We start from the raw sequence: 111,421 nt of genomic DNA on the forward strand, positions 1-111,421 counted from the left end.
TGGGTCACTTAGCATTTAGACAGCAGGGGGCGCTCTGGCCCCACCTAGGTCCCCACTTCTGGCGCCCTAGTCCTCTCCATCTGGAGCAGAAATGCTGATCCCAGTGGCAGGATGCCCACAAGTTAACACTAGCACACTTGGCCTGGCTCCTCTTAGCTGGGCTGAATGTGCTGGAAGGAGACCCTCGTCTTCACAGCCTGTTCTCTAGGGATGAAAAGTAAGAAGGTTCTGTTGATGCCACCAGCTCACAAATACACTAAGGCCCTGGGGCCAAGGATGCGCTTTGACACACTGAGTACCTGTGTATTCTTGACACATTCACTTCACCTCTCTGGGCCTATTTCCTCTCCACCAAATGGCCGGGTCCATAGCTTCCAGCCTGTTCCAGGATGCAGAGTACCCCCCAAATCATGCCGGGCTGTAGTGCTGCTCTGTGGGCCATCCATGCTTTGTGGCCTCAGACAGTGCCCTTAGGGGACCAGAATCCAGAAGAGCCACTGTCTCCTGCTGTGGGGATTGGTCCTGAACTGGCCATTTCCCATCCCCTTCCCAGAAGCCGCCTGTGCACTACTGGGGGTCGATGAGATAGCCAGTCAAAGGAAGCAGCTGGGGCCTCTTAAGAGATGAGCCAAACAGGGTGCAGATGTGGGCTGTATTGTACACACTCAGCAAATGGGCTGGCTGGCTGTTGTTTTCTGAAACAGAAGTTTCAGATTTGAGGATGTGTATTTGCAAACTGAGAAAAATGTGCCTGTGAAGACAGTTTGCTTGGATGCAGTTTCCTGCTTGTCACAGGCCTCCAGGGATGCGAAGGTGCCACGCTGGGTGGTTTTCAACAGGAAGCCGAGGGGAGACTGAAGAGTGGCCGCCAGGAAGTGAGGATGGAGGATGAATCCTGGGGCACAGTCTCAGCTGGGGGAGGTCCCTGAACAGCAGCTCCCCGAGCAACCTCTTGCTGTGAAACAAAGGCAGAGGCATTTTCGGGGAACAAGGAAAGGTTTAATGAAGGAAAAATGAGGAAACCTCGAGGACTCACCATCACTCATTATTTTCCAGATATTGGCTGGCTGTGGGCCTCTGAGGAGCACAGAGCCGGGCCTGGTAGAAGTCTGGGTGGGCAGCTTTGGTGGCCGCAGATGCACAGGTGATGTGTCTCGGAGCTGACTTGCTGACTCCACCGGCTGCTGGTGTGGGAGGCCACATTCACAGGTGAGCACGGTTGGAGATGAGAAGGATCTGACCCAGACCGTGGCTTCCTGTCCTGCCTGATCCCAGGGCAACACCTGCCCAGACCTTCAACTTGGGAGAGTCGGAGCAGGGTCCCTCTCCCCGCGAACTCAGTGGCCACGGGGAGGGCACCGCCTCTGCTCTATGCCAGGTGTCCACGTCCATGCCGTCCTCTGGAGCCGCTGTCCCTGCTGAGGCCAGTGTGATAGGGCAGCTGGCCAACTGTCTCCCAGCGAGTGGAGGGCGGCCGAGGAGTGTGAACCCCGCGGAAAGCCAGATTGGTGTCGGAGTGCCCGGTATGCGCTGGCAGCCTGAGCCTGGGCCATGCCTGCAGTTCTGCCACTCGCTGGCTGTGTCACCTCTCTGTACCTTGGTGTCCTTCTCTGTCACATGGTGATCCTATCTGATTAGATGGCTGTTAGGTTTAAATGGAACGATACGTGCTAGAGGTTCTTTAGAGCAGGGTTTCTTTTACTTAGAAGGATTTAAAAAATAGGAATACTCCCTAAGAAGAGTACCTGACCTCAATATCTTTGGGTGCCTGATACTGGGGCAGGGGGATGTTGAATGGCGTCAGGGACTGGTGAACCACCCCTTCCCAAGCTGCAAAACCTTGTGTCTGTGTCTGCGCGCATAAGTAGCTTTTCCCCTCAAGCACAGGGTCTACGTGCTAAGCTGCCCAAAGGGTCATGACTCAAGATTGGATGCCTCGGAGGGTTCAAGTATCTTCATTCCTGACCAGAATTTCTCAGGCTCAGCACTATTGACATTTGGGTCCGGATAACTCTTTGTCGCGGGGGCTGGGGGCTGTCCTGCGTGTTGTACAATGATCAGCAGCATCTGTAGCTCTTCCCCAGGAGAGGCTGGTTGTGACAACCAAAAATGTCTCCAGATGTTGCTAAATGTCCTCAGGGAGGTGAGAGGGAGACAGACTGCTTCCGGGGGGAGAATTTCTGCCTTGCAAAGCTTTCTATGCCATGAACTCGCAGTTAGTGGCAGTGAGTGGCTGGCTGTGCTGAAGTTCATATACCAAGGTTATTTTCTGAATCTCAGTGTGTCTGCCTACTTCTATGTGCTGTCTGGTGGGGGGGGGTCCAGTGACATCCTGACAGAGGGTTTTTCAAAGTTGATGGACCACAGGCTTTCCAAACCCTGGCCCCGTTTGATATAAATGACTGGTTCCTTAACCTGGCTGGGCAGCTGGATCGATTGGAACTTGGTTTTTATTGTATTTCTTTTCACTTAAACTTAAAGGGTTTTTAGAGCATTAAAATGCAACATAAATCACTCAGTCATTTACTATTAAAACCTGGGCTATAATGAAAGTTAAACAGTTCATTCTGTGGAGAACAAGGTCTTGAGGTAATCTTTTGCGGTGAATACATTTTTGTCTTTTTTTAAACCACAAACCTCAAACTGGTAGTTCCTCATTCAGGCGAAAGGCCAGAGAAGGGTTTTAAGGAGAAGGCCCAGCAGGAAACAGATATGGTAGAAGAATTGGAAGCATTTGACGTCCGCAGTGTTTAGCAGGTGGTCTAAGAATACCCTACACCGGGTGCCCTTGTGGCGGGAGGCATCCGGTCTATGATGAGGGTTTTGACTTCCTGACTTTTAAAGGATAAATTCTCCTCCATAGATGAGTAAGGTTCAGCTCTCCTTCTCTTGCTTAACTCCTCGTATGTCTGCTCTAACATCTCCCTAGGAATTCTTGTGTCACTGCCCAGGAGTGAAGAATGTTCCTCCAGACTTTGGCAGCTTTTTTTTTTTTTTTTTTCTGAATGCTCATGGAGCTTGCTTTTGGGCAGTTCTTCCATTGTGGGTTTGCCAGCCCAATGGTATCTTATCGTTGGTACTGTGATGCCTGGTAGTAGACAGCAGAAGCAAGGTTTGGAAATGCTGTGGTTGCAGCAAGCTTGGGTGATGGATTGACTCTGACAAAGGGGACCAGGGGCTGCTTTTTGCCTGAGTCTCTCCTCTGCCCGGTGGGGTTTGGGGATCTTGTCACTTAACCCAAGTATAAGAATCCACACAGAATCTGGCTCTTGGAGGTACATGTCTATAGCACTGAGTGTGGCCATTTGAGTCCCCTTGGCATTTGTGTGGACCTGGACCGTCGTCTGCACAGCTGGTCCTGTGAGCTCAACGATAAGGATTCCAGCTAGCACCTGGTGACACCACCATGGTGGTGCCATGACAAAGGTGACACACAGAGATGTCTAGGGTTGGGTAAGTGTTGTGAACCACAGCAATGATGCTAGATGCTTTAAAAACATTGAGCCAGCCCTCTGCAGGGCCAATGTGGCTCTTATCCTGGGATTTCTCAATCATGCACTAGGACGCTGCATTGTGTAGACCCAGTTGATGCTGCGGGTCCTCATAGCTGTGGGAGATTCCATTTCCCAGATGGGCATGGCAACCATGGAGCTGGGGTATCAGGTCTGACGTTAGTTGCAGGTGGCCCCTCTGAGAAGGAGTCTCTTCAAGCTGGGCGAACTGCACCAAAGATTGTGGTGCAAATTGTCTTAACAGTGTGGAGTCCTCCCATTTGCTGTGTGGACAGTAGAGCTGGTGCTGGAGGGTGTCCAGTATCCACACAGTGGGGCCACAATCTCATGATTCTTATTTGGAAGAGCCAGGAGGCTTGGTGGGAGGGGGCGGTGCTGACTGGGTCAGCCCAGGATTGGCCCTCTTCACGGCCACTGAGCTTGTTCCTTTAGGACACTGACAGACACAGTGGTTTTCCTGTGCTTCCCTGCGGAAGTGAAGGGTTTGGGCGCAGCACAGATAGGGAGTCAGGAGCTGAGGCCCCAGATGAGCCCAGGACAAGGTGTGGGGGTGTGCTCAGCAGGCCTTGACCCTAGTCTAGGCTAAGCCGCTCCCGGGAGGGACAAGGAGGAGCTTACAGTTTGGCTCATTGTTGGTGCTGGGAAGAAACAGGTTGAGCAGTGGTCTTTATAGTGGTCACACAGATTTTTAAAACCCCAAACCTCAGATTGTTGTCTGCATGTACCCTTTTGGGCAAAAGGAAGTTCTTAACTTGGGGAAAGTGTGGATTGTGTTTTCTCAGTAGCTACTGTCTAAGAAGAACCAAAGGTAGAAGGACAGGAGGTCCTTCTGGGTGGGATGGTGGTCTCCCCAGTGGGCTGGGCATCTTAGTCTTAGAAATCATGGAAATTGTGGAAACGACAGGTGGCCTGTGACATCCAGCTCTGTAGAGGAGAAGGATTTCTTGTCTTCATTGGTGGGACCACAGTTGTGCCTGCTAGGAGGCATGCCATGAAATTGAGGGCCCACATGACCCCTAGGAATTGGTGTTGTGGTTTCCAAGTCCAGGCTGGGCTCCTTTGGGAAGAAGAGAAAGACCCCACGGGTCGGCTTATTATTGGTGCTGGGAGCCAGGTCTCACCTGTTTTGGGGGCTGGGCCAGAGGAGCTCTCTGGTCATTGAGGGCACCTTCCAGGAAGTTTCTGGTGACTGCTTACTTCTTGGAGCTGTTTTGAGGGGCACTGTTTGTTGAAGTCTCTCTCACTTTCTTGGTGTGTTTGTCCTAAAATGTACCTCAAATTGGCAGGTCCCCTCTTCTCTGTGGCAAGAGCTCTTTTAACATCCTGTGCTGTGAATGAGAGTTCATGGCTCTCCTGTTTACAATACAAGCGTAGATTTTATTTATTTATTTATTTATTTATTTATTTATTTATTTATTTATTTATTTATCTTTTATTTTTTTTTCAATGTATGAAGTTTATTGTCAAATTGGTTTCCATACAACACCCAGTGCTCATCCCAAAAGGTGCCCTCCTCAATACCCATCACTCACCCTCCTCCCCTCCCACCCCCCAACCCAAATGTAGATTTTAGAGGACCTTTCCTGTTTTAAAATTTTTTTCTCCAGGTCTTGGATTTTCTGCTCGTTCATTTTCACCTCCTCAAGCAGCTTCTGCTCTTTGTCCTTCCTGATCAGCTGTCTGTGCATGAATGTGGCTTGTTGCCCATGGCCTTCGTTAGGGCCTGTATGGTGTTGCCTTGATGTTCCAGGAGAGCACTGACTGAATTCAGGGGGCATCTGCCTCCTTCATTGCTTTATGTTTTCTTCTAATTCTTGCCCACTGGACACATGATCTCACTTGGGATTGGAAGGCTGCATTTCTTTCAAACCACTCTCTTTCTTCCTGACTCTGTGTTGCGGAGCCCTGACTTGTTGCTGGTGGCCTTCTGAAGGCTTGTGTGATGTTCTTCTCCATTTTTTTGGTAGCTTTTGGGCCATACATATTTCCAGTTCTTCCTGCTATGGCATAGTGATGCCCCCCTCTCCTTTTAGAACAGAAAGGGTTGCCCCTCTCCAGCCATTGTGGGCAGTATTTTGTCCTGGGATGATTATGACCTGACATTATCATCTGACTTTGTATTTTCTCATCCTGGGCTTCAGCTGCTTTCTGACTTGTGGCACATTGGATTCTGGGGGTATTTCTGGGAGCCGTGGTAAATGGCACGAGGAATTGGGGGTGTGTATGCACAGACTCTGTCCAGTCTCCTTGGCGGAGGGGTGCTGGCAGGTGTTAACTCTCCAGAACTTTTGTAGCCTCCTCACCTTTTTGGGCCAATTTCTTTTGCCTGTGACTCTTCATCTCCTTACCCTTTAAGCCAGCTATGGTTTCAGCTGCTTAGTCTTCAATGAAATATCCTGTTTTCTGAAGAGTGTGACTGACTTCAGTGATTTTCCCGAAACCAGAGGCCAAGAAAAGTCACCTTGGAAAGGGAGTCATGGGCAGCAGCCCCCTTCCCAGGAGTCACAGAGGCCACCTTTGGAGTGAGACAAAGACTCTCACCTCTAGGCTGTGACTCCAGGAGGCAGCTGGCACCCCATCAGCTTTTCCTTTCTGTGGGCTGACAATAACCCCCCACCCCCAGGAGACACATGGCCCTGTCCCCAGCTGCCACAGCCAGGGTGGGCTGCTTGGGCTTTTGTGATTTAGAGCCTAGTTTTGTCATTGGGAAGAACTCTTCAGAATTTTACTTTGGGTTTTAAAACTACCATTCAGAAACCTTGCTTTTTCTTTAACCTTTAAGTTCTGTTTGCAGTTTCTGCTCTAACAAATTTTAGCTATCCCTTTTAAGGGGAATTGGTGAGATTCTGGGTCCTATTGGAGCCATTGGTGATGAGAGCCAATCCCCTCCTCATGGCAAGACAAACTGACGAGCCGCTGCCCCACTGACCAGAACTGGGTTCTGTCGGCCTGTCCTGCCCTGCCCTAGTGGTTGCCAGTTCGTTTCTCTCTCCGTGTCCCATGGGGGCGGGCGGGCTGGCTTCAGGGACTTGCAGCCTCTGCTTGGTTTAATGGTCTGCTGTCATTGTCTTGAAATTCTTCATAATTTTTGGAAGGAGGAGGCCGTGTGTTTTCATTTAGCGTTGGGAAGAGGCTGAGGTTGAGGAGAGTGAGTGCAGACAGAGGGAAGGAGCCATCTTAAAATCAGTGGGATGAATAGGATGAGATTAGGCATTTTGTATGGGACTCAAGGAGGCAAGAACAGCCAAGTGTTTATTTGCCATCTCATCAGACTGGGAGCCCCAGGCAGGCATGGATGGGTCTGCTTTGGTTCTTCACTCGATGACCCCAGTGTGGGTGCAGACTCACCGCCCGTACCGAATGCTCCAAAGAATAGTTGTGGGAACAACAGCAGACTTCATAACCAAGCTGCATGACAGCGGGATGTGCTTCTTTGGCAAGGGGCGAGTTTCCTCCCGGTCAGCACGCTGGTTAGGCAGAAACCAGCTCCTCACTTGGTGTTGATCACTGATATTTCTGTCCTTGGTTTCACATGATGGAGCATGCCCTCTTTGGTACATACATGTCTGTGGCCCTGAACTTGGGGATCATTCTTTGCCTCCCGAAGAACTTTGTTCTCTCAGCCTTTGGCCCTCCAGTCAGGATTCTTTGTGTCTCTGCTGGGTTCCTTTTTCCTAACCCCCACCACCTCCCCAAATGGGCACCATGGCACTCTAGCTTATGCATGTCAAAAATGCCCACTGAACAGGATGACATATGCTTCCTGCACCTTCCCTCCCGTAGCCAGCCCTCCCACCCTCATCCCTGCAACTGAACAAACCATTTGGTCAGTGTGGGTGGTCTGAACATAATAAAGATGGTTGCATTGCTCCTGAGTGATCTACCAACCTCCACTGGCCTTCCCTATCCTAGGCCACCCATGCTCCTTTGTTCCTTTACCACGCCTGGATTTGCTGGAGAAAATCCTCCAGGTGAGGCATCTCCAGGAAGGGAGATGGTGCCGGGAGCCTGTGAGAGGGTCTGTCTCTCTGTGGTGTCCACTCTGTCCTGGGCAGCTGCAGCTGGGTGGGAGAGCCCACAGGTGTTTTCCTTTGGGTGGGGGGTGTGGGAGCCCTCCTCAGTTCTTGGCAGATCATTATCTGTGGTCTGTGCAAGGTCCTTCTCTTGGTGTTTTAATTCCTTTGGGTGAAATTTCCCATGGTCATTCCTCCCTCTCCCAGGATGCTGTCCTTCTGGAATGCTCAATGGGTGTCTTTGGTCTTTTCTTTTTTTTGAATGCTCTAACAAAACATCATTGCTATCTTGTGTATAAGCTCTTTTAATTCACATAGATGGTATTGTTATGCCGTTTCTTATTCTTTTTTTTGTTTTTCATTCAACCCTATGTTCTAAGATGCGATCTTTCCCTCTCCATGCTTAAAACCTATTGGGATTACCCAGAGTTTTTGTTTATGTGGGTTAAAACTATAAATTCTTGCCACATTAGACATTGAGACAGACGTTTGTATTAAATATTTATCGATTCATTTCCAATAGCAATGGTGAACACATTGCAAATTAACATAAATAATATTTTAACATTATTATGAAAATAGTTTTGATCCTGCAGACTCCTAACATGTAGTAAAGTGTCAGTTTGTCCCAGAATGTGAAAAAGGGCACTATGGAGGATAAAGTTTGGAAAATGAATTTCATTTATATTATTTTAAAAATACCTGCATCGGAAAAGAAACTATGAAATATATTGTATTTTAGCAAAGTTTGCTCAGGTTTGATGGGCTTGCCTCCTTGATTTACTGATAATTGCCTGCAATATGGAGGGTTATTCTAGATAGCAGAGATTCTGTGTCTTACCAGGACACTTTTTGGTGCCTTATGTTGAATTTGTCATGTCCTAGAATAGGTGATTTTAAAACACAAAAAACAAAACTCATCACTTATGAACATGCTATATGTATACTTTCCTGTTTATTTTGCTTATTTATTTTACAATCCATATCTTGCACAGGCTTTTTTTTTTTTTAAAGAAAACTAAGATATTATTCACCTTTGAAAAGAGGGTTGGTTAGTGGTTTTTATTATTAAGCTGTGCAACCATCCCCACCATCTAATTCTGCCTAATTCCAGGTAGAATTCCTAATTCCTAATTGTTAAGGCCCTAAAGAATCCTCAATTCCTGATATAAGCAGTCACTCCCCCTTACCTCTCACCCCTGCCCCTCCCACCCCCCACCTAGGCCACCATTAATCTACCTCTGGTCTCAATGGATTTGCCTGTCATGAACATATAATATACATGGAGTCACACAATATGTGGCCTTTTTTGTCTGGCCTCTTTTACTTAATGTTTTCAAGGTTCATCCATATTGTAGCACATATCAGTACTTCATTGCATTTTATGGGCAATTAATATCCCATTGTATGGATATAACCGTATTTTGTTTATCCATCAGTTGATGGTCATTAGACTTGCTTCCACTCTTTGACTGTTATGAATAACGCTGCTGTGAACACTGCGTGCAAGTTTTTGTGTGGACACATGTCTTCTAATGCTCTTGGATCTGTTTACTTTTAAATGTTACCACTTAATTACATGTGTAACCAAAGGTTTTTTTTCTCAGGCACCTGTGATATAGGTTAATGAAGTGTCCAAATCTCTTCTGACAACTCTTTAGATTTTGCCTCACCAAATAATTTAATAAATATACGGGGGTGGGGGGAATGAAAGGGTACTTTCAGGATATCTTTCCAACCTACAGTGATGTTTGAGATGCCCCAGAGGAATCCCGGAGAATCACAAAAGATTTGTTTTTGCTCCTTATTAAAAGAGAGCTGCTGGAAATAATGAGGTTTGTGTGATGTGTTACTGTTGTAAGATTCGCACAAGAGGGGTTGTCTGATCAGAAGACCCGTTCCGCCTTCCTGAAGTGAAGCTTACATGGATGCGATGTTAATGTAAGTATTTTAGAAAATGTGTGTGTGTTTGTGTTTTGTGGGAAGTCCCTGGAGATTGGTCAGTGCCCTCACTGCCCATATGTTTTTTCCCTCAGGGGAAGCACCCATCTAAAGTCTCAGGAACGAGTTCTGTGCTGTACCCAGATAGAGATGTCTACTCTCCTCCATTCTGATGATATTGGTGAGAGTAAGAAAGTAGGCACAGCCGAGCCGTCTTTGCCACCTCACAGATGTTGTCGTTTGATGCTTCCCTGAAGGTTCTGCTCTAAGGGGCAGGCTGCAGTTTGTGTTTTCAGTGACAAAGGGCAGTCTACAGCCTCATGATAAATGACTGTACCAGGTACTCCAAACCTTCTAGCCTTTAAAGAATAGACCCTTGGGTGCAGGCTTCTGAGCTGATGACACTTGAGCAACTCTCAAGACTGTCCCAGTGGACCAAGTCAGGAATTCCAGGACTCTTTCCTTTCCAGAAGCTCTAAGACAGCTTCGTGAAAGCAGACTGCTAATCCAAGGTCCAGGGGAGCAAGAGTGAATTACATAGGACCGCACGGAATGATGAGGGAATTTTATTCTGGTTATTTATTTCTTTTCCTTTTCTTCTTTCTTTCTTTCCTCCTTCCTTCCTCCCTCCCTCTTTCTTTCTTTCTTTCTTTCTTTCTTTCTTTCTTTCTTTCTTTCTTTCTTTCTTTCTTTCTTTCTTTCTTTCTTTCTTTCCTTCCTTCCTTCCTTCCTTCCTTCCTTCCTTCCTTCCTTCCTTCCTTCCTTCCTTCCTTCTATGAAATTTATTGTCTAATTGGTTTCCATACAACACCCAGTGCTCATCCCAACAGGTGCCCTCCTCAATACCTGTCACCCCCCCTCCCCCCCTCCCACCCCCCATCAACCCTCAGTTTGTTCTCTGTTTTTAAGAGTCTCTTATGTTTTGGCTCCCTCCCTCTCTAATCTCTTTTTTTCTTTTCCTTCCCCTCCCCCATGGTCTTCTGTTAAGTTTCTCAGGATCCACATAAGAGTGAAATCATATGGTATCTGTCTTTCCCTGTATGGCTTATTTCACTTAGCATCACACTCTCCAGTTCCATCCACGTTGCTACAAAAGGCCATGTTTCATTCTTTCTCATTGCCATGTAGTACTCCATTGTGTATATAAATCTTATTGTGGTTATTTAAATGATTGGTACTATTTTATTGCTCTATTTTCTGGTTCTCTGAGGAAGCCTTTTCTCTTCCTCGGCTCCCTGTAACCCCCACAATTTAGTAGACTCTGCTTTTGTAAACAGAAATAAGGCTTTTAAAAATGGTACTCGGTTTTCACTGGTGTGTAATGGTTTTCATTTGCATTTCCCTGAGGGCCGGCCATGTCCCTCTTTTACTTATTTTTTTATGGCTATTATAAACATTTATTGAAAGTTTGATCTTCTGGCATGAGCTTCCATCCAGGTGCCTTTTAACTGGATTGCTGCTCTCATAAATGCCCTCTAAATCTTCAGGTTGGATATCAGTCTTCTGTGTGTGTGTATATTGGCCACTCATGTGCACTCCTTAGCGTCTTCCCTGCCTCTGCCAGGGGATCCATGTGTCTGTTGGGTCAGCTCCTCCGCCAGGGCAGACAGATCTGTTCCCTTGAGGGGTCAGCCACATTTGGAGGACTCACATCTCTGAAGGAGGAGGCAGTGCACCTTCCCAAATTTGGAACCAATTGAGTCCCTGTGAATCCTGGGGCAGCCACAGAACTCCCAGCTGGAGGCAGAGCAAGCTTCTTGCCCTTCAGCCCTAGCCACCACAGTAGATAGGATCCCATAGCTGCCATGTAGAGATATTATGGCACCAGGCACTGTGCCTGGTGTGTGTGTGCAACTAGGATTATCCAGGAAGATCCATTCTTGCCCACAGTTCATCATGTGATGGGAACACAGATACTAATGAGGAGGTGGACTGTGCCTTTGCCCGTGTAATCATTGCTGCAACCAGTTACCACGAACTTGGTGCCTTAAAACGACACATGTTATCTTATGGCTCTGGAGGTCAAAAATCTGAAATGGGCTAAAATCAAAGTATCATGGACTTCTGCAGGCTCCAAGGGAGAATCTGTTTTCCTGCTTTTCCTAGTTTCTAGATGCCTCCTGCTTCTACCTTGAAAGCCAGCAATGGCTGGCTGAGTCTTTATCATATTGCATTACTCTGACTTCTGCCTCCCTCTTTCGCATCTAAGGACCCTTGTGATTACTTCGGGCCTACTGGGGTAATGTCCCTAAAGTGAGCTGATTAGCAACCCTAATTCTTTCAACCACCTCAATTCCCCTTTGTCAAGTAAGATAATGTATTGACTACGTCCGGACATCTTTGGGGGAGCCATAATTCTGGGGAGTTGAGGGGTCCTAGGTGGGGAAGCTGGAAGGAATGGTGCCCCTAGGTGTGTGGTTTGAGCAGGCCTGGGCAGGACCCATGCAGGATGAGCTTGCCCGCCCTCAGGGGCTCCCGCTCTGGCCGGGGGAACAGCCGGAACACATACCAGGTCAGGTGCTCCTGGTGCCCTGGGGAAAAGATACTGCCAGGGAGGAGCTATGGAGTGCTGGGGTGCCGTGGGGTACAGGTTAATCAGAGTAGGCCTCTCTGAGGAGGTGACATTTGATGGAGACTAGAAGGAGAAGAGGAAGGGAGGAGTCACAGAGCAGCCTGGGGAAGCGAGGCATCAGGGCCCCTCTGGAGCTGGTCCTGTCTGGCCCTTGAGCTTTATTTCTCACTTTGCTCTCTGTGCTTCAGCTCTCTGTGCTTCCCCCAGATGAGCCTGGCTACCTTGGGCTTTGGTACCATCCTTTATGCTTTTTTGATTTTGTTTTTTTTCCCTGGTAGGAATTCTCACCTGGGAATTCCCGCCCTCCCTGCACCCCCCCCCCCCCCCCCCCCCGCCAATCTAAGCTAAGGGCCTCTTTGGTTGCCTTCCCCGAATCCACTGCCTACCACGCTGAGTTGGCAGCTTCCTCACCTCACAGGCCCAGGCATCTTTAAGCTCTCACCAGGGCAGCCAGGGACTGTCCTCCTCACTACTGTGTCTCCAGCATCCAGCATCCATATCACGATAGTTATTGAACACCCAGCAGTGTGAACGTGCCGTCTGTTTTCTGTTGGTATCTCACCGCCTGTCCCAGATCTTAATTCCTCCGCATCCTTCCCCCAACCTGTTCCTCTTCCACCTGGGTTCCTGGCATCTGTCAGCAATGCATCCAGTTACTCAAGCCAGCAGCCTCGGAGTCATTCCTGACTTGTCTCTCTCTTGCAGTACTTACCCAGCCCTCAGCAAGCCCCTTTGCTTTAGACTCAGAGGCAGGTTGGGATCTGATACTTAATTCCACACCCACGCCCACTTCGTCCAAGTCATCAGCATTTCTCAGCCGCACTACTGAATCCTCCTAAATGGTGCCTCTGCTTTTCCTCTTGCCTCCTATAGTTTAGTGTTCATAGAGGAGCCAGACTGACCTTTAAAATAAATTATGGAACTTCTCTGATGTAGCCCCCGATGGCTTCTCTTCCCATGATGAGATCAAGTCCTTTTTATCATGGTTTCCTGACATAGCACCTGACCTGGTCTCGCCTTTCCCCACCTCATCTGTTCACCCATGACCTTCATTCTGCTCTGGCCTCAGGGAACTTCTTTCTAAGTGTGCGAGGAACTCTTCTACCTCAGGGCCTTTGCATTTGCTGTTTCCTCAGTCTGGACTCTCTTAAGATGGCAGCAAGTTTCACTTCCTTACTTCAGTCTCTGCTTGAATACCACCTTTTCAGAGAACTTAAAATGGCACTTCCGCCTTTTCTGTCCCTTTTCCTTGTTGAACTTTTTCTTGAGAGTACTTATCCATACTTTACATTTTGATACCTTTATGTTTATTGTGTTTCACCTGAGAGGATAAGCTCCCATGGAAGTACTTAGTAAATACTTGTTATTGAAAGAAGAAAATGGAGCAAATAAATGCAAGGTGCCCATGTGAGTGGCACCCAAGCTAAACACTGGGAAGCCAGGGAGGGATTCCCAGGGGAAGGGACAGTTACTCCGTTACTGCTGCCAATCAGGTTTGTGGGCCATACAGTCAAGGTGGCTGTGGGATCACATGTTCCCTGAGCTGTCAGAGAGCCACAGCCTCTCAGTGCCACCAGACCTATCTCCCGCATCTTGTCTTCTTGTTGTCTCCCCATGCAAGTGTGGTGGAAAGTAGCTGTCAGGAAAATGTTATTAGCACTTTCCTGGAGAGGAGAACTGCAGTGGTCCAAACCCTAAAAGCTTCTTCCCAGTGACCTGGCATCTTGTGGGTTTGACCAGCCTGCTCTGGGAACCACCTCCTGTTGGCCCTTCCAACTCACTGAGTTCGGGTTGTGAGTCCTGCCCTCTGCCTCCAGACTTGCTGGGTGGACTTGGTGCCCCTGGGCATTTTCCTTCTCTTAGTAGACGTTTCTGCTGACCTTGTATTAGGAGCCAGGGAGTTGATGGAGTTGGCTGGAGAAACACGGGTCAAGGGAAATGCAGGCCTGGGGTGCGCCTGGGAGAACAGGGGAATGCAGGCGCTCCCTCCAAAATGTGGTTACGTGGGTTTGTTCCAAAGGGAACTGTGTGTGATGACAGAATGCGCCCCGGAGACAAATGCCTTCAAGGTTGAAGTCTGTGTATGTATCAGCCTCTTGCAGGCCTGGGAAGCCCCTATCTGGAATGGGAAATTCACTCAGCCAGTGGGGGGCTGGGCTGGGGGTCTTCCTCCCAGGGAGGAGTTCTGTTGGGAGCACGCTGGCTCCTGATGCATCTGCCAGTCAGGCAGCCATGGGTCTGGAGCTGATGGGAGAGAAAGAAGCTGTGGAGGGAAATCGCGATGCCACCCCACACTCCCTGTTGGGGATTACTCAGTGCAGACTCCCAACACAGAAGAGTCAGGACCTCATTCACGATGGCACCCACTGTCATGGCCTCGGCCTCCTTCACCTCCTTCCCTCTGTCCTTGATCAACGGGTATCTGTGTTCAGAATCAACTAACCAGCCTGGTTAGGTCTCCTGGAGAGCGTGAGCTTCCCCTTCGGCTGAGCAGAAAGCGGGCCTGGGAGAGGGGACTCCAGCAAACCCCATCTAAGAGCTGCAAGCTCGGGTCCCAAACCATGACAGCTGCTCCTCCCCCTCTTGCCTGGGATGCTCGGAGGGAAAGCACAGGCAAGTGGAGCAGCTGTGAGACTGCATCCTCTGGGGATGCACCTGGTGGGCAGGAAGTGCCTTTGTCTGATGCCTAGGGAGGGCAGGGAAATCGGAATCCACAAGTGTAGCAGGGCCTCATGGGAGCTGCTAGCTGGCCCACCTGCCCTGCACTCTCTTTGTTTCTGTTTTGTATTCTATTCCTTCTTTCCTGTGTTTTTCTCTGCACGTGTTCTCCACTGCTCTCTGGCCGACTCCCTGTCCTAGTCGCTGGGTTCTACTCTCTCCAGCATTAGTTCGGGCTTGGTTTGGGATTGCCACCTCTTGCCTCCAAAGCTGTATCATCACCTAGCTTCAATGCCACACACTCTGATGGCCCTGGATGTCCACCTCGGGTCCCAGGAGACACTAACTGGCCCAGTCAGCTGAGGGCAGGTGGACGGAGGTCAGGTGACCTCCTGGGCTGTGTCATGCAGGTGGGGAACAGGATGGGCTCCCTCAGGGGAGGGTGTGGCTGCGAAAGAAATGAGGCTTCTTTATGATCCCCGTATAGCCCTCCCTGCCCCCACCTCGGTGGTATACTGCCTCAGTCAAGTTGGTGACCAAGTGCCTAGCCACGTTGGTATACAACGTGGGAGTTGTATCACCCTGAACAAGTTAATGTCTCAGCTCCAGGTTCTACTTCTGAAAATGGGATCCATCCCATAGGATTGCTGCGGCATTAAATGAAGTAATGTCCAAATGCATCCTGTAGACAGTGAATGACAACCTTTGAAAAAATTAGTTGTCTATTTTAGGATCTTAGCTCTGTAGATCCATGTGAGGCATCAGATGAGTTGTGGGGTAAATTATACTTTGAGGAGGAGTGGTTAAATGTGGGGGGTCCAGAACTCCTGGTTGGAGGTACCCCTGCTGGGGGTGGGGGGCTACCTGGTCCCACTGTTGCCACACCCAGTTGGTGCCCCTACTAGAAGGAATGTGGATCCAATCTGTGGGATCCATCTCTAGGCTCTGCCCTGCACTGGCTCCCTCTTGGTCAGTAAGCGCTGCTAACTGTAGACAGAAGTCAACCACTTGACCAGAACTGGGTGAGCTTCCACACAGAACGCTTCCCTTTATTGTCTGTAAACTCTTCTTTGGTAAACAAGGAGACAAGGAACCCACAGAGAAAAGGAGCACGCTGAGTTAAGAGGACAAAGGGCCGGCACCCTCCACGAACAGGGACTTCGAGAAGACAGCTATGCCATTAGCAAGGTGGTGGATGGAACTTGGGAATTTGGGTGGGTGGTGGCATGGGAAGGAGGGGAGCAGAGCGGGAGGGAAGGGTCCACTCCGTGGGACACAGAAGCCTAAATCGTACAGCGGAGGAGCTCATGCATCGCAGCGGAGAGGGGCAGGGAAGCTCCGCCCATGCCCCGCCCACCTCCCCATGCGGTTGGTGCCCTACTGCAGGCTGAGCAGTTTGCCGGGTCAGGTCAGGGGGAGGGTGGAAGGGGCTCCGGAAGGCCCGTCAGCAACCCTCCCTCTGTCTCTCCTTTTCTGCTCAGCGGGCTGGTGTGTGCAGGTTGCAGGGGCGGAGGAGGGGCGCTCACGATCTCTGGGTCCGGGTAGAAGTGGCAGGGCAGCCGGGGCAGGGTTTGGGGACGGTGGAGAAGCAGCCCCTGGCCCCCCTTTACATGGGGGGCTCGCTGCAGAGGACAATCTCCAGGTCCTTGCGGTAGAGCTTCCCCGCCTCAGCCAAGGACATGACGCTCTTTCTGTAGTTGGTGAGCTGTTGGATATTCATTTCCTAGGAGACAGAAGGAATGAGTAAGAGACCCTCACTGGACGGCCCCACCAGAACGTCTCACCTACTCATTAGCAAACACTTGGGCCACAGCCTTTCTCTTCAGCAAAGCATGGGCTTTGGAGTCAGAAAGCTCTGGTTCAACTCTCACTTGCTGCATTGCTTTGGGGAGAGTATTGAACCTTTCTGAGTCTCAGCTCAGCTGCCTCATCTGTAAGATGGGTACACGAACCACAGTGTCTGCCTCATTGAGGTGTTAGGATGGTTAGCGGAGGGAATGGGCGTGAACACATAGCACAGCATCTGACATAGAGCATGCGCCCCCAAATCGGTAGCTATTGTGATGGCAGCCATTATCTCTGCGTAGTTTGTATCCGGTCCTTTACTTCACTAGGCCTCCAGTCCCTCCGTCTGGGTCCTTGCATGTGAGGAAGAGAATGCTGGGAAAGTGCTCTGGTCTTGTCTGCAGGCCCCATGGACCATCCTTTCCTAAACCTCACCCATTTAAACAAGGAATTCTAACTCCTGCCTCCTCCAGCAGCAAAGCTCACCTCCTACTTCTTGTTCACTGGCTTCTGTGACCTTCAGGGCCCACTAAGACAGGTGACCCACGGACATATGTCCATTGTCTCAGGTAAAATAGAGGCCAACATTAAACAGAACATTAATACCTGATATGCCTTGTGTTGAATACCTACTTTACAGTAATTGATTTGAACACAAATAACCATTAGGTCTGAAATATAGCAAGGTCATCCATGGCTTATACTATCTTTTTCTTTTCCTCTCTCCCTGGCTTAGACACACCCCCCCTCCTCCTCCTCCCCCCCCCCCACCTTTTTTAAATCTTGAAAATGTTGGCAGATTTTCTTTCTTTTCTTTTCTTTTTTTTTTTTTTAATACCTCCCCTTTCAGGCTGACGGTCTTTATCCCTGTTCAACTAATGAGAAACCTGAGTATAAAGACTAAGGTATTTGCTAAAGGGCTGGACCAACTCTACAGCCATAAATATCCTCAGTCTCCTGGGTTCCAAGATCTATCTAATATTTACCTGGCTCACCTGTCCTCAGTCACCTCTTTTTTTGGTGCTCGAAGGTCAGTCTTTTGTCATTTGGTTTTCAGGACATCCCCTTATGTGACCGGTTCTTGGTTTTGTGCCCCTACCCACCCCAAGCGCCCTTGGCGAGCGTCTCTAGCTTTGGGAAGCATCTTCCCTCAAGTTGTGAAGTCCGTGGAAATATTACCTAGTTCATAATACTATCTACCATTCAAATTAGGAGCCAAGGAAGGAACCCCACATATCAACCTGGAGCTTGAGACCCCTCCTCCCCTCCCCCTGCCCCACCGCCAATTCAATGTGGCATCAAGAATCTTAGCAGCGTGAAGGGACGGGCTGTACGGTTTCCAGGTCTAGAAGTTCTGCTTGGAGCCGAGGACGGCTTTCGCGAGCTGCAGTTGTCTCAGGAGTGGTGAGAAATACTGAGGTTGGGTCTCACCAGCCTGTTCCTCAGGAACATCAAACACGCATCTGCTCAGAAACCGTATCTCAGTCCTGCACCATCAAAAGGGAATGTGGGTCTGCCAGGTGGGTTCACAAGAACGGCCTCTCCCTTCCCAGCTCAGGTGCTGCTGTTTACGGTCCTGGGGTTCTATGGACTCATCCTGTCCAGCCCTGGGGGCCACGTCTTGAGCTTTGTACAGGTAGCAGGCTCCCAGGTAAACAACTGTATTAATATCTTTGTTCCCTAACCTTCAGGGGTGCTTCCTAAACCCAACCCCTGACTCTGTTTTTGTTTCCCCACCTCAAGTGAACCTGTGCAGCCATCTGAGCTGTATTTTGTGGTAATTAAGAAAGAGCCTACTTAGGTCACTTTCAAGATTTAATGCTTGGCCTCAGAGCTGATCACCCTCAGGTGTCCAGCAGGGCCATATGGAGAATAATTATGCCTCATTAATACAATTACAGTTAAAGATATTTCCCATTAGGATGCCCAACATTCCTTGGACACATAAGGGTGCATAAATAATTTTCTTCTAGAATTTGATGCCAGGAAAAAGTCTGCCGAGTTCAAACACCTGGTGAATATGTCCTTCTTCCTAAGTAGTATTTGTTTATAATTTATTTTCTGCCTCTTTCAAAAAGCACTTGAAGATAACAAAAACAAAATAAATATAGGGTGAAAGGAATGAAGAATGATATTCAGGACAAAGATGAAGAAGTCAGAAAGCAATTGGAAGGGGAGACAGACTCAGAGGCTGCGGTGAATTTTTTTCCCCCTGAAATCGAGCAGTAAATTTAGTTCTTGCCTGGCAGCAGAGGCAGTTAGACACCACAAGAAATTATAGAGTGCTCATCTAATTAAAGAAAACCGCAAAACTATTTGCTCAGAGAAAGGCATTTTCCTGGAGGTGAAGGAAAATGGCTACAAAAAGAGCTGCTGGATCCTGGTCCACCTGCCGCCCCGCCCCCTCCCTGCTCCCCAGGCACCTGGATGAGCCCGTGGAGGGCCACATGGGGTCTGTCCCTGGAAGCAAAGTAATAGTTCTCCACTTTTTCTCTGAGCAACAAATGCTTCTGTGGCTCCTATGAGCCTCTTGCTCAGCCCCAGACTCTGCAGTTAATTGATTTGGAATATCTTCACCTCCCACTGGACCCTTCTATCTCAAATCTCTCCTTGTGCAAAAAGACTTTTCTGATGGCAATTTGGCTGACACTCCATGAGCTGTGCTAGTCAGGCTGCCAGTGCCCCATCATAGCATCATTCAAAACTGCCAACAGGTGGAAACAACCCAAGTGGCTGTTGATGCATGAGCAGAAAAAAAGATGGTATAGACACGCAAGGGAGTATTACTCAGCCTTAAAAAGGAAGGAAATTCCAACACATGCTACAACATGGATGAACCTGGAGGACATTATGCTAAGTGAGGTAAGCCGATCATAGACAAATACTGCATGAGTCCATTTCTAGAAGGCACCAAAAGAAGTAAAATTCGAGACAAAGTGGAATGGTGGGTGCCAGCGGGCAGTGGGGAGCAGGGACTGGGAGGGGAGGGAGGAGCAGACAGCAGTTGTTTAATGAGGATGGAGTTTCAGTTTTCCAAGATGCCGAGAGCTCTGGGGGATGCCTGGGTAGCTCAGTCAGTTAAGTGTCCAACTTCAGCTCAGGTCATGATCTCACAACTCTTGAGTTTGAGCCCCACGTCAGGCTCTGTGCTGACAGCTCAGAGCCTGGAGCCTGCTTCGGATTCTGTGTCTCCCCTCTCTCTGCCCCTCCCCCGCTCATGCTCTGTCTCTCTATCTCTGTCAAAAATAAATAAACATTAAAAAAAACTTTTAAAAAAGATGCAGAGAGCCCTGGGCATGGTGGTAGTGATGGTTGCCCAACAGTGTGGATTATTTAATACTGTTAAATGGTTATGATGGTAAACTTTGTGTTAAGTCTATTTTACTACATTAAAAAAAAACATAAACCAACCAGCCAATCATCCAACCAGAAAAACAAAACAACAACCCCAAAACTGCCATTGCTTAGTTATGGGTGATCAGAAGAGCAAAATGCACCCCACATTCCTTTTCCACCCTCCCTGAGAAGCCTCTCTCCTGCCCCAGAACCACCTTCCTAGGCCTCCAGACTCCGTTGTTTACCTTCTTGTTTTTCTCATACAGGTCCTTCAGCAGGGCATCCAGCTCATTCTCATCAATGTAGCCACTCCCGTCCTGGTGATAGGGAGCAGAGGAGAGGCAGCACAGAGCTCTAGAACTCAGGCCCCGCCACCCCTGACCTTGCCTCCCCATTCCCCCAACTCTTCCCGGGAGCCTGCAGAGTCTAACCTTCCCTTTACTCTGTGCAGAAGGTGTTCACACTGTGCGGTGCCAGGATGACACCTAACTGCTGACTTTACCAGTCAAGGCAGGAACAGGACATTTTGGGGCAAATTTGCATTCTGGTGTTTTTCATTTACATTAAAAATATAAATGAGGTTCAAGAAGCATTTAGCTAACTCCCTGCGATGTCAGGATGAATACAGGGGCTATTTGAAGTTTATCCCCCACCCTTCGGTTATGAGGGGGACTACAGGAGTCACACGGGTGGGGGCAGCAAAGGAAGGGCTGGTGTGTGGTCAGGAGGCCTTCTCACTCCCAACTTCTTAGCAAAACAATCGGCTCCAGTGCACAATTATGACCTGGCACCAAGGGCGCAGTACTGAGCGCCTCCTGATTCCGAAGGACAGGGTTGAGCCATTTGGCCAGGTGCTCCCCTGCGGATGGGGCCCCCTGCTTTTCCATCGCATGCTGTCCTCCCTCTTACCTTGTCGTAAAATGTGAAGATCGCATTGAACTCCTCAGAGGTCAGTTTCATGCCCTGTAAGGTCCAATGTATTAAAGAGAGAAGCAAAAGCCCTGGAGAGTGTGTGCGTGCTAGTGAGGGCATGTGTCTGTGCACGCGTGTGTGTGCATGTGCATCATTGAGTGCATTTGTGTGTGCACATGTATGCGTGCATGTGTGTGCATGTGCACAAGTGAGTGAGCACGTGTCTGCATTTGCATGTGTATGTTTGCATGTGCACATGTGCATGTATGCACAAGTGAGCGAACTCGTGTGTCTGTGCATGTGTATGTATGTGTGTGCGTGCATGTGTGCATGAGTGAGCGCATGTGTGTGTTTGCACGTATATGTGGGTATGCACACGTGTGCACATGTATGTGTGCATGCACACACGTGCGTGTGCACTTGTGCACAAGTGAGTGAGCATGTGTCTGCATGTATATGTGTATGTGTGCATGTGTGTACAAGTGAGTGCATGTGTCTGTGTGCACGTGTATGTGTGCATGTATGTGCATGAGTAAGCGAGCACATGTCTGTGTGTGCACACGTATGTGCATATGTGTGCATGAGTAAGTACGTCTCACTGTGCACCTGTATGTGTGCATGCACATGTGTGTATGTGTGCACGAGTGAGCAAGTGCATGTGTCTGAGTGCGCATGTATATATGTGCATGCACATGTGTGTGGAGGGTGGACAGGAGGGTGGCAGAGTGAAGCACACAGGGATGAGGGAAGGGAGGAAGTGAAGAAAAGCAGAGTGGTTCTTTTACCTGAAATTTAAGCAGGAAGTTTTCCTGTACAGGCAACAGTCTGGAAAGAAAGTGTTAGAGCAGAGCTTAGGAGACAGGGCAGAGGCAAGAACAACTTGCACGTGGGGGGATGCAGAAGCAGTGCCTGTACTTCTGGAACCATCTGTGAGCACTTAGGAATTAGTGGCAAGTTCTAAAAAGAGGGAGGCAGACACACTGAGGTACTGACACTCTATCTAGCTTGGTCTTGAGCTTCAGGACCCCTGAACTGTCACTCTCCCTGCTGATTGGTCTTAGAGCCAGGGCAGGTGGCACAGGAATGGTCTGCACAGGTCCTGGTAAAAGTGATCGTGGGGGTGAGGTCAGGCACTTACCGGGACATCTCCGAGAGGCCCAATTTGCCATCCCCGTTCAGGTCAAACATCCGTAGCTGTTTAGGACAGACAGAGGTGCCTGGGTTATTTGCTTTGACCTCTCATGTGGGACCTTGACCTGCCATCCCCTTCTACTGGAGAGGAAGGAGGATGGGTGGGGTGGCCTCCTGCCTCTTCTGAGGTCACCTGGAGGTCAGGGACCAGCATGGTCTAAATTGATCACTGCTCCTCTCTCCCCTTCTCGGGGCGAGGGCCACAGAAACAAGCCAGCCAGCACCAAAGGCCCACCCTCCCCAAGCCCATCCTCTCCTGGAGCTGTGGAGGTTGTCATGGAAACAGATGCTCCCAGTCTCCCACTAGCCCAGTGAGGATCTCAGAGAGAGGGTGTGTGGGGCCATGAACTAGCATCCCTTTTGCCAGTTGCCACTGGAGTCCCTTCACCTGGGCCTGAAGACTCAGCCTGAAAACCCAGAATCCCACTGGCTTGGGGCCCCAGTCCTATGCCCCTGGAGGGGTAAGGGACACTTCTGCCCACTTACTATGGTTTGGGTATATTCTTGGAGCTTGGGCTCATCATATGGCCGGTTTGCCTTCTTCAGCAGGTCAGACAGAAATCCCTAGAATACAAAAGGTCTCTTCAGAGCTCCTGACTCATTCAGTAGTTCTTCCCTCATTACTTGTTCAGTTAGTCAACGTTGTTTTCTGAGGTCTACCATTTGTATGGTTTCCATCCTTCATAATCCCCTAATCCCTAATGCTTGTGGAATGACCATGAAGGCCTGGAGGTAGCTCCTGGATGCAACTTCACCCCATAAGATAGGCTTCTCAGAGGGCCCAGGACACAGGGCTAAGCAGTGCCTGGGGATCACTAGTTCCAGAGGAATGTAGGGGTATATGTAGAAGTCAGAACGCCAATCTGATAGGATTGCCTTGGAGGTGCCTGTCCTGGGCACTGACGTGCAAAGGAGTGCAGTCAGGTTGAACTCCGTGGCCCTGCAGCTCCATGTTACTGATTTCACATGGCTGTCCTGAATATGTTCATCAAATCAGAGCCAGGCTTAAGTGTTCCTAGGCAGAACACGAACCCATGTTCCTCACCCAATGTCCCCTCCCTCCCCAGGTTCCTTACACCTACCACCAACTGTGGCCTCAGTCCCTTTCTCCATGCCTTCCATGCCCTCCCCCAGGCCCATCCTACCTTGAGCTCGTTGGCTTCAATGTAGCCACTTCTGTCTGTGTCATACTTCCGCCAAGCCTGCAATGGGAATGCCAACCCAGTTGCAAAGACCTGTCAGTATCTATAAGCCTCCTTCCAATTTCCTTTAATGGACTGGGCTGGGTCTTGATGTTCAAGAATATTGCAGTGGGATGGGGGCATGGAGATGGGCTAGCCCAGTCCCTTTCAAGTCACAGAAGAAATGGGAGAAAGTATCTTGGCCAAAGTCACATAGAGAAGGAAAAAAAACCCTGCTCAGACAAGGTCTCCCTACTCTATCTGGCTACAAGCCTGGGTCTCTTTTTGGATCATTTTGTAACTAGGGTTATGTTTTGTTTTGTTTTTTTGAATGGTTTTCTAAGGTGCTAACCAAGCAACTTCTAGCACTAACATCTGATGGATCCAATTTTTGCTGTGGGTATATAGTGTGTCCTTTCACTGCTCTCAAATCTTCTCATTCTCTGGGTGGGGGACCTCACTGTACCCCCATCATGGTGCACATGGCAGCCATGTCTGCATGAGAGCAGAACTGTAGTACAGTCAGCTTGTTTGGAGTATCCCAAGGCCACTCCCCATCTGTGTGATAAAAAAGCATTCCTTTTTCTGTTTTTAAGGAAACCACCCCTCTCCCTGATCAATCCAGAGAACCCCGTTTCCCCAAATCTTTGATCTATGTTGGTGCCTGATCATATTTCTTTTATTTTCTTTCCAGTGTTCTTGCCTTGGCTTTTCCTCACTTCTCCCTCAGCTCCAGACTGCACACTGGACATCAGTGACACTTGGTTTTATGAGAGTCAGCAAGCACAAATTATTTTGCCAAATTTGGATCTCCTGCCTCCCTTCCCTTTCCCATGCCATCTCTCCCTTTTATTGCCAGGAGTGTGAGTTTATGGATATCCTAGGATCTTTCTTCCATACCAGCAAACAAGGCTGTGTAATTCTCCTGGTATAGTTGTGGATCAGGATATCTGATAGTTTTCTTTTTATCCTGATTTTTTAAAAAGTTATGAGACACAAGCAAATGCCAACAAAAGGGCAGCCTTATATCAGAGACAACTTGGATAGCTGGTATCTGACTGTGGAGTGTCTTTTCTCTGGGGGGAAAAATGCTCTGGTTCCATCAAAATATTCTTTCTGATGCCCAGAAAGCCTGCCTTTGAGAAAGTACTAAGAAATATGTGCAGGTTTACAAGTATGACTTCACCATCCACCTGCATATACTTAGTACATTAGAATTTAGTTCATCTGAGTCTTGACTGGGAAAAAAGGCAGACACCCCCTAAGTTTCCTAAAAGGAGGGTAACCTGAAGGGACCCTAGTCCTCACTCAGAGCAAAGCATCACTTTGCTTTTCGCTTTTTTTTTGGAGAGATCCTCCCACTGGGTCTGACCTCCCTCCCTCCCTGGATCCTCCCCTACCCCCACGCTCTCCACCCCCATGCTCGCGGCTCACTTCTCTCCCCACCAGTACTTTGTGCTCGTCCATCAGTGAGTGGGCCATTCTCTTCCCATTCAAGAAAAAGAGTTCAAGAGACCTGGGCTTTGTGAAATCTCAAAGAAATCCTGAGGCATCACTAAAATTAGAAATTACAATGTTGTGCTTAGCAGTGGGACAGAGCTATCTGACAGCACAAGGCTTTCAGAGCGGCAGAGGGACCAATTCATGTTTCCAGCTGATAAAAATGGAGCAAATGAACAACCCAGGGGGGTGGTACTGTGGGATGGTGGGGTCTCAGGAAACTTGGTGGGGGTGTTGGCTCAGCAGTTATACTGTGGATTAAAGGATGAAGACAGATAAGAATATGGAATTATGTCAGCTACACAGAGAGAAGCCACTAATGATTTTGACACACAGAGACAGAGACAGAGAAAGATATTTTTTGCTTCTCTTTAAGCATTTAAGCAAGCTATCGCCATCCCCATTTTCCAGATCAGAGGTAGAATAGAAGCCAGTCTTTGGCTGCCTTCCTATCAGTGAAGGAGCCATCAGGCATAACTCTCCCTTTCCTACACAGCAAAATCGACACCCACAAAAGCAGCATTCTTACAAGTATATGCAGACTCCTCACCCCCACCCCCATAGGCAAGAGAAGGGACTAAGAACAAAATCCAGAGTCAATTACTAGCTATGGAATCTTGCCATCTTGAAAAAAAAAAAAAAAAACTGGAGAAAATTCTTTAAAGCACCATACAGTGAAATCCGTATCTGATGCTTAGGCAAGGTGCCACTTAAAAAATGACTTTTCTGCCCTTAGAATCGGTTATTTCCAACCAACTCTTTATCCATGAGGGGAACTCAATGCCATGTGGGGTTCTGGGCAGTAAGTCACGGAGAGGGGATTACCGGTGTCTGGAAAGGGATTTAACACGAGGAATGGCAACTCGAGTCAAGCTGAAGGCCAGTCATTATCATAGCAGGCAGTGTGTGTGGGGTATGGGTTGAGTTTCACTGTGAGGGACACATACATTGAATGGCTAGGGTGCAGAGTCCCAGAAAAATACCAAGAAATAATTGGTAGTTTTCCAGGTATCAGGATTAGTAATATATCTAGTTGAGCCATATGGAATTTGGAATTTTTGTAAATCAAAAATGGTCAAATAGCAACAATTTCACATGGTTCAATCTATCGTTTGAATATTACTCAAAAGACACGTGAGTAAGGATGTTCTATTTCACATGAAGATTTCAAAGAATTTCTGTTGCCAAGATCTATTTTAAAGGGGGGGGGCAGTGAAGCGCAGACTACAGTTAAAAATCAGGACTGGAAGATACCACAAACTGGAATTCTCCCTGTTCTCCCTGGGTTTTTCCATCTTCAGGATGGCACATAAATCCATGCTCCCCACGCATGCTCTTTAGAACCCTGACTTCAAGGGACACTAATGTTACTGAGAACAGATCTTGGAGCCAAATAATGTGACACAGGCCTCTTCACTGCAGGATTTCTCAGAGACCATAAGATGCAAATGTCTATGACCAATTCCCAAAGGGGAGATAAGTGTGTACATGGCATTTCCCAAAGGTACTTGACCACACTTAATTCTCACCATACTCTCCACACTTTGACGTGCACATATCATTTGGGGATTTTGTTAAAATGTAGTTTCTGATTCAGTGGGCCGGGGACTCTGCATTGCTCACAAGCACCCAGGGGATGGTGATGCTGATGCCGCTGGTCCACGGACCCCACTTGGTGAGTAGGGCTCGGAGGGCTTTACCATCTCCCAAGGGACCATTCCCTGGCATCTGGGTGGGCCTGGCTCTGAACATGGGAGAAAGGCAGAAGAGTGTGCAGGGAAAAGGCAGCGCCTCGGCCTCACCTCCATAAACTCGGTGCTGGAGCCCACGTGCTGCCTAAAGCACAGAAGGAAGTTCTCTTCCGTCGGCAGGATCTGCGCCAGCTGTGGGGGCCAGAGAGCAACAGAGACATTACGGAGGGCCCTGCCAGGAGAGTGGGCGAGTAGCCGTTCCTGTGGGGAGGATGGTTAAATGGCCAGTGGCAAGGCAGCGTGGGAGCTGCAATTTGCTTTCTTTCTGAGGTTCGTCCTTCAAAAGGGAAGAAGGATGTTCTGAGAAGTGCATCTGGGTCACCCCGATTCTTAGGAGTATGAGCAGCTGGAGGGACAGGAAACTGGTGCCACTTTAAAAGGCAAGTATCCAGTCTCAAAAGAATACTTAGTAGAGCATTCATTCCATCTATATAAAATTCTAAAAAATGCAACCTAATCCTAGCTTAGTGGTTGCCTAGGATAGGATGGCCCGCACCAGGTGGAGGAACATTTTGACAGTGATAGAAATGCTGTATGTTGATCGTGGGTGGTAATTACATGGTTGTACACAACTGCCTCAACTCACGGAATGGTACACTTCAAATCGATGCAGTTTATTGTATGTAAGTTTACCTCAGCAAATCTGATTTTTAGAAAATGCAGATACCTTTGTTCAGCACACACTGCTGGCCATCCCCCAGTCCCCCACTTACTTCGCTCTGGGCTTCCCCTGGTCACGGGCACATTCTGATTGGGCTGGGTCAGCTAAATGTGCTCTTGTTTCTCTTGTCAATGATTGGCTTATGGGCAGGCATGTGATCTCGCTCTGCCCAGTGAAGTGTGAGGGGAGGTGTGCTAAGGGTACTTCTGGGAAAGGTTTCCTTGTACCTGTGAGGGGCCAAATGAGGTGGATCCTTTGTGGTTGTGTGTGGATGTGCTGCCTGGAACTGCTGCAGCCATCCTGTTTACCAGCCTGAGGATGAAGCTGTTTTGGGGGCAGAGAACAGAACCAAGAGAGGCAATGGGGAATCTGGGTGGCGCAGTTGGTTAAGCATCCAACGTGATCTCGTCTCAGGTCATGATCTCACGGTTCGTGAGTTCAAGCCCTGCATCGGGCTCTGTGCTGATGGTGTGGAGCCTGCTTGGGATTCTGTCTCTCCTTCTCTCTGCCACTACCCCACTTTCTCTGTCTCTGTCTCTGTCTCTCTCTCTCTCAAATAAACTAAAAAAAAAAAAAAAAGCACAACCTGTTTGACAGGATAGTTGTTTTAAAAAAAAAAAGAACTGGAGAGGAGCAGGGCTGGGGACCTGGACTCCTTCATCCAGAGCCAACCTTTCCCATGGCTTTTCTCATTAGGACCCTCTCATAGTTTAAACCAGGAGTCAGTAAACAATGACCCATGAACCAAGTCTGGCCCAGTGCCTATTTTCTATAAATGAACATATACTGGAACATGGCTACGCCCATGTATTTACATATTGTCTATGGCTGCTTTTGTGTCACAGTGGCTGAATTGAAAGAATTGTAACAATGTATGGCCCACAAACCCTAAAACATTAACCATAATCTGGCTCTTTACAGAAAAAAGTCTGGTGACCCCTGGCTGAAGCCCATTTGAGTCCAGATATTTTGAGACTTGCAGCTTTAGGAATCTGTGCCCTTGGTACGTTTTCTAGATCCCCTTTAGCTTAGGCTGGTGGGCCATCCCTCATGATGTGAAGGATGACTGTAGTGGCTCATAGCTGTCCCATGCAGGAGAGCTGCCCTCCACCAAACTGCCGTTGCCCCAGTCACCCTCCCCCCCCCACCCCCCCCAAAGGGGGAGGGAGCTGCCTGTACCAATGACTGACTGAAATGGGAGTACAAAGGGCCACCCCATGCTTCGCCTCAAGGTGAGACCAACTCTGTGACACAATCTACACTGCAGAGCTCCCTGTGAGATCAGGCCACGACCAGGATCCAGCTGAGACCACATCCTTCCTAAGCTCCTTCCTCTGCCCTCTCCTGCTGCACTCTTCCCTTCTTTTGGGAGTTGTCTCTTAGTAAGTCCCATCGGCTTGAATCTCTGTCTCAGTCTCTACTTCCTGGGCACTGACCTAAGGCAGCTTCCCAACCAGTCCACCCTGGGAGGAGCTATGCCCAGGTTCATGTGCTGCCATCATTATTCTTGACCTCTAGAACACAGGTCACCAACTAACTGCCAGAGCTGTTCGGTTAGGCACGCACACACATGCATATTTGTATGTGTAGTATGTATATATGTATGTATGAACGTATGTGTGTGTATACATAAGTTGTTTCATTAAACAAGGAAGCCATTAAACGCGGTGGCCTTAATACCTCAGTGGCCTTTGTGAGCAATCCAAAGGTGAAACAAGCAGCCAAAACAGCCAACTAGGCTTTCCCAAATAACCATTTAAGCTATAGCCAATCAAATAACTTCCTTGCCCTGCTCCCACTTCTTCTCTATAGAAGTCTTTCCCAGAGCTACTGTTGGTGGAGTGTTCCTAGCCACTTCTGGTTTGGTGTTGCCTCATTCGAATCAATTTTTGCTCAAATAAACTCTTTTTTTAAATTAAAAAAAAAATTAATGTTTATTTTCAAGAGAGAGACAGAGTGTGAGCAGGGGAGGGGCAGAGGGAGGGAGACATAGAATCTGAAGCTGGCTCCAGGCTCTGAGCTGTCAGCACAGAACCCAACGCAGGGCTCGAACCCACAAACCATGAGATTTTTGACCTGAGCCAAAGTCGTATGCTTAACCGATTGAGCCATCCAGGTACCCCATTCTTTAAATTTTTAATAGGCCTCAGTTTATATTTTAACAATATGTATATATCTGTGCATGTATAAATGTATGTGTGTATATATAAATATATAAATTATACCTGCTATATATGTAAATTATGTGTTGCAATAATTGATTAAAAATTTTGCCTTTGGATACCTTTAGGTGGGGCATGAACTCTTGTTCTCCAGTCGTCTCCCTCCTTTCTCTCTTAAGCTGGGCTCATCACACATTTGCGATAGCTGTGGGGACACTGAAAGCATTTATGGTCTCCATCCCTGTCTTAAACCAGTGTTTGTTGCTTCTTTCCTTGTGAGACACAGAAAAAGTCCCACCTGTTCTCTTTGGTCAGCCTAAGTGTCGGAGGTGGGGTGGGGGCTCCTAGACCACCACCTCACTGGGAAGTCTAGAAAGGATGCTTGCCCACGGCACAGGACGCTCCCCTCCGCCTCCCCGCCCCCCCCCCCCCCCCCCCCCGCCGCCACAGCTCTTAGCCTGGACAATAGGACTCACCTCTGCCATTTCGATTTTCCCATCTGAGTTCTTGTCATATTTCTGCATGAACTCCTTCATCTTCTCCCCAAAGTTGTCACTCTTTGACATCTGGAGAAAAACAAATGGGGCTGATTGTGCTGCCGGGCCCCATGCGAAACGTGGATCTCTCACCTGCTGGGTGCAGCACCATTGCAAATCATTTTGCGCCCCAACTATGCAGGCACAGAACCAGGCTGGGCCAACGCCCTGAGTGGTCAGGGCTGCACTCTTCTCCTTGCCAAGGTCCCTCCAAATCTAAGTAGTCTCTTCTTCGAGGCTCAGTCACATGATGTTCAAAGAGGGACAGGACATATGCCCCTGTATCATGTAATTTGTGTAATTAAGCATGCCCCTCCCTCTGCCTTTGAGATGGGATTAAACCACAGCTCTATCAGAAGGGTGAGGACTCATTCCCATCACTCAGATGTGAGAACTAAGGCCCCAACATTTTACCAAGGCAGCTTGTAATATAACCCAACTTATTCCAGTGCCCCCCAGTAGGTACTAAGTACTGCACCGAGAAAGGTGAATTGTGCATTTTCTTCTTTCAGATCTAACAGCAATTCATGATATTTTTTACTTGGACTGCATCCCAGGAGGAATGTGAGAGAGGCTATTCTTCAGATAGCCAAGGTAATTTAAATCATCCGTTAGATTATTGTGACCATTACAAAGGCAGAGAACTTCAAAAGCTTCTTTAGCCCATTGTTGCCTATCTTAAATCTAAGGCTCTCCAAAATTCTCAAATCTTACCCTGGTTTGGGTGCTGCAGATTTAATTATATGCATCAATGAGCTCTTCATCATCCCTAACCAATGGTGAATCTGCTTGGGCAGCTGATGCCTCTCGGCCTCTATGACGACTCTGGGTGCTCTGTGTGCTTCCTTGAACTGGGCCCAGGAAAATCCTACTAATTCTTCACTTTAGAGTCTTTTCTGTATCCCTTCAATTGCTTTCTACCTTTGGAACTGGCTTCAATTTATCACTATTTATTCAACAATATGTATTGCTTTACACTTACAAGTGTGCACAGAATGATCCGAGGCTCTTATCACAGATGTGGTCATCTGATTTAGCTTTAACAACAGCCTCAGTGAGGTGAGAGGCCCGTCCATTTTACACACACATGGAGGCTGAGGTGAAGTGACTTCTCCCGAGGTCACCAGCTGGTGTAGCTAGAATTGGAACTTGTGGCTCTGGCTTCTAAGGCCAGTATTCCTTCTAGCATAGGACAGCTGCTCTGAATACCAGTCCTGGGTGGTGTCAGTTGAGACTGTTGTTGACAGACTTGAGAATCACCCCTGATGGCTTCTGAGGAAGGGAATGACTAAGATTTCAGACTAGAAGCACTTCATAAAAACACATTCCTCCGCCTACCCCATGATCCCAGAATCTGTTTTGAAGCCTGTATTTTCTGTCCTCCAGGCTTCATTATCCTAGTAATGAGGGGTGATGGGAGAACAGTTGATAAACAAACCCATGAATCACCTCCATTGCCTAAGCCCATAGCCTGGACCTCCTCCTCACTGGGCACTCTGTTGAATTCTGGACCAGGAGCTCTTTGCTGGGTTTGTGACTCATCTCCCAAACTGTGCCGTGAAGACTTGCTAATAAGCAACGGATTGGCCAACAGACACACAGCAGGGGAAAGCAGAGAGACCGCCAAAGGACCAGTGGGACCTGGGGTAGGGAATGGATCTGATTATGTATATTTGAGAACTAGACGTGGGAACCACAACAGACTAGTTCCAACTACCTTAGCTTTTCAGTATTTCAGACAGTCCTCCAAAGGCCTTAGTGAATTTAATAGGGCCAGCTTGGTACTGTGGGAAATAATGACCCTGCCACTAAGGGGTGGGGACGCGATTTGGAGTTGCTTCAGGCAGGCTGAGAAAGGGAGTCTGACACCTCCATGAATGAGGCTGGTCAGTCCTACCTGGTTCAGATACTGGTTTGGAGCAATCCTCTGTTTGCCCCTAGATCCTTGCTGAGGATTCTAGACTGGTCTAGAACAGTGGTTCTCTAGTGGGGATTATTCTGTGCCCCCCGCAGGGACATTTGATAATGTCTGAAGGCAATTTTGATTGTCACAACTTGGAGGCGATGCTAGTGGCACCTCACAGGGAGAGACAGTGATACTTCTAAATATCCTACAATGCACAGGACAACCCCACCCTCCCAACAAAGAATTACCCAGCCCTGACAATAGTACTGAGGCTGAGAAACTCTGGTCTAGAATAAAGACACTCGAAACCCCCGAGGCATCCAATCTTGAGTCACGATCCCTCTGAGAATCTTAGACTCTGGACTATTCCTTAGGGGAAAATGAAGTTTTTATATACGCATACACAGACACAAAGCTTTGCAGTTTTTTGAGGGGATTCATTAACCCCTAGTATCCATTCATGAACACCCCTCAATCCCAGACACCCAAAGATATTGAAGCAAGGCTCTCTTTTCAAGGGATGATTCCAGTTAAAAAAAAAAAAAATCCTTACAAATAAAAGAAAAACTTGGAAGGTCAAAACCAGAGATGTCAGGCCAGCTTAAGAGATACAGAACTTGGGACAGACAATGCTCAAAGCCATGGGCTAGATGATAGAAAAATCAAACAATGGGACAGAGTACTGGTCTTACCATTCCAGAGCCTTTTCTTGCCTTCTCCAGCTCTTGGAAAAAGTTTTCTAGCTCTTTACCTTCAATATACCCATTTCCTGTGAAGAAAGCAAAGAATAAAGCAATTGACCTCAGAGCTAAATAGTGAGACTGATGGGGGTGGGGGTGATGGGGAAGTGAGGGGCTTCGTGGAGAACTTCTCCTCACTCGTCAACAAGCAGGTGTCTGGGTTAGCCTTGGCCTGTGTAGTGTTAGGGATGTGGGTCCTGCCCTCAGGGTGTTTGCAACTGATACAGTTGCAAGATTAATAGCTGTGTATCTTTGGGGGGTGTACATTCAGTAGTCGGAGAACACTGGGAGGGACCAGCATCTGGGCCAAGCCGGTAGAAGTGAGCAGAGCTGGGAACTGTCCGTAACTGGCTGGGCAAGCAGCAGGAGCTAGAATCCAACAGGGGACAAAAGGTATCAGCATCTGGGTTTGTCAGCAGGTGGTAGGCCCTGGTCACAAGGGTGAGTGAGGTCCGAGGCAGAATTTGGGTCTCTGGAGTAGGAGGATGTACTGAGTCGAAGAATGTTTCCACACTGGGTGCCTGGGGGGCTCAGTTAGTTAAGCATCTGACCTCGGCTCAGGTCATGATCTCGCAGTTTGTGAATTCAAGTCCTGCTTTGGGTGAGCTGGAGCCCTGCATCGGGTGAGCATGAGCCCCACTTCAGGTAAAACACAAGTCCCACTTTGGGTGAGCCTTGCTTCTCTTTCTCCCTCTGTCTCTGTCTGTCTCTCTGTACCTTGTGGGATTCTCTCTCGAGTCTCTTTCTCTCCGCTCCTTGCTCACTTGTACTACCCCCCTCAAAAAAAAGTGTTCTCCCTGGGGCGCCTGGGTGGGTCAGTCAGTTAAGCATCTGACTTGAGCCCAGGTCATGATCTCATGGTTTGTGAGTTTGAGCCCCATGTCAGGCTCTGAGAGCGTGGAGCCTGCTTCAGATTCTGTGTCTCCCTCTCTCTCTGCCCCTCCCCTGCGTCTGTCTCTCTCTCTCTCTCAAAAGTAAATAAACATTAAAAAAAAAAAGTGTTCTCCCCTCCCCCCAAATCCATGTCCAATTAAGATGAGGTCATACTAGATTAGGGTAGGCCCTAATCCAATGACTGGTGTCCTTATAGGAGGCCATGTGAAGACACAAAGAGACACACAGGGAAGAAGACTATGTAAAGACGGAGACAAAGACTGGAGTGATGTATCTCCAGGCTAAGGAATGCCATGGATTGCTGGTGACCACCAAGGGCTAGGAGACAGACACGGAAGGACTGTCCCTTAGAGCCTCTGGAAGGAAGCCATCCTGCCAACACCTTAATTTTGGACTTCCAGCCTCTGGAACTGTAAGGCGAAAAAAAATTCTGTTGTTTTAAGCCACCCAGTTTGTGGTACTTTGTTACAGCAGCTTCAGGAAACTAACACAGAGAGGAAAAGTGGGAGGAGAAAGGCAGGACATCCGTCCTTTGGGCTGGGGGCACCTCGGTCACCGGGATTACGTGTCGGGGAGACAAACCACTGCAAGGCAATGAGCGGAGGCCATGAGGTCTGTGAGCACAGAGTAAAGCCCTGTTCTGCACTTATTACCTGCAGGACTGTGGAAAGGCATTTCACCTGCCTCATGTGCAAAATGAGTAATTACAGTTAAATGGGATTTTGTATGTAAAGCCCATCATCCAACCCGTTGAGTGGACGGTAAATGCTGCTGGTGTTTGAGTTCAATTACTAGAACCTGTGTATAAGAATCTGGGTGAAAACTGCAATTATCAGGACCGGTCCCCAAGGTCAGGGCCTGACTTTTTAAATTTTTTTTTTTTTTTCAAAGTTTTTTATTTATTTTTGGGACAGAGAGAGACAGAGCATGAACGGGGGAGGGGCAGAGAGAGAGGGAGACACAGAATCGGAAACAGGCTCCAGGCTCCGAGCCATCAGCCCAGAGCCTGACGCGGGGCTCGAACTCACGGACCGCGAGATCGTGACCTGGCTGAAGTCGGACGCTTAACCGACTGCGCCACCCAGGCGCCCCCTGACTTTTAAGATCAGGACAGGCGAGAGACCCTTTAGGCTCTCAAGTCTTGAATCCAGATAGCCCAAAGACCAGGTTAGCTGAGTCCATGGCCAAGGTCATTAGTCTCTGCTGTGATTGAGAGGAGGCATTTGTGGCTGGAAAATCAGACAGGTCTAGGGCAGTGCTCCCCACACTCCTGCAAACTGGACTCTCCTGGGATTAAAAAAAAAAAAAATACATGGACATCTGGCTCCTACCCTTAGACATGCTGATGTCATTGGTTTGGGGTATGAACTAAGCATCATGATTTTTTCTGAAAAAAGCTTCCCAGGTGATTTCCATGTACAGTCATGTTTGGAAACCACTGGCCTAAAGTCAGGTTTCAAATCTGATCTAAAACAATTGAGCACGGTTCTTACAGAGAATAGTCAACTGGTAGCTTTTCTTCAAGGGCATTGGAATTACGAACGGCACAAAGAAAATAAAAAAAGGAGTATTTATCCTGGCCTTTGGGGATGGGGTGTGTGTGGGGAGGGTCTTTCTCCCCCTTCACTTCCCCCCTCCCCCCATCCCCTGAGAATTTCCATTCCCAGTAAATAACCAGAGAGGAGCCCTCTAGTGGAGAAGACGCCACAATACACATTGCATGCAGAGAACAGGGGGGAGATAAATGATGTACTTTTGTCTGGGGTGGGGAGATGTGATTGTAATTAGGGTGTGGGGAAGGAAGACCTGAATTTCCTTTTTTCACAGAGCATACAGTGGTCATCGTTCTTGGGAGAGTTGGAATCTCATGAGTGTGCGTGTCTAATGGCTTGTGAGGCCAGCTGGAGAGGGGGAATGAGGGAAGGTCCAAGGGCTTTCTGGGCAAGAAGGCAGTCTAGTTGATGAGAACTCTGAGTTGAAGGAACAAGCAATTTTTCTCTTCCTCGGTACTCCTTGCAGTGGTCTGGCTATTCTCCCATTTCTGAGGCGGAAAGCTGAGATGAATTCTGGGCCCAGACACAGCTTCCAGAAGCCTGGGGCTGGGTTGGAGTGGGGCTCAGAGCCGGCACTGTGAGCACGTATTGGGGTTCAAACCGGCAGAGGCCCCAGAGGTGGGCCTCAAGGTGGGGTGGGACAGATGCATGAAGGAGGGAGTGTGAGTCTGTTTTGTGAGTGTATTAGGAGGAGGTGGACGCGGACTTGAAGGGGTCAGCCCCAGATGCAGGAGAATGGATTTGAAGGAGCAGCTGCCACTGAGCTCTGAACAGCACCCCTCACCACCATTGCTCCTGCTTTGCATGGTGGCAGCAACGCACTGTCATTTCTCCGCTGGCTCCCGAACCTGCCGTGGAGGGGTGGGGCGGGGGTGGGGGCGGTCATTCGCACTTCTCGTGGAGGCACCCACACCCAGTTATCTTCCTGGCTCTACCACTCACTGGTTCACTCTGGGGTGTCGCCTCTCCGAACCTCAGTTTCCTCACCTATAAAACGGGGCTAATGAGGGTGCCTTCCTCACACGGTTGGCAGTGAAGACCCACGGGATAATAACACAGAGAATGTGTTGGCCCACAATGAGCCTCCGAGATGCCAGTGGTCGTTACCACCATGGCGGTGTTTCTGCTGGCTGCCCAGGCTGGGGAACACCTTGGCTTTGGGCTGCTTGCTTTGGCTAGTAAAGTTTGGGGTGCAGAGGGAGGCCGAAGCACGTGAGGCCAGCACTGAGCCATGTCCCACTGAGCAATCTGAACGGGAAGAAGAAAAGCATCAAGGTGCAGACCTGTGGGACCCGCCTTTTCCTTGGGGTGTCTCTGAAATTTACAAAGCATACATGTATTTGTGTTTATTCTTGTTCTAGAAAAGTTTTAAGGTGGTTTAACAACCTTAAGAACCAGACAATCAGCCAGCGCCTAGCCCAGCAGGAGAGCATGGACACTTGTGAATATCAGTTACTCCTCACAGATACAACACTTTTAATTGATCAAAGCACATCTGCTTCTCTCTTTGCTGCAGCAGATCATTTGAAGCCTCACTATGTGTAAGGCCCTGTGTAGGTTACCATGTGGGGTATGACAATGTACAAGATCTAGCTCCAGTCTTCCAAGCTGTCACAATCCTTTCAGACACACAGGATCACAACAGGGCAGAACAGAATCCTCTTCTTGTGACAAAGAAATTTGAGGCACAGAGAAGGTAAGCAATCTGTTCAGGAACACACAGCAAGGCAGGACCAGAATTGGAGTATCCTAATTCCTGATCTAGGTTTTATTCATTCACTCATTCATTCACTCAACATTTATTGAGCATCCACTTTGTGCCTGCTGTATGCTAGGCACCAGGGATGTAAAAGTGAGGTAGACAAGGTCTGCCGTGATGGGGCTTATGTTCTAACTGGGTGGGGATAAGGGAGGGGCAGACGGACAGCAAGGAGAAGGAATGATGAGGCAACAGAACAGAGATGGACCTGCCAGGGCTGCTTGATAGGGTGGGCAGGGAAGGCCTCTCTGAGAAGCCCCAGCTACTGGGCAGGGAGGACAAAGGGAGGCGTAAAATCGGACACAGAGAGGAGCCAGGATAGTGCCACGGTAGAAACCAGTCCCCTCCCTGGATCCACCTTGCACGGTGTGGGCAGCAGGACGGTCCCAGAGGCTGGTAAGCCCCTCTCACCCTGCTGAATATCCCACCACCACTTCCTCTCTGTGCCCCCAGCAAAGGGACAAAAGGTGCTTCAATTCAACAAACATATATTGTCTGAAGTAAACAACAGTTCAACTTTGTGCCCGGTGCTCAGGGAGCTGTAGACAATTCTAGATGTGGGCTCGTTCCCAGGGAGCATTTAATGGTCTAGTGGGGTGAGGCAGCCAAACAAGAATGGCCAGGATCTACCAGCTGAAGGTGGAGAGAGAAGAGCAGAGATGGGATAGGGAGGCAGGGGCTGTGGGCCTGGAAGGAGCATCCTCCATTTTTTGGGGGGAAAGGCCTTTGCTACTTGGTCTCCCTCAGAGCCACCTCCGTCCATCACCCAGGCGGCAGCTACTGTCTGTCTGGCTGGCCAACATCCTTCCAGGGAGGACTTTAGCACTAGACAAATGCATTGCTTTTTCTATGACCCTCTTATCAGGGCATGGGGTGACCGGCCACCACAAAAATCTCAAAAATCTCATGTGGATGGGCATTGACAAGAATGTTGTTACCATAGCAACTGCTACTCCTCACCTTTCTATCAAACCACTTCCTGTGAATGTTAGGAAGGGGCTGGGTGGGAGTCAGGGACCCTGCCTCTTTCCTTATTGTACTCTTGCTACCATTCTTCACCACTGTGCCTCAATTTCCCCAAATTTATTTATTTATTTATTTATTTATTTATTTTTAATGTTTATATCTGAGAGTGAGAGAGAGACAGAGCATGAGCAGAGGAAGGGCAGAGAGAGAGGGAGACACAGAATCTGAAGCAGGCTCCAGGCTCTGAGCTGTCAGCACAGAGCCCGACATGGGGCTTGAACTCCTGAACTGCGAGATCATGACCTGAGCTGAAGTCGGATGCCTAACCTCAATTTCCCCAAATTTAAAGTGAGACAAAACTGTTTTACAATTAAGCTGATCACAGACACTGGAAAGCCTTGACCAAAGGTTGCTCTGCCCCATGCTGGAAAGAGGCCGACTTGTTTCTCACTGAGACTTGTGTGTACATCCGGAGTTTCTAAGACCTGAACAGGCAAGGGAAATTGGAGTAAGAGGTAATAGCCGCCAGCTCTGTGGCTCCGAGCCTCAATTTCTTGATCTCTAAAATTGGTATAACTACGTATGCCCTTTCTACTTTATAGAGCTGTTGTGAGAGCCACACAAGGTAATGTTGTGAGAGCATTCTGGAAAATGTAAAATCTCATACAAATGGAAAGCATCATTTTTATACTCTGACTTCTGAACCAGTCCATGGCTGTAAACTCTTCAGCTCAGAGTTTAGAGCATTGGTTCTCAGCCCAGGCGGTGTATTAGAGTCACCTGGGAAGCTTTTAAAACAACACCATTGCCTGATTCTCCCCTCCCCCCGCCCCCCATCCCAAGCTTCTGATTTAATTGATGGGATGGGGACTTCTTGTGGGCATGTTTTCAAAGCTCTCTCTGTGATCTGAACGTGCAGTCAGGGTTAAGGACTGCTTTAGAGCAGTGAGTCTCAAATGTTAAGGTGTGCAAGAATTGCCTGGGGATCTTATTAAAATGGACAGTCCAATTTAGTAGGTCTGGAGTATAAGGGCCTGCTGTTCAAATTGTGGTCTGTGGAACAGTAGCATTGGAATTGCCTGGGAGCTTGTTAGAAATGCAGAATCCCAGGCACTATCCAAGACCCACTGAGGCGGAAGCATTCGGAGTGAGGTCCAGACATCTGTGTTTTAACAAGCCCTCCTACATGCTCAAGTTTGAGAACTACTGTCTGTGTCTCTCTGTGATGCACAGGTTAGAGAAATTGAGGACAGGAGTTACGAAGTTTCAGACTCCTCGTTAAGAAAGTGTTCATGAGGCCAAGCCACTTGGTTGTTTGTCTGGGGTTCGAATTTATGGCAAGGCAAACAGCCCTGTACCTCCCAGGCTAAGCACCCTTTGAGACAGTCAAACACCATCCTTTGGGGCTAGAAATTGGCTTCCTGAGATCCTGCCCTGATACTAATATTACTTTTCATGGTGTGAACCATTTACAAAGAGGGTCCTACTCCCCACCCCTGCTGGTTGGTCTTCAGGACTCAGCCAGGTAAGCAGACAGGTAAGGATGCTAGAGAGAGGGAAAGAGATGAGTCACAGCCTAGAGCCTGGTGTCCTATTCATCCCAGGGACGACCTCTGTCCAAACCTGCATTTGTCTTGGCTTCTCTCTTTGTCAGTCACCTCAGTGACTTCTAGGGGTGAAAAAACACAGTGCAAACAGCTACTGGATGAATGTTCAGACACGACTTTGAATCTGTTTCTGGGCTGCGCCACTTCTGGAACAGTGGTTCTGGGGCTGGGCTGGGTCCCCTGAACCTGTGGACATCTGGCAGCCTAACGCTGGGCCGATTCCCAGGCATGGGGGAGGTCAGAAGGATGGGCAGATTGGGCGAGAGAGGAGGGAGGACAGTAGAGAGCCAGGGAGGAGCGGGGGAGGGCCGAGGCCAGAGGCCCCAGATGGGCCTGGCTGGGCAAAGGAGGGCATGGGATGCCGTTGGCCAGGAGAGCCACCAGGGAGAGGCACTGTTTTTGAAGAGCCTCGCGCCTGCTCTAGTAATTCTGGCTCCCCAGGTGTTAGAAGAGATTTCCCGGAGGGGTCTTCTTAGCCTTGGAAACCTCCCTCAGGGGCTCAGCGAGTGCAGCCACTGGAGTCTAGAGGGGAATAAACAGGGTGAGCGGGCAGGGACGTAGGCTCCCTGGGCTGGTGGCTGCCCTGGCAAGGCGGGCTCAAATGTTTTGTTTGTCAAAACGGGTCTCAGGGCTGCCTCCCCGGGGAGCCCCAGTGCCTCCCTGGCTGGTGCAATCACCCCCCGGAGGCAGGCTGCTGGGCCTGGGGCACACATGGAGGCCACCAGCGCAGGGCTGCCCAGCACGCTGTGAACGCTCCATACCAAAGGGCACTGTTAGCAAAGCATCTGGGGGTTTAGGGGTGAAGCAGAGCGGGGGACTGATTCCTAGGGCTTACTCTGGATGGGACAGGAGGCTACTTCCAAAGAACCCCACATCCTGCCATCACAAACCCCAAATCTATGCTCTGCTCTCCCAGATGGACACATGGACCTGACAGAGATTCGCTTGACGGGTAAAAGAAAGCCTCCCTCAGATAACTCTGAACTTGGCTCCCTGCACCAGATGCCTCTGACTTTTTTGTGCCAAGAAGTGGTCGTTTTTATGAGTCCTATAGCCACCTTATGAATAGCACAGTTATAGTGCATTGTATGTTGTAGTATTTGTGTAAATAATATATACTGGATATTCTGTAACCCTGTTTGGGAAAAAAAAGTATCTTTTTTCACTGTTCCAGGAGCCTTCATTTAGTATTTCAGTGTGAGTGGCCCAGTCCTCTCTCTCCACCTGGGTGAGGCCCTGTGGCTTAGCTCCCTGCAGGTCACAAACTTAGCAGTGACCCACACTCTGGCAGAGCCTGCCTGGGCGCTCGGGTTGGAGGGTATTCGCGGTGCGTGTGTTTTAGGGATGTTTCTGTCACTCCCATTGGGTGTAGGAGGGCAGAGCAGGGAAGAAAGGGCAGGGCCTCCCTCTCCCTAATTTTCAAAGGTCTGCAGGCCCACACAGATAGGGAACACAGCTTCCTCTCTGCAAGAGGCTTTGAGAACCACCCCGTGTCACCAGGGCCATCTGGAGGCAGACGAATGCCCAGAAGAGTCTGGGCAGATTCCCACAACTTTTTACATCTTTACTGTTTGGCAGATGAACACAAGAAACACAAGCTCTTATACAGTTTTCAAACATGACAGAAATTAACTTAGTAAAAGCATTTGCTTTTAATTTTATCTCAGCCAGTCTGTAGAGAGAACCACTGTTCTCTATTGTCTATGTTATATTCTGTCAAGTATCTTCCAGCAATTTGCCTCATGAATAATGAAAATGGGGTCATACTATAATCATCCAGCTACCATTTAAAAAATCTTTTTACATGTTTAAAATGTTTATTTGTGTGTGTGTGTGTGTGTGTGTGTGTGTGTGAGAGAGAGAGAGAAAGAGAGAGAGAGAGAGAGAGTGGGGGAAGAGCAGAGAGAGAGGGAGACGCAGAATCTGAAGCAGGCTCCAGGCTTTGAGTTGTCAGCACACAGCCTGACATGGGGCTCAAACTCACACACCATGAGATCATGATCTGAATCGAAGTTGGACACCTTACCAACTGAGCCACCCAGGTGCCCCATAAAAAAAATCTTAATAGTACATCTTGGACATTTTCCCACATCAGTACAAAAGACCCACCTCACTCTGCTTGGTTGTATAATATTCTGCTCTAAAGACTGGCGCAATTCATTTTTCTCCTCACTAATGAAGCACATTCCCCCTCAAATTTTCAGTATTCCAAAGAACTCAGTAAGAGACTCCTTCTCATACCACTTTTTGCATAGGTACAAGTGTACCTATGTCAGATAGATTCCTAGGGTGAGTGGGATTCTCTACTTGGATCTGGGATGTCTGCTGGCCTCTGGGAGAGAATCCATCTTATCCCTATGATTTCAGTTGCTTCTGAAAGCTAAGGTGTTTCCCTTTAGGGCCACAACTTGGTTCTCCATGGAAATTCCCACTAGCAGAACAGGAGGCTGGTGGCCCGTCTGATCAGAACCACTCAGCTGCTTGGATCTTGCAGAGTGAGGATATTCCTGACAAAGAAGTGAGCAGGTAACAACAGGGCAGTGGACTCAGATATACAGGGCCATGGAAGGGTCACTCAGAGCGTGGAAGTGGCATGTGGGCCATACGGTGTGCCTGGCTACTGTCTTTCCTACCTCTGCCTTTGAGAGATGACATCTGAATCTCCCCCAAATGCGTGAACTTGGGTGACTGAGGAGGAAGGGTTCAGGGATGGTACAGGATTCCTGGCCCCCGCCCCCAACTTTGCTGTGTGATCTTGTACAAAGAACTTTGACTCTCTGAGTCCCAATTTCTCTCTCTCTCCAAACACCCACTCCTTCCTTCCTCCACCATGAGACTGATGATGATTTTGAAAAGACTCTAACTCTTAGGGCAAAGTCACCAGGATGACTCTTTCTCCTGGTTAGGAATAGGCTGAATTAGGGTCAGAGCCCCCCACACCATCTCCACTCTCTTTGGCATTCAGCTTCTCCTAGGATCTCCTTGTCTTTGTTTCCTAGGGGGTCCAGGAGGAGTGGGGCGGTGGCTCCCTGCCCCTGGTGGCTGTGCCTAACTGGGCTCCAGGGACCTGTGAGCTGCAAAAGAGAGTCCTGCCAGAGCTCTTTAAGTTTGTGAGTGGCAGGGGACTCTGTATCAGGAAGAAACCCCCAGATGAAAATAGAAGCCAGACTTAGTAAGCGGGGTGCTGGTGGGGGAGCAGATAGTGCAGGGAGCTACTGGGGCCTCCCCAGTAGCCTTTCGGTATGCGGGACAGGTAGGGTAAGGAAGGTATGGAGCAAGGCAGTCCACAGCCTAATAATTCTGGGTTCTTTAGTAGAATGCTAACTTGACCGTATCCTCATTTTTCTAAAGCACCTCTGAGCCATCTCTGGCATTTTAAGCCCTTTTGTCTTCTTTCTCTGTTAGGTCTGCAGCCCTTTCTTGGGAATTCCCTGAGGCCATGACCAGAGAGGGCAACGGGGTGTCTGGTGGACAAGGAGCCAAGAAGCAAGCATTTAGCTCCCCTTTCATTTTGGAAGAGACAGCCAGAGGCACAATGGCTTTGGGGGCCTTTCAAGACTATTGTGTCCAGTGCTACCTTAGCTATGCGCCAGCCCAGACAAGGACCCATTTCTGAGATTAAAGGAACTGTCCATCACCTCCAAGCCTGCGGATTGTGGAGGCTCTTCTGTGGGCAAATGAGAGGGCAACTTGTACCTATCATCATGGAGAAACCCCTCTTCCAACCCAAACGCATGTCCAAAAAGTAGGGCATAAACACTGGCCAGGAACCAGCCCCACTACTACCTTGCTATCCAACCTCAGAGAACTCACCCCTTGTGTCTGGTTCCTTGTCCGCACAAGGAGAACCGCGACCTGCCCAGCAGCCTCACAGTGTGGGACTCAAGAAGGTGTGATTGTATATTGAACAGTACGAGGTCTCAGATAAATGTAAGGAGTCGCCTGATTATTGGGAGTGCTATTGGCTGTCCCCCCGAGCATAGGGGGGAAGTAGATCTATGGAGTCCTCTGTTTATTATAGCTGACTCATCTGGCAGGAGGCCGGTGGTGTAACCTTGGCCACTTGGTAACTTTCCTTGAATCCTGAAAGTCTCTGGGGCAGATAAACTGGCAGAAGCATCCTTAGGGAAGGTGCACGTCATCTGGAATACCACGAGGCTGCACCTTACAGCCCTTTTCACCAAGGGAGTTTTATGGCACAAGCTGGGGATTGGAAATACAACCCCTCCTTAGCCCCATTTTACAGATGTAACAGTCTACCCACCTCCTTCAGTAATTCACAGGCAGATCACTGTCCTAGCCCAGGTATTGCTCACCCAGTCCTTTGCTTGGCTCCAAGAAAACAAAACTTTACTAATGAGCATCCCTGGACATTAACCTTTGCCTCTCCAAGCGCTCTGGGCGGAGGGCCTCTGTTTTGTCATTTTCATGCTCTAGGGAGGTGAGGAAAGGAGGAGGGAAGAATTAAGTGAACCAGGGACTGATCCTCTCTCTGGTTCCCGTCCCCCTCACTGTCAATCCCAGGATAAACACCCTGAGCCACCACCCTGCCAATGGTCTGAGATGCCAGAACATTTTGGATGCCAACCCCAGCCGGGAATTCAGAGAAGGGAATCAGATCACTTAATTTTTTTTGGAGTGGTGGAGAAAACATTTCTAGTGATATCAGAAGCTCCTGAAGGGGGGGCCTCACTTTATGCCGGAGTCAGACCATTCATAGACTCTTAGAATGCCAGCACTGAGAGCCACCTCCAAAGGTCATTCAGTCCAGCCCTCGATTTCTGGGTAAGTCGATGTCTCAGTTGCATTTAAGATTGTGCCTCCCCCCACCCAGAGATGGTGTCACCCAAAGCACCCAGGATTATCACCATGAGGGAATGTCAGGTTTGTACCTCACCCCTGCCCCCACCACACCTACTGCTGCTGTGTATGGGACTCATCTGCCCAGGGAGGATGGGAAATGGGCAAAGGAAGCCCAAGGGGTGTTCAGGGCCCCGATGTCACTCTCCACTCCCGCTCCCAGCCAATCACTCTGGGGAGGCCAGGGGTTTCCCTTCGGTATCCCCCAGCTCGCCTCAGCCTCCAGGACAGTGACGGGGGTGGAGCGGGGAGGTGGGGGGTAACCTAGTATTAAACAAAAGGGGAACCTCAAGAAAGAAACGAGTGGGCTTTTGAGACCTGTGGCTGCAGCAGCTGAAGGCAGGCCATTACCTTGAAGAGAAAGGCGGGGAAGGTAAGATGGCAGGGGGAATCATGGGGAGCCTTGCTGGCCCAGGCCTCCTCCCTGGGAAAGCTCCAACTTGCCCAGAATGAGGCCGCAGAAGCTGGTGGGCTCTCTGCCGTCTGTGTCAGGGAAGAAAAGTTGCTGACAGTTGTCACCAGAGCAGCCAGGTGTTTCCCAAACTCCAGACCCCGACCTCAGCAGGTTTTGCTGCCCCAACACCCCCAGGGACCAACGTACACCTGCCCGCATCAGCAAAGTCCCCTTCCCCTCCACCGCAGGCTCCCTGGGGGCCCATGGGCACAGAAGTTGAGAGATCTACTGACCGTCTGCGTCAAAGTGCTTCCAGATTTCCAGGAACTGGGACGCCGTCAGCTCGGCCAGGTGCAGGTAAGGGGGCTGCTGCTGCGGGCTAGCCATGGCGAGCGGCTCGGAGACCTCAGGCGCACAGCGCTGTCCCTGCGCCCGGCTCCGCTCCCGCACTCGGCGAGGTCCTGCGCGCCACGCTGCCTTTATATACAGTCCGGAGGGTGCGCCCGCGCTCGGCCGCCAGCAGGGGGCGCGCGCGCTCAGAGAATCAGCCCGGGTCTCGGCGGGCGGCGGCCGCGCAGCGGTTCGGCCAGTGGGCGCGCGGCGCGGGGAGCGCCGGGGACGCGCACGTGGGCGCTAAGACCGCTCGCCGCCAGGCCAGGGAAGCAGGGGCCCTTCGGTGCAAACAGCGGGGAGAGGCTGCTCTTGCCTCTCTCTGACCTTCTTCAGCACAGCTACCAGGTATTGTTACTAGCAGTAGCAATAGTAATAAGGGTAGTAGCCGCAGCACCACTAATAGTAATACTAATGTAAGCTTGACAAATAGCATCTGCACTTCATGGTTCACTGGGTGTCTCTCATGCCTGCTCCCATCTGACCCTTACACAACAGGAAGAACAGGGACCAATTTTCCGAGGAGGGGACTTGAGACTTCAAATGACTACATGACTTGTACAGCAAAGAGGGGCCCGAGCCAGAATTTGAACCCAGCTCTTTCCCCACACTCTCATGGTCCCTAAATGGGGCCCATATTGGGGAGAAGCCAAGGATTCTCAAGGCTCTGGAGGTGGGGGGAGCGGCTGGAATCAGGGACACCCAGGGAAGATCCAGATGGAGTGGAGGAGGGGCTTCCACTGTCCCCCTGGGGTCTTGGTTGTTGCCCTCCCCAAGTCCCTCTGTGCCCTGGTTACCTGCCTCCCCCTGGACAGGCTCTGGGGGCTTTTAGACAGTTCTTCAAGGAGTGGCAGAACTACCTCCTGGTGCCGGGTCTTAACCGCACCCACCTAAGGACATGATGGGAATTTGCCTAGGCCAGTGGGCAGAGAATATCCATTGCTGACCTAGGAATGTTCTGTGCTGGCCTCAGAGAAAACAGAAGCAGCTGCTGAGGGCAGAGTCCTGAGAACAGCAGACAGGACTCCCCAAGCTGGGCACTAGGCTCCCTCCCCACTCTCTCCAGTAGCCTGAGCCTCTGAGCCCCCAGGCCTGTGCACCCATTACCCCTGGAGCAGCTGCTAGTCCCTCCTTTCTCCCCTCTCCTGCTGAGCGACTGAGAAATGGATTGATGCTCATTAACACGTACTAATGAGTGTTAGCTGAACTGCCTTCCGAAGGGAGAGCGAAAGAGAAGGAGGTAAGTGAGAATCAAAAGGAGGTCGCTGGGGCAGAGGAGCCAGGAGGAGACAGAGGGGGAAGGTTGTCCCTTGGAGGGAGGGACAAGCCTAGAGGGAGACTGAAGGAGAAATACAGAGTGAAGGTCCCCACACCACTTGATTTCGCTGAGAGCAAATGTGTTCAGAGTTTCTTGCAGGAACAGACTGGGAGAGAGGAATCAGAAAAAGCCAGCTTTTGAGGACTGTATGCATTCCCCTCGCCTTTGTGCCAGAGGAGAGTCCTGAGCTGAGAAGTTCACCAAAGCCCGTGGGTCTCTTTTGTACTGCCCCCGGGGGGGCAGGATTGTTCATTGGTTAGGAGCAGACACTCTAGAATCTGGGTGCCCAGGGTTTGAATCCTAGAATAAGCTGTGTGACCTTGGGCAAAGTATGTAACCTATCTGTGTCTCAAATTTTCTCTTCTGCAAAATGGGAATGTGAGTATTTACTTCTTAGAATTGCTCTGAGATTTAAATGACTTGATGTTCCCACTGCCCTTCATGGAGCCAGAGATCAGCTGTGATTAGCTTGGCAAGATATTCTTTGGCCAGCATCCATCTTCTGGAGTGGTGAACGGCTCCTGAAGGGGCCAACCCCAGAGGGAGGCCAAGGGGAAGGCTAAGCAGGAGCTCTTCACTGTGCTGTACAGCCCCACAGGGGCCAGGCTCAGCCCCTTCCAGCTTTGATGCTGTCACTTGGGCTCCTCTGTCTCACCTCCTGCTCCTCCCCTTTCCCAGATGTGTGGGGTCAGAGAACTCATCCCTGGTACCTCCTTGTTGCTTTGGTTTTCCTGGTGAGGAAGAGAGAGTGGATCTCCTGCTTTGTACTTTTCAGAGCTGCTGAGATGGGGATTGGGTATGAGGGGGGTACTTTGGCTTGACGGGGGAGGTCCTGGGTATGACTGTAGTGTGGCCCCGGTGACCTCCAGCTCTGCATTGGGACAGCCTGCATCATTCATTTTAGATGCATGGTTAGAGTCTTTCTGAGAGGCCCATTCCTGGGCCATCTCAGACAGAGAGGGCTGTAAAACCCAAGCAAGTCTCTTTGTCCTTTGTCCCCAGCCAAGTACTGCAGGAGCAGTGATGTTTAGGACTTATAAGCTCTGCTCTGGGGTCAGAAAGCTGTGGGGTCAAACCCACTTTGAGGGCCTTGAGCAGGCCATTTAACCTCTTTGAACCTTAGGAAAAATAGAGGTAATAAAGGTGATACTGGCCACACAAAGTCAGCATAAAGACCAAAAATAATGTAGTCAAGGCATTAGCTAGCAAGAATCCTGGTGGTGGTATGTGCTTAATTAGAAGGTAGTTATTACATTAACATAGGGTGTCGGGAGGAATTTTTCTTGTTGTTCTGAAAAGGGGCTAAGTACCCCACTTGTAAAGTTACCCCACAGAATCCAGGCCCCTCCTGTCTGCTGGACTCGCTAAGCCTGTCCTTCACTTCCACCCAAGGCCATGGGCTATTCGAAGACAAGGCTGTGGGATGGGGGGGGCTTGTGGGCGGAGCCTTAGCCTTTGGTCAGTGCAGCATTTGTGGCTCCTCTGGGGCCAAGTGTTTTGGGGGGTCTTCAGAAGACCTCTCCAGGTCATGGGGGGACATCTGCAGTAAGAGGATGCTGGCATGCCCAGCTGGTCCCGGAGTAGAATTCTGGAGCCTGGGACCCATGTGAAGGCAGAAGCGGTGCCGTTTTTGACTCAGGGTTGCCTGAAGGCCCGCACTGTCCTGTCCTGTGCCTGGAAGGATTGCACCCCATTCCTGTTTTGTGCAGCCTTTGGAGGGTGCTGTGCCTCCTGGGAAAGGTGCATGGAGTTTAAGGAAGGAGCAGAAGCCAGATACCTGCCGGTTAGTCCTTGGTGTTGAAGGAAGTCAGGGGGAGCTGAAGGCCGCTCTAGGAAAAGCTTCTTTCTACTGTGTTAGACCCTCTGACTCCCCAGACACCAGCAGCAGTAGCTGTTCCAGCACACAGGGACCAGATGGGTGAGGAGAGTTCCTCCCCAACTTCTCCGGGCAAGGGGATGTTTCAGAGCACCCCCTCCTCGCCATGTCATGCTTAGCCCAGGTGGAGCCAGAGCCCTCATCCAGTCTGCATTGGGGCAGATGGGAAGCTTTGAATCGGAGAAGACTGGAGTTTTAGGCTAGACTGGACCAAGTTTATGTAACTGAACTTGAGCAGAAAACCATGAACTCAGAACAGGAAATCGCTGAGGGATGGGGAAGAGAGATTCGAGGAGCGTGTTTGAAAGCAGTGATGATGTTTATATCTCAATGAGTTGAGACTCTTGTAATTAATTTTAGATGTCTGAGGTTTTGCTACTTTAGATGCTTTTATAGAGGGTTTTGGTATGTCTTGTTTGGTTTGGGCCTTGCAACTAGCCTAGCAGATGTGCAGTGCGAGAATTAGGCCCATTTTAAAGGTAAGGAAACCAAAGCTCGGAGAGATTAACACCCAACCGAGACCCAGCCAGGGTGGGACCCTGAAAAGCTCTGGCTCTTTCGGTTTCCTGTTTCCAGGGCATATGGAGTCCTTGGGGACCAGGTGCCAAGCCCCTGGCTAGTGTGTGCAATGTGCTTCCTAGACCCTGGCCACAGGGCGCCTCCCTGCAGCAAGGAGTGATGCCATGTCCGCTGTTTCCAGGATGCCCATGGGTTCAAGGTGATGGCTGGCTCCTCCCTTCTCCAGAAGGGGAAAATCTGGTAACATTCTCCTTTTTGCAGCCCCAGCCCACCAGCTGTGCCCCGAGTACTGCAACCTAATGCCAAGGATTGGCAAGAAGACCTGCCCGACTTGCCCTCTGCTCAGACCCCAGAATCACTTTCCGAAGGGAGAGAGGCCTGCTGACTGAGAGGTGCTGAGATGCTGGGGAACAGATGACAGACTCGCAGCCAGCACCCACTGGGCCCAGGTAATTGGCTGAGCTCTTCAGAGCACCTGGTGTTAGTTTGGAGCACATCAAAGAGAAAACCACAAGCCCGATATGGTTCCTCCCTCTGCCTAGAAATATTTCTTCCAGATATTGCTTCTTTGGTCTTTCTAATGGTTAGGCCTGGATACCTGGGTGCTGGAAAGCTGGCCTTGCTTCCCAGAAAGGAGGATAAAAGGGATGCAGGAGCCCAGCAGTTTCCATGGAAACGGATCAGGTGGAGGAGAATAGAGTCCGGAGGAAACCAGAGGTGGGAGCAGGACTTTTTAAATTCGGTCTGAAGCCTGAGATTCTATGGATAAAATATTTCCCTCCGACGAGGGGGTTTGGGTCACCGTAATGGCAACAGGATGTGGAATAAAAAGAGCTGGAGGCTGTTGAGGGACACCGTCCCCCAACTGGCAGGGTATGGGGGACGAGGCCTCCGGCTCCAGAATCCCATAGGTCCCTTCCAGCTTTTTTTTTTTTTTTTTTTTGGTTCTGCTGCTAATCCACAGTTTTGCCAGGTGATGGCTGTGTGATCCTGGGCCAGGTGTCTACCCTCTCTGAGCTTTCATTTTCTCACTGGTAAAATGAGGATAATTCTGGTAAATTACTTGTATGGCTTTTGTGAGTGTTAAACATAGTAACACATGTAAAGGGTGATGTAAGGCCTGGGACATGATAAGCGCTCAAATGTTGTTATAGATGAGCAAGTAGAAGGCAATTGGCAAATCTAATCCAATGAGTGTAGCAATCCCCCTGACCAAAGTGATTGGTTCAGGGATAGGCAACGAGAGATTGTATCTCAGAATGTGAAGGAGCTACAGAAAGGATACCCTCTCCACTTGCAGATGTTTTGGTGTGAAGCAGTGAGGTCTGGAATTGCTGCAGTCATCTTGACACCATGAGTGAAGAATCTAGAGTGGCCTAAGATGGGGAAGGGCATAGAATGGAGATTGAGGATGAAGCCCATATTGCAAAAGGCAGGGCAAAAAGACTTTTAGAAATTGGGTTGATGTGATGTTGGGGTCTGGGAGCGAACGGTCGAGGAAGAATTCTTGAGACCTTTTCAGTGCGAAAAAGGTGGTTTTATTAAAGCATGGCGACAGGACCTATGTGCAGAAAGTTGCACTGGGATCGTGAGGAGTGACTGATTATGTATATTTTAGTTAGTGGGGTTTAGGAGTAGCATGAGTCTCTAAGGAATTTGGAGCAAGGCTTCCAGGATCTTAAGGGGCTAGCTGCTGTAAAGATAAGGTTAATGGGGGGTGCCTGGGTGGCTCAGTCGGTTAAGTGTCCGACTTCGGCTCAGGTCATGATCTCACGGTCTGTGAGTTCGAGCCCCGTGTCGGGCTCTGTGCTGACAGCTCAGAGCCTGGAGCCTGTTTCAGATTCTGTGTCTCCCTCTCTCTCTGCCCCTCCCCTGTTCACGCTCTGTCTCTCTCTGTCTCAAAAATAAATAAACGTTAAAAAAAAAATTTAACATAAGGTTAATGAGACCCTTCAGATGTATACCAGTGGGCCATACGTTTGAAGGATGATTGCTAACATATATCGTGGGGGTGATAGACATAAAGGAAATTTCCAAAGGGGTTTTTAAAGAAGACTTACAGGATCCTGGAGGTCTGGCTAATGTCAAGCTACAGTTGCTTTTTGCCTCCAGCAAAGTATTCGCATTTAGGTAGTTGAGTTCCTGGAGGAAGGTCACTCTGCCTGCCTCAAGTGTTTGTCACTGGGTTGCAAGTTGTAAGGAGATTTCATTTCTTTTTTTTTCTTTTTTTTTTTTTTAACATTTCTTTTGCCTTTGTTCTTCACATCAGGGTCCCATGTGACATCATTTGAACTGTTGGATCAGGCTGAGTCTGAAGTACTGTTAGACTTCCTCAGTTGTATGAATCGATATACCCCCATTAATGTTTAAGCCCATTTGTGTTGAATTTTGAATTTTGTTTCATTTGCAACCAAAAAGTTCTAACTCCTAATCCAAGAAGAGGGCAATTGTTCTAATGGAAGCTGAGCTTGGGGAAACTTTAAGAACAGAGGCTTCTCTCTTTCTTGTTTTCTTAGGGTAGCAGGGCCACTCTCTCATAGATTTTGTCTCCATTTGGACAGTTTCTTCTCTTCCACACCAAGCATCTTCCCAACCTTGCCTCCTCCTCGCCTATCGGAGCCACCGAAGCGTCAATTTGTCCTCAAGAGTCATAGTTACCATTTCTCCTGATAGTCTCTCTGTTTCCCTATACCAAATTCCCAAGAGAAAAATGTGATTGGTCTAGCCCATCTTTTTCTGTTGGCCTGTTCAGATCATAGGCTGCTGTCCCATCGTCCAGCTGGGGGCAGGAAGTGGCGACAGGACAGGGAGGGGGATTTTTCTCTTAGAGGTGGGGGCATGGTGGCATTAATTGGGTGCTCAAGGTGGAAAACTCAAACAGGCAGTGGGACATGTTTGCTGTAAAACTGAGTAAAAAACACTCTGACCAATGAATCCACACGTAAAACACAGAGTGGGATGTGTGAGGAGTGTCATCTAGAACAGGGGTTGACAATGTTTTTGTTTTTGTTTTGTAAACTTTTTTTTTAAGGCCATTAGTAAATTCTGGGCGGCTTTGCAGGCCAGAGGGTCTCTGTCTCAACTGCTCAACTCTGCCACTATGGCACAAAAGCAGCTACAGACAATATGCAAACAAATGAACATGACTCTGTTTCAATAAAACTTTATTTATGTTATTTTTATTTTTATTTTTTTATTATGAAATTTGTTGTCAAATTGGTTTCCATACAACACCCACTGCTCATCCCAACAGGTGCCCTCCTCAATACCCATCACCCACCTTCCCCTCCCTCCCACCCCCCATAAACCCTCAGTTTGTTCTCAGTTTTTAGGAGTCTCTTATGTTTTGGCTCCCTCCCGCTCTAACCATTTGTTTTCCTTCCCCTCCCCCATGGTCTTCTGTTAAGTTTCTCAGGATCCACATAGGAGTGAAAACATATTGGATCTGTCCTTCTCTGTATGACTTATTTCACTTAGCATAACACTGTCCAGTTCCATCCATGTTGCTACAAAAGACCTTATTTCATTCTTTCTCATTGCCACGTAGTATTCCATTGCATATATAAACCACAATTTCTTTATCCATTTGTCAGTTGATGGACATTTAGGCTCTTTCCATAATTTGGCTATTGTTGAGAGTGCTGCTATAAACAATGGGGTCCAAGTGCCCCTATGCATCAGTACTCCTGTATCCCTTGGGTAAATTCCTAGCAGTGCTACTGCTGGATCATAGGGTAGGTCTATTTTTAATTTTTTGAGGAACCTCCACACTGTTTTCCAGAGCGGCTGCACCAGTTTGCATTCCCATCAAGAGTGCAAGAGGGTTCCCGTTTTTCCACATCTTCTCCAGCATCTATAGTCTCCTGATTTGTTCATTTTGGCCACTCTGACTGGCGTAAGGTGATATCTGAGTGTGGTTTTGATTTGTATTTCCCTGATGAGGAGCGACGTGAGCATCTTTTCATGTGCCTGTTGGCCCTCCGGATGTCTTCTTTAGAGAAGTGTCTATTCATGTTTTCTGCCCATTTCTTCACTGGATTATTTGTTTTTTGGGTGTGGAGTTTGGTGAGCTCTTTATAGATTTTGGATACTAGCCCTTTGTCTGCTATGTCATTTGCAAATATCTTTTCCCATTCCGTGGGTTGCCTTTTAGTTTTGTTGATTGTTTCCTTTGTTGTGCAGAAGCTTATTATCTTCATAAGGTCCCAGTAGTTCATTTTTGCTTTTAATTCCCTTGTCTTTGGGGATGTGTCAAGTAAGAAATTGCTGCGGCTGAGGTCAGAGAGGTTTTTCTCTGCTTTCTCCTCTAGGGTTTTGATGGTTTCCTGTCTCACATTCAGGTCCTTTATCCATTTTGAGTTTGTTTTTGTGAATGGTGTAAGAAAGGGGTCTAGTTTCATTCTTCTGCATTTTGCTGTCCAGTTCTCCCAGCACCATTTGTTAAAGAGACTGTCTTTTTTCCATTGGATATTCTTTCCTGGTTTGTCAAAGATTAGTTGGTCATACTTTTGTGGGGTCTAGTTCTGGGGTTTCTATTCTATTCCATTGGTCGATGTGTCTGTTTTTGTGCTATAAAACTTTATTTACAAAAACATGTGGTGAGCTGGATTTGGCCTATGGGACATAGTTTACTGACCCCTGATCTAGTAGAATGAGTTCTAGGCTCTCTCTGACCTCTCCAAGCTTCAGTTTTGCTTTCTATGAAATAGAGACTGTAATAGAACCCATGTAGAAGGACTTCTGTAACATGTCGGTAAAATAATGTATGTAAATTACTCAGTACAGTGGCTGGCACAGAGTGGTAGATATTGGCTGCTTTTCTTCTCTTTATCATTGGGTGGGATCTCAGAATAACTGGATTCTGGATCCACCAATTTGCTTTGTGAATCTAGAAGCGTCCCTTCATATTCTCTGAGCTGAGCTAGGAGCTGGTAGTCCCTCTTTTCAGAAGGTGGGACAGGATTCCTAAAGAGACGATTGGAGGAACTAGAGAAAGGCAATACTCTGGCTAGGAGGGCAAAGGGAAGGATAGCTGCAGATGAATCCAAATCTGGATGCCCTGTGGCCTCCGTGTGAGGCTGCCTTGGCCTCTGCTCAGGGACCTGGCAGGGAGCCCTGGGCTCAATTTGCAAACAAACCTACTCCGTTTCCTGCCAGCATGGGACTTCCTGGTGGCCAGGAATTTGGAACCTTTCACCAAGGCTGGGAAAAGGGTCCCTGAAGGAGGAGTGTCCTACTTCCAGGATTTCCCAGGAGGCGGCAGAAATGTCAGAATGAAATACTCAAAGATAAGGGCTGCATTCCTTTTATTAATGGATTCATTTAAAATTTAATTTGTTCATGCCATCAAAAAAAAAAAAAAAAGATTGACTAACCATCTACTTTGTGCCAGGCACTGTACTAGGCCCTGGGGATTCAATGGTTAGCAAAACATAAATAGTTCCTTTCCTCAGGAGTTTAAAGTCAAGGTAGGGAGGCAGACATTGATCAAACCACACAGTTGAACACAGAAGTGCAAAGTGAGTGTGTAACAAAAGTCCTGTAAATACCTGACATTTATGGGAAATCCATCCTGGGAGTGAATTAGGTGAAGGGACGTAGTGAGCACGTCTGAAACTTAAATCCCACCACGCAAAGGCTAGAGGGGTTCTGTGGTGGAGAAACTGTAAGAAGGTCAGTGGGACTGGAGCATAAAGTGGGTGGAGTGTATGGTGGGGTGACCCTGGAGAGGTAGGCATCGGCCAGGGTCCGTCTCCCAAAGTGAGGGGCACCTCCCTTCCGCCAAGGGCAATCCCCTAGAGAAGGATACAGGTGTGACAAGTGAGTGGCCAACACCTGCAGCAGCTGCAAGGTGGGAACCCTGGCCAGGGAGGGGGGTGGGGGGCACCCAAGAGTAGCTGCTGCACCCCAGATACGACCAGGTGCAACTGTGCAGTCCAGACAGGCAGAGACAAGGCCAGCCCTTCTGGACCAGTGGCCAGCGGGGAGGACTCAGTGTTTCTCCAAGTGACCTCCACCTTCCACCAGTAGTTACACTCACACTCAGGTACTGTTCTGGACAAAAGAAACCAAATCTTCCCAAACTGCCCTTCTTAAGTGAAACCGCATGGTGGTGCCATAAATGGGCAATTTTAAATTGTGTTCCCCCATTCCTGTCCCTGCCTGCTAGCAGGGTGGGAGGATGATTGCATTGGTTATGGGAAGCAAAGAAACTGCATATTCCTTGTGCATCTCTCTGAGTGCTCTGTGACCCTGGTACACTCATTTCTTTGTCACCCCTGCTGGAATGGAAGCAGGGATCCGTCTCTTTTGTTCAGATTTTCCCAGCTTTCATATGGACTCAGTCATTGTTGAATGAATGAATAAATGAATGAATGGCAGCAGAGTGGAAGAGGATGTTTCTGTGTATAGAATCAGGACCCTCCGGAGGCTCTAAAAATGACTCCAGGCACTGACCTGGCCAGCTCATCTCCTGGCAATCAGGTATCAGGCAGTGGGCCCATTTGGGTGGCCCTCGGGAGGGCAGCTGCTCGCCCTGTTGGGGGCTGCGGTACCGGCTGGTGGGGAGGAGCTGCCTGGCTCTCAGCCTCTCCCCTCATTCACTAATCCCCAGGCCTGGCTCTTGGCTCTTTCCCTGCCCTGCCTTCCTGATCACATCACTGGGAATCCCCTCAGAGGCAGGCCACAGGATGGGGCTTGAGGGGGAACAGGTCTAAGCTGGAAGAGGCCACAGTGGGGCACTTCCTAGAGTCTTCAACTCTGGCTGTTATTGTTGATGGTCTGATACAGGAGCCAGAAGCTCAGGCCAAGCCCAGCCCAGCCAGTGCTGGAGGGTGACAAAGGAGGAGGTCCAGAAGGAAGAGAGGAAGACAGGGAGAAGGGTAGAAAAGGGAAGGGGATGCGGTTTTCCAGGAGTTGCAGAGCCAGTTAGTAAAGCCTGGGCCTCCAGGGTCACCCACTTATAGTAGATGCTAGTGGTGCCCTGCCAAGGTCCTTCTAACAATGGGACAACAGCCCCCAGCTGCTTTGAGTGTTGACCGCTAGAGCTCCAAGTTGCACCATTCTCTGGAAAATTGCTACTTGGTCCAGAGATGTTCCCCACAGCCCCACGTAGGACAACCCATAGCCAATGACTGACAGATACAGGGCATCATGGCCTGGCCCCTTGCTTCAAGATGTGAGAACCCCTGTGGTACCATTCATGCTCCAGAACTCCCTGTGGGATGAGGCTGAGGCCAGACTTCAGCTGAACTGGCACCTTCTTCATCTGCCCCATTCATCTCCCCTGATCCTTCCAGATTTCTCCTTGGCCCGCTCTCTCAATAACTCACTTGCACAAGAATCCTTGTCTCAGGCTCTGCTTTCAGATCAGTCATAAGACATAGTGTCAGACTAAAATCTCTCTTGCCACTTGCCGGGAAGCCCAGCCCTGCAGTCTAGGACCCCAGGTTCTGATGTTATCTAGAAATGTGTGCTTTCACATGAGGACAGGGTGGCTTCCGGTATGTCTAACACAGCGCTGTAAGCACCACCACTTATCAGCTGTTTGAACTTGGACCTAGACTGTGGCTTCTTAGAGTTTCTATTTCTGCACCTGAGGAATTGGGATCATAATACAGTCTTGCAGGGGGGCTGCAAGATAGGGAGAGCCAGGGGAGCCAGTGACAATGAACCTGGCTTGGAGTCACACAGACCTGCCCAGCTGTGTGACCTTGGATGTGTTGTTAACTTTTCTAGTCTCTGTTTTCTCATCCATCAGATTAGGATAATACTAGTACTGAAGGCATGGGTTCCCGAGGGCACTATTACATACATGTAGAGCAGTTAGTACAAAGCCTGGCCCCTGAGTAAACCTAGCTGTAGAAAGTTTATATGGTACCTGCATAGACTAAGTACTCAATAGGAAGTAAGTGTTGTTTTCGTTAATGAGTATATGTCTAAATCAGTTGGTAATAATAATAATAAATAGCTTTGGTAATTTGGGAGGAGTGCTCAAAAGGTGGCCCAGAAGCGTGGCAGATGGGACCCTTGGGACCCGATGCATGGGGTGTGGGCCGAGGAGGGGTAGGCAGATGGAACCCATCCTGGCTCACTTCTCAGTCAACCAGCATGAACCCCGAGGCCACTGTTCTACAGCAGCCTGCTGCCAGTGGCTTGCCTGCGTGCCAGCCCATTTGTCACCCTGTCATCTCCTCCACACTTGAGAGCAAATCCCCAGGGATCATGAGCAAAGCACGCAGAACAAAGAGCTGCTTTTTTTCTCTAGGGCTAGAGGGGAAGTAAGGATGGTGAACAGCAGAGAGTGACCAAGGGCTTGTCCTTGGTTTGATGCGAAAGGTGCAAGTTCCGCCCTTCATGAGGGGCAGGGGTCAGTGAAGTGTGGCTCTCAGGCGCATCCAGCCACCTCCTGTGTCTGCATGGCCTGCAAACTAAGGATGGCCTCTCCATTTGTAAATGGTTGGGAACAGTGAGGAGAAAAATAATATTTTAATGACAATTAAATAAAATGCACATTTCATTGTCCACAGTAGTTTTACAGAGACACAGCCTCGCTGTCTATGGCTGTTTTCATGCTACAACGGCAGAATCGAGTGATTCCAACAGAGACTCTGTGGCCTGCAAAGCTGAAAATATTTGCTCTCTGGCCCTTTCCAGAAAAAGTTTGCCACCCCCTGACTTAGAGCATCAGGCTGACCAGGAAAGGTCCAAAAGTAAGAAAAGCAGAAAGCAAGTTGATTCTCCCTGCTGACATTTGTTTTTCCTTTGCTCTTTGATCTTCCTTCAGTAACATTTCCTTTCCTGTGCTTGGTACTTTCTTAACGCCTGGCTAATGCAGAGGGAAGAATCTGATTAATAACTCACCCTAAGGTGTTGGTGACTTAATGTATTGCACCTTCTTTCTCCCAGGAGATTGGATTAAAGGAATGAATCTTGAGTGGTGGAATTTTAGGAACCGTGGACCGTGTATGTGTGTATGTGTGTGCGTAAGTTCATGAGAGAGACAGAGAGGGACACAGAGAGAGACTTGTAATCACCAAGGGTGGAAACTGCAGAGTCCTGGCCCAAAGGAAATGAACAAATAGATTCTTTGGGAACGAACTACCTGGGAATGAGCAGAATGAGCTCACCTTAGTGGCTCCTGGAACCTCAGAGGACAGCTGAGAGAAGGTGCTGCCTCTTCTGATGTGAGCTCTAAACCTGGCTCCTTTGATGGCTAGAGGAGCCGGGAGGACATGGAACCTGTGACCAAGTCAGGACACTGAGGGTATCACCCGTCACCCCCAAGGCTCTGCCCAGCAATTCAACCCTCCATGGCTTGGCCAAAGGACAGGTGATAGCTGGCTCTCTGCCCTTGTTGGCCTTGACACTTGCTCTGTGGGTCTTTGGTGTGCCTTTGTCCTTCTTTTCTCCTTGCTGCCTGGATCTGAAGGTCAGTCACAGCCGGGGAGTGGGCCCTGTTCTGCGTGGCCACTGCTGCTCGGCCATCCCACAGACTGCGGCCTCAGCCCCCCGACTGCAGGCTCTCATTGGCTGGCCAGCTGCAGTGGGGCTCTGCACAGCCTGCCTCCCCTGGCGTCCGTTCTCCAAGTTGCCCTCCCTACTGGAACCAGGGTGAGCTTTCTGAAATGCCAGCTGTTATGGGCTGGATTGCGCCCCCCACCAAATTCATATGTTGAAGCCGTAACCTGCCAGTGCCTTAAGCAGGACTGTGTTTGGGGATAGGCCCTTTAAAGAGGTCATTAAGTTAAAATGAGGCTGTTAGAGTGAGCCCTAGTCCAGTCTAGTGTCCCGAGAAAAGGAAATATGGGCACATTGAGAGATGCTGGTGGTGCACACACAGAATGAGACGGTGACCACCTGCAACCCGAAGAGAGAGGTGTCAGGGTGAAGCCAAGCCTGCTGACACCTTGATCTTGGACTTCCAGCCTCTGGATCCTGCGGAAATAAATCCCTGTTGTTGAAGCCGTGCGGTTTGGGCCAGCCCTGGAAAACATACACCAGCTAAACTCCCTATCTGAAATCCTTGACTCCATCACCTTAGGTCTGCGCTCAGTGTGACTCCTCTATGCCCGTGGCCTCATTTCCCACCACCCCTCGCTCTGCGCCTTCATCCACCCACCCCAAACTCCTTGCAGTCTCCGGAGTGTGACTCGTTCCCCAGCACCAAGCTTTTGCACATGCTGTGTCCTGTGTTGGAAAGCTCTTTCCCCAACCTGGCAATTCCCTCCCTCCCTCAAGATTCCTTCCCAGTGCACGTCCTCCTCTTCTGACTTCCCTAATGGGAATGCCAAGGAGGGCTCTGGTGGATGTTACACACTGGATCCCCCAACAACCAGTCCAGTAGCTCCTGGAGGACAAAGACTGCGCCTCACGGATCTGTGTGGCCCCAGCACTCAGCACACAGCCAGAAGCGTGGTATGTGTGGTTCCTCTTGGCGGGTGCCTTGTGTGAGGCCAGTGCTGGGCTGAGACTTCATCTGTATCATCTCATTTACCTCCCAGCTGTAAAGTGGGCATCATACATTTTCCACCTCCTAATTCTGCCGCGAGCAGTATTATAATGTACCTCAAGTGCTCGGCACGATGGCATGGGCATGTGGCAGCTTCTGTCACCTGCTCCCTTCTTCAGGGACCACCTGAACCACTTCACCTGCAGGGGGACCGGAAGTGCTCATAGCGGGTCAGGCAGAGGCTGAGACTTTACCTGATGTCACCTCCACCCCCTTACTGGTTCCTCCTGGCAGCATTTCCTTGATAAATCACTTGTCCCCAGATCTTTGTCTCACGTTCTGCTTCTGGGAGAGTCTGATGTAAGACAGAGTTGGCAAACTTGTCCTGCAAAGGGCCAGATAATAAACATTTAATAAATAGTTTAGGCTTTGTGACCCGTACAGGCTCTGTCATAACTACCCAGTTCTGCCATTGTAGCAGGAAAGCAGCGCTGGACAATACATCAATGAATATGCATGGCTGTGTTCCAATAAAACTGTATTTACAGAGAGAGGAGGTGGGCCGGATTTAGTCTGGGGGACCATGGCTTGCTGACCTTTGGTCACGACAACAGCCCTAGAAGTTTGGTGCTTTGTCCCCTCATCGTTCCTATAGATGAGGAAACTGAGGTACAGAGAAGTTAAGTAGCCTGCCCAAGGTCACATGCAGGTGTGTAGCAGGGCCTGTAGACTGGTTCTGAAGCCTCTATGCTAAAGTGGTCTTGCAACAGAGGTCTAGCAAGTGAATGGCTCCAGGTGTCTTTCAGGCAGGTGAGAAAAAGGGGCGGCAGGGGACAAAGTTCCAGTTGGCTTAACTCCCTTCCACCTCCAGTAGGAAGACTGGCAAATGTGTGCCTGGGGTGGGGCTGCAGGGATGCATCTCCCTAAAAGTTCTAGGTGATCTCCACTAAATTTTCAATCAGTTCATTTGCCTTCCTAAAGCACTGAGTGGACTGAGCGGGACTCCTGGAATCCTTAGTGAAATCGACGTGTTGGAAAGATTTTAAAAATAGCACCAAGCCCTTTGACAAGAGGAGGGCTAATTACCCTGATGCTCTGGCACCCCAGCTGATGTGCTGCCACAGTGTAGACTTGAAGCCCTCCCGGCAGCCCCGAATCGTGAAGTCTTTGTAGAGAAGTGAGGTGAGGCTGAATTTTCTGTCTCAGGCCAGGGAGCTGCTTCATTATAAGGATCGCCAACCTGAATGGTATTCTAGCAGGGAGGCGGCAGAACCTGCTTTCCGCCCCTGTCAGGGAGTGGGGTGGGGTGAGAGGAGCCCAGGTCCACCCCACCCAGGGACTGGCCAACCCAGGAAGCACAAAAATCATTTATATTCATTGTAGTAAATGCTGCTAAACAAAAAGCAGGAAACCCACCCAACAATCCCACATCCTGGGTGAGCGATTTATCAACAGTTTGGTTTAATTCCTTCCAGTCTTTTGCCTGTGCCTATATTTATATATTATTTATTTATTACAAAAATGGGATCCTACTGTGTGTATGGCTTAGTGTCAGTGACATATTTTGACCGTCTTTCCATGCTGTTGTATACTTTTCCTTTTTTAAAATTATTTTTTAGTTTTTTTTTTTTAATTTACATTCAAATTAGTTAGCATTTAGTGCAACAATGATTTCAGGAGTAGATTCCTTAATGCCCCCACCCCTCCACCCACAACCCCTCCTTTCCTATGGTGTCTTTTGAAATGGCTACGTGTAATATACTTAATATACTCTTCCTGTGCATGAAACATATATACTTACCAATTCCCTATTATCAGGGAAAAGGCATCATTGCCAGTCATTGTACTGTTATAAACAAAGTAGCTAAGTCTTTGTTTGAGTCCTTGATAATCCCCTTACATTTTTAGGTGTGGAATCACTGAAGCTTGGGGTAACCTTTGGGGAGGTTGGAATCTTATTGATCTGTTATAAGTTATCCGCAGTTTCTTGACAAGACACTCTTTTTTTTTTCAAAGTTTATTTATTTTTGAGAGAGAGCATGCGAGTGGGGGAGGGGCAGAGAGAGGAAGACAGAGAATCCCAAGCAGGCTCTGCCCTGTCAGCACGGACAGAGCCCAATGTAAGACTCGAATTTACACTGTGAGGTCATGACCTGAGCTGAAGTTGAGAGTCCAGCACTTAACAGACTGAGCCACTGAGGGGCCCCATTGCCAAGACATTCTAGGGGAGCAGTTAAGGGCACGTATTCTACAGCTTGAGCAGCTGGGTTTGAATCCCAGCTCTGTCTAAAGAAGGTTTTGAGACCCTGGGGTGTATCGCTTAACCTCAGTTTATCTGTGATGTTGGAACAACAATAATATCCAACTCTGTCGTGCTATTGGGAAAATGATCTGAGTTCCTGCCACTGCTCTGGCAGGGTTCCCTCCTGCTTTTGCCCTTGGTCCTGCCCCGCAACCCCACAGAGGGAACATTTGCACTCTGCACTTACTGTCCCTTCAGTAAGATACATTCTTTCTCCGGATTGCCGCATGGTTCACTTCCTCACTTCCCTCTGATCTTAACTCAGATGACCCCCTTTCTGACCATCATTCTCTGTCACTTCCCTGGGTTCTGTTCTTCTTAAACCACCATGACCTCCTGATGTATAACATGTCTATTTCCCCCTTCCCCGAGAATAGAGGTTCCTTGAGGGCAGAGAGTTTGTTATTTTTGTTCATGGCTATGCCCCCAAGTTCTAAATTATATTGCCTATCACATAGAAGGTGCTTGAACATAATTTTTGGCTTGGATGGATTTTTCACGTGAAGCACTGAGCATGGGGCCAAGCCCAGGCTGGTGCACAATAAATTGTTATTCACCTACTAGAAGAGCTGAATGGAATGGCTGAGAGGTTGAAATGGTGTTTTCTGCCAGCAGCCGTGGCACTGAGGGGACAAGAGGTGGGAGGTGGGAGGGATGTCCTATTTGACAGCTCCTCTAGATCTCTGTTGAATGGGGGTTGAGGCTGATGGGCACTGGGGAGGTGTGGCCACACCTCTAAGCTCCCTTCTCAGGGACATTGCCCTTCCTGCCCCAAACACAGGGCCTCATCTCAATGAATCTCTCCATCTTTCCTGGGGCTGTTTGATTTTTTTAAAGTTTATTTACCTATTTTGAGAGAGAGAGAGATAGAGAGCGAGCGGGGTGGGGGGGGGGGCAGAGAGAGAGAGAGAATCGCAAGCAGGCTCTGTGCTGTCAGCTCGAACTTGCAAACCCATGAGATCATGATCTGAGTGGAGACCCAAGAGTTGGATGCTTAACCAACTGAGCCACCCAGAAGCCCTGGGCTGTTAGATTTTGAAGGGGAGCCAGGCACTGGAAACCCTTCCTTGTCCTGAGCTCACTGTCTTCTTAGGTTGCATTTCCTCTCATTTACTCTCATTTTCTGCTGCAACAGCCTGGAATTGCTTGGAATGCTCTGCCCCACAGGCCTTTTCATATGCTGTTCTCTCTGCAGGGAGTGCCTTTCCATCCACTCCCCTACTGCATCCCACTAACTCTTGCCCATCCTTCAAAGGCTCAGCTCGGCTTTCACCTGAGAAGTGCCCATGACCCCTCACCCCAGTCTGGTGCCTTCACAGCCCCCACGTTGTTTTTCTCACACTGTGTTGTAATTCCCTGTTTTCTCACTGGCCTTCCAACTAAATGGCCCAGGTGAACACAGGGACTCCACAACACTCGCCGTTTATCCTCAGTGCCTTGCCTGACACAGAGAAGGCGCTCGATATTGTTGAGTGAATGAATTAATAATGATGAAATAGGCACACTGTAGGTGTCGGGGTCGGGGGGATGTCTTCCGTGTGGGACACCTGCTCACAGTCATGTGGTGAATTATGCCAGGGGCCTGGAGTCCCGGGGTCTGTCTCGGGCCAGGCACTTCCACAGTTTTTTTGGAGAAAGCATCCTTATGTGTCTGGGGAAGTGACATTCTCTGCTTGGTGTCCCAGTCCTGTCAGATTCAAATGCTTCAGCCAGTTTCTATAAATGTGAACATTTCAATTGGGCAGCAGCTGCCATGGTAACTGGCTGAATCTTAGAACTTGGGGACTGGGAACAGACCAGAGACCAGGTAGCTTTCAGAAGGCTCTTTTTTTGTGCTGGTGTGTGGAAGCTCACCAATGAGAACTGACTCTGCCCAGGTGCCCCTCAATGCCGACACTCAGTGCTTCCTTCTGTCTGGGAAAGGATCTTCAGGGGCTTCACTGGCCATATTTGTAGTATCTTCAGCTTATCCTCTTGGATCCTAGGTTGTTGGAGCTCAGAGGAGGAAGACTGAGATTTTTCTTGGTACACTGAGGTGATAAGACTGGGGAAGGACATAGTAAAGCAGGGAGAGGAAGGTCACTCTCACCTTTGCTATTCTGTTCCAGTCAGACTTGCAAGTAACAATCCAGGCTCATAGGCACCTCCTCCTCCTCCTGGAACTTTCTCAAGTGGTAGGACAATGTTTTTGAAACATTAGCTAATATTTTTCCCCCATAGCATTTTTTCTTCCCGTTCAGTGTTTTTGCAACACATACAGCTGTACATATGCATACAGCTGTTCAGGTTGTGCACTGTGTAAATACATCCAGACTGTGTGCATGATGCTCCCTGAATTGTGCAATGTGGTAGCCCTGAGAAGGGAGCTAACAAAAGAAAAGGGAGATGCTTCAGGGATTTTGCATTCAAAAGCCTTAGCCTTGGGGGAATGAAATGAACTCTAAGTATAGATAAAAGGATGAGAGAATGTTGCATAACCAAGAACAAGGTTTTCTTCAGCCCCAGTCTAAATAAAGAAAGATTCCTTCAAGTATCAGGGGAGAAGAGAGGTCCTGGCTCATTGAGAAGAAGACCCTGAACTCTGTACCCTGGGCCAAGTCCAGGTCAGGGCAGCGGGTGTGGCAAAAAACCTTGTCAGTTTGCCGAATCCAAGACTCACAGAGACTTGTGCCCCATTTCCCAGGTGGGGCTCCAGAAAAGAAAGGGCTGCATGGTAGGTAGATCTGGGCAGGCAGGGCCTCCAAGGGTGAAGAGCAGTGGGATGATTTCAGTGTCTAGGGCACAGCATCAGATCCAGCCAGAGAGCTGCTGAACATGAGTGATCCCATGGCCAGGATGGGCCATGACCGAGCAGCCTCCTGTGTTGATCAACGGTCAGGGTGGACGGGTGGTGGCTGAATCAGGAGGCCCCAATGGACAGGGATTGCAAGGATCATATCCCCCTCTTCCCCCACTCCTCATTGGTCCTGGGAACCTAGGTGTAATGGGATTAGGGGGTCCTCAATTTGGCCCAGACTTAGTGTCTGTTTTCTGGTGGGATGAGAGGTAAGAATAGAGATTAAGTGGCATTAAAGATAGATAAGGTAATGTTTCTTGCAGTCAGTCCTGAGTCTTGCATGCAAGATTTATTCCCACAACACATTGCTCTGAGATTCTCAGAAAGGAGCCTGACTCTCCATCATGGTTTACATAGTGGTTATCCACCAGGCCTGCTTCTTAGCCTCACCTGGGGAGCTTGTGAAAACACACGGATGTGCCCTTAGACTTAGAGAATCAGAATATCTCAGGTGGGGCTGGCCCGTGTACTCCATTGGCTAGATCAGTGCCTAAAAAGTAGCCAGTGAGACCCTTTCTTAGCTGGATTTTCCGGGTGCTTGGGAGAAGCTTCTTCCTTTTTTTCTTGGTTATTTATAAAAATGAGCAGTTTCCCTCTCTGTGATTCCAAACACTTAGAAATTTTTCAAACAGATCTTAAAAGAATAGCAGTGTTAGTCAGTAAAAAACAATCCATGATTATTGTTTAAAAAGGGAGGCTTTGTCACTTATAAATTCATTCTTTAATATTAACAGATAAAATAATAATCATAAAATTAGGTAGCTGAAGGAAGAGAGGGAACAGGTGGAGGGGACAAGGACCAAAACTGAACTTGGCAGGATGTACATAGGCTGTAGATTTGACATTGGAACAGTGTAAATGTTTTCTGTGATTACAAAACAAAGTTAACTCGAAAATGGAAATAACAGTCTTTGAACAAGGAAAGAAACACAAAATATGTGAACCTAATTGTGTTTCTGGTTGGAGGTACACAAAGAAAAATTATTTCATACAACTTTATTTCATATAACATTATTTTAACTCTACACACTTAGTAGAATATATCCTAAGGGCAAAAGAACTGAAAAATAGATCTTAAAGTGTTTTCAGCAAAATTATAATTAGAAATAATATTGATATCATTATTCAAAACTATTTCACACACACATAGTAAAATAAACCAAATAAGTAATGATGTTACTAGAAACTAGGATTTTCAACATGAGAGGAAGAGAGGCAAACATAAAATTAAGGGCTTCAGGAAAACTTCTGTAATTTAAACTTTGAATTCTAAATATCATTTTGAATGTATGATACACTTTCTTTTTGGAAACACACACACACACATTTGTATTTCTTATATCTGTGTACCCTGAAAGCTTTGACCAGTGACCACCCACTCAATAGCAGTGAAAAGCTCAGGGCCCAGTTCAAGGTCTCCAAACCATTCCCCACTAGAAGGGGGGATAGTTCATCAAAAGGCAGTGAATAGGGGCACTTGGGTGGCTCAGTCGTTTAAGTGTCCAACTTTGACTCAGGTGATGATCTCATGGCTTGTGAGTTCGAGCCCCGGGTTGGGCTCTATGCAGACAGCTCAGAGCCTGGAGCTTGCTTCAGATTCTGTGTGTCCCTCTCTCTCTCTCTCTCTGCCCCTCCCTCACTTGTACTCTGTCTCTGTCTCTCAAAAATAAATAAATATCTTAAATTTTTTTTTAAAAAGGCACTGTATAGAACCTGTTTAGATGCTGATTTGAACAGAATAACTGTAAAGAAACATTTATAAAATGATCAAGAAGACGGTTAGGAAATACCTGATGGAACTAAGGAATTATGATAATTGTATTTTGGCTCTGTTTTTAAGAAGAGGTCTTACCTTTTTAAGATATGTACTGAAGTTTTCACAGATGACAGCTCTTGGTTTTGCTTCCAAATGATCCAGTAGGAATGGGGGAGAAAGCAGGTGGAGGTTAGAAGAAAAAAGATGGGGCATGTATTGGTCATTGGTGACATGGGGGTTTGTTCTTTTCTCTGTACTTTTGTATATGTTTGAAAAATCTCCATTAAAATTTTTTTTTGGGGGGGATGCCTGGGTGGCTCAGTTGGTTAAGCGTCCGACTTTGGCTCAGGTCATGATCTTGCAGTTTGTGAGTTCGAGCCCCGTGTCGGGCTCTGTGCTGACAGCTCGGAGCCTGGAGCCTGCTTCCGGTTCTGTGTCTCCTCCTCTCTGCCCCTCCCCTGCTCATGCTCTGTCTCTCTCTATCTCTCAATAATAAATAAACATTAAAAAAAATTAAAAAAAAATTTTTTTTTAAGTAAGAGGAAAAGAAAGCGCAGGAGGAGGAGAAGGAAGAGTAGGGGGCATCCCACAGATGTCCCAAGTTAAAGGAATATTAGGTTGTCCTCAAAGAGAGAAAGAAGCCTACGTCTCCAGGGAGCATGGCCACTTCTCTCTGCCCTAAAGGTCCTAGTGCCTACTGGGCAGAGAGACACATGATCAGTGACCTAGACAGTGATTTGGAAATCACAGCAGTGAATTGGATAATCCATTTAAAGGCAGCTGGCTGAGCTGGCCTGGTGGAAGAGCAGCCGGGAGCCTGGCACAGGTAGAGAGAACTGGGGAACCAGGAGCTATGGGGCCCTAGGCTTGTAAAGGGAACAAATCCTACTTCTTCTTCTTCTTCTTATTTTTAAAAAATTTTTAGATGTTTATTTTTGAGAGAGAGAGAGAGCGAGCAGGAGAGGGGCAGAGAGAGAGGGAGACACATAATACAAAGCAGGCACTAGGCCCTGATGCAGGGCTTGAACTCACAGACCAGGAGATCATGACCTGACCCAAAGTCAGAAGCTTAACGGTCTGAGCCACCCAGAAGCTTAACCCAGAAGTGATTCCCGACAAGGGAATACTGGGAAGGTATCGACTGAGTCAGGCTCTGGAGGCACTTGTATGATACCACAAAGTATTTTAATAATGCTAATGCTTTTTTTTTCAGATTACGAAAATAACGTGGTCTTAATAAGATATGCTATTAAGTAAAGTATTACAAGAAACCATAATGTGTAAAAGGAGTCAGATATAAAAGAATACAGACTATATTATTTCTTTTATATAAAACTCAAAGAGCAGAATTAATGATTAGGTGGTGATTTTAAGGAAACAGAAGGATGTGAACAAGACAGTGGGGAGAATGGTTATCTTTAGGGGGATGGAAGGAACTAGGATCAGAAGAGACACAGGTGGTGCTTCTGGGGTCTGATATGGGTGGTGGTTATGTGGGTGTTTGTCTTCCAGTTTACGAAGCTGCAAATTTATGTTTTATGCATGTCCCTCTAAACCTGTTATGTTTCACAATGTAAATATAGAAACAGTACACTTTGCCTGTAGAAAAATAGGAAAATGGGAAAAAGTACAAAATAGAAAAAGTCACCGATGATCACTCTACCTAGAAATTGACGTTGTGGTGTGAATCACTTTAGAAGGAATGGGTGGTTGATAGTTAAGAAGTATGCTTTGAAATTAAACTGACCCGGCAAGGTTTAGATGTTGGCCTTGCCACATGCTAGATATGAGAACTTGGACAAGTGACAGAAGTTCTCAACTGCAGAGTAAGGGATCATAACAGTACCTGCCCAGGAGGGTTGTCACGGGGATTGAATTAAATAATTCATGAAGAAACCCAGAACTTTCAGTGTTAGTTATTTTAGTTCATTCCAATTTTTTTAAAAGCATATATATACGTATATCTAGTTTATATATTATATATATATATATATATATATATATATATATATATATATATATGGTGTATATGTTTTTTGAAACTATGATCACTGTTCTTAATAGTTCTGACTTGATTACACACACACACAACAAAGGCACTGATCCCTTGTGGAAGTCCTTAGAGGGACAATTCTATACAATAAGACCTGAATAATCTGATATAATATTCAAAGCTGTCAGTAACCTACACTATGCCATCATTCTCCAAAGATTGATTGTCTGTCTGTGCCTTTGCTTACACCATTCCTTTTGTCTGGCATCCCTTCTCCTTTTTTGCTGGTTGAAATTTGATTCCTTCTTTGGAACCTAGCACAAGTGTTGCCCCATGAAACCCTCCTTGGTTCTACCAGGTGGGGCAGAAGAGAGTAGTCCTCTACTTGGGGGTATCCTGTGCTATGGAAGCCCACACCATCTCCTTAGTGGAACCTTAGTCAGCGTTTACCTATAAGGGCGATGAACAGGTCCCCAAATTGCCTTCTGCTGATTTGAAAGCCACTGGAAATAAATCTCATGTTAGACCTCAGGGTGGGGACAGTCTACCCAGATGCTAGGGCCTTGAACAGAATCTTAAACAGTACAAGCTAGAATGAGTCCTCATCATCGAAAAGCTGAAAAAGATTGCAGACTCAAACATGGAAGAGACTTTTTCTCATGTAGAAAAATCCATTCATGTCTTTTGCCCGTTTCTTCACTGGATTATTTGTTTTTTGGGTGTTGAGTTTGATAAGTTCTTTATAGATTTGGGGTACTAACCCTTTATCTGATATGGCATTTGCAAATATCTTCTCCCATTCTGTTGGTTGCCTTTTCGTTTTGCTGATTGTTTCCTTCTCTGTGCAGAAGATTTTTATTTTGATTAAGTCCCAATAGTTCATTTTTGCTTTTGTTTCCCTTGCCTCTGGAGACGTGTTGAGTAAGAAGTTGCTGCGGCCAAGATCAAAGAGGTTTTTGCCTGCTTTCTCCTCGAGGATTTTGATGGCTTCCTGTCTTACATTGAGGTCTTTCATCCATTTTGAGTTTATTTTTGTGTATGGTGTAAGAAAGTGGTCCAGGTTCATTCTTCTGCATGTCGCTGTTCAGTTTTCCCAGCACCACTTGCTGAAGAGACTGTCCTTTTTCTATTGGATATTCTTTCCTGCTTTGTCAAAGATTAGTTGGTCATATGTTTGTGGGTCCATTTCTGGGTTCTCTATTCTGTTCCATTGATCTGAGTGTCTGATTTTGTGCCATCATGTAGAAAAAATCCAGAGGTGGGTGGCCTGTGCCTCGTCATGGAGGCTCCACAGTTTTATGAGGCCAGCTCTCATGTCTCTGCTTTTCACCTCCAGGGCACAGCCATCCATAAGTCACCACAAGGTCTAAAATGACTACCAGTGCACTAGCCATTAGATATCCAGGCCAGGCTATAGGGCCAGGTTATAAAGGGAAATAAAAGGGGGTCATGTCTTCCTTTTAAAAGAGTTTTTCCATGAGTCCCATACGACACTTCCATTTACATCTCATTGGTTAGAACTTGGTCACCTGGCCATACCTAAACTCAAGGGAGTCTGGGAAATATTGCTGCCTAAATATAACTGGCATCTTGTTATAAAGAAGGAAGGAGAGAATGGTTTGTTGGGAGAAGCACCAAGCAGCCTCTGCCTCTGCCAGAAGACTCTGCCAACAGGCAGTGTTACCTGAACGGCTCTTACCTGTAAGGAGAGCTGGCGCAGAACAGGTATTTCTGGGGGTAACAGTGGGCTGAGGTGGAGCGCATTAATGTCACAATCACATAGAAATGCCCTGGGGTCCTAGAAAGTCGCCTGTCCTGCACAGCAGTGGTTCCCTCGGGCCTCCTACATCTTCTTTGTCTCGTGTGTCCTTCTTTTGACCCCTTCTTGAAGGACATCCTCCTGAACCCCAACTCTGAGGTGCACTGGCGTGATTCCCAGAAACATTTAGAGTTTGCTCGTTGTTTGTGTTTTAGTACCCTATACGCTTCAAAGTCTTTTATACACACAACTCTGCTTTATTTTCACCAAAGCCTGGTTTGCTAGTAATAGGGGGTGTTTATGGGTCTTGCCATATGTCAAGGAAATGCTGAGCACTTTTATACGCTTCATTCTCACAATGACCCAAGGGGCCAGAACTGCTGGAAGCCCATTTTTCACATGAAGAAATGGAGGCTCTGAGAGGTGAACTGACTTGTCTGAGACCACAGAGGATATAGTTGGAGTTTGAATCTGGTTGTGTCTAATTCTGAAGGCCCTGCTCCTTAACTATAAGGCTAGGGTAGCTCTTATTCTTGTTTGAGAGTTGAGCAAAAGAAACCCAGAGAGGGTTAAAGTGGCTTGTGAAAGGTTATAAACCAAGTGGGTGGTGATGCCAACATCAGGACCCAAGCTCCCAGCCCTCTCACCATTGAGCTACATGGTCCCATTGCCCAGGACCTCTGAGCACTGCCCGGGTCAAATGGACTGATGTGGCCCAGAATTACACCTAGGATCCCTGCCCCTCCCCCTCGCTTCCAACAGAGGCAAATCAAGGCCAAAGGGGGATTTGTGAGGTGTCTGGGAGAGGCAGCAGACACAGCAGGAGGGAGCGATAAAGATCTTTTGAATTGTGAGCTGAACCTCTTTGATCTAAAAATCAATAGGAGTAAATTGGTTAGATCCACCAAAGCCTTTCCCTGCCATGCCCTGTGTGAGGTAGTTCTTGAACTTGCAGTGGTTTCCAGTCCTCCAGCACTGCGATTCCCTCAGGATGGCCCCTGCTGCTGCCCCTGTGGAAAAGCAGGCATCAGATGGCGCTATCCTTCTGCCAACCTGTGCTGTGACTTCCACATCTCTTCCCCACCATGGGGCAGACATTGTCCCAGAGTCTTAGCTGTAGGACGAAGGCCTGGATTTAAGAGATCTTTATAGAAAATGCCAATAGACCCTAGCAAAGCTTCCTGGAGATCCCACAGGGAGCACCTTGGGGCTATTTCAAGACTTCCCAGCTTGTTCAAGGGCTGAACACTGTGGCCAGCCAGGCATTTGGGATGCATGGGCCGCTGCTTTGTCCTGTTAATCCCTCTGAACAGTTTCAGAAGCAGCCAGGATCAGCATACCCAAAGCTGGAAGGGAATGCTATGGTTATCTTGTCTACTTCTGGATCTCCAGGCCAAACTGTGGCCAGCCAGACCTCCTGGGAATATTTTCTAGTTGGAAATAATTCAGCAGATGGTCTTGTAACCTGCTTCAGCGCCTGATATATCCTAGGCACTCAATGAATAAACACTGAATGGATGAATACAGGAATAAATGGCCTCTGTAACTAATGACTTTTGAACGTGGAAGGTCTGTGAGGAGTGCTGAGGACTCATGTTTAGTCATTAGCTGTACAGGACTCAAGAGGAGTGTGAGCCCAAGAAACCAGCATCTTAGTGTGTGCCTGGAACTTTCCTCACTGAGCAGTGACCTGTTACTTGATCCCTTGCCTCAACACAGGCAGGTTTCTTAGACTGGTGACTATAACATAGTGAAGATCATGAACTTCAGCATCCAACAGATTTGGGTTCAAATCCAGCGTTTGTCACCTGTTAGTTACATGACCTCAGGCAAATCACTTCATCTTTTTGAGATTCACTCTTCTCATCAGTAGAACAGGGCAATAGTTGTACCTAACTCTTGGACTATTTATAGGATCTCCCTAGACAATGTTCTCAAAGAGTGCCTGGCACCTAGTAAGATGGTAAAAAACTAGTAATGGTTACCGTGACATCACTACCATGGTAGGTCTCTGGGTCACTCTCTTGCCCACCCTCACCACTAATCCAGCCAGGTTCTCCTGGCTTCAGTATAGACCTTATCCTGCTCCATTTTTCCAAGGCCAGAAGTTTTCTAGGGGAACTTCACTAAGAAAAGAAGGGTTGATTAACCCTTTTAGTGTCTAAAAATAAAAAAAATTAAGCAAATAAATGTTTGCCTACCAAAGAATTGGTTTGGCTGGCTTTGCATATCTGATGTACAGCTCTCGAATGCTTCTCTTTCATCATATTTGTCTGAGGATGCTTAAAAATAACATTATTCATGGATAGCTTGTTTATATATTTATCGCATGCCTACTAGCATCCTGGCACCAGGGATACAGTGTTGGGTCAGAAAGACAATAAACATTTAAACATTTGGAACATCAGATGGGTGTTGATGCCCTACAGCCAAGACCACGAGGGTTGACCTGTAGTTGACCAAAACTGGTTTATTGGCTGTTGGCAGTGAGGGAGAATGTGTACTAGAGGGCCATGGGGTTTCTCAGGAAGATGTGAGAAAGGACTGATTATAGGACTTGGGGTTGTGTTGGGTGTTTTGGAAGAGAATTCCAGGAGGTGGGGCTTTGATCCGGATTGGATGCTGTAAAGAAATAGGGTAACTCTGCATTAGTTTCCTGTCGCTGCTGTAACGGAGCACCATAAACTAAGCTTAACACAACAAAAATTTATTCTTATAGTTTTGGAGATCAGGTTTCTAGGTCTGAAATCATTCACACTGAGTTAAAAGTCAAGGTGTCTGCAGGGATGGTTCCTTGTGGAGGCTTCCGGGGAGAATCTGTCTTCCTGCCTTTCCCAGCTTCCAGAGGCTGCCTGCACTCCTCCAGCTTCACTGCAGCGTTACCACGTCTCCTCCGCCTCCCTCCTGTTGGCACCATTGTAATTATATTGGATCCACCTGGATAATTCAAGATCACCTTCCCAACTAAAAATCTTCACCCTAATCACATCTACAAATTCCCTTTTGCCATATAAAGTGACATTTTCACAAGTTCTTGGGACTAGGATGTGAACATCTTTGTGAGGCAATATTCAGTCTACCACAGTATTTTAATAATTCTCACCTAGAAGGGAAGAGGGATGGGGCAAGGCCAACTATGTAATTGGTAAAGCCACAGTAATCACTTACATTAGCCGGAATATGGAGACGTTTGGTCACTTTTGCGTTTTGGACAATGTTCATATTTTTTGGTTTGTTTGAATGTGATTAGGGAGTAGTCTTGTTTTTGTCTTGATCCATCATAGACACAGATTGGCTTTGTCTGATGTTGTTCCTTAAAAATTTTCGTGTTCAATAGGAAAACACCATGGCCCACCCAATGGCAAGTTCTTGGCTGTTAGGGCTGCTTTTCTCTTTCTCCTGGTGATGAATTCTGTGAAGAAAAGTAAGACAGTTTTGGGGGTTGGGGTGGGGATAAGGTGTAGTGTGGCAAGGTGTGCTTTCATTTTTTAGGTCTCTTCAGGGAAGGCCTCACTGGTGAAGTTGACATTTGAGCAGAAACCGGAAGGATATAAAGGAGGAGGTTGTGTGGGCAGAGGAAAGCGTGTGGTAGGCAGAGGGATTAGCAACTGAAAGACCCTGAGATGGGAATGTGCTTTGATGTTGGGTGTGGCCTGTGGAAAAGAGAATAAAGTCAATGGTGACTCCCTAAGTTTTGGCCTGAACAACTGGAAGAATGAAGTTTCCATTTATTAAGATGAGAAATACTGTATTTTATTGTGGGAGAGATTTAATTTTTTAATAAACTTTTTATGCTAGAATAGTTTAGATATATAGAAAAATTGTGAAGATAATACGGAGTCCCCATACACCCCACATCCAGCCTCCCCTATTCTTAACATATGTTAGTATACATTTGTCACAGTTAATGAACCGATATTGATACATTATTGTTAATGAAAGTCCATTCATCATTATTCAGACTTCCTTAGTTGTTACCTAATGTTCTTTTTCTGTTCTGGGATCCCTTCCAGGTTACCATATTACATTAATTGTCATGTCTCCTCAGGCTCCTCTTGGCTGTGACAGTTTTTCAGACTTTCCTTGGTTTTGATGAACTTGACAGTGTTGAAGAGTGAAGGTCAGATATTTTGTAGAATATCTCTCCATTAGGATGTGTCTGTTTTTTCCCCTTCTCACAATTAGGGTTATGGTTTTTTGCTTTTCTTTTTTTCTTTTTCTTTTTTTGGAGGCAGACCTCAGAAATAGAGTACTCTTCTCATCATATCGTATTAAATGACTTACCATGTTGATGTTGAACTTGATAGTCTGGATAAGATAGTGTTTTTAAAAATTTCTTTGAAGTTACTCTTTTACCCTCTTTCCCTGCTGTACTCTTTTGAAAGGAAGTCATTTTGCACAGCCTACATTTAGGGCGTGTTGTGCTCCATCCACCTCCTTGAGGGCAGAGTCTCTATAGAAATTATTTGAAATTCTTCTATATTTAGCTAGTCTCCTCCATTTACTTATTATTTATTCAGTCATTTGTATCTGTATGGACTCATGGATCTTTATTTTACACTTTGGGCTATAATCCAGTGCTACTTTATTTTGTTGCTTAAGTCGTTCCAAATTTGGCCCCTGGGAACTCTTTTATTTTGCTCCTATGTTTGTTTGTTTGTTTTTTTGACATATCCCCATCATTATTATTGTTTTTTCTTTGAGCATTTCATTACCTCCCGGCACTACAGCATGCTCCAGGCTTGTCTTGTGTATTTTCTGCCCCAGTTCCAGAATCAGCTAATCTCCAAGGAGCCCTGGTTCCTTTTATTGCAGAATGGTACCACCAACATCTAGGAGACACGTGCTTGCTGCTACTGGAATGTTGTTGCTTCTAGTCCAGGGGCTCAATTTCAGTAATACTAGGTTCAAGCCTCTCACTGGACATTCAAGTAGAGATGTATACCCAAATGGCAGTTTTATATAGCAGCCTGGAGTTCTGGGAAGGGTGTTGACTGGAGGAGATGCACATTCAAGAGTCATCATAATGAAAGTGGTAATAAAGTTATAAGGCTGGATGAGACTTCCTTGTAAGCAAAAAACAGCTAACAATGGAGAGATGAGGAGTGAGCAAAGGTGAGGACTAGCCAGTGAGAGAGAGGGGAAGTAGCATTTACAAGCCAAATGAAGAAATGTTTTCAAGAAAGGATGGGAATCAGTTGTGTCAAGTGTTGATGAAATGGTCGAGTGAAATAAGAACTGAGAATTCACCAGTGGATTTAGCCACGTAATCCTAACCAGAACTCTTATTAGGGAAGTGGTGGCCATAAAAATCTGACAGCCCCAAAAGAGAATGGGAAGAGGGGCGCCTGGGTGGCTCAGTTGGTTGAGTGTCTGACCTCGGCTGGGGTCATGATCTCGCAGTCTGTGAGTTTGAGCCCCGCATCGGGCTCTGTGCTCTCAGCTCAGAGCCTGAAGCCTGCTTCAGATTCTGTGTGTGCCTCTCTCTCTGTCCCTCCCCTGCTCATGCTCTGTCTTTCTCTCTCTCTCCCTCTCTCTCTCTCTCTCTCTCTTTCTTTGTCAAAAATAAATACAAATTTAAGAAAATTTAAAAAAAGAGACAGAATGGGAAGAGAGCACCCAGACACATTGTGCTTGGGTAGCTTTTTTTTTTTTTTTTAATGCTTATTCACTTTTGAGAGACAGAGATAGATCGCGAGCAGGGGAGTGGCAGAGGGAGAGAGAGACACAGAATCTGAAGCAGGCTCTAGGCTCTGGGCTGTCAGCACAGAGCCAGATGCAGGGCTCGAACCCACGAACCATGAGATTGTGACCTGAGCTGAAGTTGGACACTTACCTGACTGAGCTACCCATGTGCCCCTGTTTGGATAGCTTTTTAAAGATTTGCTCTGAAGGGAGCAAAGAAATGGGGCAGTAGCAGAAGAGGGATATGCATGAAGAGAAGAATTTTTAATTTATCAGTAAAAAAATTAGGAGCAATTACAGTATGTTTTATGCTTATGGAAATAATCCAGTGGAAAAGAAAAAAAACCCTGATGATTCAGTAAAGAGGGTACAATAACTAGAATTATATATTAAGATCTTACTGTTTGCTAAATGCTTTACTTGAATTACCTTTTTAAATACTCACAACAACCTTACAAGGTAAACATCATCTTCCTTTTAAATATTAGGAAACTGAGGACCAGGGAGGTTAGCTAAAGTCAAACCTAGTGAGTGGGAAATCCAAGGCTCAAATCCAAGTTCTTCTGATACCAAAGTCCATGGTCTTAGCCAGTGTACCTAAAAAAGAAATCTTTGGGGAATTCTCTCTTTTCTTTCCTTCATTTGCCTCTATCCTCTTCAGAGAAATAGTTTTTCAAGTAATGGGTAGAGTGTGGGCTGATAACTCTTTGTGTGGTTGGACAATGGAGCCACAATACTTCTCATAAACCATATTAACAAGGCAATAGTCTCTGATGGCTTTGAGGTGCTCCACATGTTTCTCTTCTCAAATGAGGCCCAAGCTTTCCATCCATCCATCCATCCATCCATCCATCCATCCACCCACTCACCCACCCATCCATCCCAGAAATATACTGGTATTCTGAATATGTTAGATGCTAGGGATACAATAGAAAATAAAATGGACACAGTGAATGCCTGCCCTCATGAAACTTACCACCTCCTTTCTGAGTACCTTTGGACAGAGAAAGCCAATTCTATGATGGGCAGTGAGTGTGACCTTCTACTGTCTTACTTATATACCTATACCTACTCAGGTAGGTAATATAAGGAAGGCAAAGGAGTTGGGTGTAGTACAATAGAGATAAGTGGAGACTCTGGTTAGCTGGAAAGTTCAGGGCCCACGTAAGGGGGACAACCAGTCCTGAATTCCAGCTGAATGTGGTCCTGAGGCCCAGTGTTGTTAGATATTTGTATTTTGTCAAAGGAAGGTGGTTATTTACATTTTTATGAGAGAGTTCCCAATTTTAAGATATGAGCAATTCGTTCTAATAAATCTTCCCTTGTGTTTCCCCAGGCAAACCCACTCCCTGCCCTCCCCGCCCCCCCATACAAGTCTGATTCAATCTGTGGGCTGTTGGTTTGCAATTTTTGCTTTATAACAACCAAGTATATTACATAAGAGTGGCACTCCCGATTTAATAGATACTATTTCATCTTTGCTACTGTTTTATCTTTTTAAAAATTCAAGATTGGCACTCTAGCCCTACAACTATCACCCCTTAGGAATAATTTCTCTGAAATATGCCTTCTGACTAGCAAGATTAGTGAGGTATACCTAGGGGATGCATCCATAAACATGCACTTATCTATGTGGGCATTATGCTTTAATTTAATTAAAAAAATTTTTTTAATGTATATTTATTTTTTTTTATTTATTTTATTTTTTATTTTTTTTTGGGACAGAGAGAGACAGAGCATGAACGGGGGAGGGGCAGAGAGAGAGGGAGACACAGAATCGGAAACAGGCTCCAGGCTCGGAGCCATCAGCCCAGAGCCTGACGCGGGGCTCGAACTCACGGACCGCGAGATCGTGACCTGGCTGAAGTCGGACGCTTAACCGACTGCGCCACCCAGGCACCCCAATGTATATTTATTTTTAAGAGAGAGAGAGAGAGAGAGAGAGACAGAGACAGAGCGTGAGCGGAGGAGGGACAGAGAGAGACAGAGACACAAAATCCAAAGTTGGCTCCAGACTCTGAGCTGTTAGCACAGAGCCCAACGTAGGGCTAGAACCCGTGAACCGTGAGATCATGACCTGAGCCAAAATCAGATGCTCAACCAACTGAGCCACTCAGACGCCTAGTATTATTATGACTTTAAAAGCCACCTTATTTAAGGTGGTTTAAGGAAGACACTTTGTCTTTTAGAGCCCACTTTGATATGAGTTATAAGAGCAGAGGGACAGGGCAATACAACTCAGAATCTATAACTGGGACACAGACAGCCTTTCCTGTCAAGGTCACTGAATTGCATCCAGCCCAAGGCAAAACTGTCTAAAACATGTAAGCATCAACAGCTGCCTAGTGGACCGTGTGTGAGAGACTCGGGATCTCAATTTGCTATGGTGTTTGGGTTCTCTCTACCACTTTGTGGCTGTGCTTAGGTTCCACCCTTCATAACAAATACATGAACACTGCCAGCACTGATTCCCTGCTCAGTAGCTGTAGAGACTGAGCTAGAGGGGGGATGGGCTGCTATGTGTAACAAGCCCAAGAAGAAGCCAAGCTTCAAGTTGTGATCTTGAATTTAGGTTATTTGCCTACAGTGTGTGATAGAGCGTTTCCTAAATATCCAGGCATTCTTATGTTGCCATTTTGATTCTTACCACATCTTTGTACCACCTCTGCTCTTATTTATACAGTTAAAACAGTTGACTCATATTTTTGCTTGAATAATTTATTCTATAAGGAAAATGTATCTCGCCACCGTTCATCCAAAACCGTGATCACTTGCCATAAACAGAAGGTAACGATAAGGTGTGCTAAGTTACGTAGCCACTACAGTTTTGTAAAGGTTTAATCCTCATGTTAGTTATGCATCTTACGTGCCATTAGTGGAATGCCTGAGGTCTAAGTCCTTCTGTGAGGAAAGATGTGAATGCCTAGCTGCGGATTATACATAGGTGACGGGCTAAGGACACCATTCTCATACATCTCTTTCTAGGAAGATGTTAGTTCATTAATTCATTCATTGACTTGACATTCATTAGAGCTTAATATGTGTAAAACGACAACAACAAAACCCCACCGCTGTGGGATTTAATGAATATGTGAATAGAGCATTTGTCTTGGAGCCCCAGCTCCTTTCACTGAGTAACCTGTGAGATCTTTGGCAAGATGCTTCCTAGGAAACTTTTCTGTGGTCCGAGGCCAAGTCAAACCTCCTAGTATCTCTCCTGGGTTGATATTACCCAGATTGGAATTCTAAGGCAGATGAGTCTATGGAGGCCTTCCCCAATTCATAAGCACTTTAACTAGTGCCTCAAAATTAATTAACTTGTAGGTAGTACTCTGCAGTTTGTCAGCCTTGTGGGGGGAAATAGTTCAGTTAATTATTTGACATCAAGTAGATCAAACCCCAAATGTCTGGCTGAATTTTTGAGTCAATATTTTTGATATTTAGGGTGCTACCTTAAGTACCCTTAAGGAGGGCTTACTGGGCCATTGGGCCTGCCTTATTCATTGTGGCTGTGTCATGAGAAATGCCATGTGTAACTTTAATCAGAGGGAGACACCAATAGTCAGTCAAGCCAGAAATAGTTTGAGAGTAGGTTTTTTGGAGAAAAGTGATCTTATGGATCAGTTGTTTTCCGACTTCTGACATATATATTTTAAATTTCAGCATACACACACACACAGAGAAGCACAAAATTTACAAAACAATGCTTACCCTATGTGCCAATATATGGTGCATTTTTTATTCCATTCTTTTCTCTTTAAAATGCTAGTCAAACCCTCTAGTATTGATTTCGCACAGATCCATAATTTTAAAAACACTGATATAGATGGTCCAAGTTCAAAGCCAACTACTTCTGCCCTATTTCCTCTTGGTAGAGCTGTCCACACTGTTGATTCCTGCCTACTGAATTGACTTGTTATATAAGAAAAAGCATCCTAAAACCTCTTGAGTTAGCCAACAGAAGATGCACTTTTATGCTTGGTTTCTCTTCTTTCCTACCTTGAAAAACATTCTCTGACCACAGGGCTGTATGTATCAATGCAGAACTGTGTGGAATGACAACAGTCCTTGCTAGCAGTCAGCCACTGTTTTGAGCACTTTGCACACAGTCTCTCTCTCTTAATCCTTGTACTAACCCCATTCATAAAAAAGTAGACATAATTCTTATCTCCATTTTCAAATAAATAAGTGGATTCTCAAGGAGATTTTAGAACTTGCTCAGGGTCCCACAGTTACATAGAGGTGGAGGTGAGATTTAAATCCAGACCTCTCTGACTTCAAAGATTTTTAATAAAATTTCTCCTTAAGAGGTGTAGGTATGGGAGCTGAATAATTCAGATTAATTCCACAGCATAGTATTTACTTTTTTTACGGAAGGTCCAAATAGCAGTGCTCACCCTAGGGCTCAGAGCCGTGGCGGATTGTCGTAGTGCATAATTCAGTGTGGGTGACTGGCCGAACTGATGACTAAGCCCTGCTTATGGCCAAAAACACATTCCTCTGAGCTCCAAGCACCCTGCCATCTGGAGAAATGCTTCTTTTATGTTTTGAGGAATTGCTAAACCCAGCAGGCTCTCCTGAAGCAAAACATACTTTCCACATGCTTCTGTATGCTCCCTTAACAGCAAGTCCAGCCAAGAGAACATAACTAACTCAAGAGAACAGGAAGAGAGCACACATATTTAAAGGGTGCCTCTATTTGCAATCCACATAAATACACATAAATATGCTCAAACCAGGGAGTTTAGTATACCTATGTAAATGGCCGATATTATACCAGTACAAGCTTCCCCAAGGTCACCTAGGCATGGCAATATTTTACAGCCCAGACATCTGACATGAACCAGATGCCTCCCTTCTTTTTTCATAATAACGTGTTTACTTCTTCTCATCCTCTGTCTGACATTTATGGAATACCTGGTCAGATGAGCAAAGAAAAATAAGACAAGGCTCATGTGTTATTGAAGTGAGGCAGTGTCCTCCCTTCCACAGCTGTCTATTACAAGGCTTTGTGCATTGCCCGAAGCATCACCTGTCTCTTTCAGTTCTTCAGTTCTGTTTTTGCAAACTCCTCCCTCCTCTCCCCAGAGATGAACACAAATTAATGTGTGCCTCGAGACTCGCACAGGATGACATCAGGATTTTAAGAAAGCCAGTTTTCCCTGTGCAGACATGATAGGCTCTCTTCCCCATGGTTCCCCGATTTCTAATCAAGTATAGTAATTTGAACCCCATAAACAAGTGAAGACTCGGAAGAGGGTGGCTTCAAAGAGGTTAAGTGTGGAAAGCTATTCTGAACTCTGCTTATGTCGTGAATGAGTATTTCCTATCCTTTGTTCTTCATCAGTAAGTATTCTGCTCTCAACCTTCATTCTCTTACCTACTGTACAGGATTCCTGAGAATATTTTGCCATCATTTTTATCATAGTTAACAAGGAGCACATACATAATTTTGGTGTTTGATCAATTGATGCTCCATAAACATAGGTATTGGCATCTTTCTTGATCTCCTTTTGATTACATTTGGTAGGTGCCAAATACATGTTTATTGAATGAATTAATTAGAAAATGATACGGGCAAGTATCCACGTGATTGTCTTAGTGCCAAGATGTTGAATAAAGCCCAGGTTCATCAAGAAATGGTTTTCATTGTTCCTAGGTGGTATGATATGGAACATTCTCAAGAGAAAATACTTATAAAGCGAAAACTATGAGAGTCAACAAACATCTCTGGATTAGAGGCAAAGGTCGCACCGGCCAAGGTTAACTACCATCTTTTTTGACAGTGCCCTTTTGATTGTCATGGGACGTGATTATGGAGGTATAGAAGAGATAAGAAAGCTAAACCTAGAAGTGGGCCCTGAATATTGCAGTGAGAGAAGTTTTGGGGACATTTTCACAAAAAGTCTTTTTGAGTTCCGTGAAAGATGGTTAAAGCCTGATTGCCATCGTTGGAATTATCTATAGCATCTCCTAGAATTCCACAATCTAGACAGATCTCTCTGTTTCTCTTTTCTCCACTGGCTCAGGACTCCAAGATGCCCCAAGTTTCTTAGAATTTTAGAAAGAACTTTTGATATCGTTGGATCCAAATGACCTTATTTCATAACTGTCTCAAGCTAATTGAATTCCTTAATTTATTTATTGACTGAACCTCTGTGTCTTTAAAAAAAAATTTAATGTTTATTTATTTAAAAAAAATTTTAATGTTTATTTTTGAGAGAGAGAGAGACAGACAGAGTGTGAGCGGGGGAGGGGCAGAGAGAGAGGAAGACACAGAATCTGAAGCAGACTCCAGGCTCCGAACTGCCAGCACAGGGCCTGATGCGGATCTCACGAACCATGAGATCGTGACCTGGGCTGAAGTTGGACGCTTTAACTGACTTAGCCACCTAGGCGCCCCAGTGTTTATTTTTGAGAGAGAGAGAAAGCGTGAGTGGGGGAGGCGCAGAGAGAGAGGAAGACACAGAATCTGAAGCAGGTTCCAGGCTCTGAGCTGTCAGCACAGAGCCCAGCGTGGGGTTTGAACTCATGAACCATGAGATCATGACCTGAGCTGAAGCTGGATGCCTAACTGACTGAGCCACCCAGACACCCCTGATTCAACCTCTGTGTCTTGAAGATCTACCAGATGCCAAGCATGGAGCTCATGTTCTACAGGGCCACAGTAGTAAATGAAACAGGAACATCCTAACTACATTCTTTGCTTTTGTGTAGTTTATTCTGATGACACAGAGAAAACCAACTGAAGAAATAAATGAGCATGATGGTTTCAGATAGTGGTGAATCCTGTGAGGGAGATAAAACAAGGCGATGAGACAGTGACTGAGAGAGGGGCTGGGTATGAGAATAAGGGAGCACGCCTCTACATGAATATTTGAATTGGGATCTAAATGACAAGGAGTCAGCCTTGCAAAGTTCCACGTGAAGAGTTTCCAGCTGCTTCTCTGGCAAATACCACAAGATGAGAATAAATCGTTATCTTCAAGAACAGAAAGAAGGCCAGTGTGACTGGATCACAGTGAGGGAGGGGGTGGCGAGAGATGGGCAGCCGTCATATCATGCACAGCTTTGTAAGTCATGGCACATGGTTTGGATTTCACTCTTTGTGCAGTGGGAAATCTGGGGAAGCTTTAAGTAGGGAAGCAAAGTGATTTAATATTATTTTTCAAAGGACTACTCTACCCGTTTAAGGGAAATAGTCCATTGGAGCTGGTAATGGATAAGCCCGGAGGATAGGGAAGAGGCTTCTTCTATGATCCAAATGAATGATAACTCCTTAATCACACAGCGAGTTAATGGCAGAGCCAGGGGTAAAAATACCAGGTTTCTTCCAACAACAAATGGATTCAGTTCACTTGAAAAAATATAAAAATAAAAGAGTAGTTAAAATTTATTAAATGCTCAGTGTTGCCAGACTCTGTGCTACATGCTTTATGTGCAGCAATTTATCTAATAGTTGTCATAATTATCTACGTTAGGTTTCATTCTTCTATTTTACGAATAGAGAAACTGAAACTTCAAAAACTTTAGTGGCCAAGTTCACACAGACAGCAAATGACAGAGAGGTGGAGTGAGGATTAAAACACAGACTAACTCCCAGAGCCCATATGCCACAAAGATCAGTCTCATTACTTGTAGTGAGAGGTGGTATCGCCCAGTGGTTAGGCAGGTGGGTGTTGGAGCCAAACTGCCTGGGTTCAAAGTCTAGCTCTTTTGCTTACTAACTCTGTGACCTTGGTCAAGTCACTTCAGTTTTTGTAATATGGTTGAAATTTTTGCTCTCTTGCATCCCTCTCCCCGCTGCTTCCCATGGTGGTTAGTAGTAAAACTCTGGAAAGAGATATGATCCTTGTGCTTTGTCTTTGAAAAGGACAGAGAAGCTGGGAAGACTGGGTCCGGTGTTATAGCCATGGTTTAGTGAGTAGATTGTACCCATGCCTCAGGGAAAGGAATAGATGTCCATTCTCTGGATTCCGGAGAAGAAGGAAAAGTGGAGGTGAGAGGGGGGATTCTGTATTAGGCCTAATAGGCAGCCTTGGGGCTGGGAGAGCAGAAAGTCCTCATAGGTTTCCTGGTATACGTGTGGTCTGGTGGTCTCTGAAACCCAAGTTCATGGTTTTCAGGACTGCTCAGTGTCTGTGCTCTTCCATATGATGGTCAGCAGGGGGCAGTGCAGCCAATGTATTACTTGTGAGTGAGGGGTTGTCTGCTTTTAGCACAGGGGTCCAAGGAAGAGTTTATGCAGCCTGAAACTGCACCCATCTGGGCAGGTTCTGGGTAGAGAACACCACCTTCTTTCTCCTCCAGGATCCCATTCTTTCCTCTTTCCTCTTGTCTCCTGTTCTATTCTGCATCCTTTGCTCTGCCTTACATCCCTATGTCTCACCTTTTATCTTTGTAAAGCGAGCTCATACCCATTGCCTCCTGGCATCCTCCCAAGTATTGTTTGAGAGAGACAGGGCCAGGTTAAATATTTATCGTTTACAGACGAAGAAACAAAGGCCTATAGAGGTGCCTGGTCCCTAGCTCCTGTTCTTCCCTCCAGTATACTTACAGGACATGCAAGCCAGGTCGAGGCTTATCGTGTTTCTTATTCTGGAGAAGGCGATCATGCCACCAGTGCACCACATGCACCTTGGAATTAGAGCACAAACCGCCAAAGCAATAAACTGAGAAGGGGCTCGTTCAGAGTTGTGGGCCGTGAGGAGCTGTCAGTTGCATGAGGGCCTCCACTGAAAGGATGAAAAGCCAAAGGGCTAAACGCTTTGAATACATGCTCGGGACCAGGTGGGTATAGATAATCTTTGTGCTTTTGAAAGGAAAGAAACCACCGGGGCCCCCTGGCTCAGGGCCCAGTTGGTTGGACTGAGCCAGTGAAAGCTAAGGCCACACCCTTTGTGCAGAAACATTGGACTGTAAGCAAATTTCTTCATGTCTTTAAACTTTGCTTCTTCTCATATAAGGGCCAATTGTAATAGAGCAGGCGTGATAGAGCCTGCACAGACTCTGAATTCAACTAATATTGCTCCTGGTGTCAAAAAGGGGATTGACTGTTTTCATAGCTACTCATTGTGGACGATTGATTACATCAGGGGCCTAATTAATGACTTCCTGTATCCACATCCTTTGGCATGATAATTTCTAGACCCTGCCCTCTCTGACTTCAAGCTGGCCTTGTGTCTTGCTTTGGCCAACAGAATGGGGCATCTGTTAGTTTCAAGCCTGGGCCTCCAGGAGCCTTGTACTCTTTTGCAATCTCTTGCTGGCTTTGAAACCCTGCCACTCCTGTATGAAAAACCCGGGCTAGCCTACTGGAGGATGAGAACCACACCTACAGCTCAGGTGTCCTAGTGGGTGTTATCAACCCATAGACCCCCAATCTTGTGAGAGAGCCCAACTAAGATCAGCGGGACTGCCCGCTGGACCCACTGCTGACCTCAGGCACCCATATAGCTGGGACCAGAACTGCTCAACTCACGCATATAGACTCCTGAGCAGCAACAAGTTTATAGTTTGATGTTGCTTAACTTTGAGGAGAGTTTACTATGCAGCTATAGATAACTGATACACTAACAAGTTTTAGGTAGGCTAATTAAAGGAGGGTAATTTGGGGTGGGACTCTTTGGAAGATTACTAACTATGTTACTAAATACTTAAAGCTGTGTGATATTTTTAGTATGATATTTCTCTCAAGTTCAGAGACAGTTCATGGTGATTCAGAGTAAACACTGGAATAAAACAGACCTGGTTCCAAATCTCTGCTCTACTTGCTAAACGTCAAATTTCTCTATGACTCAATTCCTCTTCTGTAAAATGGGGATAATAATAGTTACTGGGAAGGCTGTGAGGATAAAATGGGATAACGTATGTATTTAGTGTGGTGCCTGGCATGTAGCAAGTGCTGAACAAATGCTAAGCATTCTTACTGATGATGAATTTAACCTCCAAAGGACATCTCTACATACGACTACATGGTTGCTGTAGGTCCAACTGGTAATCCAGGCAGGATTTTGCAGTGAATTCTTCTAAAGCTTCGATAAAAGGAGAACTGCAATTACATATATGTTTTTCCTCCTTTCTTTAATTATAAAAGTAACCTATACTGTATACCTTAATCAAAGTCTCTTCTAGGGCAAAATTCCTGATACAAAGAAAATACGTATTGTGAGTCATGACTTATAATTATGAATATTGAACTCTACTTCAGTGCATTGTGGCAGACCCTATTTTCTTAGAAAGGAAATGTGCACACCATGCTCAATTGTGAGATAGGGGCATAAATCTCTCTTTGTTGCAAGTTGTGACAACTTACCTCCTGTTTTGTTGAGCAAGGTAACAGCAATTATCCACCATAGCTAAGGCGGAAAAAAATAATCCGACTACATAGCTTTCATGTAAAGATTTAACTTGACAGGAGATCTGAAAAGGAGATCAGATGTAGATTTAACGTTCAGGGCAAAACTTCCCTTCGGTGATCAATTTCTCACCTGCTTTCAGATGCACTAGTTGAAATTCCTGGTGGGGAAGGACAGTTACGAGGGAGATGAGGAGTTGGGGGTGGAAATTCTCCCCAGACTAGAGAGGAATGCCGTGGCAACTTCTTGGTCCTGAGCAGAATTAGAGTGGGTGGGCGTTCACTGATGTTGTTGACTCTTAGTTGATCTAATTATAAAAATAATAAACTTGACTGTTTCCCTAAGTACTGGCTTTTAGCCTTTTTTGTTTTGTTTTGTCTTGGCCATGTCATTGGGGTATCCGATATTAGCTATATATGTAGAAAGACCCACAGTACTCTGTATGCAGACAAGGGATTCACAGTCCCTCAAGGGCATCAAGGAGCTCCATGGTACTGTTTCAAAGGGAATAGCAAGTTTCCCAAATCCCATTACTCAGTGATGGATCTTTCCAGCCCCGTCTCACACAGATCAGATGGATGCGTGTCGTCTCTGTATATTCTTCCAGGGATCACAGTGAATGCACTTGACATTACAGAAATTCATCTGTGAACTGTCTGGCAGAGATACTGGCTCCCCAGTGGGCTATAGAGGAAATCTGTGATCACAAGGAGGTTTCTGTGCTGGGCTGCCACTGGACTCCCACTCAAGAGATCCTGAGGTTCTTGGGTCAGACCTTCCCTCAGCTTCACTCCCTGAGGGTGGCAGGGTGGTCAAGGTGAGAGGGGGGTATGCTTCCACGTGGCAAACAGCTGATGAGTGCCCAGTGTCCAGAAATGGGGCTGCACCAGATGTTTATGGTGAGTTCCCTCTGGATTGGTCTATGTTTGGGTCTTATTGGTTGTTAAATATCATGACTATCATCACCCTTAGGTGTAAGTGACAGAAACCTATGGTTTTTATTATACTTCTGCAAATCCAGGGAAGGAAGTATAGTGCCTTTCTCTTTTCGTATCTGGCTCTGTCGACCTATCTTTGAGCACAGCACAAGATAGCTGACCCATAGTTCCTAATATCATTTCATTTCAAGCCTCTAGCAGAAAATAATCAGTGTCTCTGGGTTGCAATGTGGAATTCTTGGGGGAAGGAATCTCATTGGTCAGGTTTAGGTCAGGTGCCCAACTCCAGTCAGCTGTGGCTGGGGGTGGGTGTCACAGGTCACGTGTTACCATTTAGCCTGCTCAAGTGAGTGGTGAGGCAGGGGGCAGTTACCCGAGAAGGGCATTGTGGTAGGCAGCTTCTGAAATGGTTCCCAGTGATCACTACTTCCCAGCATTCACACTCTGTGTAATTTCCTCCCCTTGCCTGTGGGCTGGGCATAGTGACTCTTGATTCTAATGAATAGACTATGCCAAAATTAGGTTACGAAAGACTGGGACTTATACCTTGCTCAAACTCTTTTTTTCTGTTTCTTCTTGTGTACTTATTCTGATAAAGCAGGCTCCCATATTGTGCCCTAAGGAGAAGTCCATGTGGTGAGGAAAGGAGGGTGGCAGCTGGCCAAGTGCCAGCAAGGAACTAAATCCTGCCAGTAATCATGATAGTGAGCTTGGAAGTGGATCCTTGGCCAGTTGAGTCTTGAGTTAACTGTGGCCCTGGCTGACTTCCTGAATGTCACCTTATGAGACACCCAGAGGCAGAGGCACCAGCTAAGTTGTGCCAGGACTCCTGACCCACAGTAACTGTGGGGTAACACATGATTTTTTTTTTAATTTTATTATTTTTTAAAATTTATATCCAAATTAGTTAGTGTATAGTGCAACAATGATTTCAGGAGTAGATTCCTTAGTGCCCTTACCCATTTAGCCCATCCCCCCTCCCACACCCACTCCAGTAACCCTCTGTTGGTTTTCCATATTTATGAGTCCCTTATGCTTTGTCCCCCTCCCTGTTTTTTATTATTTTTATTTCCCTTCCCTTATGTTCATCTGTTTTGTCTCTTAAAGTCCTCTTTTGAGTGGAGTCATATGATTTTTGTCTTTCTCTGACTAATTTCACTTAGTATAATACCCTCCAGTTCCATCCATATAGTTGCAAAAGGCAAGATTTCATTCTTTTTGATTGCCAAGTAATACTCCATTATATATATATATATATATATATATATATATATATATATATATATATAATGTATATGTATGTGTATATATATACACCACATTTTCTTTATCCATTCATCCATTGGTGGACATTTGGGCTCTTTGCATACTTTGGCTATTGTTGATAGTGCTGCTATAAACATGGGGGTGCATATGTCCCTTCAAAACAGCACACCTGTATCCCTTGGATAAATACCTAGTAGTGCAATTGCTGGGTCGTAGAGTAGTTCTATTTTTAGTTTTTTGAGGAACCTCCGTACTGTTTTCCAGAGTGGCTGCACCAGCTTGCATTCCCACCAACAATGCAAAAGAGATCCTCTTTCTCTGCATCCTCGCCAACATCTGTGGTTGCCTGAGTTAACGTTAGCCATTCTGACAGGGGTGAGGTGGTATCTCATTGCGGTTTTGATTTGTATTTCCCTGATGATGAGTGAAGTTGAGCATTTTTTAATGTGTCAATTGGCCATCTGGATGTCTTCTTTGGAGAAGTGTCTATTCATGTCTTTTGCCCATTTCTTTACTGGATTATTTGTTCTTTGGGTGTTGAGTTTGATAAGTTCTTTATAGATGTTGGATACTAACCCTTTATCTGATATGTCGTTTGCAAATATCTTCTCCCATTCTGTCAGTTGCCTTCTAGTTTTGCTGATTATTTCCTTTGTTGTGTAGAAGCTTTTCATTTTGATGAGGTCCCAATAGTTCGTTTTTGCTTTTGTTTCCCTTGCCTCCAGAGATGTGTTGAGTAAGAAGTTGCTGCTGCCAAGATCAACGAGGTTTTTGCCTGCTTTCTCCTTGAGGATTTTGATGGCTTCCTGTCTTACACTGAGGTCTTTCATCCATCTTGAGTTTATTTTTGTGTATGGCGTAAGAAAGTGGTCCAGGTTCATTCTTCTGCATGTCGCTGTCCAGTTTTCCCAGCACCACTTGCTGAAGAGACTGTCTTTATTCCATTGGTTATTCTTTCCCGCTTTGTCAAAGATTAGTTGGCCATACGTTTGTGGGTTCATTTCTGGGTTCTCTATTCTGTTCCATTGATCTGAGTATTCTTGTGCCAGTACCATACTGTCTTACCATTACAGCTTTGTAGTGTAGCTTGAAGTCTGGGATTGTGATCCCTCCTTCTTTGGTTTTCTTTCTCAAGATTGCTTTGGCTATTTGGGGTCTTTTCTAGTTCCATACAAATTTTAGGATTATTTGTTTTAGCTCTGTGAAGAATGCTGGTGTTATTTTGATAGGGGTTGCATTGAATATGTAGATTGCTTTTGGTAGTATTGACATTTTAACAATATTGGTTCTTCCTATCCAGGAGCATGGACTCTTTTTCCATTTTTTTTGTCTTCTTCAATTTCTTTCATAAGCTTTCTATAGTTTTCAGTGTATAGATTTTTTAGCTCTTTGGTTAGATTTATTCCTAGGTGTTTTATGGTTTTTTGATGCAAGTAAATGGGATCTATTCCTTGATTTCTCTTTCTGTTGCTTCATTGTTGGTGTATAGGAATGCAACAGATTTCTGTGTGTTGATTTTGTATCCTGTGACTTTGCTGAATTCATGAATCAGTTCTAGCAGTTTTTTGGTGGAATCTTTAGGGTTTTCCATGTAGAGTATCATGTCATCTGCAAAGAGTGAAAGTTTGACCTCCTCCTGGCTGATTTGGATGCCTTTTATTTCTTTGTGCTGTCTGATTGCAGAGGCTAAGACTTCCAATACTATGTTGAATAACAGTGGCGAGAGTGGACATCCCTGTCTTGTTCCTGACCTTAGGGGAAAAGCTCAGTTTTTCCCCATTGAGGATGATATTAGCGTTGGGTCATTCATATATGGCTTTTATTATCTTGAGGTATGATCCTTCCATCCCTACTTTCTTGAGGGTTTTTATCAAGAAAGGATGCTGTATTTTGTCAAATGCTTTCTCTACATCTATTGAGAGGATCTTATGGTTCTTGTCCTTTCTTTTATTGATGTGATGAATCATATTAATTGTTTTGTGGATATTGAACCAGCCCTGCAACCCAGGTATAAATCCCACTTGGTCGTGGTGAATAATTTTTTTAATGTATTGTTGGATCTGGTTGGCTTAATATCTTGTTGAGGATTTTTGCATCCATATTCACCAGGGAAATTAATCTGTAGTTCTCCTTTTTAGTGGGGTCTCTGTCTGGTTTTGGAATCAAGGTAATGCTGGTTTCATAGAATGAGTTTGGAAGTTTTCTTTCCATTTCTATTTTTTGGAACAGCTTCAAGAGAATAGGTGTTAACTTTTCCTTAAATGTTTGTTAGAATTCCCCTGGAAAGCTGTCTGGCCCTGGACTCTTGTTTTTGGGGAGATTTTTGATTATTAATTCGATTTCCTTACTGGCTATGGGGCTCTTCAAACTTTCTATTTCTTCCTGTTTCAGTTTTGGTAGCGTATATTTTTCTAGGGATTTGTCCATTTCTTCCAGATTGCCCATTTTATTGGCATATAATAGCTCATAATATTCTTTTATCATTGTTTTTATTTCTGCTGTGTTGGTTGTGATCTCTCCTCTTTCATTTTTGATTTTATTTATTTGGGTCCTTTCAATTTTCTTTTTGATCAAACTGGCTAGTGGTTTATCATTTTGTTAATTCTTTCAAAGAGCCAGCTTCTGGTTTCATTGATCTGTTCTACTGGGTTTTTTTTGTTTTTTTTTGTTTTTTTGCTTTTTTTTTTGGTTTCGATTGCATTGATTTTTGCTCTAATCTTTATTATTTACTGTATTCTGCTGGTTTTGGGTTTTATTTGATGTTCTTTTTCCAGCTCTTTAAGGCTTAAGGTTAGGTTGTGTATCTGAGATCTTTATTCCTTCTTGAGGAAGGCCTGGGTTGCTATATACTTTCTTCTTATGACTGCCTATGCTGCGTCTCAGGGGTTTTGGGTTGTGGTGTTATCATTTTCATTGGCTTCCGTATACTTTTTAATTTATTCTTTTTTTTTTTTTTTAATTTTTTTTCAACGTTTTTTTATTTTATTTTTGGGACAGAGAGAGACAGAGCATGAACGGGGGAGGGGCAGAGAGAGAGGGAGACACAGAATCGGAAACAGGCTCCAGGCTCCGAGCCATCAGCCCAGAGCCTGACGCGGGGCTCGAACTCACGGACCGCGAGATCGTGACCTGACTGAAGTCGGACGCTTAACCGACTGCGCCACCCAGGCGCCCCAATTAATTTATTCTTTAACTTCTTGGTTGGCCCATTCATTCTTTAGTAGGGTGTTCTTCAGTCTCCAAGTATTTGTTACCTTTCCAATTTTTTTCTTGTGGTTGATTTTGAGTTTCACAGTGTTGTGGTTTAAAAATATGCATGGTATGATCTCCATCTTTTGTACTTGCTGAGGGCTGATTTGTGTCCTAGTATGTGGTCTATTCTGGAGAACATTCCATGTGCACTGGAGAAGAATGTATATTCTGCTGCTTTAGGATGAAATGTTCTGAATATACTGTTAAGTCCCTCTGGTCCAGTGTGTCATTCAAAGCCATTGTTTCCTTGTTGATTTTTTGATTACATGATCTGTCCATTGCTGTGAGCGGGGTGTTGAAGTCTCCTACTATTATGGTATTACTATCGATGAGTTTCTTTGTTTGTGATTAATTGACTTCTATATTTGGGTGCTTCCACATTTGGCTCATAAATGTTTACAATTGTTAAGTCTTCTCGGTGGATAGACCCCTTGATTATGATATAATGCTCTTCTGCATCTCTTGATACAGTCTTTATTTTAAAGTCTAGATTGTCTGATATAAGTATGGCTACTCTGGCTTTCTTTTGTTGGCCATTAGCATGATAGATGGTTCTCTATCTCCTTACTTTTTTTTTTAATATGAAATTTATTGTCAAATTGGTTTCCATACAACACCCAGTGCTCATCCCAACAGGTGCCCTCCTCAATACCCATCACCCACCCTCACCTCCCTCCCACCCTGCATCAACCCTCAGTTTGTTCTCAGGTTTTAAGAGTCTCTTATGTTTTGGCTCCCTCTCTCTCTAACCTTCTTTTTTTCCCCTTCCCCTTCCCCGTGGTCTTCTGTTAAGTTTCTCAGGATCCACATAAGAGTGAAAACATATGGTATCTGTCTTTCTCTGTATGACTTATTTCACTTAGCATAGCACTGTCCAGTTCAATCCACGTTGCTACAAAGGGCCATATTTCATTCTTTCTCATTGCCACGTAGTATTCCATTGTGTATATAAACCACAGTTTCTTTATCCATTCATCAGTTAATGGACATTTAGGCTCTTTCCATAATTTGGCTATCGTTGAAAGTGCTGCTGTAAACATTGGGATACAAGTGCCCCTATGGATCAGCACTCCTGTATCCCTTGGGTAAATTCCTGGCAGTGCTATTGCTGGGTCCCAGGGTAGATCTATTTGTAATTTTTTGAGGAACCTCCACACTGTTTTCCAGAGTGGCTGCACCAGTTTGCATTCCCACCAACGGTGCGAGAGGGTTCCCGTTTCTCTGCATCCTCGCTAGTGTCGATAGTCTCCTGATTTGTTCATTTTAGCCACTCTGACTGGTGTGAGGTGGTATCTGAGTATGGTTTTGATTTGTATTTCCCTGATGAGGAGCGACGTTGAACATCTTTTCATGTGCCTGTTGGACATCTGGATGTCTTCTTTAGAGATGTCTTCCTTAGATGAATAGAAGATGTCTTCTATTCATGTTTTCTGCCCATTTCTTCACTGGAGTATTTGTTTTTCGGGTATGGAGTTTTGTGAGTCCTTTATAGAGTTTGGATACTAGCCCTTTGTCTGCTATGTCATTTGCAAATATCTTTTCCCATTCCATGGGTTGCCTTTTAGTTTTGTTGATTGTTTCCTTGGCAGTGCAGAAGGTTTTTACTTTCATGAGGTCCCAGTAGTTCATTTTTGCTTTTAATTCCCTTGCCTTTGGGGATGTGTCGAGTAAGAAATTGCTGTGGCTGAGGTCAGAGAGGTTTTTTCCCGCTTTCTCCTCTAGGGTTTTGATGGTTTCCTCTCTCACATTCAGGTCCTTTATCCATTTTGAGTTTATTTTTGTGAATGGTGTAAGAAAGGGGTCCAGTTTCATTCTTCTGCATGTTGCTGTCCAGTTCTCCCAGCACCATTTGTTAAAGAGACTGTCTTTTTCCTAGTTTGTCAAAGATTAGTTGGCCATATGTTTGTGGGTCTAATTCTGGTGTTTCTATTCTATTCCATTGGTCTATGTGTCTGTTTTTGTGCCAATACCATGCTGTCTTGATGATGACAGCTTTGTAGTAGAGGCTAAAGTCTGGGATTGTGATGCCTCCCGCTTTGGTCTTCTTCTTCAAAATTACTTTGGCTATTCAGGGCCTTTTGTGGTTCCATACAAATTTTAGGACTGCTCGTTCTAGCTTCAAGAAGAATGCTGGTGCAATTTTGATTGGGATTGCATTGAATGTGTAGATAGCTTTGGGTAGTATTGACATTTTAACAATATTTATTCTTCCAACCCACGAGCATGGAATGTTTTTCCATTTCTTTATATCTTCTTCAATTTCCTTCCTAAGCTTTCTACAGTTTTCAGCATACAGATCTTTTACGTTTTTGGTTAGGTTAATTCCTAGGTATTTTATGCTTCTTGGTGCAATTGTGAATGAGATCAGTTTCTTTATTTGTCTTTCTGTGGCTTCATTATTAGTGTATACGAATGCAACTGATTTCTGTACATTGCTTTTGTATCCTGTGACTTTGCTGAATTCATGTATCAGTACTAGCAGACTTTTGGTGGAGTCTGTTGGGTTTTCCATGTATAATATCATGTCATCTTCAAAAAGTGAAGGCTTGACTTCATCTTTGCCAATTTTGATGCCTTTGATTTCCTTTTGTTGTCTGATTGCTGATGCTAGCACTTCCAACACTATGTTAAACAGCAGCGGTGAGAGTGGACATCCCTGTTGTGTTCCTGACCTCAGGAGGAAAGCTCTCTGTTTTTACCCATTGAGGATGATATTAGTTGTGGGCTATTCAGAAATGGCTTTTATGATGTTTAAGTACATTCCTTCTATCCCGACTTTCTTGAGGGTTTTTATTAAGAGAGGATGCTGAATTCTGTCAAATGCTTTTTCTGCATCGATTGACAGGATCATATGGTTCTTATCTTTTCTTTTATTAATGTGATGTATCACATTGATTGATTTGCGAATGTTGAACTAGCCCTGCAGCCCAGGAATGAATCCCACTTGATCATGATGAATAATTCTTTTTATATGCTGTTGAATTCGATTTGCTAGTATCTTATTGAGAATTTTTGCATCCATATTCATCAGGGATATTGGCCTGTAGTTCTCTTTTTGCTGGGTCTCTGTCTGGTTTAGGAGTCAACGTAATGCTGGTTCTTGGAATGAATCTGTAAGTTTTCCTTCCCTTCCTATTTTTTGGAACAGCTTGAGAAGGATAGGTATTATCTCTGCTTTAAATGTGTGGTAGAATTCCCCTGGGAAGCCATCTGGTCCTGGACTCTTATTTGTTGGGAGATTTTTGATAACTGATTCAATTTCTTCACCAGTTATGGGTCTGTTCAAGTTTTCTATTTCTTCCTGTTTGAGTTTGGAAGTGTGTGGGTGCTTAGGAATTTGTCCATTTCTTCCAGGTTGTCTAGTTTGTTGGCATATAATGTTTCATAGTATTCCCTGATAATTGCTTGTATTTCTGAGGGATTGGTTGTAATAATTCCATTTTCATTCATGATTTTATCCATTTGGGTCATCTCCCTTTTCTTTTTGAGAAACCTGGCTAGAGGTTTATTAATTTTGTTTATTTTTTCAAAAAAACAACTCTTGGTTTCATTGATCTGCTCTACAGTTTTATTTAGATTCTATATTGTGTATTTCTGCTCTGATCTTTATTATTTCTCTCCTTCTGCTGGGTTTGGGGTGTCTTTGCTGTTCTGCTTCTATTTCCTTTAAGGTGCGCCGTTAGATTTTGTGTTTGGGATATTTCTTGTTTCTTGAGATAGGCCTGGATTGCAATGTATTTTCCTCTCAGGACTGCCTTCGCTGCATCCCAAAGCATTTGGATTGTTGTATTTTCATTTTCATTTGTTTCCATAGATTTTTAAATTTCTTCTCTAATTGCCTGGTTGACCCCTCCATTCTTTAGTAGGGTGTTCTTTAACCTCCATGCTTTTGGAGGTTTTCCAGACTTTTTCCTGTAGTTGATTTCAAGCTTCATAGCAATGTGGTCTGAAAGTATGCATGGTATGATTTCAATTCTTGTATACTTATGAAGGGCTGTTTTGTGACCCAGTATGTGATCTATCTTGGAGAATGTTCCATGTGCACTCGAGAAGAAAGTATATTCTGTTGCTTTGGGATGCAGAGTTCTGAATATATCTGTCAAGTCCATCTGATCCAATGTATCATTCAGGGCCCTTGTTTCTTAACTGACTGTGTGTCTAGATGATCTATCCATTGTTGTAAGTGGGGTATTAAAGTCCCCTGTAATGACCATATTCTTATCAATAAGGTTGCTTATGTTTGTGATTGTTTTATATATTTGGGGGCTCCCATATTCGGTGCGTAGACATTTATAATTGTTAGCTCTTCCTGATGGAGAGACCCTGTAATGATTATATAATGCCCTTCTTCATCTCTTGTTACATCTTTAATTTAAAGTCTAGTTTGTCTGATATAAGTATGGCTACTCCAGCTTCCTTTTGACTTCCAGTAGCATGATCGATAGTTCTCCATCCCCTCACTTTGAATCTGAAGGTGTCCTCAGGTCTAAAATGAGTCTCTTGTAGACAGCAAAGAGATGGGTCTTGTTTTTTTATCCATTCTGATACCCTATGTCTTTTGGTTAGAGCATTTAGTCCATTTACATTCAGTGTTATTATAGAAAGATATGGGTTTAGAGTCATTGTGATGTCTGTAGGTTTCACGCTTGTAGTGATGTCTCTGGTACTTTGTGCAACATTTCACTCACAGGATTCCCCTTAGGATCTCTTGTAGGGCTGGTTTAGTGGTGATGAATTCCTTCAGTTTCTGTTTGTTTGGGAAGACCTTTATGTCTCCTTGTATTCTGAATGACAGACTTGCTGGATAAAGGATTCTCGACTGCATATTTTTTCTGTTCATCACATGGAAGATTTCCTGCCATTCCTTTCTGGCCTGCCAAGTTTCAGAAGATAGGTCTTCCACTAGTCTTATCAGTCTCCTTTTATATGTTACAGCGTGTTTATCCCTAGCTGCTTTCAGAATTTTCTCTTTATCCTTGTATTTCGCCAGTTTCACAAGGATATGTCATGCAGAAGATCTATTCAAGTTACGTCTGAAGGGAGTTCTTGTGCCTCTTGGCTTTCGATGCCTTTTTCCTTCTCCAGGTCAGGGAAGTTCTCATTTATGATTTGTTCAAGTACACCTTCAGCCCCTTTCTCTCTCTTCTTCTTCTTCTGGAATTCCTATGATACGGATGTTGTTCCATTTGATTACATCACTTAGGTCTCTAATTCTCCCCTCATACTCCTGGATTTTTTTTCTCTCTCTTTTTCTCAGCTTCCTATTTTTCCATAATTTTATCTTCTAATTCACCTATCTCTCTTCTGCCCCTTCAATCCGAGCTGTGGTCACCTCCATTGTATTTTGCACCTCATTTATAGCATTTTTTTAGCTCCTCCTGACTGTTTCTTAGTCCCTTGATCTCTGTAGCAATAGATTCTCTGCTGTCCTCTATACTTTTTTCAAGCCCAGTGATTAATTTTATGACTATTATCCTAAATGCTTGTTGCGTTATATTGCTTAAATTGTTTTTGATCAATTCATAAGCTGTTGCTACTTCCTGGAGTTTCTTTTGAGGAGAGTTCTTCTGTTTTGTCATTTTGAATAGTCCCTGGGGTGGCGTGCAACTGGAGGGCTCTTCCCCTGTGCTGTCTGGAGTAACTTGTGTTGGTGGCGGGGCCACAGTCGGACCAGATGTCTGTCCCCAGCCCACTGCTAGGGCCACAGTCAGACTGGTGTGTACCTTATCTTCCCCTCTCCCAGGGGCAGGACTCACTGTGGAGTGTTGTGGCCCCTGTCTGGGCTACTTGCACACTGCCAGGCTTGTGGTGCTGCTTTGATGGGATCTGGCGTATTAGCCAGGGTGGATCTTCAAGGTGCACAGGGGCAGGAGGGGCAGGCTCAGCTGGCTTTGCCGTCGGTGGTCCCCTGTGGAAGGGACCCTGCAGCACAGGGAGGGAGGGAGGCAGGCAGATCCGTCATAGGGATGGATCCAGAGAAGCACAGCATTGGGTGTTTGCGCGGTGGAAGCAAGTTCGGTGCTGGAAACTGGTTCCCTTTGGGATTTTGGCTGGGGGATGGGAGAGGGAGATGGCACTGGCCAGCGCCTTTGTTCCCCACTGAGCTGAGTTCTGTCTTCTGGAGCTCAACACCTCTCCCTCCCGGTGTCCTCACGCTCTCTTGCTCTCCGAGCAGAGCTGTTGACTTATAACATTCCAGATGTTAAGTTCCGCTGGCTGTCAGAACTCATGCAGTCTGGCCCCTCCGCTTTTGCAAGCCAGACTCAGGTATTCCGCCTTGCCGGGCGGGCTCCCCCTCCACCTCTCCGGCTCCCTCCCACCAGTCCGTGTAGCACACACCGCCTCTTCCCCCTTCCTACCCTCTTACATGGGCCCTTGTCTACGCTTGGCTCTGGAGAGTCCATTCTGCTAGTCTTCTGGCGTTTTTCTGGGTTATTTAGGCAGATATGGGTGGAATCTAAGTGATCAGCATGATGAGGTGAGCCCAGCGTCCTCCTACGCCGCCATCTTCCCGGATTATCTCTATCCCCTTACTTTCAATTTGAAGGGGTCTTTAGGTCTAAAGTGGGTCTCTTGTAAACAGCATATGGATGGATCTTGTTTTCTTATCCATTCTGTTACCCTATGTCTTTTGATCGGAGCATTGAGTCCATTGACGTTTAGAGTGAGTACTGAAAGATACGAATTTATTGCCATTATGGTGCTTGTAGAGTTGGAGTTTCTGGTGGTGTTCTCTGGTCCTTTCTAAGCTTTGTTGCTTTTGGTATTCATTTATTTATTTATTTATTTATTCATTCACTCATTCATTCATTCATTCATCTTTTTTCCCCTGAGAGAGTTTCCCTTAAAATTTTTTGCAGGGCTGGTTTAGTGTTCACAAACTCCTTTAATTTTTGTTTGTCTGGGAAACTTTTTATCTCTCCTTCTATTTTGAATGACAGTCTTGCTGGATAAAGAATTATTGGCTGCATGCTTTTCTGATTCAGCACATTGCATATATCCTGCCACTCCTTTCTGTCCTGCCAAGTTTCTGTGGATAGGTCTGCTGCAAACCTGATCTGTCTTCCCTTGTGGGTTAAAGACTTTTTTTCCCTTGCTGCTTTTGTGATTCTCTCCTTGGCTGAGTATTTTGTGAATTTGACTTTGATATGCCTTGTTGATGGTTGGTTTTGTTGAATCTAATGGGAGTCCTCTGTGCTTCCTGGATTTTGATGTCTGTGTCTTTCCCCAGGTTAGGAAAGTTTTACACTATGATTTGCTCACATAACCCTTCTACCCCCATTTCTCTCTCTTCCACTTCTGGGTCCCATATGATTCTGATGTTCTTCCTTTTTAACGAGTCACTGATCTCTAATTCTTAAGTCGTGCTCTTTTGCCTTAATCTTCCTCTTTTTTTCTGCTTCATTATTCTCCATAAGTTTGTCCTCTGTATCACTGATTCTCTGTTCTGCCTCCTCCATCCCTGCCGCCATGACATCCATCCGTGATTGCAGCTCAGTTATAGCATCTTTTATTTCATCCTCACTAGTTTTTACTTTTTTTATCTCCACAGAAAGGGATTCTAATCTATTTTTGACTCCAGCTAGTATTCTTATTATCGTGATTCTAAATTCTGGTTCAGACATCTTGCTTGTATCTGTTTTGGTTAAATCCCTGGCTGTCATTTCTTCGTGCTCTGTCTTGTGGGGTGAATTCCTTCATTTCATCATTTTGAAGGGAGAAAAGGAATTAATGATGTAGAAAAATTAAAATTAAAAAATATTTAAATTAAAAAATAAAAACACACACACACACAAAATCGAATCAATGATGCTAGATCCTAGGTGTGTTTTGGTCTGGGTGTTGAAAGTGGCTTGATAGATTAGAGAAGAAAGGGGGGACAAAAAAGAAAAAAAAGGAAATCATTTGAAAATTTGAAAAAATTAATACACTGAAGTATACTAAAATGAAATGATGGAAGTAAAATAGAATTTGAAAAAATTTACACAAAAGTAAAAAATGCAGTAAAAAATTTAAAGAAAATATTTTTAATAAAAATTGATAATATAAATGAATTTTTCTCTTTCTGTATTCAAGAAAAAGAAAAGAAGTGAAAAAGAGGAAAAAAAAGAAAGAAAATCGAGTAGATGGACCTGCTAACAGATTGAAATACGACTGAAATTACTTCATTTTTTACCCTAGAAGTCAGACTATGAAGCTTTGTAGTCCATAAACTTAGCAGGTGGTGAGAATTGTGTTCTTGAAGAGCGAGGTTAGTTCAGTTGGGCGGAGCTTAGTGTAATGGCTCCATTCTCCACTAGATGGTGCTGCTAGCATACTGGGGTGGATTGTTGTGGCGCTCCTAGGTGCGGATGCGCCTGCACAGGAGTTGTGAAAATGGCATCACCCAGCTACCCAGTCTGTGGTATTGGAACTCTCTTTTCCCCCATCAGCAATCATGCACCCGTCCTTCGTCTTCAGCTTTCATCCACTCCCTGCTTTTACACTCTCCATGACCAAGCCCCAGGTAGTACCTCTCTCCTGAGTTTTGTCTCAGATGCAGCTGTTTTCCCTGGCCCCTTACTTCTGAGGGACTGCAGCTTTGACCCTTTCTGCCCCTCTGCAGGAGGGTCTCACCGAGCAATGGCCGAATGCTGGCTGCACCCAGGAATGTTTGCAGGACCATGCTGCTGCCGATGCCCAAAGACTGTGGCCAGGTGCCAGCCCGTCCCAGAAAAAGTTTGTGAGATAGTGTAGCAGCAGCATTTTCAGGGAGTATGGAAAATCACAACACACATTTGACACCAGGCTTCACCCTTAATGACCTTGTTCCAGCACCAGCAAATGTGGCCCTTCTCTAGGGTCTGCTGGGACCAGGTGGCTTCAACAGTCTCTACCAAATGTCCTTCCAGCAGTGGAGCCACTTTTCCCCATGTGGCTTGAGAACCTCCTGGACCCCACTCTGCTCCTGGGGATTCGCCCTTCCCACCAGAGCACCGCCAGGTATTGAGCTACAGAGTTGCAGACTCTGCGCTCCCCTTGTTTACAGTCTTAATAGAATTTAAACTTTCTCCTTTCTCCCTTTGTAGTTTAGTCACTGCGGCTGTTTCCAATTTTCTACTTTCTCTCCAGCTGCTTTTGGGGAGGGGTGCTTTTCCTGTATTCTTCCCTGCCCCATCTCTGTCCTCTCTCTACCAGCAAAACCAGCTCCCTGCCCTCTGCAGCTTCTCTGTCCCCAAGTTCATCTCTCCGCACTGCATACCTGCTGAGTTCTGTGGTTCACGTTGTGCAGATTGTTGTGTTAATCCTCAGATCAATTTTCTAGGTGTGCAGGATAGTTTAGCGTTGGTCTGGCTGTATTTCATGGACGCAAGACACGCAAAAAACTTCCATGCTGTTCCACCATCTTGGCTCCCTCCCCATAACAGGGGATATTTTAAGCCACTAAGTTTTGGGGCACCCGGGTGTCTCACTCGCTTAAGTGTTCAACTTTGACTCAGGTCATGATCCATGGATTGTGACTTCAAGCCCTGCATTGGGTTTTCTGCTGTCAGCACCGAGCCCCCTTCAGATCCTCTGTCCCCTTCTCTCTCTCTGCCCCTCCCTGCTCACATGTGCTCTCTCTCTCTCAAAAATAAATAAACATTAAAAAAAAAAGACACGAAGTTTTGCTCTACCATTCCAGAAGACCTCCCCCCATCCCCTGCCAAGCTACTAAATTTGGGGGTAGTTCTTTATATAACAATAGATAACGAATACAGGCACCTTGTGAGGTCAGATGACCCGTGTCTCATCCTAACTCCGCCATGTACCAGCTGTGTGGTTTTGTGCAAGTTATTCTACCTATGCAAGTCACGTTCTCTTCTGTAAAATAGAGATAGTAGTAATAATGTGGTTGTTACGGGGACTAAATGAGTAAACCCAGCGCTTCCATGTAGTCGAGTTATACTAATATTAATAATCAATATTAGTGATATCAATAAAGCTTAGCTATGTTACTGAGCTTTCACAGCTCTGCTAACCTTAGATGCTGGGACTTTTGGTGCCTCAGTTTCTTCATCAGAGAAGCCTAAAGAATTCTATGCCCCTTGCAGAAATGATATAGAGAGGAACATAAAATACCGAGAAATCTCTGAAGCAAATGGCAATTTAACTACTAAATATAAAGAACTGTTTCCACTTCCCTTATTTTGGTTTTTATTGTAAAGAATGATTTCCTGTCACAGAGAAGTCAAGTAACAGAATTCATGGTTTCAGATTCAGAATATCAAAAAATATTGGAGTTGATGGAATAGAATTTGTTTTCACAGTTTCCTTTACACAAAGGCATCCAACGACTGTCTGTGGCCGATTATTTTGTGTGTGGAAATGCCAGGGCACTACACAGGTGGCAGTTTATCCCAGAGATGAAACCCAAAGATGAAGAGCACATGGGTGATCAGTGCTGCTTCAAAGGTTTCTGCCTTCTGAGGCTAAAGCCCGTGGTGTCAAAGGTTTAATGGGATTTGCTCATTAATTCCAAGCTCGGATGTTCAGCTATCTTGTTTTCATTTCTCCTCAGGGATGCTGTTTTTCTCCCACTAGGAGCCATGGGGCTTGGGTGGTGTGGGAGGTGTTGGATTTGCAGATTTCCCACCTGCCTCACCTCCCTTTTTTTTTTTTTTTTTAAAGTTTGTCTGTTTGTTTATATTGAGAGAGAGGGTATGTGTGTGTGAGCAGGGAAGGAGGAGAGAGAGAGGGAGAGAGAGAATCCCAAGCAGGCTCTGCATTGTCAGCTCAGAGCCTGATGTGGGGATTGAGCTCACAAACCATGAGATCATGACCTGAGCCCAAACCAAGAGTCGAATGCGTAACCGCCTGAGCCACCCAGGCATCGCTCGCCTCCCTCTTCATACCACTGCATCCCAAGGCCACTGCCCAGCCCCGGATTTCCTACCTGTCTCCTGCCACACTGTGACTTTCTGGCAGTCGCCAGGAGCTCAGGCTGTCTGCCCCTCTTCTCCACTCATTCACTCGGCTGAGCTGCTTGCTTCCTGAGCCTGGCTGCGGAGTTGAGGTCGCTTCCTGACCTTCCCTCACTTTCATTGACATCCTTGGGGCACCTGGGTGGCTCAGTCGGTTAAGCGTCCCACTTCAGCTCAGGTCATGATCTCATGGTTCATGGCTCTGTGCTGACATTAGAGCCTGGAGCCTGCTTTGCATTCTGTGTCTCCCTCTTTCTGCGTCTCCCCAGCTCATGCTCTGTCACTCTCTGTCTCTCAAAAATAAAAATAAACATTAAGAAAAACACACTAAAGTTAAGCTGAACAAAAGCCCTTTGTGTTAAGGGTGACACCACTCCTTGCTGAGAGAACAAAGGGCAGCAGAAAGAGTAGATGGGAAGTGTGGTAGCCAGACAGACTTCACACAAAAAAATACCAGGCTCCCTGAGTAGAGCCTGCCACCACCATGAAACTGGGGTGTGCTGGGGTCATCCCCTTGCATCTTGTTTCCCATTCCCACCCTGTCCCTGAGGATGGTCGGGTGAAATGGCCAGACTCCTCGCAGTTATAAAACAACAATACCTTTTGGCTTCCAGAATCACCATCCCCTGTCACTCGGTGAAATAAACTAGTTAAAATAATTACTACCAACAACAGCGAAAGAGGTTATTTTCCTGCTATAAACCGAAAAGTGACAAGAAGAAAAACAGAAGGCTTTGGTGTGACTTTGTGCAGCCCCTAAATCCCCCTTTCCCCTAGAAGTGAAACAAAGGGAGGAAGAAGTGATGTAGGGGACTCAGAAAACTTAGAGAATTCTCCCCAGAAGCCCCTGATTTAGATAGAAGCTGATAAAGTTGGGGCAGGGAGCTTAGAGAAAAGTCGAGGAAATCTCTTCCAAGAGTAGAGGTTCCCGCCTATGATCTCAGTATCATCGTGGAGCCAGGAAAACCCCCCGGGTGTCATCATCTGCCAGGATTTGATGCTAAATCAGGGGATTGAGTTGAAACCTAAGGGTACCACCCCTGTGAGAAGAAGGGGTACCTCAATCTGGATGTTAACAATCTTAGAAGAAAAGGTAGGTCTAGTTCTATACCAAAGACTGCAGGAAATTTCCCAAGTTCTTACCAAGTTCCTGCCCTCAGGCTATAAGAAAATGGGTGGATCGCAATCCCCGGGCCTGAAAATGTTGCTGGAAGGGAACAAGGTCCCAGATGAGGTTCAGAAGTTGTCACTGAGAATCCACCTTCTTTTTTTTTTCTTCTGTAAATTAATTTATTTTACATTCTTTTTATCCCTGAAAATGATTACGTTCAGGTTTATGGCATGCTTAACATGGTTGTAAGCCAATCTCTGGAGACCTTAACAGTAATGAGACTTCTATATATTGAGTCACTGCTATAAGTGTGACTACTAAAGCTAGGCTTATAATAATACTATGTATTGATCACATTTATTTTATTGAGTTTCATTTATATAGTTTTCACCATTCATTCATATTAAAATGAATGTCTGTTTCAACTTTCCTTTTCATTCTTTCTGCCTCAGAAATGTCTGCTCACTTCACTATTCCTCATCTTTCTAAATAAGACCTATAACAAAACACATTTTCACCCATTTCACTATATTCACTTACATTTATCTCTAATATATTTCAGTACCACTTCACTAAGTCTCATGTGTTTAAAAAAAAGTTTCTTTTTTAAAATGTTTGTTTGTTTATTTAGAGCACAAGCAGGGGAAGGGCAGAGAGAGAGAGGGTGAGAGAGACCCCTAAGCAGGCTCCATGCTGTCAGGGCAGAGCCTGACACAGGGCTGGATCTCAACACAGGGTTCGATCTCTCTAACCTTGAGATCATGACCTGAGTGGAAATCACGAGTCAGAGAGAAGCTTAACCATTTGGGCCACCCAGGCAGCCCTGAGAATTCATCTTCTATCAAAGCAAAAGGAAGAACTGGGTAGAGCTGTCCCTAGAGCCTAAGCAAGAAGAAAAGAAGCAACATAGTAACTAAGTAAGTGTTCTGCAGGTGAATAAAATGAAGGGAAGATGAAATGAGTATAGCAGGTGTAAAATAGATGAGAGACTGCAAGAAAAAAAATCCAGACAAGAAAACACCAAGGGATGTAGGAAAGGTTCCCTGCAATTGCTTTGAGCTACAGAGGAAATTAATAAGAACATGGATTCAATAAGACAAGAGGAAAAAAAACAAAACAAAAACCTCATTTCAGTGATGAAATTTAACAAACCAAAAAATGAATGGGAGGTCAAGAAAAGAAAGACTAATGCAACACTCATTTCCAGTTGATCATGGAATAAATTCTACAAACTTATCAGTAAAAGAAAGTATAAATGTCCTTTGAGGATAAAGGCTGTGTGAGACCATTTAAAACTTGCGCAAACTTGGCACTTATAAGCCCTCTTAAAAATAAATTCTTAAAACCATGGTAAAAAATTACTTAAGTGGAGAAACAATGGTAAAAGGACTCTAGATGAATCAACTTAGGTATGATGACACCAAGGAATAAGTTGCCTTCTATTGACATGGGAAACTGTGGGTAGAGGGGGTCTTTGGGACTAAAACTCAATTTCAGTTCAGTTTGAGATACCTGTGAGACATCCCAATGGAGACGTTGAGTAGGCAGTATTATATAAGAGACTAGATGTTGAAAGAGAGGTTTGGGATAAAGATATACATTTGGGAATCACAGATGTAGAGATGACATTTAAGGCTTGAGATGGGGTGAGATCATTCAAGGAATGAATGTAGAGAATGGGGTCAAGGAATGAGCCTTGGCTTACCCCAATATTAAGAATCATGGAGAAAGGAGAAACAAGCAAATAAGGAGAAGACAGCTCAGTGATGTAGGAAGTAAACTAGAAGAGAGTGAGATCTGGAAAGCCAATGAAAGGGTAGGTATCCATGAGAAGTAGGTGAGTAGCTGTGTCAAATGCTGCTTGTTGAAAGATTAAAGTAAAATGAGACTTGAGAATGGTCATTTGCCTTTATCATGGGTGACTTGGCAAGAGCTGTTTCAGTGAAGTTGTATAGTTCAGAGCGTGATTGGAGGGGGGCTTTAAAAACAATTTTCAAGAACTTTTGCTGTGAACGGGACAAAGAAAAGGGGGGTGGTAGTTGGCTAGGATGATGGGTCAAGATAATGTTTTCTAAACATGGAACTGGATGTAGTGAATAAAGGGGAAGAGGGGATGATTTCTAATTATATTAGGGCAAATGACTGGCTGGCTCTAGCCTCAGCAGTGAGCTCTGGGTTGGTGAAGTAAATTGAGATTCATCAACATATTTAAGATTACCTGTAAATTATTTAATAATTAGGCAGAGGTATTGGATTCTACAAAGAAGCCTAAGGAAGAATGACCATAGGAGGAAAAGGAGGAGAATGACCATAGGAGGAGATCATGTTGGCACCAAAGTCATGAGAAGAGAATGTTTGAAGAAGGAAAATCACCAGGTTAAATAATGCCAGGAATTCAGTAAAGATAAGGGCAAAAAATTCTAGATTAGATGTAGCAACAAAAGGAGGTTATTTGGGGTCTTTCAATGAGAGACTCAGGGGTGTAATGAAGGAGAAACACATTTTTCATGAGTTGAAAACTTACTGGGAGATGATGAAGTGGAAACCTTGAGGACACAACTCTTTTAACAAATCTGGAACAACTCTTTTAAGAAAGGAGGTAGGAGAGAGATAGGGCAATTATTGGAAGAAGATACAGGTTTCAGAAACTGAGTTTCAAGATAGTGGGGACATGCATGCCTGAATGTTGAAGGAGAGTTTCTCAGGGGGGAGGGGGAGAAGCCCCTCTGTGTCTTTGGGATGAAATTGAGGAGAGGGAGACACAGAAAGGAGAGTGATAAATACAGGAGATAGGGAGAGAGGGAGAAGGAGAAGAGGAAAGAGAAGTTGGGGGTGGGGGAGAGTGAGAGACAGAGACAGAGAGAATTGATGGAATCAGTTTCCCTGAGAAGGCAGAAATCCTGGGACACAGAGAACAGAAGGGACTGGTCTTAGACACCTATTCTATTATGACAGGAAGGATAAGAGAGTAGGATAGATACAGATAAATCAGTGGTGAGTGGCAGAATTCTGAAGGAGTTCTCTTTCATGACTTTTATTTCCTTTGTGAAGGAGGAGGTTAGGTCATCTCCTGATAATGCATGAAAGGACAATAGGGTAGGAAATATGAGAGTGGAAGAAGTTTAAAATAGCCTCTGGGAAATAAAAAGAGACTTGTTATTTGGAAACACAGAAAAGGGAGTGTGAAGAAGAATGGAAGAAAGTTATTTATTCCCCTTTCTCCTTTGTCTACTGAACCCAAGAAATGGACCTCTTTTCTTTTTAACATGTTGAGTGTTCAAAATGGATGTTCAAGGAGAATGTGGGTAAGTTGGGCTTGAATTCCTCTGGGTCTCTTAAAGGTCATTTTCAACCAGCTCCTCTTGTCCCGTCTGGTCTCATCTTTGCAGCCAGTTTTTTCTCGAGCCTATCTTAATTCCTTAGCTTGGAAATATGAGGGGATATTGATCTAACTCCAACAAGCACTGTGGAAACATTGGGATCAGGACCCTGGAATTTGGGTTGAGGCCAAGAAGATGTTCAGTGAAGCAAGTAGACATGTAGGAGGCTCTGTTTTTCATCTTCTACAGCAAGGCCACAAGCTTTGGTCCATGGGCAATATCCAGCCTTTTTCTGTAATACAGTTTCATTGCAACATGGCCATGTCTCCATTTGCTTTTTAGCTACAACGTCAGAGTGGAGTGGTTGTGACAGAGACCTTCTGGACCACAAACTGAAAATATATACTATCTGGTCCTTCTACAGAAAATATTTGTCAATCTTTGTCCTGGAGGAAAGATGGGAAGGTTTCTGAGGAAGTATAACCTGGAGAAAAATCTCAACTCTGAGTCTGTTTCCTTTTCTGCAAAATAAGGACACTATTCATTAAATCATTCTTTCATTTAACAAGCATTTATTGATTGCTTACTATGTGCGAGAAGCTGGGAGTGCAGATCAATAAGATCCAGTCTTGTCCTTTCAAAGCCCAGAGCAGAGATAGATGGGTAAACAAATAGTTGGGATAGCTAGAGATAAATGCTGTGTGTGTGCCACAGGGAGGTTTCTCACCTAGCCTGGATGGGGCTGAGAAGGCTTCACAGAAAAATAAAAGAGGAGGGACTCATCAGCGTGTAGGATTGCTGTGGTATGAAACCAGTCAGGGATTATTGCAGCATGAGTAAAGATCAATGAGAGTCAAGGAGGGGACTTCTAGGAGCACCAAGTTAGAATGGGGAAGTGATGGGAGATCGAGACAGAGCAGTGAGAGGAGGAAGGAGAATCAGGAAAGTGTCAGGAATGTTATTGGGACACATAGGAAACCTTCCATCACCCTGCTCTTGACACAGCTCCCTACCTGACCATTGCCCTTCCTGTGGAGCTCAGATGTGGTTTCCCAACTGTCTAAAGAGAGCACTGTGGCCAGCCACTATCGCTCAGTTGGAGTTTGTCCCTGAGATGAAACCCACTGCGGATCTTATGGTACACACGAGCAATCTGTTAACCACAAAACGTACCCAAGATGTAATCTGGTGTTAATGACATTAAAATGTAATAATAGGATAATATGTGTATTTCAACCCAGATATCAGAATTTGGAATATATTTTGGTAATGTAAACCTAACACAAAACATAACCCATTTGTAATAGATTCATTATACTCTTCTCGAATTGAATCTGAGAAGCATAATCATTCCTGAAAATCATGCATACGTGTGATTTAGCTGAACAGATGGGTTTCTAAAGTGCATGGGAGTTTGAGTGGATTTAGAAATGAGGCCAATGGTTTCTTTTTTATGTTTAAAATTTTTAGGAAATATTTCAAACATTCAGAAAAGTGAATAGTATAACACCCATGTAGCCACTACCTAGATTTTAAAGATGCCAAGATCTTGCCATAGCTTCAGAGTTTAGTAAAAAGAATGAAAACTTTACAGATACCCTTCATACCCATTTTGTGCTTCTTTCCCATCTCCTCTTGCTTCCCAGAAGTTGCCAGTCTCTGGAAGTTAGTGTGTTTTTATCATCTGTGTTTTTATATTTTGACTATGTTTGTATCAATAAACATGAAACAGAATTGTTTCATGTGTTTTCAAACATTACATAAATGGTAGGCAACGCAAAACTGTTCTGCAGCCTCCCTTTATTATGTTTTTGAAACGCATCCTTGTTGGTTCATGTGTTCATTCATTTTACAGCCAGTCTCCTTTCTGTTCTTTGAAACCGGCCCAAATTGTTGAAAACAGAAAGCACATACATCTGACAGCTTCTCAATGACAGCTATGAAATAACTTGGTCTCAAGTGTCTTCTCTTTTTTCCCTTTCTTCTCCTTGGTCTCCCCACCCCCCTCCTTTTCCTGTCCTCTTCTATTAAGGGTTTGGAATATAAGAAGAAACAGCAAAAGGAGAACCTTGCAAGGAGAGTCTGAATTTAGCACCCCATCTTCCAGAAAAGAACAGACATTGTTCAGGAGCAACTAACATCTATCAGATGTCGGCTGAGTGCGAGAGCCTGTGCTAAGTGTTTTACATTAGTTTGGTAATCCTCACTGTGACCCTTGCAGGTGTTGCTTGCCCAAGGCCGTGTAGCCAGTGGGTGGATATTCTAACCCAGGTACTCCAAAGTCAGAGCTTTGGATGAGAAGCTCAAGATGAGAAGCCATATTGATCCCAAGGAGGGACAGTGCTAGGTGAGCTGTTAACAGTAAAGAGTCCCCCAGGGCTAGTGCTTTAACAACTTTTGGTATTGATTCCACTTCTAAATTAAGTATCATAATTGTTGTTAATAAACAATAATAAAGCAGGTACTTAAGAATCCACAGGGTTGAATGTTACTTTAGTTTTCTTCTCTTTTACATATTTATTTTTGAGAGAGAGGAAGACAGAGCACAAGTGGGGGAGGGGCAGAGAGAGAGGGAGACACAGAATCCGAAGCAGGCTCCAGGCTCTGAGCTGTCAGCACAGAGCCCGACACAGGGCTCAAACTCGTGAACTATGAGATCATGACCTGAGCTGAAGTTCGACGCCTTACAGACTGAGCCACCTAGGCACCCCTGAACGTTCCTTTAGTTTTCTTACCTGAACTTGAGCCACCCGTTGATTTCCAACTCCCTCCTGGATATCTCTGCTTGACTATTCCACTATCATCCCTAACTCTATTTAAACCAAACTTAGTCATTTTTTCCCCTCTTAACCATTTCCTATAGCAGCAGATTCTGGCACCTTAGTCTGGCTTCCATGGTCCTCTATGTTCTGGCTCTTCACAACTTGGCTATGGACTGAATTGTGTCCCCACAAAATTCATATGTTAAAACTCTAGCCCCCAATGTGATGGTATTTGGAGATGCAGCCTTTGCCATTGGGAGGTAATTAGGTTTAGATGAGCTCATGAGGGTGGGGTCCTCGTGATAGGGTTAGTGTCCTCCTTATAAGAAGAGACCAGAGTGCTTGCTCTCTCTTCCTGCCATGTGGGCACACAGTGAGAAAGTGGCTATCTGCAATCCAGGAAGAGAGTCCTCGACAGGAACCAAATCATCCAGCACTTTAATCTTGGACTTCCCAGCTTCTAGAGCTGGGGGAAATAAGTTTCTGTTCTTTTTTTTTTTTTTTTTTTTTAAGTTTTTGTTCTTTAAGTCACCCCGTCTAATAGTATTTTCTTATAGCAGCCTGACCTGAGACACTACCTATATAGCATTTCAGTCTTAACTTTCCATCCCTTTTGTCCATTTTCCCTTCTTCTTGTCTGTCTTCTCAAGCACATTATTTTTCCTAAGTTTGACTGGCATTCCCTGTACCCAAATAACAGCAACCTTTTAACACAAAAATTAGAGTCTCTTTCCCCCATCTTTTCCCTGCTATGTCTCCCATCTTTAGACTTCCACAACCCTTAATCTGTACTGTACAATAGAGCATTTAGTCATATAGTGTTATTTATTTTTAAACATCTTGTGTCTGCAATGAAATGATTAAGACTTCGAGGGTAGGCCACGTCTTGTGTTCTATCCATATGCCAGTGTTTACCAACCTTTTTTTTTTAAACTGTGCCCATCTCACAGTAATATATATTGTTTCTTAAACCCTTAAGAATTTTTTAAAAAGTCATTTTGGTCATTTCTACATGAAGAAAATAAAGAAATGATTTTAAGTAAATAAGTATTTTAGGTCGGCATATTATTAATGATTGTATTATGAATATTAAAGTTCATCTAAAATATAAAACACATTTTTACTTTTCCCCCTTTAGTTATTCAATAGAGTTACTACTCAATTGAGTAGACTCAATCTGTTAACTTTAACTATGTAAGGAAACGAATGAATTGCTAAAAAATAAGTTTTGAGAAAGACATTTCATTCTTCATCGTAGTCCTGAATGTTTATTAAAATGCAGAATGAGGTTTAACTACATATTACAACACCAAAAATAGACAAAAACTGCTTTCATAAGCTGATGTTTACAATTTTGCGTTTATGCCTAAAAATTAATTGATTTGTTTTAATAATCTTGTTTAGTTCCTAACAGTAAGAAAGAAGAGATTTCAGGCTATTTTCAAGCACTTTCCCACAAATACCACAATGTAGATGCTCTACTTGATAGTTGAGTAGACAAATTGCTTTTAACTTTTACTATGTTTTCTCTTTTTAACATTGTATTTCAACAGCTTAAGGTGCTGTGTGAGAATTTTGATCAGAATGCAATCTAAAGACCTAGTGAAGATGATCATGAGGGAAATTAGAACAATTATTATCAGGTTTATAACCGTTGCTGACTTGTAGAATTTCAGTGTCAGTGTTCCCTTCCTTGGTTTGCTGCCTTTATTTGATTTATTTATTTATTTATTTATTTATTTATTTATTTATGAGAGACAGAGACAGAATGCGAGTGGGTTAGGGGCAGAGAGAGAGGGAGACACAGAATCTGAAGCAGGCTCCAGGCTCTGAGCTGTCAGCACAGAGCCTGACACGGGGCTCGAACTCACTAGCTGTGAGATCATGACCTGAGCCAAAGTCGGACCCTCAACCGACTGAGCCACCCAGGCGCCCCTTTATTTTACTTTTTTAAATGTTTATTTATTTTGAGAGAGAGAAAGAGAGCATGAGCAGGGGAGGGGCAGGGAGAGAGGGAGACAGAGAATCCCAAGCAGCCTCCACGCTGTCACTATGGAGCCAGATGCAGGGATCGAATCCACAAACTGTGACCTGAGCCAAAATCAGGAGTCAAACGTTTAACCAACTTAGCCACCCAGGTGCCCTGGTGTGCTGCCTCTAAACAATGGTCCATTCCAGGTGTCAAGAAGAGATTGAA

General features: G+C 45.9%; 1 protein-coding gene and 3 long non-coding RNA genes across 7 annotated transcripts; 3 read left to right on the top strand and 1 right to left on the bottom strand.

The window, feature by feature from the left end:
- The first annotated feature begins 6,466 nt into the window (after window positions 1-6,466).
- On the top strand, window positions 6,467-20,406 carry LOC131498916 (uncharacterized). Of its 3 annotated transcripts, XR_009255633.1 has the most exons (6): window positions 6,467-9,466; window positions 9,562-9,647; window positions 15,779-15,884; window positions 16,811-17,019; window positions 19,196-19,343; window positions 20,084-20,406. It is a non-coding gene; the product is annotated as an uncharacterized LOC131498916 (long non-coding RNA). The 3 variants fall into 3 exon arrangements; XR_009255635.1 differs by lacking the exon at window positions 9,562-9,647 and having other exon boundaries at window positions 6,468-9,466; XR_009255634.1 differs by lacking the exons at window positions 6,467-9,466; window positions 9,562-9,647 and adding an exon at window positions 9,654-9,806.
- On the bottom strand, window positions 15,720-44,854 carry CALB2 (calbindin 2). The gene is made up of 11 exons (XM_058706442.1): window positions 44,684-44,854; window positions 32,310-32,386; window positions 29,652-29,741; window positions 26,404-26,484; window positions 23,066-23,122; window positions 22,407-22,484; window positions 21,868-21,923; window positions 21,515-21,554; window positions 20,727-20,780; window positions 20,063-20,134; window positions 15,720-16,419 (listed from the first exon to the last, which is right to left on the bottom strand). The coding sequence occupies exons 1-11, from the start codon at window positions 44,775-44,777 to the stop codon at window positions 16,303-16,305; spliced, it is 816 nt and encodes a 271-aa protein (XP_058562425.1). The 5' UTR covers window positions 44,778-44,854; the 3' UTR covers window positions 15,720-16,302.
- Window positions 33,379-43,083, top strand: LOC131498917 (uncharacterized). Of its 2 annotated transcripts, none has more exons than XR_009255637.1 (2): window positions 33,379-33,663; window positions 42,542-43,083. It is a non-coding gene; the product is annotated as an uncharacterized LOC131498917 (long non-coding RNA). The 2 variants fall into 2 exon arrangements; XR_009255636.1 differs by lacking the exon at window positions 33,379-33,663 and adding an exon at window positions 36,324-36,500.
- Window positions 44,855-45,032: 178 nt separating the features above from the next.
- On the top strand, window positions 45,033-108,936 carry LOC131499446 (uncharacterized). Its single transcript, XR_009255880.1, has 3 exons — window positions 45,033-45,128; window positions 48,755-48,942; window positions 108,495-108,936. It is a non-coding gene; the product is annotated as an uncharacterized LOC131499446 (long non-coding RNA).
- Window positions 108,937-111,421: the final 2,485 nt, after the last annotated feature.

This window comes from Neofelis nebulosa, chromosome 17, assembly GCF_028018385.1.
Source record: "Neofelis nebulosa isolate mNeoNeb1 chromosome 17, mNeoNeb1.pri, whole genome shotgun sequence".
NCBI classification, from domain to species: domain Eukaryota; kingdom Metazoa; phylum Chordata; class Mammalia; order Carnivora; family Felidae; genus Neofelis; species Neofelis nebulosa.

Coding starts and splice junctions, on each gene's coding strand:
- CALB2 (XM_058706442.1), bottom strand. CDS start 44,777: ATGGCTAGCCCGCAGCAGCAGCCCCCTTACCTGCACCTGGCCGAGCTG. Junction 32,387..44,683: donor GAAGCACTTTGACGCAGACG/GTCAGTAGATCT, acceptor CTTTCTTCACAG/GAAATGGGTATATTGAAGGT. Junction 16,420..20,062: donor TGTATGAGAAAAACAAGAAG/GTAAACAACGGA, acceptor TCTGTCTCCTAG/GAAATGAATATCCAACAGCT.